A 143,622-nucleotide genomic window follows, 5' to 3' on the forward strand; every position below is an offset into this window, starting at 1 on the left:
CGGCATTTCACCGCCTTTATTAAGTTACACTTTACTGCTCTGTAAAATTTGACTGCAGACATTTTATTTGCCACGTCTTGATGGCTACGCTCGAAATATGAGCGGCGGCGTGCAGGCGGCATGGTGCAGGCGGCATGGTGCAGGCGGCGGCGTGCAGGCGGCATGGTGCAGGTGGCATGGTGCAGGTGGCATGGTGCAGGCGGCATGGTGCAGGCGGCATGGTGCAGGCGGCATGGTGCAGGTGGCGGCGTGCAGGCGGCATGGTGCAGGCGGCATGGTGCAGGTGGGGGAATGGAAAACGAGGCCGACGGGAGATCGTTAGCCGCGGTGAGGTCACTCGCTCCTCTGATCAGCGGCTTGACGGTGAAGTCTGCCGATGTGCAATGTGTCTTCATTACAGAAATCATTATAATGTATTTCCTCGGCAGTGGAGAGAGAGAGAGAGAGAGAGAGAGACCACCGGTTGCACGTGAACCGCTGCAGGACTTTTTTAAAAACTTGGATGAAAATGAACTTGGTTGGCAGCGTTGTTAGCAGCTCTTGAGCTTTGGTCGTCTGAGAAAGCGATGCTCGTTTGTGTGTGTGTGTGTGTGTGTGTGTCCCCTCCCCCCTCGCTGTCGATGCCCAGGCATGGAGCTGTAAATAAACACGACGCGATCAGCCAGACGCCAGTTTGCGAAACAGACTCCCGATGCATCGTCAAGCGGATCGGGAGCACGGCCGACACGAACGCCGCTCGCAGACCACGCGGCGGCTTCTTCATTTGGTCTCCGGGACGACGCCCTTTTTTTCTTCCTTTTCCATACCGGTGAGATTAGCGACGTTCCTCGCTCGGATTGCCACCGCCGGGCGCTCCCCCGCTTCCACGCGGATCCAACATGGCGTCTCGTTGTCGAGCGGAGGCCCGAGTAAACGGCGCTCGCCGCGGATGGATGACCCGAGCGACTCCCGTAGCCCTCCTCCCACCGAGGGGGAGGAGGAGGAGGAGATCACTCGTTCCTGCGATGCTTCACGTCGGAGGGTTCTCGCAGTTTGCATGCGAGGGGGGGGAGAATGTACTCCACCCCTCAAATCCACATCAGGCTTTAGGGGGGGGGGGGGCTGTGCAGCTCGTTAGAGTAACACTACGACCATGTAGGAGCCCTAATGAGCGGGCAGCGAGCCGGGAGAGAACTGTGTCTGGACGACAGAGAACATAAATCTCCTGTCCGGCTCCTTCGCCCCCCGGGGAACGCACAAGCACCAGAGTTGTGTGTGAGCGTGTGTGTGTGTGTGTGTGTGAATCTGCAGAACACACACACACACACTCATAATGCAGATGGCTATAGCAGCATCCTCCTCCTGGGAGTCTCATCTCCCAGATAGTTGAAAGAAGCAGGTTGTTTGAATTATGCTCTAACAATCGTGTTCCACTCCCCGTCTATAAATGGATCCAGCGCGGCTCGTCGATCACGACCGCGGGACGCGCACGCCGCTCGCTTCTTCTTTTTATCGGGAGCAAACTCGTGTGAATCAATCCTGGCGTGTGTATACTCAAACCGCCCCCTGCGGGTTCGGGTGATTCATCCTCCGGAAGATAGAAGAGTAACGGCGGGCCCGGCAGTCTTGACCCGGAGACGTGCTTCCCCTTCACCTTTGACCCCGAGAGGCGTGCGTGACGAAGGTTTGGAACTCCATTAAAGTTAAAGTATCGATCCGCTGGTTGAAGTTCACCACTTCGGAGTGTGGGGGACGAGCTTTAAAGAAAGGTCTGGGCGCCGGCATTAGAGAGAGAGAGAGAGAGAGAGAGAGAGAGAGAGAGAGAGAGGGGGGCAGAGAGGCAGAGAGAGAGAGAGAGAGAGAGAGGTAGAGAGAGAGAGAGAGGGGCAGAGAGAGAGAGAGAGAGAGAGAGAGAGAGAGGCAGAGAGAGAGAGAGGGCGAGAGAGAGAGAGAGAGAGGTAGAGAGAGAGAGAGGGGTTGAGAGAGAGGTAGAGAGAGAGAGAGAGGGGTTGAGAGAGAGGCAGAGAGAGAGAGGAAGAAAGAGAAAGAGAGGGGTTGAGAGAGGCAGAGAGAGAGAGGAAGAAAGAGAGAGAGAGGCACAGAGAGAGAGAGAGGCAGATAGAGAGAGAGAGGGGTAGGGAGAGAGGGAGAGAGCGAGAGGAAGAAAGAGAGATAGAAAGAGAGAGAGCGTGAGAGAGAGAGAGAGAGAGAGAGAGATAGAAAGAGAGAGAGAGGCATAGAGAGAGAGAGGATTGGACAGTGTGCATGTGTGTGTGCCAGAGGAATGTGCACCAGAATATGTGTCTGTGTTTCTGTGTGTGTGTATGTGTGTGTGTGGATGTGTGTGTACGTGAGAGAGAGAGAGAGAGAGCAAGGGGGAGAAGAGATGTGTGAGTTATACAGCCCCAGGGAGCGGCTATGGCCATATTTTTAATAACTTGCAGTATGTTGGATTATGTACTGTGGGCTTGTAATATCACACCGTCAGGGCAAAGCCCAGACCGAGTCTCTGTTAGCTGGCCCTTAGCAGACACACACACACGCACACACGCTCACACGCACACACACACACACACACATCAGGGGACTACACCAAAACATTGTTTTCCGTTCTGCAGCACTTGTGAAAATGTGAGCTCCCACATGATTCCAGTTCAAAGGTATGCTCCTCGTTCTGTCTGCCTCAGCACGGAGAACCGAGCTGCAGCTTTAATAGGCCTTAAGTAGTGCTCCCCCTTTAGCTGCCTTCTGAAGAGCAAACACTCTCTTGCACACACACACACACACACACACATATATATTTAAATATATTGCTCACACATAGCTGTGTGTGCAATAAAAAGCGTGGCACAGTGGCTAGTTCTCTCTCTGACACATGAAAAGCAGAGCTAAGGGGAGTAATGTGTGGAATGGTGTGTGTGTGTGTGTGTGTGTGTAGACCGAGGCCGGGGATGCCATTCACGGTCGCACATTGTTGTGTTATTTCTGCTCGAAAAGGCAACAACTGGCCTGCTGCAATCCCCTCACGGGCTGTTTATGGATGCACCATCCGTCTTTTCTTCTATTTTTTGTTTCTCACCTGAACAAAGTGCACAGAGTATGACTCTCCGGCCGCGATATGCTCGAGACAACAGCGGCAATAACACTCATCACTCTATAAAAAGGGCCATAAACAGAAAGCGAAACTGGACTGGGTGCGTGTGTGTGTGTGTAGGGGCATCGGATTCAAAGGAGGAGAGGGGGAGGGGCGGGGCTAAGCCCCGAGGGCAGCGGCATGTAATGGCATGTTTGCGCGTGACCATTTTTTTTTTTAGTGCCCCGGATATCCATTGTTTACGACAGTTCACAGATCAGTTCCATCAGAACGTGATGCTGCTCTGTGGTTTTGTTGCATTCAGCATCTGATGAACACAGGAGACAGAACCTCAGGGTCAGAGTGATATTTCATCCTCATTTGGATGAACTAACCATCCGTTCTCATCCGCTGAGTCCGGGGTCGGGTCGCGGGGGCAGCAGAACCCAGCAGGCCGACCCAGACTTCCCTCTCACCCGCAACAGTTTCCAGCTCATTCTGGGGGATCCAGAGGCGTCCGCAGGCCAGCTTGGAGATGTGACCCCTCCGGGGTCTCCGCCCAGCTGGACGAGCCTGGAAAACATCTACAGGGAGGCGTCCGAATCAGATTCCCGAACCACCTCAAGAAATGAACTAGTTCAGTGTCAAATATACCAAGAAAAAAAAAAGAAATTCATTGCATTCATATTTATATATATATATGTATATAGAGAGAGGTCGATAGTTATTTCTAATTGTATCTCGCTCGCTGGAGACAGTTTCTAACATTTAGTTTTTCCCTTTCATTTGCCTCAAGTAAAGCTAAATGTAAGCACTATACCGAAATCCACATTCTGTAACTACCTGGACTTGCAAGTTCACTCTGTGCATTATTTACGGAGCCCCCCCCCCCCCCCCTGGACTAGGCCTAACGACGCCCCTGCATGAGCACATATGCACGTCCACGTATCTGCCTGTGAGACGGAGCGGTGGGGAAAGTTGAAATCACCCCCTCCGAGGTGTGTTTACGCTTTAGTCAAGCCGTAATTACACGTGTCGTCTTTTTGTTTTCTATTTCCCACAAAAGGGGGCTGGAGGGAGGAGCAGGGGGGTGTGGGGGGGGGGGGAAAGAACACTTTACACATGGCGCTTTTTTTGTCTTCCAGCTCGTTCCGGGCTCGGAGGATGCCCACTGGGGGTTGGGTTCGGGAGGAGAGTGGATCGTTAAGAGGAAGACTTTGCTTCTCCAGATGGGAAACTTCTGTTTCGCCGTAATGAGAACGCACGATGACGCAAACAAGCTCGACAAGGCGGCGCGCACACAACCCCCCCCCCCCCCCCTTCAAGAAAACACCACCCACTGCAATTTCTTTCCCTCTTTCTCGATACGACATCCCCTTCCGAGCTGAGTGCAAGAGAAACGTCTTCATTAAATGTTCAGGGCCAACATGGCTCAGTTTTTCTATATTTTTAAATACAGACGAGGAGGGACGATTAAAAAAAGAAAGAAAAGGCGAGTGCAAAGATGTGGAAACACAGAAGGGGAGCGACTGCTCCTGATGGTCCGCGTTCAGCAGCTGCATTAACACGAACCCGCTTTGATTTCCGCCTCCTCGGTGAAGTCGTCGGCCCGTGTGTCCGGCGCGCCGCGTTCAGGATGTCCAGAAAAGGAGTTGTGTTTTCTGGCACTGAGGGATGATGAGAAAACGTCAAAAATGGGGGGTGGGGTGACCTTACGTGCCCCCCCCCCCACACTTTCCCCCCCCTACCCATGTTGCTATACGGTCATTCTCAAAACAGACCTTGAAATACTCGGGGGTCAAGAATCCATCAGCGGGGCTATTTCTTTGTGTTCTTCTTTTACAACAACACACTTTTTCCACCGCCGGCTGTGTGAGAACCGGGCCCTTGGGGGACCGAAGGAGAACTCTGGTCCTCTCTGGTGCTGGTCTCTGAAAACACCACGAAACAACACATCTCACGTGTGTGTGTGTGTGTGTGTGTGTTGTATGCGGTGAGCGAGGGCTCTTCACACATGCAGATTGTCTCGTGCTCTCAGATCCACGACGCGGGTCGGCGAACGCGCTTCAGATCCGCTCCGTTGATTTATAGCCATGCACGGAAACCATATTTGGCGCGTGTGAAAAGGAGCAAAGACTACAGTTTTGTCAGGAATGCACTTCACACACACACACACACACACAGAGGATATATGCACACACTCTCCATATGATTGAGAATTACTTCCCCGTGACTGTTTTGATGAAAATGTATCGGCTCGGCCTTGGAAAATGTGGCTCGGCAGTCGATGTGGCTCCACGGACTCTGAGAGACTCTCCGGCGTGGAGGCCGCCGATGAAACAATGGGGGGGGGGGGCGGGGGGAGTGCCGAGTCTGCATTATTGGATTTGGATCGTAACATGGTGGTGTCTAATTAGGTGGAGGAAAAAGGGAGGGGGGGGGGGGCTGAGAATATCCCGTCGGAATCACAACAGACGAGCGGCCGCTTGTTATTGCGCCGCTTGCATTAATAATTCAATCATTTGACCTGTGACACGATTTCCCGTAAAACAATCTGATCCTCAGAGGGTCCGATAGAGAGATATTTGAAATCCATGTGTGTGTGTGTGTGTGTGTGTGTGTGTGTGTTTTGACCTTCCCAGTATGAGACAGAATCGGTGCCTGAGGCTACAACTGGAAGTATAATATTTAGAGGAAAAGGAAAGGAGAGAAGAGACAATATAATTATGTGTGTATGTGTGTGTGTGCGTTTCCCGAACTGAAGATGTGCCTGCCCCAAGGGGGCTCCATAAGCACGGCCACAGAAATCTAAGGCCTCACTCAAAGTCTGGAGGTACGAGCAGAGCGTCGGGGGGGAAACACACACGTTGTAATATCGTAATGCGTCGCTAAGGATCGGTTCTGAATTGGTTCTGACCCGTGGTGTTTCGTAACGTTACTGAACTTAAGCAGTTTTTGGGGATGTCCACTTTACTTTTTTTATTTCTGTTGACTTTCACTTTTACTTCATTACATTTTACAAAGAAAACTGATACTGTTGGAGCTATTTATTTAATATTAATATTTCGGGTTTTTTAAGTAGGCCTATATTGTTTCATTATTCAGGTTGTTAAATATTATAATATCTGTTTCTTGGACACTGTATGTGCATGTGTGTGTGTGTGTGTGTGTGTGTGTGTGTGTGTGTGCCATGGGCAGATACTGTGGTCGTGTCACAGATATAAGAACAAGACAAAGGAGAGGAAGAAGCAACGGCCAAAGGTGGAAACCCAGAAGGAGGACGAGATACCGAGAAGGTCCGGAAGACAACAACAACAACAACAACAACAACAACAAATGATCTCCATCGGCTTCAACCCGGAATATTATTGACTCGAATTAGAGCCAAGCTAATGCGTCTCCAGGTATATAGACCGTCAACACTTCCCTGAAAATAATGACACGCACAGAGCACGTGTTGTCCTGGAGACCCCCCTCCCCCCCAAACACACACACACACACACACACACACGGTGCATCATTACCAGCGCGCTGACGACAAAAGCCGAGTTAATAGAAAGTAATGTGGTCTCCGTTTGTTCACAACGACCATTAGGGGTAATGCGCAATAATTCCTTCCTCCTGTTCACCCCCCCCCCCCAATATTACTCCCCCTTTACCACGCATGTGCGCCCTTCTCCCCCTCCAGTTTTCTCCATCCTCGTCGGAGGATAATAAACACGCAACACTTTTCGGGTCTTTCATAAACAAATAATAATATAACAAAAAAAACCACGAAATCCGACATGAAAGGATTAATCCCGCTCGGGGGAGACGGAGACCCAAATGTATGGATTTACAATTCCAGCCTCGAGTTCCTCCTCCTCCTCCTCCTTGTGTAATGCTTCATAAACACTTGGTGTGTTCGGCTCTCCGTTCCAATAAAAACAGAGCGCGCGGGGGTGTAATATCTGGAGCTGGGGAAATTAAAGCTGAAGTTCCTCTTCCTCCTCGGTGCTCTCCCTGCAGCTCTCTCTCCCTCGCTCTCGCGCGCGCGCACACAGTTAATCAGCAGCCCAGAGAGAAATCTAAGACCACATCTACACCCAGTGGAGGGAACCTGATACAACCACATCTCCACCCCCCCCCTCCTACTCCTCCTCCCACATTCCCCTCTTTCTCCTAATCATCGACACACACAGACACGCACACACACGCACACACGCACTGATAAATTAGGAGACAAGGTTTAGTATGATTAACTAAAGTTAATGAAGACTGAAAGTGATCTGAAACGAGGTAACCGGAGAGGGGGAAGTCTTTGAAACCGCTCACAGTGCATTATTGAAACACACTGGATCCTTTTTTTTTTACACATATTATTTCTTTTTGTTTCCATTTCTGCCTCTGCTGCTATTTCCCAAAAAGTCCTTTCAGTGTGCGGTGACAAACATAACCCGTCTGACTGGTGGAAAAATAAATCATACTTTCAAGTGAAGACAAATGCCTTATCCGTTGGGAGTAGCCACGGGCTGCAGTCATAATGGCCTCTCTCTCTCTCTCTTTCTGCCTCTCTCCTTCTTCTTGTCTTAAGTCGGGGAGTTTCCCTCCGCTGGCTCTAGATGTCCAGCCAAACCAGCCCGACGCAGCACAAAGCCTCGCGGCTTCGGGGCAGATCGGGAGCAAAGGTGGATATTCCTGTTTTTTGTTTTTTGTTGAAGACTTTATTTTCTCTTCTCGGGGAACCTGGAGGCCAAACTGCCACTCAGCGGCGACTGTGAGCAAACACGAGACGGACGAGTAATCAGGAACATCTTTGACTCTCTGGAAGAAAAAAATAACACACGATTGCCCCCTGAGCGCTTCGGTATTGCCAAAAGGTTACAAGGCAGGCCGTAAAGCTGCAGCGGCCCGGCTCTGATTACGGCCTTTGGACCTTTTTTTTTGTTGGATGTCATACACCTCTCTCTCTCTCTCTCTCCCCCTCTCTCTCTCTCTCTCTCAGTCTTTTCAGTTCAATATGCTTTATTCTCCTGAATGTTGCAATAAACAATTTTGCCAACTCATCAAGACACCGCAACACAACAAATAATAGACAATTTATATGGATAATAATAATAAGACGTAAAAAACTATGTTGAAAGAAAGTACACTTGTGTGAGTGTGAGTGTGTGTGTGAGTGTGAGTGTGTGTGTGTGTCTTCATTCATATGGATAATAATAATAAGACGTAAAAAACTATGTTGAAAGAAAGTACACTTGTGTGTGTGTGTGAGTATGAGTGTGAGTGTGTGTGTGTCTTCATTCATATGGATAATAATAATAAGACGTAAAAAACTATGTTGAAAGAAGGTACACTTGTGCGTGTGTGTGTGTGTGTGTATCTTCATTCGGATAATAATAATACGACAGAAATAACTACATTGAAAGAAAGTACAAGTAAAAGATGTGTGTGTGCGTGCGTGTAAGTGTGCGTGTGCGTGTGTGTGAGTGTGTGTGTTGGTCACTCAGGTTGTGGCATGATAGGACATATGGTGCAACAAGGTGGGCTGTGTTTCCTTCTCCATTCTTAGTCTCTCTCTCTCTCTCTCCCTTCATTTCTTTACTGTCATCTTTAAAATAAAAAACAAACAACTACAATTGCACTCGCGGCACAAGGCCGTATACTCGTGTCATGGCCATAAGATCATGGATCCTCACCCCCGTGTGTGTGTGTGTGTGCGTGTCTGCGTGTGTGTGTGTGTGTGTGTGTCCCGGGTCTCGGGCACCGGCTCGGCCCCACGGCCAGCTGCAGGAGTCTGTCTCCTCCTCTCCTCCTCTCCTCCTCCTCCTCTCCTCGGCTCTCAGTGCTATCGGGTTGCCTCTCCTCCTCCCTCCGTCCATTACACTGGCCTCTTTATGCTGCGCTAAAAGCTGCTCATGTTCAAACACTCCTGGGAAAAGCTCCTTAAAAACACGTCAGGAAGAGAGGCCCCCGTCTGGTAAAATATTAATAGGAAGTTAATTGGTTGTTAATGGACTGGTGCTTCGGGTCAGGAATGGCCCTCCATTAGACGGGCCGCAGGAACGACCCATTCGGGGGTGTCACCTTACCGGCCCTTTGCCATCTAATTGTTACCCGGTCATCGTAGCCGTGAGTTGCGGTAACCTGGTGTTAAAGACATCATCGCTGCAGTTTTATGCAAGGTTTATGTAAAGGAGTATCGAGGGCCCTTGTGTCGACCGCATTTCCACGGGAGCGGGAAAAATATATATACAGGACTGTCTCAGAAAATTAGAATATTGTGATGAAGTTCTTTATTTTCTGTAATGCAATTAAAAAAACAAAAATGTCATGCATTCTGGATTCATTACAAATCAACTGAAATATTGCAAGCCTTTTATTCTTTTAATATTGCTGATTATGGCTTACAGCTTAAGAAAACTCAAATATCCTATCTCTAAATATTAGAATATCATGAAAAAGTATACTAGTAGGGTATTAAACAAATCACTTGAATTGTCTAATTAACTCGAAACACCTGCAAGGGTTTCCTGAGCCTTGACAAACACTCAGCTGTTATAAATCTTTTTTTTTACTTGGTCTGAGGAAATATTAAAATTTTATGAGATAGGATGCAATATTTCAGTTGATTTGTAATGAATCCAGAATGCATGACATTTTTGTTTTTTTAATTGCATTACAGAAAATAAAGAACTTTATCACAATATTCTAATTTTCTGAGACAGTCCTGTATATATCGGGTGTTCGGTGAGTTTCGTTGTCAAGTGATTTTTTATTTTTTAGTTGTTCTCTTTTTGTGTTTTTCTCGTCCCCCCCGCCCCCCCCCCCCCCAAAAGTTCTCCAAGTTCGGTGGCCTCCGTCCTTAATCTCCACATGAGGAAATAGTTTGGTGCTTTTTGTTGTTTCGTGGCCAGTGTGTGTTTGGGATTTCTGCGGTTGCCGAAAAATCCCTCTTCTGGTCGAGCGGGGATGTAATATTGATGCAGAGCAGAGAGAGAGAGAGGGGGGGGGGGGGACACAGAAATCAAAGTTCAAAATGTCGACGGCGACGAGGCGTACGTACATTATTAGTATTTTTTAATCTACGAGACGCCTTAAAAGGGAAAACAAGGAGACTTTTTGTCACGGGGAATATATTTAGAAATAAGTGATATTTCAGCTTCGGCGTCGTTCGGCTCCGATTCATTTACGAGAGGGAACAAATGCTTTTTTAAAAAGAAGGTCGTTCGGGAAGCGGGAGTTAAAATGGCAGCGGGGGTAAAAAAAAAACGGGAAGAGTGCTTTTAAATGCAGCGTGTAAAAATAAAACCCCAGCTTTTAAAGAAGACTGTTGTTATATTTCTCTATGAATACGATAAAAACAATTAGATGAAGACTGCTTTTTGGGGCTTTTAAATGCAGCGTGTACAAATAAAAAATATAAAGCTTTTAAATGTATTCCATGCTGTAAAATATTATTATATTTTTCTAAATAATTAAGATACAAAAAACATTCTGATTACAGTATTTATAATATTCTCATCAGGTTTTACTTCCAAATAATCTAATTAAATTTCCACTATTTAATCCCTCGCTGTGCCTCTTGATTACCCAACACACACTTTATTGTCACGTGACCTCCGCTCTCGTGACTCCGACCATTTAACCATAACCCCGTTCAGACGTTGCGTGAATCCGTGTCCAATTACATTATGAAGCAAATGTCAACGCATCCAGCAGATGTTGTCCCCACGCTGCTGCATGCTCCTCCGCGGCCACTAGGGGGCGGTAAAGCCCCTCGTGGTTTGCGGCCTCTTGGTGGCGTCGGGTCTGCAGACATGGCCGCCTCCTGCAGGCTTCCCTCCTCTCGGGTCAGATCAGTCTCACTCATTGCAAATGCACACACACAGAGACATCTGTAAGCCAATCAGACGTCGCCCTCATTTTCAACTGCGTGCATTTGTGAGTCTAATTTATTCGTAAATCTTTCCGTCTTTGCATTTGTAAATGGAATATATTTGTGAATTGTTCTGTGGGCATTTTGTGAATCTTTGTGTTTGCATTTTTTTAGTTTCTCTGTGTGGATTTGCAATGATTGAGACTGATCTGACCCCGTAGACCTCCTCTCAGACCGGGACATGATGTGATCTATTACCTGGCTGGCCGGGTGGAGACTGGGACAGTCCTGGGGGGGGGGGGGGGGGGGGCGTGCAATGCATCAGAGAGAGAGAGAGAGAAAGAGAGGCTTCTGATGTGTTTCTAATAACAGGGTTCACACAAATGTTGACCTCCATGACCTTTCCATGACTTTAAACCAAATTTCTATGACCAAACATTTTGTGAAATCTCGGTGTATACATGAGTAAATACCTTAAAGGACAGAAATGAATGAGACAATTGTTTGATTAAAAGAATACATATTTATATAAATGTTTATTCTTTTAAATCAAACTGCGTGAATGGACATATGAAAATAACACATTTCCAGGAATTTTCCAAAAACTTTTGTGATTTAATTTTCTTTCAAGGACTTTTTCCAAGCCTGGAAATAAACATTAAAAAAAAATTCCATGACTTTTCCAGGTTGTTTCCATGACCGTAGAAACCCTGTAATAACAAAGCCCGCCACTAGGCGGCGTGTAGCCGACTGAAGTAAACAACAGTTGCACGACATGCGCTCCAAAGAGACCCAGACAGAGGTGTGTGTGTACCTGCTCGCTCATTCCTGACAAACAGACACACACTCCATGCTTCACTTTTTATTACACAACGAGCCGTTGCCGAGGCAACACAATTAGCGGATTCTTGGCGGGACCTTTTTCCCGTTTTGTCAAACACGTCGAGGAGCTGCGAGGCGACACACGACAAAAGCACTTCAGCGAGCAACACTTAGTTTAAGAAACTGTAGAAAAAGTCACAAACGGTATGAAATGTTTTGTCCTGGAATTATTATTCTTTACTCATAATAATGTTTGGCATTCAAAAAACACGCAAAAGTACACACACACACACACGGCAGGGAAAAAAAAAATGCGCCACAGTTAAAAGGTATTTCGTACAATTATTTTCTCTTCAGTTTGACCTTTTAATATTAGAAAAAATTCTTAAATACACAAGTGGAATTGTCATCAACGGCGGTAACTCGCAGGTTTTTAAAAGCGTATCTTTTCGGCTCGTGACCCCTGTGACCCCTCCGCCGGCGGATCGGAAACGGCTCATCGAAAAGGGCCCGTCCTCGTATTTCGGGCGAGACGGACTTGCGTCTTAGCACGCACCGCCGCCGCCGCCGCTTATTAGCTGTCAATCAAACCCGGCTCACCTCGGGGCGCGCACACACAACATCCATTGTTCGAAGAAGAAAGCCAGCGCAAAATGTCAAAAAAGCCACCGCACGCACGGACACAAGCGACGCGGCGGACCTCGGCGGCTCGTTCTCGCCGCCGGCTCGCCTCCCCGAAATAAAACATATCCGCACGTTGTCGGCTTTTTTAAAATACAAAGACGTCTACCGGCGGCGAGGCGGCGAGGCCTTTCGTGAGCCCTGTGTGAAGGAATGCGTGTTTCTTTAAATTGGCTCCAGAAAAACATGTGTCGTGTGTGAATGTGTGTGTGTGTGTGTGAGAGAGAGAGAGAGAGAGAGAGAGAGAGAGATACAGCTAGCAGGCAGTAAGAAGAACAAAGTGGATGCAATTAGACTGGAGGAATGCGCTTTATGCCCTTCATCGCTTCACCCGCGCTCCACCGGTTCACTTCACCCTCGTGAAAAAAACAACCGCGCAAACCGTCGAGGCGACGCATAGGGGCGACGACGTGGGCGGGGGCGGGGGGGATTCTACGTGGGTGGGGGGTGTCGGGCTCTCCTTTTTTTTTTTTTACTTTCTTATCAGGCCACGTTGTGGAACAGGATGGGCTTGACCAGGCCCGAGAGGATCTTGGGCACGTGGACGCTGACGATCTCGGAGATCATCTCCGGGAAGTTGACGCGCGTCTGCAGCGACTGAGCTTGGAGGAACAGGTCGTAGGTGAACTGGTGCAGCTTCCTCACGATCTGAGGGGGAGAGAGAGGGAGAGATGGAGAGAGAGAGAGGTTATTAGCGGACGTTTCTGCAAAAGAAAGAACAAAGAAAGCAGATTAAAGAGGAAACGGCAAGCGACGTCTTCTCGACGGCGGCTTTAGGAGGCGATTTTTAAAAAAGGCGACGCTCGACGCGACACTCTTAAGCCCGAAAAAAAAGGTAAAGTCCCCCGATCAACTCCGGGTTCTGGCTGCCAGACGGGTCCCCGGCCGCCCCGGAGCTCGGGCGCCGTTAGCAGAGATCTGGAGATGATGAGCGGGACGCTGACAGAGCTCTGAGCCTTTAAGAGTGAATCCACAGAGGGAGACGTGCCGGCAGCTCGGCTCTCGGTCGGGGGGGGAACTTTTCCAGCTGGTTACGCCCCAACTACTGGGTTCTCTTTTTTTTAATAGTTAGTATTAGTATTTCCATGACTTTTTTAGGACTTTAAACCACATTTCCATGACTAAACATTTAGTGAGATCTCGGTGCATACATGATAGTGGATTATCCCTGAGCCGCTGTTGCTATGGCCACCAAACTTTTCACTTAAGGTGTGTTTTGAGAGCGAATGTGGGCTTTTATATATTTTGAGGGTCTTTCTTTTAAAAAACCTATTATTATTATTTCAAACTCAGCGTAAATGAACATGTGAATATAACATTTCCATTACTTTTTTCACAATTTTTGTAATTTAATTTTTTTTAAAGGACTTTTCCAAGTCTGGAAATAAACATTTTTAAATTCCATGACTTTTCCAGGTTTTCTATGATCATATATGAACTCTGTTAAAAGTTCAAGTTGCAGTAAAAAAAGGAGGAAGAAGCAGTCGCTCGGCGCCCTCTAGTGGATAATATTGTAAATTGACAACGTTTAAAAAATTATTTCATATCCATGTAAGCACGGTTTATGGGAATAACAAACACGTCTCAAACGATTCTTTGACCGACTTTGTGGCCTCGGCTACATCTGTGCATGAAGCAGGGTGGAAAAAAACTAAAATCATACCGTGGATGATAAAAAACATTTTTATTGTGACCATTTATTTATTTGGTCACACTTATGAAGACGTATAGTCGCCTTTAAATTAGACATGGAGCTTTTAGTTTAAAAAACGGGTTTATTTTAAGAGAAGTTTTGAATGCAGGCCAGAAAAAAATATTATTATTTAAAATAAATTTAATGAAAAATGTAGGAAAAGGACGACAATATATATGTACAGATTATGTCACGGATTTCTTATGACTTTAGGCTTTTTGGGGGGGTTTTGGGGAATTACAAACACGTCTCAGACGATGCTTTTGTTCAGGTTTTACTGACTTTGTTGGTCTCGGCTACATGAAGCATGACGCAGGGTGAAAAATAAATAAAATCGTACGGTGCATGGATGATAAAAAACATTTCTTGTGAATTTTTTTAAATTTCACATAGAGTCACTGTGAAATTAAACCGGGAGCTTTTAGTTTTAAAAACTATGTTTATTTAAAAAAAATTCTAATTATTTAAAAATATATATTTAAATGTCAAATTCAGGAATAGTAAAACAATATATATGTACACGATATGTCACAGATTCCTTATGATTTTCGGCTTTTGTTTTGCACTTTACCATCAAACACGTTTGTAAAGCGTTAAATCTTTCCGACAGATGAATAACAGACGAGTAAATTATTAATACTCTTATTCCCAAAGACAACAACTTGGTTAATCTTTCGCCTTTTCTTTTTATTGCTTTTAGTTTGCTCCAAGTTTTTTTTATTTGGACAAATAAAATTCCGTCTCTCCCTCTTCAAAGTAATCCGTCCCGAGATCACATTGCGGCGCTGTCCATCTCCAAAAAACAAATATTAAAACGCCTCCCCCCTCTCCTGGTCGTTTTACGGCACGCGTCAGATATGCATCTGCAGATATGATCTGCTTCGCCGTTTCCTGTCAATACGGTGCATAGGTTAGTGTGGGAGTGCTAAACGATACGGACTGGGACGAGGTGTGGGGGGTGCGCTGCGTCGTGGACTCGTGTGTCGACTCCTTCTGGGGCTCGACGGTTATTCTTGAGGCAGCAACGCTCCCACTAGAGGGTTACTCAGCGTGTTCCCCCTCCTGATATATGAAGCTTCGGCCGTCACGTGACCATTCGGAATGCGTTGGCTGGGAATTTGTGCACAAAACCAAGGGGGGGGTGTGTGTACCGGCAGGTCGAGAAGGATTTACAGTCGTCGGGATGATGTCATCGCTCGCGTCGACCTATCTGAAGTTCTCCGATCCTGAATGTAATACCTGATCCGTCTCCGTTTGGAGTCAACCAGCCGCGACGTGACGAAACCTCGACGCGCTCCAGTGAGTTCAGAAGTTAACGCAGTGGATCGTTTTGGGTTCAAATTCAGATTCGTTGCACTTTGCACCAGCGGCGCGAAACTGAAGTCTCGTTTTCTCGTATATGAAGGCGGATTGTGTCCATTACCGACTGGAGGGAGTCCAGCAGCTGCGTGAGCTGGAACAGTCGCTGCGTGCGGGTGGTCTCTCCGCAGCGGCTGGCCACGCGGTCCAGCTCCTTGATGTAGGAGGTCCGCAGGTCATCAAAACACCGCTGGTTCTTCAGGCCCTCCACCGGCACTGTGAGCACAAAAGCCGGAGCACACGCACAACCATCTCTCTCCCGGACTTTATCCACCCCATCGACTCCCAGAACGCTTATTTTTCGGCTCGCAGATTAAATTGATTGTTTCAGACTCACTGATGCTGAAGAGGACCAGGGCCTTCATGCAGAGGAACTCCTCCTGGGTGACCTTCAGCATGCAGAACCTCTGGGAGAGCAGCCTCATCCTCACACAGTGTTCATACATACTGGACACTTGCATCCGTTGGCTGTGAGGAGGAGGAGGAGGAGGAGGAGAAAAAATACACACTGTGAGATCAGAAGTAGGAGCACCGAGTGCGACATAAGGAGGAGAGAGGGTCAGGCGCAGAGAAGTACAGAAGAGGACGAAGACAATTAACAGGAGGCAGAAGTGAAAAAGAGGAGAGAGAAAAAAGCTGCAGGGGTCAGAAGAAATGAGTGGAGGAGGATAATGGGAAAAAGGGAACAACGGGAGAGGCAGAGAGAAATGAGGGTCAGCGGCGAGGGCAGGCGTACCCATTACCATGCGGGTCGGAGGACTGGCAGAGGTCTAATTCACAGGGAACCAGGGTTCTGCTAATATCGCGAGAAACGCCTGCCGAGTGGGGGCCGCTCCGAAGGCCCCGGGGCCGGCGCTCAGAGCGGAACCCGACTTCCACACGGGAAACTATTCACTGATAAGAGGCACACGGGAAAATAATGGTTCTTAAAAAGGCTTTGTAGTTCTACGAAGAACCGTCGCCTACTGAGGAATCATTTTTTCAATTGAGGCATCGTGATAGGATCTTTGAAGAACTCTTTAAGGACATGGTTCTTTCAAGAACCCTGGTTTGAAAGGTTCTTTGAGGAACCATAAATGGTGCCTTGAGGAACCATTCTTTAAAGGTTCTTTGAGACACCTTTATAGGTTCTTTGAAGAACTCTTTAAGGACATGGTTCTTTCAAGAACCCTGGTTTGAAAGGTTCTTTGTGGAACCACAAATGGTGCCTTTAAGAACCATGTTTTTAAGGTTCTTTGTGGAACCACAAATGGTGCCTTAAAGAATCATTTGTTAAAGGTTCTTTGAGGAACCACAAATGGTGCCTTGAAGAACCATGTTTTGAAGGTTCTTTGTGGAACCACAAATGGTGCCTTAAAGAATCATTTGTTAAAGGTTCTTTGAGGAACCACAAATGGTGCCTTGAAGAACCATTTGTCAAAGGTTCTTTGAGGAACCAGAAATGGTGCCTTGGAGAACCATGTTTTGAAGGTTCTTTGACGAACTATTTAAGGAAATGGTTATTTAAGAACCCTGGTTTGAAAGGTTCTGTGTGGAACCAGAAATGGTGCCTTAAAGAACCATTTGTTAAAGGTTCTTTGAGACACCTCTATAGGTTTTTTAAAGAACAATATAAGGAAATGGTTCTTTAAAGAACCCTTTTTTTGAAAGGTTCTTTATGGAACCAGAAATGGTGCCTTAAAGTACCCTTTTTTGCAGGTTCTTTGAGACACCTTTATAGGTTCTTTGAAGAACTCTTTAAGGAAATTGTTCTTTAAAGAACAAAGGTTCTTTGTAGAACCAGAAATGGTTCCTCTGTGGCATCACTCTGAAGAACCATTTTTGGTTCCAGATGGCACCTCCATGTTTCTGTGTGTGGAAGTGTTATTTGTGGATATCAAGTGTGGGCGATTTGCTCCACTAACTCTTATGTTAAGTTGATCTTGTTTTAATTACGAATAAAAGACAAAATAAAGGAGCTGAGGTGTCAGAAACAATCTTTTGTTTTTTGTTTTTAAAGAGGACGGAGGGGAGGATGGAGAGGAGGATGGCAAGGAGGATGAAGAGGAGGATGGAGGGGAGGTTTCCGTGTAATGGAAAGAGGAGATGACTCAACGCCGCTGCGGTTCTGTTTTCGCGAAGATGAAACAGAATAAATCATCCGAGTTGATCCCTGTGCGGCCACGTGGATATCAAGACGCCATGGAAACGGTAACAAGCAGAACGCCTGTTGTTTACCGTCTCGCCTCGTCGTGTGATTTAAAAACTAAAAACAAACGCTTCCTCTGCAGCTCTTATTCCACTGCGCCCTCGCGCTGACAGGTGAGATATCCCGACGTCAACGACGATTATTCTGGCTGTCGAGACCCCGAAACACACCTTCTTCGTTTGAGAAACAAACCTTTTGTTTAATTCAAACTCAATAATACAAGTCGTGGCGATGGAGTGCAAAGTGAGTCCCCGTGACTTACTCATTGAAGACCAGGTCTGGAGCGAAGTACAGCATGGAGCTGTTGGTGAGGGTGTAGGACCTCCAGCCCAGAGCGAACACCATCACGCCCATCCAGGACAACTGAATCACGGACATCTGGTCGTCTACATGCATGTCACGGAAACCTGTGGAAGAAACACCTTGTTTTTATTTAAAGATCCCAAACATCTGCGAATGAAAGAACACAAGTGGGTTTAATAGATGCAAAGCCGAATAAATGGAAGAATAGTGTTAAAATACAGATACCAAAAATCACAATTTAATTTTCAACTCCTTTAAAATAAAGAACAAGAGTAATAAACAAGTTGACTGGTCTATGTTTGTGGAAATGTGAATTTACAAACATCCATCACAGATACTTTTCCAGCCTGCCACTCTGGGCTTGAGTGTGAACTTAGCGCCCTCTAGTGGTCGATATACAAAACAGGGATCGGCTGATCAAAATGGAGAAGTGTAAACTGGCATTAAAAAACCCTGCTGGCGTTGCCTGTTATCTCTGGAGCGAGAGGTGGAGGCCTCGCACAGTGACAACACATATTTAGACTTTGTTTCTCCCCCTGGTGGCCGCGGAGCTCGTCTGCGCAATAGCTGGGAACTTAACTGCAGTAGAAACTTCATTTCATTTTCTACAGGAAATCTGACCTCTGCCCTACATTTAGGAATTTAGGAACAGTCTGCTCGCGTGAAGCGACTTGGGGTTCAGTGTCAGCGATCGAGCTCGACCCGCTGAGCCCACCGGCGCCGTCCAGCGACTCGAGTCGCCTCTCAGTTGTTCTCCAATCTCAACACAACATGTCTGAACTTGTCGTTGTTTTTCTTTCTCACACAATGCACACGGCTGGTCTGGCGCTACCGTAGACACTGAAACAATCTAGGACTAGGGTTGGGGACCGAAAACGGGTGCCAATTCTTGCATTCATAAAAGTAGGCCAACAAATAATACATTAGCCATTATAGCCATGTTTAAGCTAGCTCGCGTTGGCTCGTAGCTCGCGCTAGCCCTGAGCTAGCGAGAGCTACGAGCTACGAGTTACGAGCTACGAGCTACGAGTTACAATTTACGAGCTACAAGTTACAAGCTACGAGCTATGAGTTACAAGCTACGAGTTACGAGCTACGAGCTACAAGTTACGAGCTACGAGTTACGAGCTACGAGTTACAAGCTACGAGCTACAAGTTACGAGCTACGAGTTACAAGCTACGAGTTACACGCTACGAGTTACGAGCTACGAGTTACAATTTACGAGTTACGAGCTACGAGTTACGAGCTACGAGTTACAATTTTCGAGCTACGAGCTACAAGTTACGAGCTACGAATTACGAGCTACGAGCTACGAGCTACAAGTTACGAGCTACGAGCTACAAGTTACGAGCTACGAGCTACGAGCGCGTCTGATATCCGTTGTTTGTCAGTGCTCCATGAGTGCTCCACGGCTTTTCCAGGGAATATGTCCGAAGTGTTTTTTAATGTCGTCGTTGTCAGTCGTCGTTTTCCGCTTCCTCTTCTTTTAAGTGTCGGTTACGGCACCGTTTAGCCACCGGTATCGTTTTAAAAGTACCGGTTTAGCACCGGTATCGAGAAAAAGAAGAAGAAACCCGACACCCATCCCTATCCACGACACGCCGGCCTCGTCGCGCACACGCGGCCGGCGCCTCGGCCCGGTCGCTTTCTGTTACCTGGTATCGCCTTGGCCCAACGCACCACGGTCACCAGCTGCCTCTCGCCCAGCTCGTTGAGGCTGGTGAGCAGCGACACGGGGCTGTCGGGCTGCGCGTGGTCGTGCCCCGCGTTGACCACGGCCGGCTCGATGGCCTGCAGGACGCTGAGCAGGGAGAGGCACGAGCGCAGCGTCGGGGGGATGCCGAGCGCCAGCGCCCGGGACGCTGCGAAGGAGGAGAACACATCGTGGTCACGCGCGTGTCGTTTCCCGGCGCGGGTTTCGCTCGCCGCCGCGCCTCACTTTGAGCCCTGACGGCCGCGCCGCCCGGCTCGAAGAGGACGTCTCTCCTTCGGGCCCTTTCCCCGGGCTCCTGGTCCTCCTCTGCGCTCCTCGGATGTCCGGTTCCCTTCAGCCTGCGACCTAGAACACAAGACGACACGGGGCAAAAACAAAAGGAGATAAGGAGGCTTCCATTTCCAAGTTGTTTTGTCTTGATTTATAACACAACACACAGCTTGACTTCCTTATCGTAAGAACCAGTGTGGCAAGGGTCCCCCATCCCCACGGGCCGGGACAAATGCTCTTTCGGCCTTTGCGGGAACGGATTCGTTACACTGTATTGAAGCGAGAACATTTGATGAATGTGTTCTCATCCGATGCACGCAAGGCATCCAGCCGCCCTGACCTCATTTTACCAACGCCACACACAGACACACACACACACACACACACACACACACACACACACAGTGCCATACTCGCATATCTGGCCTCTCACCTTTCAGGCTCATTCCCGACATGAAGCATCTCTTCAAGCGGCACGAGGCGCAGTTTTTCCTCCTCAGCTTGTCGATGGTGCAGTCGTTGCGGCTGGCACACAGGTGGTTCTGCTTACCTGGTGGTACGGGGAGGGGAGGGGGGGGGGGGGAAACAAAACACAAGGCGTCGACGATGTCTCTCGGCTTCCACTCCAAAAAAAGCAGAGATATGTGGGTGTTGACAGATAAGAAGCGAGTCGACCTCACAACGTCAGGTCGCTGTGCCCTGCTCGCAGGAACGGGTGGGCGTAAGAAATCAAATCAACGTAATGAGCAAATGTGTGTGTGTGTGTGTGTGTGTGTGCACTCCCCCATGTGTGTGTGTGCGCGTGCGTGTGTGTGTCTCACACCCACCTGCAGCAGCCCTCTTGAAGAATACTTTGCAGCTCCCGCAGGTGACGGCTCCGTAGTGGCAACCGGAGGCATCGTCGCCGCACACCTGGCACACCCTCCTGTCTGACAGGTAGACACCTGGGAACAAGTCCTCATGCCTGGACACGGGAACACACACACACACACACACACAGACAGACACTTGAATGAGGCCGCTTTTTTTATGTAAGCATTCCAAAGCTACCGCACAGTTACAGTCATATAACCCAGAATGCAACAATAGGCCCGAGAGGCATCGTAATAACAACAATAAAAAGAAGCTTTTTAATCACCGCATTCTCACGAAGGTGTTCGGCCGCTTGTTGTGACGAGGCGGAACTAATTCACTAAATCTGATCCAATTACATTTAGAGATTTTGACAATAAAGTAAGAGACACCTGTGATTTAGAGTTGGAAGTGGAAAAACAGGACGTGGTTTTCTTTTTTTAACTTCCCGGCACAGAGCAGGTGCCGTATCTCTTGTTTATAGTGACACTGGTGTATTATGTGGTATTAGTGGAAAGTTGGGGATAGAGTGAACTTTGATGCTGAAGCGCAACTTGGCCAAGGCCGCCGGGAGAGAGAGAGAGAGAGAGAGAGAGAGAGAGAGAGCGATAGAGAGAGAGAGCACATGCAGGCTGTTTGGGGGACAAATAATTGAATGCTGAGACGCAGCTGCCTCCTGCAGCTGGATGAGATTTTTTTTGGCATCTCGGGGAATGAGAGATATACAGAATATCAGGTTCTGCTGCATGTTGGTTCATTTCAAAGTGGCGATAATCCCTCAAGATATAAAAGTATAAGAGGAACATGAAGGACGGGGGGCAGCTTTAAAAGTAAGATAATGGATTGAATGAAGTTTTAACATTTTTATAAGACTTTAGGGGGGGGGGGAGAAAATGGAGATAATCCAACAATAACAAGCTAATTTAGACCGATTGTAAATAGTGCTTGACAGACTAAAGCATGACGCCAAGTTCAGCTGCATTTTATTTTTATTACTGATTAAAGAAATATGTAAGAGTGCAGCTCTTCGGTGGCTCCTGACTTGGTGCCAACTCCCCAAAAATCATTACACTCCGTTTATTTAATATGATGTATATTATTTATTTTACCTGAAGCTGCGATCTGAGCAATCCATCCACACCGACGGCTCGGTCTTGATGGCGGACAGGGCGAACTGCTCCTGGGGGATCGCGCATTGGTAACTTTCCACTTGGCCGTACCCCTGTGCCACCAGCGCCGCGCGCGTGCCACCTTTGCCGCCGTGCTCACCTTTGCTGTACCAGACGCAGTGGCATTCCCGTCTGGACCCGAGCGGGGCTTGCTCACAGTTACAGTATTTACACAACAAATCACGTCCGCCGGATCCGCCTCTCTCGGGCTCGGATCGGCTGCTGTACGCGCGCCACACGCTCTGCGGCGGGTCCCGGTATAGGTGCGGACCGGCGCAGTACGCGGAGGACGGTCCCAGAGGTAAGAGCTCGTCCATCTGAGAGTGCGCGGCCAGCTGCTCCGCCGCGGGAGTCATGAACAAGTTGGATTCCTTGCAGACGTATCTGGCTATCACGGAGTCGCGCGTCCCGCCGCCGCCGCCGCCTTGCGCGCCGTCCGCGTCGCTCGACCTGAGCAGCTCCATGCAGCTCACCTGCTGACCGCCGTGGCACGCGTCTCCAAAGTCGTCCCTGCGCGGGTCCGCGCTCCCGCCGCTCAGCAGCAGCCGGCCGCAACCCTCCGGGGGGTTCACGAGCCGCGTAGCCGCCGCCGCTCCCAACTCCGGTGCTGCGCGAGCGCTGCTCTCCGCCGCGGGGTCGAAGTCTGCGTAGGCACCGCCGGAGGACGGGTGCGCGCCGCTGTTGGGCGGAGAAGACACCGAGTCCAGACCCAACGACACCGAGACCGCCTTGCTGAGCTCGGCCGTGGTCGCGCGCGCGCAGGTGTCCGCGGGATTCAGCAGCCGCTCGCGCTCGTTCATGATGAGGGAGCTGGACGTGTCCTCCAAGTCGCACATGCTGAGGCGAAAGGCCATCTGGGGCTCGCGCTCGCGACGGTTTCACAAACCGCGCGCAGGTTGCTCGCGGTGATCAAATCAAACAACTCTTTACACCCGCCCGGTCGTGCCTCGGCGGTTATGAAATTCGCAGCTTGTCAACGTGGTAGGTTGTTTCAGAGAAGGGACGTCCCGTCGAATGAAGGAGCGGATAACTTTTCTTTAACTCTCTCTCTCTCTCTCTCCTTCCCTCCCTCCTCCCCGTCTTGTTGTATTTTCAAAGTAAACCGGTGTCACTTCCCGTAGCCGCCAACCGGGGAAAGAAAAACTCACAAGTAACGGTTTGAACTCTGTAACTTGACTTTGTACTCTGGCACGTTGACAAGTCTCGCGAGAACACGCAGCTGGATTAAAATAAACGAGAGACGACGGTTCCTCAGCCACGACGCGGTAGCTGCAGCTCGAGTTGGACTGAAACGATACTTCCGTTGGGCTGAATCCACTAAACACGGCAGCAGTTGGTGTTTAATAAAGTACACGTTTTGAGAGAAATGTAATTTATTCTAAGAAAGCAGCTGCGATGGGATTTTGTTTTAGTTTAGTCTGCATCAGTGTCACTTTTTTATTTTTTTCTGTGTATTTGCATTGGATGCACACACATCTATTTGATTGCAACTTTTGAACAGTTTGCCTTATTAGGCACAGTGGAGGTGATGCGTTCAGGTGCACACATAAGACATCAAATCACATGGTTTCCGTGTGTATTTTATTTGTGTATAGCACAGGTGTCAAACATAAGGCCCTCGGGCCGAATGCGGCCCACCACGTCATTGTATTTGGCCCCTGCCTGCTTGAAAGACACATGATCACCTTTATATACTGTGTTTTTATTTTGAAGGTTACAAATTAAATGGATTTGTGTTATAATATTAGACAACATTTTCTTGTGTACAATATTTCTACTCTCGAATAAACAACAATCAAATGCAAAGAGAGTTATTTAACAATATGTTCGGGAGTAGTTTATACACTGTTTCATTTACACCGGCCATTTAAGAGGCGGCCATGATGCTGATGTGGCCCACGGTGAAAATGAGTTTGACACCCCTGGTGTATAGCAATAAAAACATTTTGTTTTCGATGGGAAGTATCTTAAATGTCATCTCTCTCTCTCTCATGAAACACTTGAGATACAATTTTCTTTCGTCGACACATTTGGAATTGCGAGTGTTTGTAATATGATTAACAAGGACGACATGCAAACCTTTTCATAAATGACATCATGGATGACACTTCAGGTGGAACATGAATGTGTTTTCTTCTTTTAAACAGTTATAACATGTTTTCCAGATGAAATGACATTACAATCATGAACATTAAAGGCCTGGGCAACAGTATAATGTGACGTCAGGTTAATCTTCTTCATGTGCAATAATCTGCACTTATTACATGCTTCTAAAATCTCTCCTATTTCATCACCTATCCCCATCTTGCCGTCAGCAGCCCCTCTCACATGGACTCAAATTCATCGATGCGTTGCTTGGTGTTGCCCCGGCGGATCTGGCGCAGGGTCTTGTATTTGTCGCGGCCCGCCTTCACATTCTCGGCGTGGATCAGGTCATTGGGGGTCTTCTTGCTCTCGTCTACGGCTCGAGCCAGCTCAGTGCTTAGGAACTGAAAGAGAACACAACACACACAGTGAATAAGATCCTCGTTCCACAGAATCTTGGAGGAAACCATTCAGAGCCTCGCCCTCTCTCTCTCCCGTGACCCCCTGTACTCCACTCAATCCCCCCCCCCCCCTCCGTCCCGAAAAAACACGCCATTGTGCAAAGTTATTAAGTCCAGTTTTGTGTTGAGTCCTCTGTGCAGCGCCGTATCTTGTTTGGGCTGTGAGATAGAGGCCGTTGTTATTCCATTCGCTACAGGCCGGGGTCTGGATGCGATTCGCGACTGGAATGAAACCAAAAAGGATGAAAATGTTCCCGCAAGAGTGTGTTGTTATGCAGTCGAGCACTTAGTTCGGCGTAAAACACCGATTTTGGATCGGTGGCAATTAAGCTGCCATATTTAGAGCAGAGTGGAGAACCCTGTGTGTGGATGTGTCAAAGGGGCAACGCGGCGAGTGTACCAAAACACTCACTTCAAAATGTGATTACCGAACCATAAACTCCACGAGGTGGGCCAAGGAAGTGGCAACCGCCACGCAGCTGGTTATGGTTAAAGCACGCGCCACACATCTTCTTAAGCCTCACGGGCGTATTGCTAAATTCAACATGAAACAGTCACTTTAAAAAAATGACTATGAACGAACACGTGTGAAGAATTGAAATCGGCGATCCGAGAAATTCTCCGTGCACGAGACCGAGAAGCTTCGGCGAGCTCGGGCACGGCGGCGCTCGGGGCTAAACGCCCGAGTCAGCACGCCACACTCAGGGTGATAATCCGACCTGAGGATTACCTTCTTTATGCACGGATTTATTTCTATATACCGAAAGAATTTAAAAATCAAACTGACGATGGATGTGGCCAGATGAGAAAAAGTCAGAGGATTAAAGCTAATCTAATAATTGTCGAGATATATTTCACTCAAAATCATATATGTCAACCTCACGGTGGCACTAGAGGAATATATATAACAAAGTGAGGTGACGACCCAAAGCCAGCGGGACTCATCCTCTGGGGACCATGAATTTCATGGCAATCCATCCAGACGTTGTGGTCCAACTGACAGGCCGACATTAAAACCACCCACTCTTAAAAATAAAAAAAGCTCCAGGAACAGCCCGGGGACTGCTAATCTCTATCTGACCGTGACCTCTGACCCCGGCGGTGAACAAGGGGGAACAGCAAATACGGGACTTAAAAAAAAAAAACATCCACCGAGCCTCTGACCTTGAGGTTTCTCTGCAGCCGCTGGTTCTTCTGGGCCTCGGTCAGCCTCTCCTCCTCGCTGCGGTCTCGCACCGAGCCCGGGGAGGTCAGCTCGGCGCTGGCCTCGGCGCTGCTCTCGTCCGTCTCGTCGTGCTCGTGCATGTGGGGGTGGACCGAGTCCTGGATGTGGACGTCCTTGAGTTGAGTCTTCAGCTCCTCTTTGGTGCGCTCCAGGTCCGCTTCCACCACCGCCGCCTGGCGACACACACAGATTGCGTTGAAGCGCCGCGGGTGGATTTTAAAGTGCAGTACTGGCCTTCCTATTGGTCGACTCACGCGTGCTCAACTAACCCCTATTTATTTATTTTTATTTTTTATCTTCAGTCAATCATTTTCAATCATATGAAGATCACCAATGAAGGAAAAGTTTTCTAAATATGTCGGTTTCTTAGCATCGTGTGCATCAGCCTCTGGTGCTAATTGAAGAAGAAAAAAACTGGAATAATGTGTATAAGAAGATTTTGCATATACTTTGTCCAAAAACTGTTTTGGGTGAAATTTGCATATGCGATTACTGATTCGTCTGCACCATGGCGTCACAAGGCGCGCTACTCGTGACAACGAAATGACGCCGAGTTTATACGATCACAATTATGAAAGTCTGATATGTCTTTCATAATTTACACTAACCTCTATTTAGATGTTTAGATTTGATCTTCAGTCAATCATTTTCAAACATATCTTAACCTGTTGAAGATCACCAATGAAGGGGAAGTTTCCAAAAATTTTCTCTATGACTCAATCGGCTTCTTAGCATCGTGTGCATCAGTCTCCGTTTGTAATTGAAGAAAGAAAAACAGATATAATGTGCATAAAAAGATTTTGCATATACTTTGGCCAAATCTTTTTTGGGGATAATTTTGCATATGCAGTTAACTGAAGAAGAAAAAACAGAAATAATGTGCATAAGAAGATTTTGCATATGACAAGGCACGCTTACTCATGACAATGAAGTGACATCAAGTTTATACGATCACAATTATGAAAGTCTGACATCCTCAGACACTAACCTCTATTTAGATTTTTACATTTGTTTATCAGTCAATCACTTTCAATCATATCTTAACCTGTTGAAGATCACCAATGAAGGGGAAGTTGCCCAAATAGGTTGTCCTCTATGACTTAATCGGTTTCTTAGCATCAATCTCCGTTTGTAATTGAAGAAAGAAAAAACTGAAATAATGTGTATAAGAAGATTTCTCATTTACTTTGGCCAAATCTTTTTTGCCAACATTTGCATATGCAGTTAACTGAAGGGGGAACAAAATTAAATAATGTGCATAAGAAGATTTTGCATATGACATTTGCATGTGCAGTTAATGATTCGTCTGCACTATGGCATCACAAGGCTCGCTACTCGTGACACACAGTCACGTTTATAAAGTCTGAACTACAACTACTCCGTGGTCGACGCCTTGCTTCTACTTTTTCCCCAGGCCTAAAGCTCAGAGGTGTCAGACATCCCTTTCTCGCTCATGTTTGATTCATCCTTTATCACTCTCTCTCTTCCTCTCTCGTGGTTTCTTTCATTAATTCTCACCCTTTCCTGCCATTTATTCGCCTCCTCGTCCTTTTTCTTCTTGGCGTCTTCCAGCTGAGAGATCTTAGCGGTAAGCTCCGCCAGCTCAGTGGCCTATGCACACAGGCACACCGAAATGGGAAGAGAGTTAAGAGCGTGCCCCTGATCTCAGGTCATTGTGCTCCGTGTGCAGGTTAGAGGGAACATGTGTGTGCGTACGTCTGTGTGTGTGTGTGTGTGTGTGTGCAATTATGTGTTCTGTTGCCTTTAATTTCAATTGGCTGAAAGTATGAATAATTGGAGGTATACTATAAAACTGAATTTGTGATCATCTCTTGATGACATCATTAGTTTCTATCTTAAAGGTGGTATTGATCAATAGATGTTAATATAGCTGGAACGATCACGTATCTATAGAATTTGAATTAAACCTAATATGCAGGTGTGCTTTTTTGTTGTCATTGTGCTCCGTGTGTTCGAGAGAACATGGGTGTGCGTACGTCTGTTTGTGTGTGTGTGTGTCTGTGTGTGTTATGTTGCCTTTAATTTCAATTGGCTAAAAGTATGAATAATTGGAGGTATACTGTCAAGCTGAATTTGTGATCATCTCTTGATGACATCACTAGATTATATTCTAAAGGTGGTATTGATCAATAGATGTAAATGTAGCTGGACTGATCACATATCTATGGAATTTGAATTAAACCCACTTGCAGGTGTGCTTTTTTTTAGTCATTGTGCTCTGTGTGCATGTACGCGTGTGTTAGAGAGAACATGTGTGTGTGTGTGTGTGTGAGTGTGTGTGTGTGTGTGCACTTGTGTGTTATGTTGCCTTTAATTTCAATTGGCTAAAAGTAGGATTCATTGGAAGTGTACTATCAAGCTGAATTTGTGATCATCCCTCGATGACATCATTAGTTTATATCCTAAAGGTGGTATTGATCAATAGATGTAAATGTAGCTGGAATGATCACATATCTATGGAATTTGAATTAAACCCACTATGCAGGTGTGTTTTTTTTGTTTTACCAGACTTTCCTGGTTCTTGATCTGGTGCTCAGACTGGTACAGCAGGGCGGCTTTCGCCTCCACTGCAGCTCGGCGGTCCTTGTCCAGCCGCTCCGCCTCCTCCTGAGCGATCGTCCTCTCCTTCTCCAACTCAAGAGCCCTGCGAGTCTGCTCCTCCAGCTCTGAGAACACAATTGCACAACAACAAAAAACACCCCCAAAAAAGTCACCCTACACATATTCCCAGATAGTGTAAGTTTCACAGAGATTTTTTAAATAATCACTTCTATGTCAATGTACGGTGCGATTCTTTTGATGTTTTTAAACCCTGAAGTTTGAAGAAGAAAAAAAACACATTTGTATTCAGAGAGTTGTCAGACCGTCTTGAGCTCTCTTTGTCTGCTCTTCAATCCGTCTCAATCTCTCCATCAGCTCCATGGTCTCACGAGCAATCTTCTCTGTTTCCTTCTCGGCGTTTTCTCGCTTTCGTTTCTCACTCTCAAGCAGAGCCCTGACAGGAGAATTGTGCATAAATACACATCTGAGAAAGAAAAAAAAAACTCGATCCCTGTGACAGTTCTTTCTTAAAAAGCAGAGAGAACACACTGTAAACTGTAAAAAAAAAGAAAAAAAGAAAAGAAGCCTTCTTTATGTCCTCCTTCCCTCACCTCTCCATCTGCCTCTTGTTCTTCTCCTCCCTGGCCTGGGCCTTCATCTGCTGCACCTCGATGGTGTCGGGCTTACGTCTGCGCATGTACAGGTCGTGGTTCCCTATGCACAATGCCAGGATGCGTTTGTTGATGCGAAGACGCGGGACGTAGAAAACAAAGTCCTTTAACCCGGGAAAAGAAAATCAGCGCTCGGAGATTTATGACGCACGCCGTCGGATATCTTTTTACAGTTAAGACGGTGTTGCTGTAGTAGATTTTTTTTTAGAAAACAATTGGCTTTCTGGAGAGAGCACATGGAAGTGTGAGGCCAAATCCCTGTTCAAGCAGCAGCCGCTGTCATTAAAGAATTCGTTGTCATTATATTAATGGTAATTTTCACCAGGAACAAAGACATGAGATTCTCTCACATCTCCTGTTCATGGTTGCAGAAAACAAATATGAACATCTATATTTTTAAAGAAGGACTTGGAGGATAGTTTGGACGAATAACGAGTCTGACGTATTCAACCCTAAGCGGTTGTTTAATCCCTTCCACGTGAACTCATGAGTTTGAGTTCAGATAAGCTCGCAGATCAACATACCTGGACAAAGTCTGACTTATAGTATGCAGAAATAATAATGTTCCCACTAACTGAACACGCCTTCTCCATAATGTCGTTGTTCTTTTCGTGTACCGGAGCTTTCTTGTCGATCGGTTTGATGAGAAACTTCTTGTCGTTGAAGGAAATGTTTCTGATCTCACTCCAGGGGAAACCGATCTTTGGGGTCATCCTGTGAAATATAGAATATAGTTATATAACAAGAGCTGGACATGTTCTTGAAACATAATTATGACTCAAGGAGAAAAGGAAACGCGTTGGTGTGTCAGCGTGCAAAGCGTAGACGCAGCCAGTACAGACAGAAATATAATGGTTCTTTAAAAGGCTTTGTGGTTCGACGAAGAACCATTACCTACTGAAGAACCATTTTTTTATTTGAGGTAATATCATAGGTTCTTTGAGTAACTATTTAAGGAAACGGTTCTTTAAAGAACCCTGGTTTGAAAGGCTCTTTGTGGAACCATAAATGGTGTCTTAAAGAACCATGTTTTAAGTTTATTTAAGAGACCTTTATAGGTTCTTTGAAGAACTCTTTAAGGAAATGGTTCTTTAAAGAACTGTGGTTTAAAAGGTTCTTTGTGGAACCAGAAATGGTTCCTTCAAGAACCATTTTTTAAGTTTCTTTAAGAGACCTTTATAGGTTCTTTGAAGAACTCTTCAAGGAAATGGTTCTTTAAAGAACTGTGGTTTAAAAGGTTCTTTGTGGAACCATAAATGGGGCCTTAAAGAACCATGTTTTAAGTTTCTTTAAGAGACCTTTTTAGGTTCTTTGAAGAACTCTTTAAGGAAATGGTTCTTTCAAGAACTGTGGTTTAAAGGTTCTTTGCGGAACCAGAAATGGTTCCTTAAAGAACCATTTTTTAATGTTCTTTGAGACACCGTCTTCAAGGTTCTTTATGGCATCACTCTGAAGAACCATTTTCGGTTCCAGATGGCACCTTCATTGTTTGTGAGTGTAGGAGATCTTGAAGGCATCACCAAAGTCATTACGGTTCATCCTCTGGGGACGACGGGTACCTGTATCGCCTTTTGGTCAAACTCCATTATAATTATCGTTATATTCGATATTTATTTATTTTTTAAAGAGGAGGAAAAAGTCAATCTCATTGTGATGCTAGATGGAAGACCAGGGGACAAAACAAAGTCAGTCGTCGTTGTCCTCTGCGGACCAAGAATGAAGTAGAAGTAACACCCTCTTGGTTCGTCAGAGACATTTACAAAACGCCGCCTACTTGTCCTTCTTGTCGTAGATGTTCAGCCCCAGTGCGTCCACTCCCAGCCACAGCCCGGACCCTTTCTTGTTCTTGATGTTAAAGTAGTTGACCCCGTACATCTCCAGATCCTGGGCTATCTTCAGGTACCCCACCATGGCGTCTTCTCTGTGGTGTGTGTGGGGGGAGCAATTTATTGAGCGACAGAACCACACAAAACCACGAATGTCATTTTTTTTGCAGTAAGACTTGCGAGTACCTCAGCAGTCCCTTGTGCTCTCGATGCCACACCTGGATTCTTTCCTCCCACTGATTTTTATTCAGCTTGTGCTGCTCCAAAACCCTGGATGGGATCAGAGGACACGTCGGTTAGAATGCAGATGGCCGAAACTGGAATCGAGTGGAACTTCGGTGAACACTCGTAACCATGTAGGACTCTCAGTGCCTCTGTGGCAGCAGCTTCTCTCTCGCCAGGTATCCCGAGACGTGAAAGTCTTTCCGGTAGTCTCCTTGTTTGACCTGGACGGCGTACGAGGCCAGGAGCACCGTCGTCTCCGGCGGACTGTAGATGTCGTCGTTCAGGATGCATTCTTTGACTTAAAAACCCGGAACAAAAAGATTGAAAGGTCTCCTTTAACTCGTGTTTTACGATGCTGCACAAGAGAGAGAAACCACATGTGTTAATTGAATGCGTCTGGACCTTCTTTCGTGCGCACGTACTCGCTTAGGGGAGATCCTCAAGGGTCGATGGGTTCTGCGTCAGTCATCACGGAGCCCCCGCTGGTCAGTATGAGCGTTTAGTGCTTTGTTTTGATTGAGACGCCTGATTTATGTCCAGGACGGCCTTAATTACATTCTGATACCCACTCTGTCATTACCTTCGCATTGAAAATGCCGGAAGGTTATGTTTTGATCGCCGTGTATTTATTTATTTATTTATTTGTATGCGTGTTATTCGCAAAACTCAAAAAGTATTGAACCGAATCGCATGAAATTTGGTGGGATGATTGTTTATTATCCGGGGAACAGTTGATGAGATTTTGGGATCGATCGGGTCAAAGGTCAAAGGTCATGAACAGGTCAAAATCTTTCGCAGAACTCAAAAAGTATTGAACCGAATCGCATGAAATTTGGTGGGATGATTGTTTATTATCCGGGGACCAGTTGATTAGATTTTGGGATCGATCGGGTCAAAGGTCATGAACAGGTCAAAATCTTTCGCAGAACTCAAAAAGTATTGAACCGAATCGCATGAAATTTGGTGGGATGATTGTTTATTATCCGGGGACCAGTTGATTAGATTTTGGGATCGATCGGGTCAAAGGTCAAGGTCAAAGGTCATGAACAGTTCGAAATGTTCTTGAATCGCATGAAATTTGGTGGGATGATTGGCTATTATCCGGGGACCATTTGATTAGATTTTGAGATCAATCGGGTCAAGGTCAAGGTCATGGAAAGGTCAAACTCTTTTTTTACCATAGCACGATACATTTGTGTCCAATTGGCATGCAACTAATGCCAAAATGTTCATAATTCAATGCCAATCTTGTGATATGCGAAGGTATGCGCTCTACCGAGTGCCCATTCTAGTTCTTAATGTGCGTTTAACCGATTCCTTTTGTGAATATGTATCTCGCGCTCCTGTTAGCGTACATAAATAGTCAATGTTTGGGTCTTGATCGTCGAAATACACACGTGTGTTTCGTGGTTGTAAATAGATCCCTTAATAAGAACCACATGCGCGTGCTCATCCCCGACCTGCAGGAAGAAGAGGCGCTGCGTCGCCTCCTGGATCAGCTCATCCGTGACATCCTCGGGGTAAAACTTGGCCCTGAACTTGATCAACAAAGGGTTGTCTCTCTTCACGTCTTGAGCCGTCACCTGGGGATCGGCATCCCCCGCAGCAGAGGGATGCCGGAAAAAAAGAAAGACGTGCTAATTAGCCTCAACGGGGATGGCGGTAGCACCGCCGAGGAACCACGAGCATGACATCTACATTTTACATCCAGATGCCGGGGGGAGGAGGAGTTTCCCCCCACGAGGGATGGATGAAGTTCACAATCAGACTTTCTCCTCACCCTCTTGTTCAGCTTGAGCCAGGTGGAGAAGCCTTTGCTGTCCTGATACTGGAGGCCGAAGAACCAGGTCTCCCTCAGCCCGATCGTCTTGACTATCTAGACGTACCGATGGGTAACAACAATCACACACGTCAATGCAGCTGCTCGATTGTAATCAGCGTCGGAAATATACAAGGGCAAAGGGCAAAACTGCCCCTAGGAAATATAATGTTGCCCCTGATATCACTAGGAGGGGCAACAAATGCCCCCATAATTACGATAATTTAATAGTGTTTTATTTTTGTTCTGTTTGTCCTATCTGTATTGCCTGTACGTCTACACAAAAATAATCAATAAATCTATTTTTGAATTATAAAAAAACAAAGACATAAGTTATAATTGTTAAAAAACACATGAAATAAAATAAAATAACCATAAAGAAATAATAATAACATTGAATATGTTTGTCTGATTTATGTTTTCTGTTTTGTTTTTTGCTCAAAAAATCTAAGAAAACACTTTGAATCTGTAGACTACTGCCTAATAGTCTTATTATTCTTGAGAAGATCCTTGAGAAAGTGGTCGCAAATCAGTTGTGCGACTTTCTACATCATAATAGTTTATTTGAGAAATTTCAATCAGGATTTAGAAAACACCACAGCACCGAGACAGCACTGGTGAAAATTACAAATGACCTCTTAATGGCAGCAGATAAAGGATTCCTCTCCTTAGTGCTGCATTCGACACCATTGACCATGACATCCTGTTACAGAGACTGGAGCAGTCGATTGGCATTTCAGGCATGGCACTAATTTGGTTTAAATCCTATTTATCAGATCGATCTCAATTTGTATTTGTAAACGATGACGCCTCGATAACCACCAACGTTAATCACGGAGTTCCACAAGGTTCTGTGCTTGGACCAATTTTATTTACCTTATACATGCTTCCTTTGGGCAATATTATCAGGAAACACTCCATAAACTTTCATTGTTATGCAGATGATACTCAACTATATTTATCGATAAAACCAGAGGAGAGCAACCAACTCGGTAAAATTCAAGCATGTCTTAAAGACATAAAAACATGGATGACCTGCAACTTCTTGATGTTAAACTCAGACAAAACCGAAGTAATTTTAATCGGCCCTGAGCACCTCAGAGATCAATTATCTGGTGATGTGGTTTCTGTAGACGGCATTGCCCTGGCATCCAACACCACTGTAAAGAATCTTGGCATTATCTTTGATCGGGACTTGTCCTTTAACTCCCACGTAAAGCAAATCTCAAGGACTGCATTCTTTCATCTACGTAATATTTCAAAAATCAGGCACATCTTGTCTCAAAAAGATGCAGAAAAATTGGTTCACGCGTACGTTACTACGAGACTGGATTACTGCAACTCCTTATTATCAGGCTGCTCTAATAAGTCTCTTAGGTCCCTCCAGTTGATCCAGAATGCTGCAGCTCGTGTTCTCACTAAAACTAAGAAAAGAGATCACATCACTCCTGCACTAGCTGCTCTGCACTGGCTCCCAGTAAAATCAAGAATCACTTTTAAAATTCTTCTCTTAACGTACAAAGCCTTGATTGGTGATGCACCATCATATCTTAAGGAGCTTGTAGTACCATATTGCCCAACTAGAGAGCTACGCTCACTAAATGCGGGACTACTTGTAGTTCCTAGAGTCTTAAAAAGTAGAATGGGAGCCAGAGCCTTTAGTTATCAAGCTCCTCTTTTATGGAACCAGCTTCCAATTTCAGTCCGGGAGGCAGACACAGTCACCTTGTTTAAGAGTAGACTTAAGACCTTCCTCTTTGACAGAGCTTATAGTTAGGGCTGAATCAGGTTCACCTGGTCCAGCCCCTTGATATGCTGCTATAGGCTTATAGCTGCCGGGGACGTTAGGATGCACTGAGTACCTATCTCCTCTTTTTTCTCTCCTTAAGGATGAATTTTCATCTCTCAATCACACGTTACTAACTCTGCTTTCTCCCCGGAGTCCTTTTGACTTCACGTCTCATGGGGTCATCGGACCCTATGAGACGACATAGATCCTATCTGCTGATGGATCATCGAGGTCTGGGTCGTGGAATTCCTGCTGCTGACTACGCCACTGTCCTGTTGAGACTCCGCCCACTGTTGAGACTCCGCCCACTCCTCCTCCCCACCGCCATCTGCCTGATGGATCGTGGAGGTCTCCATCGTGGAATATGCCTACTATGAACTATTCATACACTCTGTCACATTCATTGAATGTATTTAAACTCTAAATATGTCCTTCTGTACACATTACATCTATTGCATCTGTCCATCCTGGAGAGGGATCCTCCTCTGTTCTCTCCTGAAGGTTTCTTCCCTTTTTTTTCCCCCTGAAGGGTTATTTAGGAGTTTTTCCTGGTCCGATGTGAGGTTTTGGGGCAGGGATGTCTATGTGTACAGATTGTAAAGCACTCCGAGACAAATTTGTAATTTGTGAAATTGGGCTATACAAATAAACTGAATTGAATTGAATTGAATTATTGCCATTTTTATGACAATTGCTCATATACTGTAAGCCTAAATAAGTATATTTATTATTTATTAACAAAGGTTAAATGTTATTTCACAAGTTTTAAAAAGTGCAGGCAATTTCTTTTTCAATACCCCTGGATATCAGTCAGTGGGGGAAAAAATTGTCCCCTAAAAAATAAGTAAATGTCCTCCCCTGATTGTAATGCTGGTCGTACCTGGTCGAAGAGCTGTTTGCCAGTCGTGCTGGGCAGGATGGCGAACTCCAGCTCGGCATCCATGGTGGTAACGCGGACATTTATCTGCCAGAGAAAAAAAATACACTCACAATGAGTCACAGGAGGAAACAGAGCCAGGTGTGTCACTGGAGGAGCATCAAGGAACACGCAGAACAACATCAGCTGCACACAGAACCATGAAGGTCACATCTGGAACCGGAAAATGGTTCTTCAGCGTGATGCCATAGAAGAACCATTTCTGGTTCCACAAAGAACCTTTCAAACCAGGGTTCTTTAAATAACCATTTCCTTAAAGAGTTCTTTAAAGAACCTATAAAGATGTCTTTAAAGAACCTTTAAAACCAGGGTTCTTTAAGGCACTATTTCTGGTTCCACAAAGAACCTTTCAAACTAGGGTTCTTTAAAGAACCATTTCCTTAAAGAGTTCTTCAAAGAACCTATAAAGGTGTCTCAAAGAATCTTTAAAAATGGTTCTTTAAGGCACCATTTCTGGTTCCACATAGAACCTTTCAAATCAGGGTTCATTATAGAACCCTTTCCTTGTTGAGTTATTCAAAGAACCTATAAAGGTGTCTCAAAGAACCTTCAAAACATGGTTCTTTAACTACTTAAGCCCCATTGCACCATTTCTGGTTCCACAAAGAACCTTTCAAACTAGGGTTCTTTAAAGAACCATTTTCTTAAATAGTTCTTCAAAGAACCTATAAAGGTGTCTTTAAAGAACTTTTAAAACATGGTTCTTTAAGTCACCATATATGGTTCTGAAAAGAACCTTTAAACCAGGATTCTTTAAAGAACCGTTTCCTAAAATAGTTAACCTATAAAGGTACCTCAAACGAAAAAGTTGTTGTTCAGATGGTTCTTCGTAGAACCACAAAGCCTTTTAAAGAACCATTTAAGAACCATTATTTTTCTGTTTGTGGGTTTAGAAAGGAAAAAAAGAAAAGGAAAAACAGCGCGACCAATTCTGTGATTTTCTTGGCTCTTTGACATAAAAATGACCAAAAAGATTGTTCCTTACATTCTTCTGTTCAACCAGCAGCATCCAATCACAAGAGGTTGGTGGGGACTACAATCAAAAGATGAAGCCCACAGTATGTTTTAGACTCAATGGGGTTTCATTCCATGATGCATGAGCATTATTGTTATTGTCAAGGGACTACAGATGCTAATTAGCTGTGTAGCTACGATCTGGTACAGAGCATCAAATGGGGACATTTATGTTTTAACTGGATACGGTCCCTTTTAAATAAAGATAATAATAATAAACGACCGGGTCAAACCAATGTCACCCATTTAGCGTCAATCTGGAATGTTGGTATCGAACCACATACACACACATATCTGCAGTTTTTGAGCCTGACAACAGGAGAAAACAAAAGCAGAATAGAGGAGAAGTGGACGCCATTATATGACTCATAAACGTTGCTGGGATCAATAAAACAAAACATGGCTTTCATTAGCGCAATCTACAATAACCATAGCAAAAATAATAAAAGTAACAATGAAGTACAACTATTGTAAGCCTCGCGGATCATCCTCTGGAGGCCGCACGTCGGTGCATATTCATGAACACAGGGAAAAAGAATGCTAAGCTTCGGTTTAGTCTTTCTAGATAACGTGACGAGATCCATTCAAATCCATGAACAACACACACAAGCAATTAGAAACATCTGCCGGCCCGGGCATGAGATCACCACATGTGGGAGGATAATAATTCAACAACTCCTGCTAGCGTTTAAATAACAAATTAAGTCCACAAACTCCAGTCAAAAACGCTACAGTTGCAATACGATTACATGCATGAATGAAAATGAAGTTATTATAAAATTGAAGGGTATAGCTACTTACAGTTGACATTTGTATTTGTTTTTATTTGTAGACGAAACCCCTTCTTCAGAGAGGTGCTTGTAGCCTTTTCTCAGCGAGTCATATGAAACTGATGGCAATACCGACGAGGATTATTCCTGAATGAGAATGGACCATTGTGTCGCTCCCATGTAGGCTGCGTCTCTCTGAGTTAATCCAGTGGCCGCCCTGGGGCCCCCATGTTTTGAGAGAGGCGGCCTTCATCTACTTTGGAGACCTTTCCCTCTTAAATTGATGAGTTTTTTCTTCTTTTTCGACTGAGTATAATTGATCTAGAACCGTATAGACGTGATCTTCGTCTCCCAAACCTATTTACAGAGGTATACATAAATTAGGCGTGGGCCTAACTCGGCACCTGGTGTTCCAGTGGCAGTGAAGGCGCCAGCACACTCTGCTCATCTAATAATCTGTCGAGTTAATGTTTTAAGTACAAGTTATGGCATGAAGTGATTTTTAGGGTTAGTCTGGCCTGTTGGTAACAGCAGAGTGTGATATATAGATCACAGGCCTGTATATTTGTCAATACCTGCTTAATGCATTATAATGTGTAATTTGATTTAATTGTTTGAACATGTTTTGTTGCTTTTTTTTGCTTTTTCTGATTTTTAATGTTTTGAGTATATTTTTGTAATTTTTTGTATCTTCTTGTAATTCACTTGTAAAAACCTAACAGGTGGAAATATGTGTGGATTCAATGCGACCGTAAACGCACCATCGTAAATCATCGTCGTCGCTGTACAGTTGCGCGTGACAGGAAAGAGGAGACGTTGCTCCGCGTTTCATTATCGCTGTACAGTTGCGCGTGGCGGAGGGCTCGCGACGCGCCGTGCCGCTCGCATCGCAGACGTAGCCCCCGAGGTTTCACGTTGCGGGCGCGTGCTCGTTTTGCGCGCTCACGCCGCCCCATTGTGTTTGTTTTGTTTTGTTGCTGTCGTATTATCAACAAGGGAGACCGCCGCCGTGGCCTTGCGGGTAACCGAGCGGGCCAACTGACACGACGCACCGGGCGCGCGCTGAAACAATGGCGGACGAACAAGAAATAATGTGCAAGTTGGAAAACATCTTGGAAATACGGTGAGAGACTGCGGAGGGAAACTGCGCTGTTGTCGCTGCGTTAGCGGCGTCTGGGCTCACGGCAGCCGGCGGCCCCTTCACGTCGCTTTTGTTACTGAGCTAACGAGCTAGCTGTTAGCTGGCATTAGCCTCGGGCTTTTAACGGGCTTTTTTAAATATTCAGACTAGCTTCCCGTTTCCGACAGTTGTGTTTTGGGAGGCCGGGTCACCTCCAGGCTGACCGAGACACACGGACACAAACAAAGCTGTGGTCGAGGTGAACGTTTGGGTCCTCTCTGTGTGTCACTGCGATCCAGATGTGCATCAACAGAACGTGACAGATGTGTGTGGAGCTAATTGTTTATGTGGCTATGCTAGCAGCGCAGCTAGCAGGCTGTCATCCTCTGGAATGGCGTTTGTCCCCCAGATGTGCATAACAAGTCACATTAATATATGCATGAGGTCATTCTGCTTCATATCAATGCAAAACATCTGGGAGGTTATTTATAATTATATCCAAGAGGGGGAAGAAATGAATGTTTGGTGTTTTTAGACCTTTTTTGGGAAACATCCTTGACCGCTGTTGTCTCTGTTGTTCTGTGCCTCCGCTTGCAGGAACAAGTCCGTCCAGATGCAGAAGATCAAGTCTCGTCTTAAGGTCGAGTTTGACTCTCTGGAGTCGGAGGAGAAGCACCTGAAGGAGTACAAACAAGAGATGGATCTGCTCCTGCAGGAGAAAATGGCGCACGTGGAGGAGCTGCGGCTCATCCACGCCGACATCAACGTGGTGAGCGAGCCGTACGCGTTCGGGGATGGAGAAACCGACCGCTCTGAGAACGGCGATGCCACATCAACAACACACAGTCGGGGTTCTCACGGTCATGGACAACCTGGAATGGGCATGGGATTTTAAAATGGTCATTTCCACGCCTGGAAAAGTCCTGGAAAAAACATAAATCGCAAAAGTTTAGGAAAAGTCATGGAAATGTGTGATATTCACATGTTCGTTTATGCCCAGTTTTAAATGATTAATACGTTTTTGAAAGGAAGACACTCAAATTATAAGCCGGCGTACGCCAAGTCCAAACAGATGGATTTGCACATAAAGGATAATAGTTTAGATAGATAGATAGATAGATATATACTTTATTAATCCCCAAGGGGAAATTTGTCGTCACAGTAGCAGCACCAATAAACTAAACACACGATAATAAAATATAAAATATAAAAAAACAGGGATGAAAGATATAGATGTATACAAGTAAAATATAAAATACAAAATGAAGTATATATATAGATGTATATAAAATGAAACATATGTATATATATATACACACACACAAACAAATATAATACAATGACTGTGCAAAGTATACAAAGTAAAATATAAAATATATATATATATATACAACATATATGCATACACAATACAATACTAATGACCAGTGTAAAAATTAAATTAAATATAAAAATATTAAATATAGACAGTGTGCAAAATGCAAAGTGTGTGTATGATTAATAGAATAAACATTTATATAAGTGTTTCTAAGAATAAACATGTATATTAATGTTTATTCTTTTAATCTAACTGTTGTCTCATTTGTTTCATTTAAGGGATATTGTATGCTTTGTAATTCTCATTGTTTGAATACTACATTTTCAGAAAGTTTTCATGTACACACCCAGATTTCAGTTTGGTCATGGAAATTTGGTTTAAAGTTATGGAAAAGTCCTGGAAAAGTCCTGGAATTCCATTAGTCAACATGTGTACGAACCCTGTCATGGAAATGTTGTTATATTCACACGTTCATTTATGCCCAGTTTTAAATAATTAAAGACGTTCAAAATATAAGCCGGCATACGCTCTCATACTGGCGGCGCAATTTTTATTTGTTCACGTTGCAAGTGAACGCACCGTAAAACTGGAAAGTTCGCTGGCCAGAGCTCGGGAAGCGGTCGGGATATTCTACTACGCAAGAGAAGTGTAGATTTTTACATTACATGTCATTTATTAGACGCTTTCATCCAAAGCGACTTACAATAAGTGCAACAAGCTAGAGTACAAACTCAGAACAACAAGAATACAGAAAGTAACATTTCCTCAACATAGTCGAACTACAAAAGTACCATAAGTAAGAGACATTCAAGTGCTAATCTGTGTTTTAATCCAGATATAGTCGGAATAGATTAAACCGTGTTGGCTCCTCTGTGTGGTGGCAACACATTAGACATGTTTAACACGGGAGAGGAGACGTTAACGAGCCGTGTAAAGGAAGCATGGTCGTGGAAATTTGGTTTAAAGTCATGGAAATCCATTAGTCAAAATGTGTAAGAACCCTGCATAGTAAATATAAAGTAAATGCAGTTTCAGTCCTTGTTTTGTTTCCAGTATAAAACATAGTGACCAGGTACAACCACCAACAGCTTCTCCAGAGCACATCCACCTGTGTGCTTCTGAAATACCCGCTCCTGTCCTCCCAGATGGAGAGCACCATCAAGCAGTCGGAGAACGACCTGAACAAGCTGCTGGAAACGACCCGGCGCCTGCACGACGAGTACAAGCCCCTGAAGGAGCACGTCGACGCCCTCCGCATGACTCTGGGCCTCCACAGACTGCCCAACCTGAACGACGAAGAGGAGAAGCTCTCCCTGGAGTCAGTACGCACACACACACACACACACACAAGGTGACATTATTATTCATAGTGCACTTACGACCATGTTTTAGGTCTCATTTAATGTTCTTTTGAACATAATGGATTAGCAGCTGATTATTTTGCTTCCTCACACATGTGTATGAAACACTTTGACATTTGATGAACAGGTTTTATTTTAACTTTATTGACATTGTGCTGTTTTGACATATAAACGTCAATTCATGGACACAAAGTCCAGCCAATTTGAAATATTGTCTTTTATAGCATTTTTGCACATATATATATATATATATATACCCATACAGATTCTCAGACATATGGCACAGCAGAACAGATTGTGATGCTATGTAAGCAGTAAAAAACAAGTTGATATTGTGAACTCAAGGTACTTGTAGGGACATAGATAGTATATTGGTTCATTTCATATGATTTATTTCATTCATATGCCTCTAGTACACATGTACGTTTAGCATACATAAAGAAAAAGGAGCCGTGTAGTTCATTAAAGTCCCACAGAGGCTCCTGTATCAGGCTCCAGGATTGCTTCATAACTCCCCTCTCCCACACCCCCAAAACACAAATGTGAGTGTGAACAGTACATCCTTCAAAACTTAATTTTAACAGATTAATTTATGTTGAGAGTTCCTAGAAGATGAACTTAATCTCCGTAACACCGACGCGTCAGAAGCGACAGCCTGAATTGGGTAAATAACAGCGAACGCATCCGATTCCTGCCGTCAGATAAAAATGCCCTTTGACCACAGTTGGAGTAACAAGTACAACGTTGATGAATAGAACACAAGTAATGGCAAACAGGATTATAACCAGTGGTTTACTGAGCGCTCTGTTGGGGGGGCAGAGATGCTCTATGACAGGGGTATTCAACTAAAATGTTAAGAGGTCCAGTTAGAGAAATGTTCTTGAAGCAAAGGTCCAGAAGATCATAATGTCTAACTATTTAGTGTGATATATATAGCCTGGTAGTTGTATCAACATCTGCATGTAATCAATACCTTTCAAATCAAATGAATTCAGTACGATTAAAACACTTTTTAACAATATTTATTATCATGTAACATAGAACTGGACTGCAGATGTGTATAATGTTCTCATGAACTAAATAAAAATAGGGCTGCATTTTAAAATAAAATAAATACAAAATGAAAATTGTGCATGTAATAATAAATAATAATAATCAAATAAAGTGCTCAACTTCAGAAAAATTAAATAAAGGGAGGAAAAGCTTAAATTTCCCCATTTGTTTCACAGTCTCAAACAATTTTACAGATAATAAATCTCAACACATCTTAACAATTGAGCAGTTTTAGAGCATCACTCTTGCATCCCACTCCCCCACTTGTTTGCTCAGTGTGAGAATTGAGCTCTAGCTTGTCCTGCCAGGACTTTAAACCTGGGCTTGAATGGAGTCAGGGCCATCCTCATGCACATGTGGAGGTGCTCATTGGTGAGCCTCGAACAATATTTATTTTTGATGATATTCATCGTGGAGAAAGCTGCCTCGCAGTTGTAGGTGGAGCCAAACATGGTCAAGATGTATATGGCAACTTTCCTCAGACCTGGAAAAGCTGTCTCAGGGACCGTTTGGAGCCAGAAAGTGGAAGGGTCAGTTCTTAGAAACTGCTCTTTCAGGGACACATCTGCTTGGAGATCAACCAGTTGCATCTGGAGAGGCCCAGGATTTACCCATTTAAAGTGCTGTGTGACTTCCTTTGAGAACCCCCTGACATCAGTGATGATAAATGGGTTCTGAATGAACATGGTGAGCTGCTGTCCAAAGCTGAAGCTGTCAAAACGGTTGCTGAAGTTTACGATCAGCTTATCAATGAAGTCAACAAAAGAAGACTCATCGCTCTGTCCCTGAACCTGTTCCTGCACTGCTGGGAAGTGTGCACAGTCTCCCTGCAGGTCTTCCTTGAACAACTCAAGTTTCTTTTGAAAGGAGCGGACAGCGGTCATCAGTTCACAAATTGAATTGTCCTTGCCTTGTAGCCTCAAATTCAGTTCATTCAGATGTGTAGTGATATCAACCAAAAAGGCCACATTATCCATCTGTTTATCATTTCCTAAAAAGAGAGAAAACTGTGTTGCTTTCTGATGTGTTAGCTCTGCATCAACTTCTCTGAGGAATTCCCTCAGCATGCGATGCTGGGTGGAAGAGGATGCCCTGAGAAAATTGATCATTTTCATCATTGTATTCATCACTTCAGCATGCTCATCTGACAGGGAGGCACAGAGGACAGATTGATGAATGATGCAATGGTAAGCTATGAGCTCTGGATTGTCCTCTTTCAGTCTTGCTACAGCTCCTTTCTCTCTCCCTATCATAGCAGTGGCTCCATCTGTGGCTATTGAAACCACTTGTGTTGGTTCTATTCCTCTCTTCGTTAACATCTCCTTAATGGCCAGGTAGATATCTTCTCCTCTTGTACTGGTCTGAAGGGGAGTGACACCTAACAGGTCTTCACAGAATGCTTTCTGGTCTGTGTTGAAAAACCTGACGTACACTAACAGCTGAGCATTGTCACAGATGTCAGTGGACTCATCCACAGCTAAGCCTACACATGGTGCCTTATGTATGGCTTCATTTAGCTGGGTTAGCACATCCTGAGTTAATATTTCACTTTTCTTTGTGGCAGATGATGCTGACATGGGTATTTGCTTTATCTTATCACAAAGCTCTTGTTTTGGTTTTCCGTCAAGTAATGTTTCAGCGACGACACTCATGCATTCTTTGACAAGCCCTCCATCAGTAAATGGCTTTTAGTGTTGCCCCAAAATCCAAGCAACTCTGAAGGAACACTCATGAGCACGTTGTTGGGCAGTGAACGTGTGGCTCAGGATCCTGGTGGACTGTTCATATTGGGCTGTGAGACCACTTATTTTCTGTGATCTCACTTCGGATTTGAGTGGGTATGTTTGTTCAAAACCTTTATGTTTTGTCTCATAATGGCGTTTCACATTGCCACTTTTAATAAGTGCCACGGTTTCTGAACATATAAGACACACTGGTTTTGTGCTCCTGTGGGAAGTATGAACAGAAATGAGTCTGTCCATTCCGGATTAAATGCTCTATTTTCGCTGTCAACTTTTCTTTTTTGGAGAGCGACATTTGTTCCTTATGTTTCTCTCCTTTCTGTCTCACTCGCCTTTTTCTCAACTTTCTCCGCGCAGTTGTCCGCTTCTCTCCTTCGCTGTCTCACTCGCCTTTTTCTAAACTTTCTCCAGCGCAGTCGTCCGCTTTCTCTCCTTTGTTTTCTACATGTATCGCTATCTTTCTTTTCTTTCTACCGTCTTTTCAAGTGTAACCTGCCTCTACTTTCTCATCTGTCTGCGTAGCGCTGTCTGTTGAGACGTAATGTTTACCGCCGAGAATGCATAGATTTGATTGGCTGAGTGGTATCACGTGGGATGGCTTAACTCGCATGCAATTGGTCTGTGCGTTTCCGCATCCGCTAAACCACTACCGTAAAGACTGCAAAAGCTGCGCCGCGCCGCCGGGTAAAAAAATTAAAACACCCCGTCAGGTTTTAAATCATAACCTTCTGTTTTGGCTGGCGGTCCGGGTCCGGATGGGACGGCCTCTGGGTCCGGACCCGGACCGCGGTCCGCCAGTTAGTGACCTGTGCTCTATGACTATATTTTAGGAATTCAAAGCCTGGACTGTAGTGTCATATTACTCCTGTATCTATTAGCAGTATTAATGTTCAATACTGGAATTACTAATTTTGATACAATACCTTGAAAAATATCTATATTTTTATCGAATATAATATTTCCGATATGGAACTTTTACCACTTCATCATAAACACGTGAATATTCGTATTCATATAAATGGTCTACACTACAAATAACCACACGGGGACGCCTACTTTGGTATACTCCTGTGAAATGAAATACTATAATCAGTATATAAATATTAGCTATGAGTATTTTCAGATTTTAGTAAGAACTTTTGTGCAAAATAAATACAAAAATATTTACAGCTGTACCCTGACACGTGAATATAGAGGAATCAGATGAAGACATTGAGTTGATTTCACAGTTTGATCAGATTTAAAATGCTTAAAAAAAACATTAAATATTCACACTCAACAGATGTCTTTGCCGAGTCTCGTGTAATTTCAGTATCTGATGGTCTCTTGAGCTTCCTCAGCCTTTTTCAGAAATTCCTGTCCAGCCTAACTTCCCCCTCGGTTCCTCTTATTTTCTGTCTTCTGAAACGGCTGCGCGATAAATAAAAAATGTTGAGCTCAGTTCAGCCGGACGTCCTTCGCCGGGGGAAGATACTCCGGTCGAACGAATCTCAACGAAGCGACCGCCGAGTTTTCTTCGCGATCGGGTTTGTTTAACGGGATCGAGGATGTCGCGCGCGTCTTGGACCATCGTTGAAAAGATGTTTTTATATATATATATTTTCCTTCCCATCATACAGATGTTAACATAAACCCAGTGTGCCCGTAATGCTTCTGCCAGTTGATTTCAATCACAGCTTTTACTGTCTGGCATTTTTAAAAAACGTGTTGTTATTTCTCACGTCGGTCGGTATCGGAGATATTCGATGTGTCGTAAATTAAAAACGTCTTTCGCCAAATGAAGAGTCCAAGTTGGGAGAGTTTTTCTGGCCCCTGCTGCTGCCACATTGTTGGCAGGCCCCGCCGTCTTCCCCGCTTTGGCCGCGTCCCGCTGCGGAGGATGAGTTTGCTTGGCCAGGTGGTTGGCGTCTCTCTCTCTCTCTCTTTTTCCGTCTCGGTGCGCTCCTCAATCCTTCCTCCCCGGGGTTTACGACCGGAGGATTCCTTTGGTGCTGAAGCGTCGACTGAAGCGTGACACGTGGGGAGATGTTAGAAACTTGGTGGGAATCTGAATAAAAAACGAGGTCGTTTAAATCACGGCACACGCCTGTGTGTGTGTGTGTGTGTGTGGGGAGGTCACAAATCTGACTTGAATGAGAACCCTTGTCAAGCCCGTCGTGAAGCAGAATCCACATCGACTCCCCTTGAAGCGTCGAAGCGAGTCCGCCGGTGCCGAGCCGGAGCCGACACAGCGAGGACACTCCATTCATTTGTCCCGTCGGCGTTCTATCACAAGCCTATTTTGAGAGAAACCAGAGAGCCTAAAGACATGGGATATCACTTTTTTATTTTGAAAATGGGCCAGAGGCATAAAGTCCAAGGCCACATTTCTTTCCCAGCCCTCCGCACTCAGCAGTCAGGCTCACATGCGAGCAGACAAACACTCCCAGTGAAAGTACTTTTGCTCAGTTGTTCATAAAAAGGAGGACGTGCCAGATTTACGATAATGTTCTCCAATTTTATCCCCCTTTTATATATATATATATTATTATTTTTGCCGCTACAGAGTAGACGGGATAATCTCCACTGATGTGATTCATACGCTTTAAGTGAGCATCACGCCTAGCCCGGTTCCTCTTCTTCTTTTCTTCTTCAGTTACTTTGAGAAGCAGAAAGCCGAGTGGCAGAAGGAGCCGCACGAGCCCGCCATCCCAGAATCCCTCGCCGCCGCCGCCGCCGCCGCACAGCAGCTCCAGGTTTCCAGGAAGCAAGACGCACGCCAGACGGCCACCTTCAGACAGCAGCCGCCGCCCATGAAGGTATGGAAGAGAGGCGTCGACGGGATGAACTACACCAAAGAAACGACAACGCTGCGCTTCAGGGAAGACCAAAGTTACAGTGAATGAAGTTAAACTGTGTGGTTTGTCTCCTCTGTGGTACAACAAAAGAAGCCCAGTGAATTTCCACGACATAATCGGCTGCCGGTTGCTCTCGGGATACCAGCCCGACTTTGAATAAAGCAAACGATAAGCTTAGCGAGAAACACCCGACACCTGACCGAGAGGCTCTTCTCCACGGCGCAGCGAGGAAGACGTAATGTAAAGTGACGGCTCTAAATGTATCCCCCCCCCCTCTCTCTCTCTCTCTCTCTCTCTCCAGGCCTGCCTGTCCTGCCACCAGCAGATTCACCGTAACGCTCCCATCTGCCCGCTGTGCAAGGCCAAGAGCCGCTCCCGCAACCCGAAGAAGCCCAAGAGGAAACCCGATGAGTAGATCCCGCTTTACCGCCGAGCTTCAGTCGGGTTCAAAGAGGGAACCTGGTTCCAAACACACTGATCCGAGATCAGCCGTGTGTGTCGTCACAGATTAGTGCCACAGGATAATTTCCACGGTCCCAACTTTTAAACTGATTTTCTTCGTTCTTTTTTTTTTTCTTTCATAAACTCTGAAATCTGTAAAATGTCCTCATGTTGTTTGTTTTTATCGGTGCTTTGATGTTTATATGTAACTGTTTGACTTCGGTAGTAGGTTTACTAGCCCGTGACCATGTAACTGCAATAATGCAAAAAAAGGAAACTTGATAAAATGTCTAAATATTTTTTTGCCCACGTTGCTGTTTATTTTTTCGTTGTTTCCTTTTTAGATATCGTATTGTACTTTTTAAATATGTTTTGATGCATGCGTGCTTCCATGTCTGTCTTGTATTCTTTATGCCAACATTAGGTATGATTGAAGTTAAATGAAACACAATGTTTTAATGTTTACAGTGTTCACAGGAGAAAGGAAAGAGGCCAGACTCTTTGGCTCTGAACAGTGTTGTGTGTTTAACTTTAATACAGTGATATAAAATAAATGGCTGTTTTGTACTAACCTTGTTAGCGTGTCTTTTTTTTTTTTTACACTCAAAACAAAGGCGAGACGTTTGTTTCCGTTATTGAGCGGCGTGAACTTAAACACAGCTGTGGCCGAGCGGTGCCAGACGACGGCGGTATGGATTAGAGTTTACTGGGCGGGCTTATCCCGCGCGTCAAAAATAAAAAAAGCCCGTCCTCTCCATTGTGTCGAGCGCCGCGCCCGCCGCTATCCGCCTGAAAAAGGACAGCGAGGTCTTTCTAAATGAGATCCAGTTGCTTTTTTGTCAGGGTAACCCTTCATTTCATCTGTTGCCAAGGCAACGCCACGTTCCTTAGTGGTTGCTAAGGCAACCCCAGGTTGCTGTGACCCGCGTGCACATCTCCAGCGAGTAGTACCACACACCCAACGGTACACACCCACGCACACACACGCACGCACACACACACACTCCTGGAACAGAAGAAGAGTGGGATTTTTTAACAAAAATCACATGAATCTTTCTGGAGAAAGTGACACAAATGTTGTGGGTCGGTGTGTGACAGTGTGTGTGTGTGTGTGTGTGTGTGTGTTTAGTCTGCCCTTCAGGGTTTTGGAGCTGCAGTTGTGTCTTCTTCCTCCTGATAATAAAGCTCCTCAAGGCCAGAGGAGCTCCTGCTCACACGCGCTGCGGCCTGCGGGCCCGCGGAGCTCCTCCTCCCGCAGCGCGCAACACGGCAACACGGCAACACAACACGGCAACACGACAACACGACAACACGGGACCATCGGGGGAATACAGGAGTCATAGTAACAACAACCACCCCCCAAAAATACAACAGAAAAAGAGAAAGGAAAATAAACGAGTCGTTTTGGGGAGTTGAAGCGGGCCGCTCTGGACTTCGGGACCTTGACACATGAGCGCGTGGGAGGTTCGTGCGGTCTCGCGCGCCGAGCAGTCTGGGAGTGGGCGTGGTCATTTTCTACGACGTCTAAAATCCTCCTCCTCCTCCTGGAGGTGCTGCTGTTTGATACGGACACGAGAGAAGCCATCCGCCCGCAGAGGTTTCCTCTTCCTCTTCTTCCTCCTCCATGTTGTACACAAAAGCACACAGCACGCGAGGCTTTTAAAAACACCACCTTAACCTCCCATAACCCGATAACGTTGGTGACGTAACATTAACCTGTGTGTGTGTGTGTGTGTGGGGGGGGGGTAAACTCGAGTATCGAAACCAACAGAAGTGAAACATTAACGGATTATAACCTCTAAACAAAGTTCACGTAGGCCACTTTTCTTCGTCTTTACCAGGCGGGTGTTGACACGCCTTCTTCTTTTGGTGTTCATAACAGCTGCACTTCCTGCAATCAGCGAACTGCCAGCGCCATCTAGCGGTGGACGCGGGCACTGCACGGTATTTTGCACGTAATGCAATGCCATTCACTTCGTGTGTTCATTTTGTATTCATGGATTCAGTGAGAAGAATCACAATCACAAGTGCAAAACAATGTGTGATACCAAATTATAAAAAATTAAATAAAATGTGCAATATTTAGACCAAACAAATTGTTCTGTTAATATATTTTCTCTTGCTTGAATCTCATTATATATATATATAAAACATTTTTTAATGTTAATGAATCTTTGCTTGTGTAAAAATATTCTGCAACAGTTGTATTAGTGTTGGCACACTTTACTGTACAGACCATGGCTTCATTATTAACTGATTAGATACTGATAACAAATATATGAGCCAATATAACTGCGATAGTCACTGGGTTCAGACCCATGAGTCTTCATAAACATGTCATACGATTACTAATAATCTTATACAACGCTGTCACTTTAATCAAAGCTCACAAAGTCATGCATTGTGTTATTGATGTTTATAAGAAATCGTTCCATTCAAGAAACTAACAAAGTATGAGCGGTTATGATAGTTAGGAGTGCTTCTCTATGTCATGTGAACTAAAGTTAAAGACTCAGATTCTTCTTTCAAACACATTATGAACGACGCATAATGTCCACGACTTTAAATACTTTATAAACCTTGTTATGAGTTGTCATGCACGAGTATTAAAATGTACAACGTGTTATAGAAAATCGTAGAAATACATCATAATGTCTTAATATCGTGCTTATAATGCAACAAATAAAAGCAAATCCAGACACCAACATTTATTTTTTATTTTTTTATAATGGTTTATTTAAGAAGGGACAGTGCACATTGATAAAAACTTTGCAGTAAATGTGCCAGAGTTAGCCAAGAGGCTATTTTTCATCTGTAGTCCCAATGTTGCTGATGTTAAGAACAAACCTAAAAACATAAGATTACAAATACAATCTACAAATAAAGCAAATAAAATAAGGGTGAACAATGTTAAAATGGACAGAATAAAAACATAATGTCAGAGATACAACGTAAAAGCTTACAGACTAAATGTGACATATAACTGCAAACAGGTGAACGACAAGAGAAGACACGCAGGTGGAGTAAAACGGCCGGACCAGCAAGTCAAGACATACAGAGACCGGACAACAGACAGACAACAACTGACAGACAGAAAGAATGAAAGTCCAACCTGTTGCCTTTATTACAACAAACAACCTCTATGAATGGTTTGAGGGGCCAAGGTTCCAGATTACATCACTGTTTACATGATGGTGGTTGTTTATGTGCTTTTTAGAATCTATGCACGGGCACTAATCGTGGAAAAATAACAACATGTCTCCTAAATATGTCAAGATGCTCCTGTGGAAAGGTTATAATGTGTTAATGTACCTTATGAACAAAGCAGTCTCTGTCAGGCTCACACACACCTGGCCGGCTCTCCTGTGTGTTGGTTCTTCCATTAAAAAGCGCTGATCCAGGATCTGTGTTTGGAGCAGGAGGGACTTTATATGCTTTCTCAAATGTTGGATAAAATGTGTGTGTTTACCGAGACTGCTAAACAAACCGAGGGGACCCGGAGGGAGGAGACGAGAACTGGAGCACATGAAGAAGAAAACGTTTTTTAAACTATCGGATTAACCAGCAGGAGAAGTTCAGGTCGGAGTCGTTGTTGCAGTAATAGCTCAAGTTTTGTTGTTGTTGTCGTATTTGTAGCAGTATGAGTAGTACGTGTTGTTGTCGTAGCTGTTTGTTATTTGTTTAGCTGAAACTCTGAGTTAGTTAACCCTGAGATGAGGGAAACTCTGGGTTAGTTAATCCTGAGATGAGGGAAACTGGGTTAGTTAATCCTGAGATGAGGGAAACTGGGTTAGTTAACCCTGAGATGAGGGAAACTCTGGGTTAGTTAATCCTGAGATGAGGGAAACTCTGGGTTAGTTAACCCTGAGATGAGGGAAACTCTGGGTTAGTTAACTCTGAGATGAGGGAAACTCTGGGTTAGTTAATCCTGAGATGAGGGAAACTGGGTTAGTTAACCCTGAGATGAGGGAAACTCTGGGTTAGTTAATCCTGAGATGAGGGAAACTCTGTGTTAGTTAATCCTGAGATGAGGGAAACTGGGTTAGTTAACTCTGAGATGAGGGAAACTCTGGGTTAGTTAATCCTGAGATGAGGTAAACTGGGTTAGTTAACTCTGAGATGAGGGAAACTCTGGGTTAGTTAACTCTGAGATGAGGGAAACTCTGAGTTAGTTAACCCATCAAAATGCATCAAGTAAAAGTAAAAGTATACATTTTAAATCATATATTTACGTTGACACATTGGATGGTAACTGATGTGTTAACCTGTTCTTCACTTTAATGTTGCAGAAACACATTTTAATGTATTAGAATTAATAGTTTGGCTACATGCCACTTAATATAACAACATAGTGCATCAGTTGATTTATATTTTAAGAATCTGAATCTGCAAAGTAGCTTAAATTAATTACAATATTTCCCTCGTAGATGTGATGAGGGAAGTATAAAGTCAAAGTACCTCACGGTGATTCTCGTGGATGGACTCTGTGACCCGACGCCACTGGAACACGAGCACGGCGTCTCCATGTGGAGTTCTCCTCTGAATGCGACGCGTTTTACTCTAAAATCTACACAATGTTCACATGTGTGATAATAAAAGAAGAGCTTCTCATAAACCTGTTGTGTCTGGGTCAAGCCGGCCTCTCGCCTCCTCCTCCTCCTCCTCCTCTACGAGTTATGAGGGTAACGAGTGTTTTTCGGAAGCGAGTCCTGTGTTTGAATATCCAACTTCCGCACGATAATAATAATTAATAACAATATCTCCACCGCACGCGCCATCCACCAGCTTTAATACGTCCGATGGGAACCATCGCTTTGGATTTGGCACACACTCAGAACTCTGATTTTTAAAAAGCGCCACAATCTGCACGAGAAAGAGCTTCAACCAACGACTAATGAAGCTCAGCCGGCTTCATATCGAACCAAAATGACATTATGCAGAACGAGAAGAATAACTGTGTTTGATTATAGCCAAGAGGGAGTTGAGGCAACGTGAGGAAGGAGATGCCCGATGGAAAAGCCCAGAAGAACACCATCTGTTGTGTTATGTGGGATTTTAATACATATATATATATGTACATATATATACATATTTGGATACATATATTTGTATATATATACATATATATTTGTATATTTACATATATATTTGTATACATATATATATACACATTTATATATATACATATACAAATATATATGTAAATATACAAATATATATGTATATACAGTATATATGTATACAAATATGCATATATATATGTATATATACATATATGTATGTATATATATGTATATATATACATACATATAGAAGAAGAAGCAGCTCGTCGGCTTTCTACCAAGATGAACGAATAATAGTAGAAATAGTGGTAACACAACTCCGTGGTTGGGTTAGGAAACATATTCCGGGTCGTTGGCTGCAGACACCTGGCTGCTTGTTCCAGGCTTGTTCTGATTGGTCACTGATCTGGGGTCAGGCTCCAGGTGCATTTTAAAACACCGTTCTCCACGGCGCTCGGATGGAGACGTGAAATGAACGCCCAGGAATCTGGACTCTCGCGCCATCTGCCGCTGAAGGAATGTGACGTGTCTGGATGGCAGCGGAGCAGCTGACTGGTCTCTCCTGGCTGCTCCTGACACTGACACCTCCTGAGGGGGGGGGGGGGGGGCAGAAATACTTGGCATTTCTTTGCCCCGGCCCCTGATGCCTTGGTGGCAGCGGGGCCCGTTACCATGTGTGCTGTTGTGTCTTTAATACCCGTTTGAAAAAAAACAATAAGTGGAGAATTATGCTCCTCAATATAAAAGACACACACACACACACACACAGACGTCTCCATTTCACTTTCAGTGTGTTTTTATTTTTCTGGACACACTCGGCAATCAGCGCCCGAGTGTCACTCTGCTATCGATGTTCTAATTATAACCCCGAGAGCCCGGACTCTCCAAGAATGGAAGTTCAGCCGGGCCCATCTGTGGCCTAAAATTAGCCCCCGATACCCCCCAGAAAGGAGCTCTGGTCCCCCTCTGCCTGTTAACACACACACACACACACACACACACACTGCGGCGCGTTTCACAACTCACAGCTCCCCGTGGAAGCATCGCACACTCCTTGGAGGACGTTTCCTTTCCTTCTTTCTTCCACGTCCCGACCACTTTTGGAATTTTAAAGCGTTTAACTTTAACTTTGGGAAAAAACAGCAGCAGCCAACAACTAGGCGAGGTGAGTGTCTTGTTGTCTTGTTGACTTGTTGTCTTGTTGCTGTTGTTTCCACTGAGCGAGTCATGTGGAGTCCATAGCATGAGATGCACTTTGTTTGAAGCTGCTTCGCTGTGATTGGTCGACAGACGTACTCTAGATACACACTTACTGCTTTTAAATTTAAAATGAAAGAAATGGAGGCAGGTTCCCAACATGTTTAATATTTCTTAAATGAACTCGTTTATGTCACTTTTCTTTGAGTTTATTTGAACTCGTCTTGTTCTGTTTCTTATGTTGCTGCTCGTCTTGTCCAGTCGCCCTCAGAAAAGAGATTTTAAATCTCAATGGGACTCACCTGGTTTAATAAAGGTTTAATAATACATAATAAAAAGTAAACAAAGTGCATCGTCTGAGGTCGTTTCCTTTTCTTTCATGTAATAATTCAATATCGTCACCTTTGTAAAATAATGACGTCCGTCATATTTTGACCCCAAAATATTATTTTGCCTGAATCATCTCCTCATTCCTCATGTTTCTGCCCCCTGTGGTCACATCTCCCTCAGTGGAACACATCATGTGGTTCTACCCCTGTAGAATAATCACAATAGTGGAATATGCCTACTATGAACTATTCATACACTCTGTCATATTCATTGAATGTATTTTAACTCTAAATCTGTCCTTCTGTACACATGACATCTATTGCATCTGTCCATCCTAGGAGAGGGATCCTCCTCTGTTGCTCTCCTGAAGGTTTCTTCCCTTTTTCCCCCCCTGAAGGGTTATTTGGGAGTTTTTCCTGGTCCGATGTGAGGTTTTGGGGCAGGGATGTCTATGTGTACAGATTGTAAAGCACTCCGAGACAAATTTGTAATTTGTGAAATTGGGCTATACAAATAAACTGAATTGAATTGAATTGAATATCATATAAAGATCAATATGTAATAACCTTCTTTGTGTTTCCTGAAAAAACGTTACATTATTTTAGGAATTGGGTGACGATATGTTGAAGGAAGGATCCCACGCCTGAAGACACAACCCCGCATGTCGGCCGTGTGTGTGTTGCGTCACCGTGACTCTGACATCACAGATGGAGCGGCTCTGACCCGCCGGGGTGACGTCATGGTTCTGGACCGAGCCGTCGACACGAGCCCGATGGACATCTCCAAGATCTTCTCCCTGCTGCGGCCGCGGGACGAGGAGGACGAGGCCGGCGGGCCGCTCCGGGCCCTGATGGAGGCCGTGGGCGCCGACGACGCGGTTCTGCTCGCCGAGCTCCTGACCCGGGAGAACCACAGGAGGTCCATCAACGCCCGGAGCGGCTGGGGGGTCCCCGTGACCCCCCTACGAAGCGCCGCCGCCCTGGGGCACCTGAGGTGCCTGGAGGTGTTGTTGGAGCACGGCGCCGAGGTGAGACACGGAGAGGGAGAGGGAGAGAGAGGGGGGGGAGAGAGAGAAAGAGAGAGAGAGATGAAGAGAGACACAGAGAGGGAGAGAGATGAAGAGAGAGATGGAGAGACACGGAGAGAGAGAGAGAGAGAGAGAGAGAGGGGAGAGAGAGAGGGGGAGAGAGAGATGAAGAGAGACACGGAGAGAGAGAGAGAGAGAGAGAGAGAGATGGAGAGAGAGATGGAGAGACACGGAGAGAGAGAGAGAGAGAGGGGGGGGAGAGAGAGAGAGAGAGAGAGAGAGGGGGGGAGAGAGAGAAAGAGAGACACAGAGAGGGAGAGAGAGATGAAGAGAGATGAGAGAGAGACACGGAGAGAGAGAGAGAGATGGGGAGAGGGAGAGAGAGAGGAGAGAGAGAGGGAGAGAGAGATGAAGAGAGACACGGAGAGAGAGAGAGGGAGAGAGAGAGAGAGAGAGAGAGAGAGATGGAGAGAGAGAGAGAGAGGGAGAGAGAGAGAGAGAGAGAGAGAGATGGAGAGAGAGAGATGAAGAGAGACACGGAGAGAGAGAGAGAGAGAGAGAGAGAGAGAGAGAGAGAGAGAGAGAGAGAGAGAGAGGGAGAGAGAGATGAAGAGAGACACGGAGAGAGAGAGAGATGAAGAGAGACACGGAGAGAGAGAGAGAGAGAGAGAGAGAGAGAGAGAGAGAGAGAGAGAGAGGGAGAGAGAGAGAGAGATGAAGAGAGAGGGGGAGAGAGAGAGGAGAGATGGAGAGACGGAGAGAGTGAGAGAGAGAGACGGAGAGAGGACGGAGAGAGATGGAGAGAGAGAGAGAGAGACGGAGAGAGGACGGAGAGAGTGAGAGAGAGAGAGAGAGAGAGAGAGGGGAGAGAGACAAGGAGATGGAGAGAGAGAGAGATGGAGAGAGAGGGGGAGAGAGAGATGGAGAGAGAGAGAGAGAGATGGAGAGAGAGAGAGATGGAGAGAGAGGGGGAGAGAGAGATGGAGAGAGACAAGGAGATGGAGAGAGAGGGGGAGAGAGAGAGGGGGAGAGAGAGATGGAGAGACACGGAGAGAGAGGTTGGGTTGTCACGGCTACACGCGGAACAATAATGGTTCTTAAATGGTTCCTTAAAAGGCTTTGTGGTTCTACGAAGAACCGTCACCTACTGGAGTACCATTTTTGGAAATGGTGCCTTCAAGAACCATTTTTTGAAGGTTCTCCCTTTATAGGTTTTTTGAAGAACTCTTTCAGACACCATTTCTGGTTCCACATAGAACCTTTCAAACCAGGGTTCTCTAAAGAACCATTTCCTTAAATAGTTCTTCAAAGAACATATAAAGGTGTCTCAAAGAACCTTCAAAAAATGGTTCTTTAAGGCACCATTTCTGCTTCCACAAAGAACCTTTCAAACTAGGATTCTCTAAAGAACCATTTTTTAAGGTTCTTTGAGGCACCTTTATAGGTTCTTTGAAGAACTCTTTTAGGAAATGGTTCTTTAGAGAACCCTGGTTTGAAAGGTTCTCCCTGGAACCAGAAATGGTTCTTCTATGTCATCACTCTGAAGAACCATTTTTGGTTCCATGATGGCAGTTTAAATGTTCATGTGTGTAGGAGGGCGAGGATGGACCTGGAGGGTCCGGGTGGTGCTGGTGCTGTAATGGACACACATTCCTAATAAGTAACACAAATGATGTGTCGCACTCGGCCGTCACACATTTCATTAAAAAATCCTCGTCTTTTTTCACCTCTCAAAAAGTAAGAAATTAGATTAAATTAGATGCATTAAAGCTGAACTCATCAATATTTTAAATAAACAACGGATGAAATAGTTACGAGGAATATGAAAGTCTTTTTGTAATGAATTGAGTTCTCTGGAGTCCAAATGGACCATGTGAGAGGTGAGAGGTCAGAGGTCATCAGACGGGTATCTCCCACCGGAGTCGGCTGGATGGAAACGAGAGAATATTAGATTTTTAAGATAAATAAATTCTTACAAAACCGAGAGGCGAGTTTACGTCAACGCGGCGTAACGCCGCCGTGTGTTTGAGTCCAGATCGACGTCCTGGACGTGAAGGCCCAGACGCCGTTGTTCTCCGCCGTCAGCGGGAGGCATCTGGACTGCGTGGCGGCGCTGCTGAAGGCCGGCGCCGACCCCAACGGCAGCCCGCACAACAACTGCCCCCCGGTGCTGACGGCGGCCCGCGAGGGCGACGCCGCCGTCCTCCGGGAGCTGCTGCGCTTCGGCGCCGAGGCGGACGCCGGGTCCCGGGCGGTACCCGAGTGGGCCTCCGGCGCCGCGGCCCGCCGGGGCGCCCTGTACATCTCGGCGGCGTACGGACACCTGGGCGGCTTCAAGCTGCTGCTGCTCCACGGCGCCGACCCGGACTACAACTGCACGGACCGGAAGGCGCCGGGCCGGGTCAAGCGGGCCAAGACGGTGCTGGAGGCGTGTCTGCACTACGGCTGCGGGGCGGAGTTCGTCCGGCTGCTCGTCGACTTCGGGGCCGACGTGTTTCTGCCGGCGCTGAGCGGCGGCGAGGCGGCGGAGCAGAACGAGGCGCTGGCGCTGCTGCTCGGGGAGAGAGGTGAGACCGGCGCCGGAGTCACACGAGGGCAAAGGTCAAAATAATGTCGCCCCTGATATCACGAGGAGGCGGGAACAAAAGGCCTCCATAATTTAGATGATTTAATAGCGTTTTATTCGTGTTCTTTGTTGTGTGTCCTGTCTGTGTTGCCTGAACTAGGGAGGGACACAACAACAATCAATACATATATTTTTTAAATATAAAAAAAAAGAAGAAATAAGTTATAATTGTTAATAGTTGTTTAAAAAATGTAATACAAATAAATAATCACAAAGAAATAAGAATAACATTGAATATGATATTCTGATTTATGTAAAAAAATCTAAAGAAAACACTTTGAATCTGTAGACTACTGCCTAATAGTCTTATTATTGCCTAATAGTCTTATTATTGCCATTTTATGACAATTGCTCATATACTGTAAGCCTAAATAAGTATATTTATAATTTTTTAAACAAAGGTTATATTTTATTTCACAAGTTTTAAAACGTCCCCCAATTTTTTAAAAAATGCCCCTGGATTTCAGTCAGTGGGGGAAAAATTACCTCCTAAAAAATAAGTATATTTCCTCTCCTGGGTGAGACGACGCTGAGCCTGGTTTGGGTTTCCTGCCGCGTGTCCGAGTGTCAAAGTGTTGACCCCTTTATCTCTCTCTCTCTCTCTCTCTCTCTCTCTCTCTCTGCTCCAGCTTGCCCTAAAACTCTGATGTCTCAGACTCGGCTGGCCATCCGGAGGCTCCTCCCCCTCGGCGACAAAGAGCCCGCCATCGACATGTTGGATGTTCCTTTGATCCTGAGGAACTATTTGAAGCATCAGACCTCTGAACACGTATGATGCTCACCGGGGCGTCACAACATACGTGGCCAGTGACGCATTATTTTTATACCTCGTTTCTGATTGGACGATTGATTTCTAGCTTAGTACAAAAGGTCACCGAACTATCCTGTAAAGACTTGTTTTTATTATTAACGTATAAACGTTGAAATGTGTGTGCTGAAAAATAGATGCATTATTTTAGATGGAAATAATATTGAAGCTTGACCCTGAAGTCAAAGAGGCTCCATGTTGGAAACTCTTGTGTCCTTTATGAGTGTAATACCGAGGTTGACCACTAGAGGCCACCGTAATACAGCTTATCAGCTCTCACGGTCCCCCTAGTGCTGCTCTCTCCTCTCGTGTCCCGGTACACCACGAAAGACTCAGAAATCCAGACATCTGATTTACACATATATTACTTATTGATTACAGTACACGCTCCTGTTTATAGATGTTTCTTTTGTGAGTTGCCCCCCCCTCCCCCCGATACCGCTATCACCTCTACGTTCCCACGCCCTTGAGCCTTTCCTTTCGGCACCACCTCCGACCTGCAAACAGGAAATGGCGTCACGCGGCAGGAAGCGGCGGCACAATGCTCCTCATCGACGCCGACCACACTGAAGTTCTGCGGAGGTTTTTATTTTCAACAAAAGTACAGCTATAATCAGATATGGATTTATTTTTTACAGCGAAGTACGACATATTCCCAGTGCTTCTGATTACATCAAAACATAGAATGTACACACACGGTTGAACATCTCCACGCGCTCTCCCCATTCACAGTTTCTGGATTTGAATAGGCATTATTTTTCCATTTCTACAACGAATAATCAAACTTAAAAAAAGAAAAATGTAAAGAAAAGGCCAGCGAGAAAAAATAAAAAATGACAGATGTTTTGCATATGGTGACAAAGGATATGGATAGTGTGAGTACATTGTTCTGTGTGAGGCAAAAAGATCCAGACCTTAACGTAGATGGTAATATACAGTGGGTGGAGAATGCCAGTCTTCTGATTACCGCGTTGTCATTGAATGTCTCAGCGAAGACTCGTTTGTACCCTATTGTGACGCCGCGAGGAGTTCCTCCTGAAGATGCTAAAAATATGAGCGAAAAAAAAAAGGGAAAACATAAATCTGATGCAGCCGACCGACAGTCTGCTAAGTCGTCCGTCTCGGGTTTCACAACAGGAAATAGAATAAGTAAAGAAAAGGAAAATCTTCCACACGGAACGCCGTCCTCAAGGTCAAAATGATAATTACATCATAAGAAATAATTATTAAAAAAAACAATGTATACATCCCTTTTTTGAACAATGTGGCCAAAATGCTTCTGTTTAATAATACTGCATTCAATAAATACAAGTGAGGAATTAACTGTGTGTACTGTCAAGTCATTGCACACTTAAACAGGAGCATGATGTGAATTGTGTGTGTGTGTGTGCGTCTTCGGGATTATGATTATTTTTAGCTCATCCCGAGAGGTTTTTAGCATTTATTTCTCTCTTCTGCTCGACTACAAATCTATACACACAAACACCGATGATCTTATTTTGGTTTCTAGAAAAAAATGATACCCGTTTTTTTTTCTTCTCTCTCTCAGCGATTAAGTAATATGGAATTTTACCCCCCAAAATACCGATAACCGGTGAGTTTTGGACCGTTATCGGTTGGAAGTCAAAGAAAAAAAAGAGGAAATAGAGACTTCAGAATACGTTTTCAGTTGGTAGCGACCATAACATCTTTCCCTTCATCCTCTCCACGGTCCGTAGATTCAGAGGAAATGTGGAATAAATAATAAAAAACAAGAGCGGTGACGTGAGCAGGACGCGGAGAAGAGCTCCCCTGAGTGAGATGAAATGGTTCCCGCGCTGTGGAAATAATAAAATAAAAATAATCTCCATTGGAAGTTAAATGAAACCAAACAATCTGTCGAGAGTCTAAAGTCTCATGCAAAATATTGGATGCCACGATCATGCATTAATTAACCCGGTAGGACTGGAACAACATTCGTCTCCAACGCAAGATACCAATATCCAAATATATGATCTGTTCTTTTTACATTATTTACAGTGTAGTAGCTGATAAAAGGTAAAATAGATGATTTGTTTCTTTTTGATTCGTAACTAATGAACGCTAATAATATACTTTTGACTCTAACTCGACTAATGAAAATTTGCTTCCTACTATATATTCAAATGAATCTGTCAGCGTGTTAAATATATAACAATTAATAAGGAACCCTATGTAGTTTCTAAAACATCTGAAATTAGAATTAACCTTTTTTTTCTCCGTGTGCAATAAAGTTATCACTGCTGTGAACGTGGTATATTATATAATAAGGTGTGTTTCAGTCAGACGGCACAGTGTCTACTCAGTGTGGAAAAGGCCCGACGACCTTGAAGTGTCCGGGTGGAGCTCATGCACCGGGGAACGAGGGATTCCCATTGTGCATGAGAGAGAGAGAGAGAGAGAGAGAGAGAGAGAGAGATGCAAGTCCCACACTGATGGGGAAAATACACGACTAATTCAAATCTGCCTGCGAAGCTGAATAGATCATCACGAGTGGAATGCTGGAAGGCACTGATAGATAGCATCCCTCCTCACCGCAGCAGAACGGGCCAGCAAGTGTGTGTGTGTGTGTGTGTGTGCGTGTGTGTGCCTGCATGCTCGTGTCTGTATGTTGGTGGCGTTGAGTAGGGGAATGGGGGGGGGGGGTAGCACGGGACCTGAGGTTATCACGGCCTGCACACAGAAAAATAATGGTTCTTAAATGGTTCTTTAAAAAGGCTTCGTGGTTCCTAACCATCACCTCCTGGAGAACCATTGTTTTCATTTGAGGCACCATTATAGGTTCTTTGCAGAACTCTTTAAGGAACTGGTTCTTTAAAGAAACCTGGTTTGAAAGGTTCTTCGTGGAACCAGACATGGTGCCTTAAAGAACCTTTTTTAAGGTTCTTTGAGACACCTTTATATGTTCTTTGAAGAACTATTTAAGAACCCTGGTTTGAAAGGTTCTTCATGGAACCAGATATGGTGCCTTAAAGAACCTTTTTTTAAGGTTCTTTGAGACACCTTTATATGTTCTTTGAAGAACTATTTAAGAAAATGGTTCTCTAAAGAACCCTGGTTTGAAAGGTTCTTCATGGAACCAGACATGGTGCCTTAAAGAACCTTTTTTAAGGTTATTTGAGACACCTTTATATGTTCTTTGAAGAACTATTTAAGAACCCTGGTTTGAAAGGTTCTTCGTGGAACCAGACATGGTGCCTTAAAGAACCTTTTTTAAGGTTCTTTGAGACACCTTTATATGTTCTTTGAAGAACTATTTAAGAACCCTGGTTTGAAAGGTTCTTCATGGAACCAGATATGGTGCCTTAAAGAACCTTTTTTTAAGGTTCTTTGAGACACCTTTATATGTTCTTTGAAGAACTATTTAAGAAAATGGTTCTCTAAAGAACCCTGGTTTGAAAGGTTCTTCATGGAACCAGACATGGTGCCTTAAAGAACCTTTTTTAAGGTTCTTTGAGACACCTTTATATGTTCTTTGAAGAACTATTTAAGAACCCTGGTTTGAAAGGTTCTTCATGGAACCAGATATGGTGCCTTAAAGAACCTTTTTTTAAGGTTCTTTGAGACACCTTTATATGTTCTTTGAAGAAGTATTTAAGGAAATGGTTCTTTAAAGAACCCTGGTTTGAAAGGTTCTTCGTGGAACCAGAAATGGTTCGTCTCTGAAGAACCATTTTTGGTTCCAGATGGCACCTTCATTGTTCTGCGTGTGGGAACCATATCTTTTATCTTTCCGCTGTGCCAGACCAGGGGGTTATCGTCCGTAACATCTCCCTGGGAGCCTCGTCTCTCCACAGACACCAGCAGCCGACTCAACGTCTCTCATTACCTTCTTTACTGAAACAATAACTTACAAACACATACACAGCAAGTCTCAGCTCTCCCTCTCTTTTTGTCCTCCCCCTCTCCGATGGGTTATAAGGCCCGTAAGCAGGCCAACAAATGACACATGGAACGGTATAGAACTCTTTCGGTGAAGATACATGAAGCTGCACGCGTCGTCATAACTGTATCTGTGACGTGAGAACGCAGAGCGGACCTCTGGATCTGAGGTCAAAAACAGGATCGCGAACCTCGGACCCGCTTACATTCCAACTGTAGAAAACAAAATACCTTCATGGCGGCTGAGCTCCTCCGGTCTGCTGCTCTCTGTTGATGAAACAACAACGTGACGCCGTGTGAATCACCGAGCAGAGCGTGGATCAGATCCGGGGAGGAGTGCCGAGATCGCGAAAGCCTTCAGAGATGCGTGGATCTGCCAGAGGAACACCTGCAGATTGAAGTCGCGTTTCTCCGGCTCCCCCTGGTGGCGGCTCACACGTCTGCAGCGTACGTTCTTTCATCGCTAAACTCACAACTGACCGCTACGGTTCATTTAAACATATATATATATATATTTTTAGATTTCCCCTTGTGCCGGTTGAGGGTTTGATCCAGATTCCCCCGGCGTGGCGCTGCTCGAAAAAAGAAAGAAAAAATCAAGCCGATCGAAGGAGTCTTTGTTTTGATGGCCGACGCTTCGACTTCCGGTTTGTCGGACGTTTTTCTTTCCAGACGTCGTCCGGTGAGCTGCCAGCACAGTGCTACAGGGGTGGTCTCTGGGGGGAGAGGGGGCGGGGCTTCGTCGGCGGTTATGGAATACCCTGTCAGAAGTGTGAGGGTGAAAGGTGATGTCGGTATTCTATAGGATGTTCCAACTGTAGCGACGTTGTAACTCCGAGCCAATGGCAGGTTTCCACAAAAAAAAAAAAAAAGAAGAAGCGAGGAGCTCGTCTGAGCGGGAGGGGTGGAGAGAGAGAGATAGAGAGAGCACGGGTGATGGGTGGTGGAGAGCGAGGGGAGACACCGTGAAACGTCAGACCTGGTGGGGTGAGGGTGGTTACTGTATGCGAGCAGCTAGAGAGAGGAACGTGTGGATGAGGGGGGGGGGGGTCCAGATGTTAGGGGCCTGGGTCTAACTCAGCGATGGCGTCCGATAGGTCCTTCAGAAGCCGCCGTGGGGGGGGGGGGGGGGGTCCCGTCGTTATTCAATCTCACATTCAGAAAGAACGCAACGAGCAAATCTCACATAGCGAGATCGCCCCCTCCCCCCCCCCCCTCCATTCAGGTGGCGTGAAGAAGATGTCGAATCCGAGGGAGGGGAACGAGTTCATGACGGGCGACTCGGCTGGAAAAAAGCGTGATGACTAAGAACGTCACTGACACATGTTGAATTATAAAGTTTTTGTTGTTGTTGTTTTTTCCTCAAATGTTTTTTGAAATCAAAGTCTTCAAGTCCTCTTGCTGCTTCCAGTCACACGCCGTATTATATATGGTCCATGATTTCAAAAGTCTCTTGTGTGTGTGTGTGTGTGTGTGTGTGTGGTATTTTCTTCATCATGATCCTCCAGTGTTTAGTGCTTCTAAGAAAAATATCTGGTCCTTCAGAAGAGTCCAATGTGAGTGTCTCTTATTTCTTAAATGGAGCTAATCTACTAAAATTATGCCAGAAAGGAGCCTGGCCTCTTTTGGATTGACTGAATTCAAAAACCTCTCCTTGTGCCATGTCCTCCGATGCCTCATACTGCCCCGCGCTGAGGGGGTCCTGGGGGGGCGGGTACGAGGGGGGCGTGCACCTGTTTACACCTGAGAAAAGGCAAGGTGCAACAAAAAAAAGGAGGGGGGGGGGGACGGGACAAAGGAGGCAGCGCAGGGCACAAAGCGAGAGGAGAAGAAGAAGAAGAAGAAGAAGAGGAGGACAGCAAAACAGGAAATGGTCGTCAGTAAAAATGCATCTCGGGACCGACACAAGAACACAACACCGAGTCATGCGTCCAACGGCGACACGGAGACGCACACAAGGAGCCCGACGCTGCGTTCACACCAAACGCGTTGCACATTTTTTCGCCCGACGACGAACTTGCGACAGCCAATCAGAGTCGAGCTGCTCCTCCGTTGGTGAATCTAACTGCTGCTCTAGTGGAGCTGGAAGAGACATTCAGACGTAGAGGTGAAGGTCACCGAGCTGCGTGAGCCTACGGGTGATGTCATGTATAAATATATATATATATATACAGGACTGTCTCAGAAAATTAGAATATTGTGATAAAGTTCTTTATTTTCTGTAATGCAATTAAAAAAACAAAAATGTCATGCATTCTGGATTCATTACAAATCAACTGAAATATTGCAAGCCTTTTATTCTTTTAATATTGCTGATTATGGTTTACAGCTTAAGAAAACTCTAAAATCCTATCTCATAAAATTTTAATATTTCCTCAGACCAAGTAAAAAAAAAGATTTATAACAGCTGAGTGTTTGTCAAGGCTCAGGAAACCCTTGCAGGTGTTTCGAGTTAATTAGACAATTCAAGTGATTTGTTTAATACCCTACTAGTATACTTTTTCATGATATTCTAATATTTAGAGATAGGATATTTGAGTTTTCTTAAGCTGTAAGCCATAATCAGCAATAAATCAGAATAAAAGGCTTGCAATATTTCAGTTGATTTGTAATGAATCCAGAATGCATGACATTTTTGTTTTTTTAATTGCATTACAGAAAATAAAGAACTTCATCACAATATTCTAATTTTCTGAGACAGTCCTGTATATATGATATTAATGTTATGAACCCAAACACGAGGGCGTTAGATGTTCAGACGTTTGTGGGACGTCCTCAACAAGTTCAAGGTTTTTTATTTGCCATTTGTGACCATCAGTCCAGACACATTGGAAGTGTTTTGCAGGGCTCTCCGAGTCAACAGAGGTACACACACACTATTATAATAATAATAATAATAATAACAACAAGAATAAGAATAATTATTATTATAATAAGAAGAAAAAATATAAAAAACACACTGTACATAAGGTGGTAGAATATACAGCATTATTAAGTATAAAGCAGAACTAGTGGTTAGTTCCTCCGTGGTGGATGAAGGAAAAGATAACTGTTTCCACGGATGTAAAGCCACGGAGATAAGCCCCGCCCCCTCTAAGGCGGGAATGAAAACGAAAAAGCCACAAATAGTCGAGCGAGTAAACTCCCGCGGGCGAAGCGCGTTGGTGTGAACGCGGCGTGAGACGCGAGGCTGTATGAACGTACGACGGCAGCTGAATTTGGGCGACGCGCGCGCGGGTGGAAAACTCAGCGATGCGATGACAGCGAGGGAGACGGGAGATGCTATCCGAATCGAACTTCGAAGAGAACGCCGGGAGCCAATGACGAGGGGCGTTCTCTCCCCGCCGCGTTCGTTCGAGTAGCACCTCCCCCCCCGACCCCCGGACACTCGAGAACAACACCAGAGCCAACAGGAAGCCGTCGGTATGCACGCCGCCTACGCTCTACGCCGCCGTCGAGCGACGCTCTACAAGCATCGCAGCTGTTGCTATAGTGCAGTTAAAAAAAACAGAATTAGATACAGTCAGTATTGGGAGGTGAACTATTCAAAAGTTGCCATGGCATCTTGATGAGGAACAGTGTGTTTTTGTGGTTGGGGGCGGAGCAAACACTGTTTTTTACCTTCGCATTGAAAATGCAGACGGTTATGTTTTGATTGCCGTGTATTTATTGATTTATTTATTTGTATGCGTGTTACTCGCATAACTCAAAAAGTATTAAACCGAATCACATGAAATTTGGTGGGATGATTGGTTATTATCCGGGGACCATTTGATTAGATTTTGGGATCGATCGGGTCAAAGGTCAATGTCAAGGTCATGAAAAGGTCAACATCTTCTTTTTACCATAGCGCGGTAAATTTTTATCCAATTGGCATGCAACTAATGCCAAAAAAAATCATAATTCAATGCCCAATCTTGTGATATGCGAAGGTATGCGCTCTACCGAGTGCCCGTTCTAGTTTTTTTTTTTTAGCAGTTGGAAGGGCTTTCGATGTATTTGTGTTTTTCATCTCGTTTTAGTCGAGACGACGCGGAGCAACAGACTGAGACCGCGACGGCGCGCTCCGGGTCACACGCAACGCCGTCCCGGTTGCCATGGCATCTTATTGTGCTAGCTCTCGCTCGGGAGAACTCTAAAATGCGTGTGTGTGTATACCTTTATCATTCTCACACCATGTCCATACAACATGGCCCTCTTTCTCAAGATGAAAGCTATAAATGAATCTGAAATTCAAGAGGAGTACTTCACCTTGTGCCAGCCATGGACACACACAGCACTTTAGAAACACACAACACACGTCTACAGGGGTCCTACCGCCAGAGGGGGGGGGGGGGGAGGGGTTAATTAATACCTTAATGGATGGTCATGCTTATCGTGAGAACATCAGTAATGGTAAATGTTCAACATCTAGTCTGGTACTAAAATGTCTTAATTCTTAAAGGATGATACAGACATGTTCTGGATATGTGGGTCTTCTGTCGGATGCTTTGAGAGGAATTGGCATATTTATGAATAATAATTAGCTTGGCGTGTTTTTTTTCTGTTACTGAGATAGTCGGCAGCTGTTGGGAGAGTTTTTAATATTTTGACATAATCTGGCTTTCCAACAGAAACTGAATAAATCAAAACAACATAAAAAAGGGACGCACAATGTAAAGTAAAGGCTCCTTGTTCTACAATTTAAATGTCAATTAAACTTCTGTACACATCAGAATCAACCAAAGTGGTTTCTGAAGGTTTCTTTCTTCCCTTTCCCCCCCTTTTTAATTTCTTTGGAGTTTTTCCTGATTCGATGTGAGGTCAAATGTATAATAAACTGAATTTAATTTAATTGAATACCGTAAAAAGTCTGGATGTAATTCACACCAACAAGCGCCCTGACTCGGTAAAAGAACAATAGCAAACAGTTTGTCATGTGTTGTTGTCGTTGACCCACACGTCTCCCACACCGCGATCACCCTTTAAACTCCACACATGCAAACAGCCCTCTGTCTTTTCATTGATGCTTAACAGCTGCTGCGCAACTCTAGTTATTAAATTTAACCCGACGGACATTTAACCCAAAAGGAAGTATGAATATCGAAAGTGATACGAGACGTGAATCAACGTGACTTTTTACGAGCTTACGTAGCGGTACACAGATAGTCTAGGGTCAGCATCATGGCCGCCCGTAAAGGGTTTTAACTGAAACGCTTTATAAACTACTCAAACATAGTGGTAAATAACTCTCTTTGCATTTGGTTATTGTTTATTTGAGAGTAGAAATATTGTACATAAGAACATTTCTCTAATATTATAACATAAATCCATTTAATTTGAAACCTTCAAAATAAAAGCACAGGATAAGATAGATTAGATATATACTTTATTAATCCCCAAGGGGAAATTAGTTCTCTGCATTTAACCCATCCTTAGTTATTAAGGAGCAGTGGGCTGCAGTGATGCGCCCGGGAAGCAACTGGGGGGTTCAGTGCCTTGCTCAAGGACACTTCGACTTGCAACTAATGGGGAGAGCCGGGATCGAACCGGCAACCTTGGGGTTGCAGGACGACCCCCTTACCTCACTGAGCTACAGCCGCCCCTAATTAATAATTGTCTTTTCAAGCCGTCAGGGGCCGCATACAATGAGGCGGGCCTTGTGTTTGACACCTGTGGGCTAGGGGGTCCATTCATAAAAAAAGTGTGGATAGAGAGTTAGACAAAAATAAATAAAAAAGAGGTTAAGGGGTAAAGAGTAAACAGCGATGAGAAGACAGAGAACGAACACCAGCGAGGAGAAAAGAAAAAAAAGGGGAAAACACCTGATATCTTCTTGTTGCCTCACCTTTCTGTTTGGTCACCTTTCTCACCGACATGGCCGCCTGCCGCTTCTGGGACTCGGAGATCTCAAAACCTGAGCGGCAAACGACATCGCAAAAAGGCGTGTGAATAATACGGGGTTCACACATGTGTTGATGGGTGTCCAGGACTTCAAACTAAATGTCCATGACCAAAGGTTTTGTGAAATCTCGGTGCATACATGAAAAAGTGAGACAATTTTGTATTTAAACTAACAATGAGAATTCCAAAGCACAGAGTATATTACCTTAAATGAAACAAATGAATGAGAGACAATAGTTTAATTAAAAGAATAAAACATTTCTGTCTTTTCAGTTAAGGTGCGTTCACTTGCAGCGCGAAAAATGTGCGCTGCAAGTAAGAAAGAGCGTTTGCCGGCTTATATTTAGAGCGTCATTCTTTTAAAAGCATATAGATTATTTAAATGAACATATGAATATATATATTTCCATGATTTTTTCCAAAAGTTTAGGGATTTAATTTCTCCAGACCTATATATATATAATATTTAGCAGCTCATAAAGATGCTGGCTTTTACTGTGAAAATGTTTTTCACAATAAAGTACAAAACCAACTTTAAATGTTTTTCACAATAAAGTACAACACCTACTTTAAATGTTTTTCACAATAAAGTACAACACCTACTTTAAATGTTTTTCACAATAAAGTACAAAACCTACTTTAAATGTTTTTCACAATGAAATAAAAAAACTACTTTAAATGTTTTTCACAATAAAGTACAACACCGACTTTAAATGTTTTTCACAATAAAGTACAAAACCTACGTTAAATGTTTTTCACAATAAAGTACAACACCTACTTTAAATGTTTTTTCACAATAAAGTACAACACCTACTTTAAATGTTTTTCACAATAAAGTACAACACCTACTTTAAGCTTCATAATAACACAATGTGAATGAAACTCAAGCTTTCCCCACAGGGAGGGAGGGATCCGCAACTGACCGATTTTCTCGTCCTCCTGCACCATCTTCCTCTCCTCGTGGAAGGTCCTGAGCCAGCGCACCTTCTCCTCGGGCTTCTTGGCCAGGAAGATGTGGAGCTCCTCGCTGTCCTTGTTGCACAGCTTGAAGGCGTTCTTCACGCTGACGTTGAAGTCGTCGTCGCGCCCGTCCATGGTGTCCTGCACGTCGTAGCGGTCCATGTCGATGCGGCCCTTGTAGTAGAGGATGTCTCGGCGTATCAGATCCTGGGAGGAGGAAGAGGAGGAGGAGGAGGAGGAGAAGAGGTATGTTAATGTTCGGGTTCATACACATGTTGATGGGTTTCCAGGACTTGAAACCAAATTTCCATGATCAACATTTTCTTTTTTATACATGAAATACATTGTATCCATGAAAAAGTGATAAAATGACGTATTTAAACTAACAATGAGAATTCCAAAGCATAGAGTATAAAAGCTTAATGGCACAAATGAATGAGACAATAGTTTAGATTAAAAGAATAAATATTCATGTCTTTTCAGTTAAGGTGCGTTCACTTAAGGCGTGGAAGATTTGCGAATATAAAAGAGTGTATGGCGGCATATAGTTTATGTTTGAGGAGCTGAAAATCGTAAAATCATTACAATTATTAATTGATTATGAAATAAGGGCGGACAGTTATACAGTATGAGTAAATAAGGAATGCCTCGTTAAAGTCCATATATATATATATATATATATGTATAATATATAATATATACACTACCGTTCAAAAGTTTGGGGTCACCCAGACAATTTCGTGTCTTCCATGAAAAATCACACTTTTATTTATCAAATGAATATAAAATGTAGTCAAGACATTGACAAGGTTAGAAATAATGATTAATATTTGAAGTATTAATTTTGTTCTTCAAACTTCAAGCTCAAAGGAAGGCCAGTTATAGCTTATATCACCAGCATAACTGTTTTCAGCTGTGCTAGCATAATTGCACAAGGGTTTTCTAATCAGACATTAGTCTTCTAAGGCGATTAGCAAACACAATGTACCATTAGAACACTGGAGTGATAGTTGCTGTAAATGGGCCTCTATACACCTATGGAGATATTTCATTAGAAACCAGACGTTTCCACCTAGAATAGTCATTTACCACATTAACAATGTATAGTGGGTATTTTTGATTAATTCAATGTTATCTTTATTGAAAAAACAGTGCTTTTCTTTGAAAAATATAGACATTTCTAAGTGACCCCAAACTTTTGAACGGTAGTGTATATATATATATATATAATATATAAATATAATATAAATATATATATATATAGAGAGAGAGAGGGTATGAAACTAACATTGTGACAAAAAATAGTGCGTCTCTTAACCAATAAAATATCAAACTATTCTAACTATTTTATTTAGATTTTTGAACTACTTTAATTTTGAGTACCTTTTTAAAGCCCTATACAAAATAAATGTATTATTATAATAATTATTATTATCACCGTTCACCATGACAGCAATTATGATAAATCTTTGAAATATTTGCCAAAATGTCAGAAAATAAGTGTAAATCATTTCACCGTCACATCGGACCGACGAAGAATCAATAATCATCAGAACAAAACAATCGGTCCTCCTCTCGACCACGAGTCACCTTGACCATCGCTACTTAGAAGGAATAAGACGTCCTCATGAATAAAAAGCCCTCATCTTGACGACGGCCTCGGGGGCCGGATTACTACCGGCCGCGCGATGCGGTCAGGGACGGTGGGAAGAAAAGGAAAAAGGGAATCTTTTTAATAAGCGTGCCGAGACATATCTGCATCGGTTGTGCTGATAAGGAAAAGATGGAAGGAGAAGATGGAAGGAAAAGATGGACGTCTCCATGCAGCGTGTGACACACACACACACACCCCGAGAGCCAAAATTACACTGAGGATGTTGGAGAAGGAACAAAAGACTAAAATCTACACACGGCTGTTTTGTATTTAGTGGACCAGGACCGCTCACACACACACACACACACACACACACACACACACACACACACACACACACACACACACACACACACACACACACACACACACACACACACACACACACACACACACACACACACACACACACACACACACACACACACACAGGGTTCAGCGACGTCTTTGTCGGTTCCTCTCGTGTGTGCGCTCCCCTGAGCGATGATGCAGTACTCCGGCCTCCGTGTGTCCGCGTCTCAGTGTCTCCGCGGTGCAATGCATTGTGGGGTCTAGTCGAGCGTGAACATCCGTCTGACAGCAGAGCCCAAACCTCGCCGCCGCCGCTCCATTTCGTGAAAAAAAAAGAAAAGGTGCCGAGGATTTTTATCCGCATCTCGTAAAAGGCATTACGTAATCTATCTGCAGCTCTCCCGTGCGCTTTGAAGGCGTCGCGTGGCCTTCAAGTGCACTACTCCGCCCACCGGCCATTTCAAGAACACAGACCCACGTGTCAGCTTTTTAAAAACATTTTGTTTTTCTTTACGGTCTTCAACAAAAAGGAAGGAAGTGAACAAAGAGAGAGAGAGAGCGAGAGAGAGAGAGAGAGAGATGCCTACCTTCTTACAGAGAACCAGCTGGTGATCAAAGAGGAAGAACACTCGCTGCTGGCTGCGTCCGTAGGGCTGATAGATCCATGACAACTCCCCGGTGTAGATGAGCTCCGAGCTCCTGTCCAGGATATCCTCCCCCTGGATGCACACACACACACACACACACACGGTGAGGGAATGGAGGAGATACTCAGGGGTAGGGTTGGGTACCGAAAACCGGCGCCATTGATCGTAACGTTGATTGCAAGTCTTGCGTTCATAAAAGTAGGCCAACACATAATAAACTAGCCATTCTAACCATGTTTAAGCTACGAGCGCGACAGTCTGATATCCGTTGTTCGTCAGTGCGGCCATGTGAACGGCTTTTGCAGGGAATATGTCCGGAGAGGTTTTAATGTGGTCATTGTCAATCGTCGTTTTGTGCTTCTTTTTTTTTTTTAAAGTATCGTTTTAAAAGGATCGGTTTAACACCGATATCGTAAAAAAATAAATAAAACATACCCACCCCTACTTAAGGGCATCACACTGTGCAACTGTGATGCCAAGTAGGACCGAGAGTTCAAGAGTTGCTCTGGCTCGACTCTGTGTAGAAACTCAGTTTTCATGATGTGTTGGTTAAATCGAATAAACTACAAAACCTCGAGTCGAGTGAGAAACCTCCGTATCCAGCCGTTTGCTCGGAGCAGACACGGTGACATCACCAGCTCAAAAGTTCCTTGCACTTGTCACTTTTGTTTTCTTTGAGCTTGAGCGCGGGTTATTCTTTGCTCAATCCATCTGAAAAGAGTTCAAACTGGATCACGTTGGAGTTTAAGGTTTTAACTGTCGTTTAAAGAGAGGTTTATATTGAATCCTGGATATTAAGGCCTCCTGTCATGGCCCTGCGGATGCCCCCCCTCCTCTCTACCTCCTTCTGCTTCATGGATTGTGGAGGTCTGGACCGTGGTTACTACGAACTATTCATAAGTCATATTCATTGAATGTGTCATAACTCTGTCACGCTTCCATCTGGTCACATGACGTCTATTGTTCTGTCCATCCTGGAGAGGGATCCTCCTCTGTTGCTCTCCTGGAGGTTTCTTCTTCTACTCCCCCCTGAAAGGGTTTTAATCTATTTTTTGGGAGTTTTTCCTGATCCCATGTGAGGTCAAAGGTTAGGGATGTCGTATGTGTACAAATTGTTAAACCCTCTGAGGATAATTCGTAATTTGTGATATTGGGCTATATAAAATAAACTGAATTGATCTTTAAAAGTTTGGTATGATATGATATGATATTCCTTTATTTGTTCCACAGTGGGGACATTTCAAAAATCACAAGTTAAACTGTGATTTAATCGGGTTTATTGTTTACCAACTAGGCGTAACATCTAAAATGCCATAACGTTACATTATGGGATATGTAAGATCAAGCTTTTTTAAATTACATATAGCTTAACCCAAACTTGAGGATATTTCTGCCTCTGCTGTCTCCATTATGACCTCATCATAGAAGTCCTTCAACTTTCTGAGAACTTGCTGCACTACGAAGTAATTTTTTTGGGTTGGTGCAAAAAAGACAAAACATTTAAGAAGTTCAAGGAGTGACTTTGGGAATTTTTTATGCAAATCTCTGCGTCTGTTGCTCTCCAGCTTCGGTTCCATGAACTGATTCTGGGCGCTTGCTCCAAGATAAACCATCGCATCATTGGTGGAAAACGTTTGTGAATTCAGTGTGAACCAACGTGACCCCCCCCCCCCACCCCCCCCACACACCACATCCAGCAGCCACTGAGCTCACCCAAAAAATCCCCATCATCAAGATCTTCAGCCAATTCTTTTAACCCCCTTCACCACGACTCCTGCACTAGCCGTGGCATCACTACCCCCCTCCCACCCCCACCCCCCACACTATGACTACGTCACAAATGGGTCTAATCACCAACGATTTTCACCCCAATTGTGACGTAGTCAAATCTCTCCTGATGGAGATAAATCAGGTTAGATGTGAATAAAGTAAAAGTTCCCCCGTCCCGGTGGACCCCACTCTGCCAGTAAAACCTCGACCTCCTCCCAGTATGTACCTCCCAGTCCAGGACGGAGGCTTGCCACTGGGCGATCTTGTCGATGTTCTCCAGCCTCCTCTTCCTCTCGTTTATCTGCTGAGTGACGTTCCGCATTACTGCCAGCGCTGCTGCCACGTATCGATAATCACTACGGACACAGTGTATACATCAGTACTCACGGGGGGTGTTAAAGGGTTCAATTTATAGCTCTGGGGAGTTCGAGGTTACCCATTAAAAAACAGAAAAGACACGTTGCAGCGGTGAATGATACAGAGGAGCCTATTAAATAAAAGGACCGGGGGGTCATAAACTCAGAGGGAGCAGCAGTAAGTCTGCAGGAACACACTGAAAATAACATTTAATTCTAATCAGCCACTTTCTCTCTGCACACTTAAACTATGAGCTGGATTTATCCCTCTGGCTCAGAAATGCAACGGATTCCGTCCTCGCGTTGGAAGATAATGCCCTCTGTGTGTGTGTGTGTGTGTGTGTGTGTGAGCTCCAAGCAGCCAAACACTGTGATCTGGCAGGCGGAGCTGGCACCTGTCCCTCCCTGGCTGCTCTGTCAATGACCCCGAGCTGGCTGAGATGCTCTGAATCAGCCGCGCCGTGTTTCTGAGGGCCCGCATGCACCGGTTTGCACATCTGGATGCTCTCCTGCGTCGCCAAATGTTTACCGAATGTTTACCGGGCGTCTGCGCGGTGTTTGTTGGCTCCTACGCGCGCCAGCAAAAGCCCAGATTCATATTTAATCTGCAATCAATCTATATATATATATATATAGATATATCAGTGTTTCCCCTAGGTCTACAGGGGCATTTAAAAATAAATTGGGGGCACTTTTTGATTCTTGTGAAATAACATTTAACCGTTGTATAAAAATAATAAATATACTTATTTAGGCTTACAGTATATGATCAATTGTCATAAAAATGGCGATAATAAGACTATTAGGCAGTCGTCTACAGGTTCAAAATGTTTTCTTCGATTTCTTTGAACAAAAAACAAACAAAACATGAATCTGACAATCATATTCAATATAATTCTTATTTCTTTGTGGTTAATTACTGTTAACATTTTTTTTAGCGCGACCACGTAGACAGAAATGACATGCCGTTGTGTCAATGCGATCAATAACGCACGGCCGTTTAGTTTAATAAAAGAACAAGGTGGGGAACCTTAAATTACTTTAGTTGTAATCTGGCGCTATAGAGAAAATAACAGAGGGGCGGGCGACCACCCTGATATAATGGTAGAGGAAACACTGTATATATATATATACTGTATATATATTTATATATATATATATCCAGAGTTCTGTGCAATGATCCTACGGCTGCGTGTTGAGATGATGTCATGACGTGATGAGTTGCAATGTTGTGCTATCTAGGTTTGGGCATCTACGTTTAAGCTTTTGCAACAAAAAAAACGGTGCAAAATAACATTTCATGCATGGATGATCACCGCTCCAGTCAACGGCTGCATAGCAACACAATGCATCTGGAACACAGCGATGCTTCAATACTGGCATCGCAAAAGCAGCGGCTCCAGATTGAAACGTGACTTCTTTGTGACGAGGCGTACGCTACCTGTGCTCCTGCGCCGTGTATTTGAGAAGCTCGGCCAGTTGGAGTGGATATTTGCAGATCTTCTGGACGGGCGTGAGCAGGAAGCCGTCGATGGCGATGTCGATCATCTGCTGGAGGAGGCGGCACGCCTCGAAGAAGTGCTGGTACCGGCCGTCCCTCATCAGCTTGCTCAGCTCCATGCAGGCGTCCAAGTGGTTGTTACAGTATTCAGAGTAGATCCAAAAGCCATCTTGCTGTAGATTAAAGAGGAGAGGAAGTAAGTATGTAAGTATGTGAGTAAGTATTTAAGTAAGTATGTGAGTGAGTATGGAAGTATGTAAGTATGTTAGTAAGTATGTAAGTAAGTGAGTATGTTAGTAAGTATGTAAGTGAGTATGTTAGTAAGTATGTAAGTAAGTAAGTATGTTAGTAAGTATGTAAGTAAGTCAGTAAGTAAGTATGTAATTAAGTATATGAGTAAGTATGTAATTATCTAAGTATATGAGTAAGTATTTAAGTAAGTAAGTCAGTAAGTAAGTTTGTAAGTAAGTAAGTCAGTAAGTAAGTCAGTAAGTATGTCAGTAAGTAAGTATGTAAATAAGTATGTAAGTAAGTATGTAAATAAGTATGTAAGTAAGTAAGTAAGTAAGTATGTAAGTAAGTCAGTAAGTATGTCAGTAAGTAAGTATGTATGTAAGTATGTAAGTAAGTAAGTATGTAAGTATGTAAGTCAGTAAGTAAGTATGTAAGTATGTAAGTATGTAAGTATGTAAGTAAGTATGTAAGTCAGTAAGTATGTAAGTATGTAAGTAAGTATGTAAGTAAGTATGTATGTAAAGTTTATTTATTTTGCACTTATCACAGACAAAGTGTCACAAAGTGCAGTTACAGTAGTCGATTAAAACAATTTGTCAATAACAGGAGCCAAAACATGTCAACAAGTAAAAGAGCAAAGCACAACACACTGTAAAAGATGGTGCAGGAACATAAATAAACAAATAGAGAAGATAAAAAGAGAAACAAAAATATGAAACAAAATTCTCTTTTTAATGTGTGTTTATTAAAGCTGTGACTTTTTTTCTCTCGAGATCATGGCTTAATTATCTTATTATTTTTACTATTTTTTTTTAAAGACAGTTTGCTGCTGACTTAATTATAACCACGGCTTAACTGTTATCTCAAGATAACGAGATAATGAAATTCTGATCTTGAGATAACAAAACCGAACAAAACGATTTGCAATTACAATTACGCTCTCAAGCTGGACGTCGAGGTTATTTTTTTAATGTGTGTTATAATAAAGTGCGTTGTGAAAGGAACACACGCCATTTGAACTCACGTGTTCTAAAAAGCACGGCCCGATCTCAGAGAGGTGGGGGTCGTCCGTGTTGTACTGTTTCTCCAAGTCTCTCACGAAGCCCATCTGGAAGCGGAAGATGTCCTCGATGTTCCCGAAGATGACCTTCAGCTGGTCGTCGTTGAACATGTCCACGCGCTTCCTGCACTGGCGCAGGTAGCCCTGCAACAACAGCACGGGTCACCGCTACGATGAGGGGGCGTTCAAAGACCGTCGGAAAACCGCCGCGGAAAAGCGTGACGGAAGCCACGGCTCGTTACGTCCCGCCGCAGTTCGTTCTTTCTAATAAACATCGGAAGTCTCCTCCTTAAACATCTTTCGTTTAATATAAAAATGAACTGTGAGTCCCTCAGAGTTAAGAACTATTTTGTGAAGGTTGAACTGCGGCCTCAATTTCTGTCAGTGTTTAATTAAATGCCCCGAAGCTTCGGCACGTTGGGGAAAGGTTTGCTTGTTTTGCTGTTTCACGTCCATAATTCTCTCCCTCTATGAAACACTCACTTTTTGTTTTGTTTTGTGCCGTCGAGCTCACCGCAAATAATCAAAATTAAAGAGGAGAAAAGTCTCTTTACAAAAAGATGGATGGGTAGGGCGTGACGAGAATAAATTCTTATGATTGAGATCGGAAGCTTCTTCCATCATAGTGACTAGAAAAATATCAGCTTTTAATTTAATTTAAATTTATTTTCTCTCAATTCTAAAACACTTTACTTTTACTCACGTGAAATAGTGGAAAAAGTGACGATAAAGTATCATTTTAAATATTTAATTTAACGAATAACCCGGTGACTGGCTCGTCCGCGTCTGTTTTCTTTCATCCGAGCATTCTGGGTATTTCACAGGCAATAAGTGAGGAGGTGAGAAGGTGGAATTTATGCTTTATTGCATCTTTACAAAGGGCATTCACGGGGTGGAGGAAAGATGATTAGATAAGCACAAAAATCTGCACTAGAAAATCTTCCCACCCAAAGTCAGTGTGCAGGTGTTGTATATTCAGATGTGACCTCTGTGTATCACACGTAGAGGTCACAGACACTGGATGATGCAAGCTTACTTCAACTTTTTGTGAATTTGTCTTTGTTTTTTACATAATCAGCAGGAATACGATTAACCAGATGTTATACTGTTACTGTAAGATACAGTTATTGATTATAACTATGGTCTGTTTTCCATCATTATGTAATATAAGACGACTATCTGGAAACCTCAAAGTCAAATTTTCACAAATACAAACTTCAATAATCAGTAATCTAATAAAGATGTTTGTTTCTAGAACAAGACATCATGTGGAGCAGTTATTATTATTATTATGAGCTATTGTCAGATTCTTAAAAGATAAAAAACCTTCAAAGTTACATACAAAAGTTTAAAAGCAGAAAGTGTAGCTGTGCTGTACATGTATGAGGCCAGTGGTTCTCAATGGGGGTATGTGAAGGTCCTCTAGGGGGTACGTGAAGGTCCTCTAGAAGGCCTCTCTACGAAGGTCCTCTAGGGGCACGTGAAGGTTCTCTAGAGGGCGTGAAGGTCCTCTAGGGGTACGTGAAGGCCCTCTAAAGTGCGTGAAGGTCCTCTAGGGGGTACGTGAAGGTTCTCTAGGGGCGTGAAGGTCCTCTAGAGAGTCGTGAAGGTCCTCTAGGGGGTACGTGAAGGTCCTCTAGGGGTATGTGAAGGTCCTCTAGGGGTATGTGAAGGTCCTCTAGGGGTACGTGAAGGTCCTCTAGGGGTACGTGAAGGTCCTCTAGGGGGTACGTGAAGGTCCTCTAGGGGTACGTGAAGGTCCTCTAGGGGTATGTGAAGGTCCTCTAGGGGTACGTGAAGGTCCTCTAGGGGTACGTGAAGGTCCTCTAGGGGTACGTGAAGGTCCTCTAGGGGGTAAGTGAAGGTCCTCTAGGGGTACGCGAAGGTCCTCTAGGGGTAAGTGAAGGTCCTCTAGGGGTACGTGAAGGTCCTCTATAGGGGTACGTGAAGGTCCTCTAGGGGTCGTGAAGGTCCTCTCTAGGGGTACGTGAAGGTCCTCTAGGGGTACGTGAAGGTCCTCTAGGGGTACGTGAAGGTCCTCTAGAGGGTACGTGAAGGTCCTCTAGGGGATACGTGAAGGTTCTCTAGGGGGTATGTGAAGGTCCTCTCTAGGGGGTACGTGAAGGTCCTCTAGGGGGTACGTGAAGGTCCTCTAGGGGGTACGTGAAGGTTCTCTAGGGGGTACGTGAAGGTCCTCTAGAGGGTATGTGAAGGTTCTCTAGGGGGTATGTGAAGGTCCTCTCTAGGGGGTACGTGAAGGTCCTCTAGGGGGTACGTGAAGCTTCTCTAGAGGGTACGTGAAGGTTCTCTAGGGGGTATGTGAAGGTCCTCTCTAAGGGGTACGTGAAGGTTCTCTAGGGGGTACGTGAAGGTCCTCTAGAGGGTACGTGAAGGTCCTCTAGGGGTTATGTGAACGTCCTCTCTCGGGGGTACGTGAAGGTCCTCTCTAGGGGGTACATGAAGGTCCTCTAGGGGGTACGTGAAGGTTCTCTAGGGGGTACGTGAAGGTCCTCTAGGGGTATGTGAAGGTCCTCTAGGGGTACGTGAAGGTCCTCTAGGGGTACGTGAAGGTCCTCTAGGGGTACGTGAAGGTCCTCTAGGGGGTACGTGAAGGTTCTCTAGGGGGTATGTGAAGGTCCTCTAGGGGTACGTGAAGGTCCTCTAGGGGTACGTGAAGGTCCTCTAGGGGTACGTGAAGGTCCTCTAGGGGTACGTGAAGGTCCTCTAGGGGTACGTGAAGGTCCTCTCTAGGGGTATGTGAAGGTCCTCTAGGGGTACGTGAAGGTCCTCTAGGGGTATGTGAAGGTCCTCTAGGGGTATGTGAAGGTCCTCTAGGGGGTACGTGAAGGTCCTCTAGGGGTATGTGAAGGCCCTCTAGGGGTATGTGAAGGTCCTCTAGGGGTACGTGAAGGCCCTCTAGGGGTACGTGAAGGTCTTCTAGGGGGTACGTGAAGGTCCTCTAGTGGGTACGTGAAGGTCCTCTCTAGGGGGTACGTGAAGGTCCTCTAGGGGGTACGTGAAGGTCCTCTAGGGGTACGTGAAGGTCCTCTCTAGGGGGTACGTGAAGGTCCTCTAGGGGGTATGTGAAGGTCCTCTAGAGGGTACGTGAAGGTCCTCTCTAAGGGGTACGTGAAGGTCCTCTAGGGGGTACGTGAAGGTCCTCTAGGGGGTACGTGAAGGTCCTCTAGGGGGTACGTGAAGGTCCTCTAGAGGGTACGTGAAGGTCCTCTAGGGGATACGTGAAGGTTCTCTAGGGGGTATGTGAAGGTCCTCTCTAGGGGGTACGTGAAGGTCCTCTAGGGGGTACGTGAAGGTCCTCTAGGGGGTACGTGAAGGTTCTCTAGGGGGTACGTGAAGGTCCTCTAGAGGGTATGTGAAGGTTCTCTAGGGGGTATGTGAAGGTCCTCTCTAGGGGGTACGTGAAGGTCCTCTAGGGGGTACGTGAAGCTTCTCTAGAGGGTACGTGAAGGTTCTCTAGGGGGTATGTGAAGGTCCTCTCTAAGGGGTACATGAAGGTCCTCTAGGGGGTACGTGAAGGTTCTCTAGGGGGTACGTGAAGGTCCTCTAGAGGGTACGTGAAGGTCCTCTAGAGGGTATGTGAACGTCCTCTCTCGGGGGTACGTGAAGGTCCTCTAGGGGGTACGTGAAGGTCCTCTCTAGGGGGTACATGAAGGTCCTCTAGGGGGTACGTGAAGGTTCTCTAGGGGTACGTGAAGGTCCTCTAGGGGTATGTGAAGGTCCTCTAGGGGTACGTGAAGGTCCTCTAGGGGTACGTGAAGGTCCTCTAGGGGTACGTGAAGGTCCTCTAGGGGTACGTGAAGGTCCTCTAGGGGTATGTGAAGGTCCTCTAGGGGTACGTGAAGGTCCTCTAGGGGTACGTGAAGGTCCTCTAGGGGCGTGAAGGTCCTCTCTAGGGGTACGTGAAGGTCCTCTAGGGGTACGTGAAGGTCCTCTAGGGGTATGTGAAGGTCCTCTAGGGGTACGTGAAGGTCCTCTAGGGGTACGTGAAGGTCCTCTAGGGGTATGTGAAGGTCCTCTAGGGGGTAAGTGAAGGTCCTCTAGGGGTACGTGAAGGTCCTCTAGGGGTATGTGAAGGTCCTCTAGGGGTACGTGAAGGTCCTCTAGGGGTACGTGAAGGCCCTCTAGGGGGTACGTGAAGGTCCTCTAGTGGGTACGTGAAGGTCCTCTCTAGGGGGTACGTGAAGGTCCTCTAGGGGGTACGTGAAGGTCCTCTAGGGGGTACGTGAAGGTCCTCTCTAGGGGGTACGTGAAGGTCCTCTAGGGGGTATGTGAAGGTCCTCTAGAGGGTACGTGAAGGTCCTCTAGGGGGTACGTGAAGGCCCTCTCTAAGGGGTACGTGAAGGTCCTCTAGGGGGTACGTGAAGGTTCTCTAGGGGGTACGTGAAGGTTCTCTAGGGGGTACGTGAAGGTCCTCTAGAGGGGGTACGTGAAGGTCCTCTATAGGGGGTACGTGAAGGTCCTCTAGGGGGTACGTGAAGGTCCTCTAGGGGGTACGTGAAGGTCCTCTAGGGGGTACGTGAAGGTCCTCTAGGGGGTACGTGAAGGTCCTCTAGAGGGTACGTGAAGGTCCTCTAGGGGGTACGTGAAGGTTCTCTAGGGGGTATGTGAAGGTCCTCTAGGGGTACGTGAAGGTCCTCTAGGGGGTACGTGAAGGTCCTCTAGGGGGTACGTGAAGGTTCTCTAGGGGGTACGTGAAGGTCCTCTAGAGGGTATGTGAAGGTTCTCTAGGGGGTATGTGAAGGTCCTCTCTAGGGGGTACGTGAAGGTCCTCTAGGGGGTACGTGAAGGTTCTCTAGAGGGTACGTGAAGGTTCTCTAGGGGGTATGTGAAGGTCCTCTCTAAGGGGTACATGAAGGTCCTCTAGGGGGTACGTGAAGGTTCTCTAGGGGGTACGTGAAGGTCCTCTAGAGGGTACGTGAAGGTCCTCTAGGGGTTATGTGAACGTCCTCTCTCGGGGGTACGTGAAGGTCCTCTAGGGGGTACGTGAAGGTCCTCTAGGGGGTACGTGAAGGTCCTCTAGGAGTACGTGAAGGTCCTCTAGGGGTATGTGAAGGTCCTCTAGGGGTACGTGAAGGTCCTCTAGGGGTACGTGAAGGTCCTCTAGGGGGTATGTGAAGGTCCTCTAGGGGTACGTGAAGGTCCTCTAGGGGTACGTGAAGGTCCTCTAGGGGTACGTGAAGGTCCTCTAGGGGTACGTGAAGGTCCTCTAGGGGGTATGTGAAGGTCCTCTAGAGGGTACGTGAAGGTTCTCTAGGGGGTACGTGAAGGTCCTCTAGAGGGTACGTGAAGGTTCTCTAGGGGGTACGTGAGATTTTTTAAAAATATATTTAAAATGAGCATCCTTTCAAAAAGCCTTTGAAAATAGTTATTTAATAAATATTCAATAAAATATAAGTGTAAGTTCATAAACTGAAGAGTATATTTTACATATTATATGCAAAATGCTGCTTTTTTAAAACCCAAAATGCTTTGCAATGTGGTACCCGGCTGAAAAAGATATCTCACTTGGGCTACATCACTGAAAGAAAATTAGAACCAACATATGAGGCTATCCAGTGGACTTTACACACATATATACAGTATAAATACACATAGAAAATGTACCTACATTGAAAAAAAATGATCCAACAGTTTGATTGTGAGTCATCGTTACAGCTTTTAGATTTTAACGTGTTGTGTTTTGAGTTGTTTATTAAAAGTCGTGCCGTGCTAAAAATGAAACAAATGGCTCTCGTTGAATTTGATTAGGCATGAATCATAATGACACATTCTACGTGGACTCCATCGTTGTGTACACTCGTCACATCGTGTCTTGTTATCTAATAAATAAATAAACAAATAAGAGAGAGAGAGAGAGATATCTATTTTTGGAGTGTTTTGAAAACAACAGAGAAATAAATATGTCTTGAAGAAGAGTGTGAATGTGGGAGTGTTAATAATTCATACTGGACCCTCAGTAGCTTCACACGGGCTACTTCACACATTTACCTTCCCTATTGTGAAACGCTGTGTGTGTGTGTGTGTGTGTACCTCACAGATGTCCTTGAGGTGTTTGATGTAGTGTCTCTCCGTGATCATGATCTCGTTGATGACGTTGGCTCTCATCTGGTCTCGGTTCTGGAGCGGCGAGCCCAGACACAGACAGTGGTTGGTCGGGTCCAAGTGGCCGTTCTGCAGGTCGCTGGACCCCTCAGAGGGCTCCCCGCCCACGTCCTCCTGGTTCACCCACAGCTGAGTGCACACACACACACACACAGACGCACACACACACAGACACACACACACACACACATACACTTGAATAACATGTGCTCAGTCATGTCAGTTGAGTGTATATTAATCTGATGGAAACAAAAGTATTAGTAAACAGAAACATGTAGGTACTACTCACACCTGAAGAGCATTAATGCACACACTCACACACACACACACACACGTGAAACCACATCTCGCACACACACTCACACAAACACACACACACACACACACACGTGAAACCACATCTTGCACACACACTCACACAAACACACATCTCTCACACACACACACGTGAAACCACATCTCGCACACACACTCACACAAACACACATCTCTCACACACACACACACGTGAAACCACATCTTGCACACACACTCACACAAACACACATCTCTCACACACACACACACACACACGTGAAACCACATCTCGCACACACACATTCTTTTCACACACATGAACAAACATCTCACACACATCTCACACACACCACATACAGACACAAACACACACATCTCACATACACATCTATCACACACACACACACACACACACACACATGAACACACATCTCACACATGAACAAACATCTCACACACACACACACACACAACACACACACGAAACCACATCTCACACACACACACACACACACACACACACACACACACACGTGAAACCACATCTCGCACACACACTCACACAAACACACATCTCTCACACACACACGTGAAACCACATCTTGCACACACACACATTCTTTTCACACACATGAACATCTCACACACACCACATACAGACACAAACACACACATGTGAATACACATCTCACACACACACACACACACACACACACACACACATCTCACATACACATCTATCACACACACACACACACACACGAACACACATGAACACTATTCTCACACACATGAACAAACATCTCACACACCACATACACACAAACACACACATACGAACACCCATCTCACATACACACAGACACACACACACACACGTGAACACACATCTCACATACACACACCAACACACTCACACAAACACACATCTCTCACACACACACACACGTGAAACCACATCTTGCACACACACACATTCTTTTCACACACATGAACATCTCACACACACCACATACAGACACAAACACACACATGTGAATACACATCTCACACACACCACATACAGACACAAACACACACATGTGAATACACATCTCACACACACACACACACACACACAGCTTCCTTTAGAGTGAGTTTGACTGCTGGTCCAGCGTTTCAGAAGGTGAGGGACCAACTGCCAAACACACACACACACACACACACACACAGTTTAGAATAATCCTCTTTCTGGTGGCCAGAGGATATCCAACGCCCCGCATTGGCCCCGTGTGTGACTCCGCCCCCCACTCCCTCCACCCCCACCCCCCTCGCACAGACGCATGCATATATACAGTTGCACGCAACCTCCCAATTTCCATGCACTCGCCAACAGGCTTACAACAGGACCACACACACACACACACACACACACATTGTGCGGCGTCGTGGTTGCAGGCGCCCAGCAGCCGACACACCCGGTGACACACAGTTTGCCAAGAGAACATCAAAGGGACCCGGCGGTGAGAATGCCAAACACACGAGATGAGAAATGCGGCGCCACGGACAAGAAGAGTGACGGGCGGTGGAGCTCTGGAAAGACGGAGTCAACAGTAAATGGGAAGTGCAAGAAGGATTAACGATCCATACTTTGAAATGGAAATCTCCTTGAATATTAACAGGAATAGTGATTTCCTGAAATCTGATTCCACGTCGCAGAATTTGAGTGCGGGCGTTTAACATTACTTTTTTTTACTTTTGACTCTCTATCGACCCTGTTGAGAATGATGTGAGAACGTCACGGGAACGTTTGGGTACGTAGACGGACCGGAGCGGGGCGGGTGGGCTGGATGGATGGGTGGGTGGATGAAGCTGGGGAAAAGAAACGCACCTTTGACATGGTGTTTTGGAACCGTGGAGTTGCTATGGGGTTGATATAGAAAACCTGTTTTGTTTGGGGCTGAGGATGGTGGGGCTCCACCTTGGAGAGAGAGAACGACAGAGCAGAAAGACACTTGGTTGGCTGTCCTCCCGGGAGCGAAGATGAAAAAGGGGCGGGACAGGTGGGAAATGGCCACGGTGAGGAGTGTCTGTGGGAGGGGAAGGGGAGGAGCCTCCACCGACAACGCGGGTGATGAGTCTTCCCCTCGGTAAGTTAGGCGAAAGAAGTATGTGATAAGAAACACAACCAGGATGTAAAGTGAGGACGTCGTAAATTGAAGTGTAATTTCAAGGGCATGAAGTGAAGGTTTATGCCAAAGAAAGAAAAAAGGGGCTCATCAGCATCTTTGTCTTATTGTCCCTGAACACCCCATGGAGGCACTTAGCCAGCTATTCTCAAACCTCTCGATGGTGATGCAGAGATAAATAAAGCATTAATCAACAGTGTGAATGTGCATGCGCGCCTTCTCCTGTGTGCTCGTCAGCTTGTTTGCCTGTGTGTGTGTGTGTGTGTGTGTGTGTTGCGTCTAACTCACCCGTACGAAGCTGGCGGGGAACCATCCTTCCTCCTCGTCGATCTGGCCCCACCACCAGTCCTTGTTGGAGGCGTCCAGCACCTTGATGACGTCGCCGGCCTTAAACGCCAACTCCCGGTCCGCCATGGTCACATGGTCCCATACCGCCTCGGCGTTGACGATTGAACCTCCACTTATCAACTGGGGGGGGGGGGGGGGGGGGGATAGACAGGCGACATGTTAAGCTTGTGACGGGCACCGCGGACGTTGATCCACAACAACAAAGAATTAAACAATTGAATTGTCACGTTATCGTAACTCGGCGCCTCATCTGGGCCTCGATCTGTCCGCGTGAATCAGATTACTAATGGATGCAAATACACACCCTCAAAGCCACTGGCAGCTTCGGGGGCGCAAACACAACAACACACAAGAGCCCGACACAGACCACACGGCACACAACACAACGAATAAATACGGCACCACCACAACAACAACAGCAACAACAAAAAGGCAGAGCCATTAGTGGAGGAAGCAACACGGCGGCGAGCACAAGCACAGCACCGGTCTCCACACACTGGATGGTAATTGGCCCATTATGACATTAGAATAATTACATGTGTTAATGTAATATGAGGAGCTGAGGAGCAAACAAATGTAATCTCCCTTCCTTCACGCTCGTTATTTCATCTCTGACAACGCGGAAGGATGACTCATCGAATCTTTTCTAAAGTCATAAATAAATAATGTGGGCATTATGCGACGCTGAGATACATGTGGAAGTTGCACAAGTACCGGTGGTGCATGTGGGGGGGGGGGGGGGGGGGGTCAGTATTCTTTTAGCGGACTCGGAGAGGCTAAAGGTCGTTCTCATTAAAGCGGTTCTGACATCATCCAAGTTTCAAGTTTCAAGTTTCAAGTTTCAAGTTTTTATTGTCACATCCCCTTTTATACAAGTATAATCACAGCAGTAGCAGACTAAAAAAAGAATAAGAATGAGAATAAACTATACAATATCCACACAAAAAAAAGAAGAAAGTATTAACAATATATATATAAAACAATGTAATAGAATATACATCATGGCAATATATATATATAAAACAATGTAATAAAATATACACTTTTTGAGACTATATATATATATATATGTATATACATACAATATATATATACAATATAAATATATATAAACAAAGTAATAAAATATACAAGATATTCACAGAATATGTTCTGGTGTGTAGGTCTCAGTCCTTGTTCAGCAGCCTGATGGCCTGACTTATGTCCAGGATGGACCAGGGCGGTGCAGTTGGTGATGCAACCTGTCAGAACACTCTCGATGGTACTGGTGTAGAATGTTCTGAGGATGAAATACAGGCGTTGTTCATGTGAGGTCCTCGGAGATGTGCTCAGCTCCTTGGTCTTCTTGGGCTGTTCTCCTGGCACCACTGTACCAGTGATCCAACCTCCTCCCTGTAGGCTGTCTCGTGATCAGCCCCAACACTGTTGTGTCGTCAGCAAACTTGATGATGCCATCCTCACCACCTGGCGGCCCGACAGGAAGTCCAGTATCCAGCTGCACATGGTAGAGTGCAGGCCCCTCTGAGCTTGGTGTCCAACAGTTCCTCCTCCAGGTGGGAAAGGTGGATCTGTTTTGACGATATGCAAATTGCCATGGGTCCAGCGTGGCAGGCAACATGGAACAAATGCATTTACTGACAATCGAGGTGAGGGCTACGGGTCTCCAGTCATTCATCCATCTGCCGAAGCGGCGTCGACGTCCGTCACGCCGAGGCCTCCGCGGCGTCGTGCGACACACACACACACACACACACACACACACACACACGTGCAGCCGCACTTTTACCTCCGCGTGCTCTGTGGAAGAAAAAATACGGCGTGTGCGTCCGCGGCGGAGCTTTTTTCCGACTGCTTTGTTCTCTTATACAAAGTGGTGTTCATCAGCGCGCTCCGGTCCAGAGATAACCATGCATCCAGTCCCCCGGGGGCCGCGGCTAGAGCTAACCGAGCCTGACAGGAGCTGCTTAGGCTCTAGGTGAGGAGCCATCAGAGGCCCGGGGACACGGGTTGCACGTGGATGGACATTACATTAGATCTCCACTCGCATTCAAGGCTTCTGCGTATTAATATTGAGCGACTGTTGCTTTCTAAATAAGAGTTTGTCAATGTTCTTCTCTTTTCCCATCGTTTTTTAAGACTGCTTTGCCTCTGATTTGATGACATTCCTGGGTGGGAAAACTTTTTGTTTTAATGCACCTCATCACATTCTGAGAAACAGCTGATTCTGTGTGTGTTTGTTTGTTTGTATTCAACCAACCCCCCCCACCCCAACCTCCCATCAACCTGTGGACATGTCTACTTCCCTGGTGGCTTAGTGAGACACAAGCTAAAGGGGATTATAAACCAATCAGGACAGAGGAGTGAACATGGGAGGGGGGGGCGGGACATCCATGCCTGGAAGGGAAAAAACAGCCGTCGTCATGGTGACAGATGAGGATGCCTCACTGACACTTCAGGATGCACCAGAATATTTTCCATATGTAGGTGTGTGTTTGTGTGTGTGTGACTACTGGATATGTCCCAAAATCGCTCTGTCATGAAATATTAAAATGATGAAACCAGTCACATGACACAGTCCAGTCGGGTGGCGATTTCCACGTCATGCAAAAAGGCGCATCGCCTGGTTTTAGATCAAAGATCTGGCGGAGCAGCCTGATTCAATCAGGAGCTGAGGGAGCAGGAGATCTCTCCCACATCTCGGAGAGCCTCTCCACTACAGGGAGATCGGAGGATTACCGCAAAAGCATGTGTCACGCTGCCATGGAAACAGGAGCGAATGAATAGTACTCAAAAAGGATAAAAATAAATAAATAATCATTGTTGATCCAGGAGAAAAAAAAGGGGAATTTGATTCAAGTCATGTGTGGCGCGACCGGAGAGCGAACAAATAAATAAATAATCCAACGCGGTGAGAGGAAGCCAAACACCTGCTCTGCTTGACCACCAGGACCTGGAAACAGCTGCCAGAGAAGTGGCGAGCGTCGGCACGAAGGTCAGTCCTGCTTCTCGCTTCCCGTGATGTGTCTACCCCCCCCCCCCCACCCCCCCCTCCAGGACCAGGACTACTCCATGTTCAGCCCCATTCACTCAATCCGCTGTGATATCGCCAACAGAGGGAAAGAAAGAGTGAGGGGGGGTCGAGGGGTAGAGACAGAGATCCCTTCATCTCCTTAATGAAATCAATGCTTCCCTCTCAAATACATTACACCCCCCCCCCCCAAAAAAAAGCATTACATAATCGATCCCCCCGATCCCGAGCCTGAGCACAACCTAGCTTGATCCAATGGCACGCAAAGTGCACACGCAATCACGCTAAACTCACGGCTGCCCCCCCCCCCCCCCGTGTGTGTGTGTGTGTGTGCGTCGACCGGGCTGCAAGGACCCGTGTCATCGGCATGGTTACACTGCAGTTACAACACCAGAAGATCAAAGGGGCCGAATCTGCCGCCTCGAAACCGCAAAACCTGTATGTGGGTCAACGCAAAATGAATGCAGAGGAATCCTTCCCCACTGCACACACACACACACACACACACACACACACACACACACACACACACACACACACACACACACACACACACACACACACACACACACACACACACACACACACAGACACACACACGGCAACACTCTCTGGTGTGTCTCACCAGACAACGGAGCCCATCAAGGAAGACATGTGAGAGCGGATCCCCCCCCCCCCTTCGCTTATATCATCTGTGCAGCGCAACACATCAGCATTCACCGCACTGGCAGCTCCGCTGCATTCCAACATCTTCCTCTAGCTCCAGCACATCTGCACCAAAAAGCACCGACAGCATCCCTGAGGGAAGACACACACACACACACACACACGCACGCACGCACACACACACACACCTTACCATGTTTGTGGCATGAAACTGTTCAGAGAGCGTATGCATGGGGAAGTCCGGTTCACACAAGCATGATAATAATAAAAAATCTCTTTCGGCGGTCGGAGGCGGGTGGAGCCGAGCCGACGATGGAGAGACCGGCGAGAGGCTCCTCTCTCTCTTTCCGACGCACTGAGCGAGTCTCGCGGTGCGTCCTCCTCCTCCTCCCCGTGTCTGCCAACCCCCGTTATGTAATACACTTATACTCCCGAGTCTGGGAGCCAATCAAAGACGCCCTGCCTAAAAAAGCGGCGAGGAATGCTCTCGCATCCTCACACACACACACACGCATACATACACACACACACACGCACACACTGTGGTCTCCATCCGCACGTTGACACTTCTGACTGCACAGCATTTAACGGTACTCTATTAGAAGGCACCTGGAGGGATTGCAAATGTGTGAACACTCGACTCAGATTCGAAGAGCAACACACACACACACACACACACACACACATGTGCAACTTAACATGTGAATACACATTTGTGAGCAGCACCGAGTTGCCACCTGAGCCCCAGTGCACTGCAGCACACACACACACACACACACACACACTGTCGGTGTGCTGTGTTTACAGCCCTGTGGGGGGGTCCCCTCTGAGGAGGACACACACCGGCCCACATGCCACAGCATGTGATGGAGCTGTATGCGTGTTTCTTATACATCTTCAAATGGCTTCTTTCTACACCGGCAGTACAGCATTTACCACTTAACTACACACACACTCTCACACACACACAGACACAATGCTTGCCACTTAGCTGTGAGTGTGAGAGCACATCTCTTCTAAAAAAGAAAAAAAAAAACAGCCAGCCTACCCGTCCCTATTTATAGGCCTGTCATGCTCCGGGATGGGCTTTTAGCATATCTATTCCTGACATTCATTCAACATTCATGACACCCGCCTCCAATCCTTTATTAGATTATGCAACTGCATGTGGGGGTGAGAAACAGAAAAGAAGAAGGGAGATGGGCATTTAAAAAATATATTCTAATAATCTCCACCCTGACATGCCATTCGCCATCTCATGTGTGAGAAATGAGCACATTTACTGCTTTTTTCTTCTTCTCACGAGGCGCTATATTTGGGGACGACGAGGCTGCGGAGACAGGTGCCACCTTGAGACGCCGCACAACTGGAGACGTGTGAGCGTTGTGGATGCTGTGTGTGAAATGGGAGCCGAGTGTAGCTGCATCTAAAATGGGGGAGACCTGGAGTGACGGAGGCCCTCCTTAATGAGGCCTGCTATTGGTTAGCGCTCAGCTGAGAGATTACCACAGGATCCTCCGGAGTCGGCGACCGGCGAGCGAACCCTCTCGCTCGCACCGCTATACACGCGCTACGAATATCCCAATTAATTCAGCCAGGGTGGAGAGAGACGGCGCCGCTCGGCCGCCGGCTGCCATGTTTGTGGACGTGGCAGTCGAGGATCACGGTGAGAGAGAGAAAAACAACACCTGACGCAGCAGATTCAATTTTTTCGTCTGAACAGAATTAATCCATGCGCATAATCCACAAAATACAACATGGAGGAGAGAGGGAGATGGAGGAGAGAGAGAGAGAGGGGGAGGGGAGGGGGGGCATGTTTATATGCTGGGTGAGGGATATGAATTTCCAGTCACCACAACAAACAAAAAACAAAAAAGGGCAAGAGCATCACAGAGATGTATCCAACGACACGACCACCAGCAGACAACACTAGAGGACACAAGGCACAACGAAAGGATTTAAGGAGAGGGGGGGAGGCAGGGGGAGGGGTAACAGAAATACATTATGTTGTACCAACGTCATTCATGTCAACGCGTAGCCGCGATGGAGCGCCGGGCGTCCCCGCTCTCGACCAACGCGCACCGCCTTGCTCTCCTCTCCAGTGTGAAAGCGCGCCGCCGCCGCCGCCGCGCTGCGCACCGGGCCCCGAGCGCAGGTCCATTTAACGAGTACCGAGGATGAACATCAACAGCACGTTCACAAGCACCAGCACCGCGATCACCGTGAACACCACGCAAGTCTGCACGTCCAAGGCCATGGCGCAGTGCTGCGGGCCGATGCTCGGAGATGCGCGCTCTCTCTCTCTCTCGTTCCTTCTCTCCGGGAAGACGGGCGCGGGGATGTCAGCTCTCCACGGCGAGACGCGTCGACCTCAAAAGCCGACGGGAGAAAATCCACCAGACGGCAAAAGGGGGCAAAAAAAGGAAAAAGAAAAAGGGGGGAGGAAAAAATAAAGAAGAAGAGAGAGAGATGCCTCTTTACGCCTCCTCCTCCTCCTCACAATACGCGATGTAATTCATAAAAGGCACCGGGGGGAAGAGATGCATCGTTCCTCACCATCATCATCGTCATCAGTCTGCACCGCGATCTCTCCCCGCTAGTCAAACACCTGCCGTTTTTTTCTTTTCCTTTCTCTCCTTCCGCCTCTTCCCATAAATAAATAAATAAATGCATGAATAAATACAAGAATAAATGAATAAATGCTTAAATAAATGTATAAATAAATAAATAAATACAAGAACATAAATAAATAAATACTATTCAAATGAGCTGGGCGGTCGAACCTCATTGTTGAACAGGATTGGGATCCCTAGCACTTGGATCTGTAGACGAACAGCGTGTCTGTACATTCTAAATACTACTGTTGAGTCTGCGACGGAGATTTGAGGTCCTGCTCGCGGGACCCAGTGAGCTCAGGCGGTCAGCGCCTGTGTGAGCCGCCGAGAGCCTGATCGATTTTGAAATGCTCCGCTGGCTCTGACGTCTCCGTAGCGGTAAACATGAGATATAATTAGGTTTGAGGATCTATTGTAGCGACCCTGGGTCAGGAAAGCTACGAGGCGTTTATATATATATATTATCGTTTATAGCCTACCCCAAACAACAGTGAACACCGCAACACATTCTACTCACAAGACCAGAACGACGTCCTGCGTCTCGAAGTCTGGACTCCAAAAACAGAAGACCAGACTCAAAAAGAACACGAGTCTGTACTCAGTGTTCTTGGAATTGATAAACGGCTGAAGTCAAAAGCTGTCGAGGCTAACTTCTGCTAACGGTTAGCTGGCGAGTCAACTTCAGCGCATCATGTGGGCAGTTAGACAGAGGTTCGACCGCCCCAGCTCATTTGAATATACGGACACGTAAAATGTCACATAAATAAATGAAGAAATACGTGTGGACACATATATAGAGATAATGAAATATATTTATTTAATGATGTCTTGTTGATTTATAACTTATATTTATTCATTCTTCCCCGTTAAACCGACCGACTCTCCGGCCAATAGACGGCGAACGAGGGGAGCGGAGGCTGTGCGCAGGTCGGCTCGCAGCAGCCTTCCGGTGAGTGAGGACCAGGGAGGCGGAGAGGCGGATCCCGTATTAATGCTGATCAGCGCTCCACCGCCAGACTGCCGGCTTCAGCCATCACCTACACACGGACTGGGGGTGATGGCTCAAAAGTAATCAAAAAACATCTCATTACGTCATCAATCAATCAGAAGCGGCACGTTGATCTGATCAAGCATGGCGCACCGACACATCGAGAGCAGCTCCATGCATGATTAAAATGCATGTTTGAAAAAAATCTAATTAAGCCATCACGTCACGTGTGATTGGAGAACCGGGGTGCTATATAAATTCACATTCATTTATAAAAATAATCCTCACTAGAACTCAAGTTCACATCCTATTTTGTGTGTGTGTGAAGATGTGTGCTGAGAGAAGCCCAGAGGTCAGACTCACAGGTCAGTCAAACGTGTCACCCTGACATCCTCCATAAAGCTCCCATTTAATGTCCACTGTACACTGAGACCAGGTCGTGGTGGAAGTGGTTTGAACTTGCATTCTCTCTCGTGGCCAGCAGGGGGCAACTCTTCTGATTGTATGGAAGTCTATGAGAAAATGACTTCTCGCTTCATTTATTACCTCAGTAAACATGTTAAAGAAATAAGAAAGAAATGTACATGTTTTATTTATTCCCGTGGGGAAATTCTTCTCTGCATTTAATGCATCTTAAATTATTGAGGAGCAACTGGGGGTTTAGTGCCTTGCTCAAGGACACTTCAACATGAACTATGGGGAGGGCGGGGATGGAACCAATACCTTGTATCCCCATGAGCTACAGCCGATCCCAAACGTGAGATTATGGTCATACATGCTAGTTTCAAGTGTTTTTCAATTCATTATTTACATTCATAAATTATGGTCCATTTATAGTCAAATGGACCATAAAGCAGAGGATGCTTGAGGGCGGGGCTATCTTCTGATTGACATGTTGCTACCAGAACTGTACATTAATTTACTCCTCTGCAGTCCAAATATGGTCACTTACCTTAACTGGTTGCAAAAAAACAACAAGATGGCGACGGTCAAATTGCCAAATTCGAGGCTTCAAAACGGCCAATAGGTGACCTACACCCATGTGTACAGTCTATGAGTGTAATAACTGTGTTACGGGCATTCTAAGCATTATGTGGATGCATTTTAATAATAATTTTAACCGTGGATACTATTGTGGGCACACATTTAAACAACCCTGGATTTACGCACTTCAAATATAGTTCCGGAAATGTCCTAACCAGCAGTGAGGGGTGGGGCCAGGGAGAGGTCACATCTTGGCTTTATTTTTTTTGCACGATGGATTCCAACCGGTTTGGAAGAGCGTCCCGACCTCATTACCACCTTCCGAGGTGCCCTTGAGCAACGCGGTTAACCTCAATCTGCACCGGTGGAGCTGCTATGGAGCGTGGTTGCGGAGGCGGGCCTCCAGATGTGAAAAGTGTGCTACTGTGTAAATGCGGAGCGGGACATCATCTGAAATAAAGCTCAGAAAAAACAAACTAAACAAACAAAGGTAGAAGAAAGAAGAAAAAAACACACCGCTCTGAACCTCAACTCGAGGGTGAGTGTGTGTCGAGTCCCCTGAACTAAACTAAACACACTCATTTGTGGAAAAGGAGAATATATTCAAACGGCTGAGGTTTGCCCAGTACTTACGGGTGAATCTCATTTCCAAGCCCCCGGGGGAAAAGGGAGTCACATGACGCCCCCGGGCCCCGAGCGGCAGTGTGGCGTGTCGAGCAAAAACAAAATGGAAAACTGAAACACCCTGAATTGTAACAACCAATAAAAATGATGCCCAGCGTCATTTTAAAGGTCACGGTCGAGCCGGAGAGAGAGAGAGAGCGGCTGCGGTCATCTTGACGTCGCGGGTGATTTACGATACTTTGGAGCGGCGACCCGTTTCCCGCAGCTCGACGCGCTCCACGCCGTCCCGTTGGCGCTGGGATACGGCGGAAATGAACTCGCCAGCTCTGGTTGGCTCCTCACACCCAGGGAGAAGATAGCAGGGATCTCACACATTTTGATCAATGTCTTTCCAGGACTTTTCTAGGACTTTAAACCAAATTTCCATGACCAAACTGAAATCTCGGTATAAACATGAAAAATGAAGAAAATTGTGCGTATTGAGAGTATGAGAGCGTACGCCGGCTTATATTTTGAGCGTCTTTCTTTAAAAAACATATTAATTATTTCAAACTCGCCGTAAATGAACATGTGATTATCACAAATTTCCATGACTTTTCCCAAACTTTTATGATTTAAGTTTTTTCTATGACTTTTCCAGGCCTGGAAATGACCATTTTAAAATTCCATGACTTTTCCAGGTTTTCCATGAACGTACGAACCCTGACAGACACACTGGGTTCCAGCGGGTGGTTGTATCCTGTGACTGTTTGTAACGTACCGCGAGGACCGAGGCGAGTGTTTGGTATTCTTTTTTGTTCTTTTCCTTTGAGGCTCCATCTGTGTGAGTGACGGGGGACAAAGATGTCTCCCGCTCTGCATCTGATGCACGTGTTTGCCACCGGCGTGCGCGGCGTTATTTTTTGGGCCTTCGCGGCGCTACTTAAGATGACCGGCGTGTGACACGTGAGCGCCTCTCGTCGTCGTCGCCGCTGGCAGGTTTCAGCTCGGCTGCACACACACACACACACACACACACACACACACACACACACTCACAACTACACTCCCGTCTTCGCATTCGTCCCGAGAGCTTCCGAGATGGATCAAAAATACCTGGACAATGCGTTTTAGAAGAACGACACCAAAACGAGTGCACTATATCAGTATTTTTAAAGCCATAAATAATTTCCTGCGCACTCTGCACATTCACGCCGATGAAAGCGGCGGCCCCTGAAAGCTCTGCTTCTTCACCGAGCCGCTGTACAACCGTCCTCGAACTAGCTTTTTTTTTTTTTTTACCCTACTCGTGCGTGTGCACGTGTGTGTGGGCGTGTGTGTGTGAAACGCAGAGTGAGCAGATTACATAAGCCCCGCCCCACCTCTGTGGGCTCCCACTCCAATCTCCCTGACATTTAGACAACAAAGGTCACATCTGAAAGTCTAAATTTGCACAGACACCAATGCTAATACACTCATGCATATACAGAAGAGAGGGGCAAATATCTCCCGTATCACGTGGTCGGTGAGACTGAATTTAAAACCGTACTGCACGTGGACTGCGTGCACAACGAGAGCAGCTGCAGGTTAATCGATGCGACCGGCGACGTCTTCTCCGGACGGTCGGCGCCTTGAGGGATTTCGTACGATTAGGATTGTGCCGTCATCAGCGCTGGACGTCGCAGTTTTCCTTGAGACGGAGAAGGTAAAGCTTCCTATTCTGTTAGTGTTGACGGCCGGAATGCGGCGTTACCGTGTATCGTGTCGCTCGTTGTGTTGAGCTTGCACCAGAACCCTTTTCCCCCCTCCGATGGAAATTAATGATGACAATGAATTAATGAGTGCAGATAAAAATCTACAGCACATGTCTGGATTGTTAGGGCTTTATTTCCACGCGTCCATTTAGACATTTTTTTTTTCCCCGGCCATTTATCAAGAAACTCAGGCTCCAGAGTAAAAAAAGAAAAGAAAAGAAAGAAAAGAAGGGCAAGTAGAGCGATGCAGATGTCCCTTAAAGGGGAGGTTCTGACCCACCTCAACCGGGTTCTTATATGGAGGTTAAATCCTCGCTGGCTATCTCACCTGTTCATGTAAAAATAAAAATAAATTCAAAATGCCGCTCCCCTGATGAGGCCTCAGCAGTCTGAATGAGCTGAATCAATGCACATCTCCCAGAAGTTTGTCTTTATAGAGTGAAATTCCCTCGTCGTGTTTCCTTCCTCAGCCGCGGTAGAGAGGCAGTAATATCGCGCAGTAATTTTGGTATGAAAAAAAAAAGATTGAGAAGATATCCACTTCATTTGTCAAAACCCCCAGACTGCTGAAGTCTCATATTAACTCCGGGCTGCACTTTACAATTCATCTTTGTCTCGAATCCCTTACTTTTGAAATTGCTTTTGCAGCCGGCAAAAAAGAAAGAAGAGAAGTGAACCTATCCTTTCATCATTTTGCTGATGATACTTTTCAAACTTACAATCGGGGGGGGGGGGGGGGGGGGGGGGTCGGATCATTAAAAACAAGGTAAGGAGGTGAACTCTCTTCATCACCAGGGTCTGACTCAGGAAAATGACCCCGAAACCCTTTTCCACAGAAGCAACTGCCCACTAACACCCCCCCCCCGCCACACACACACAGAGAGAATTGCCTCAGGGCCTAAACGGATATCGTGGTCCAAAAAGAGCCAAAAAGGAGAGAAGATCATCTGAAGATCTATAACCAGGGTTCATGATGTGACCAATGGGTTTCCAGGACTTTAAACCAAATTTCCATCATGGTGTACACATGAAAAAGTGATAAAATGTCATATTTAAACTAAAAAAGACAATTCCCAAGCGTACAGTATGTAACCTTAAGTGACACAATCGAATGCGACACAATAGTTTGGATTAAAAGAATAAAACATGGATGTCTTTTCAGTTAAGGTACGTTCACGCAAGAAAGAAAGAGCGAATGCCGGCTTATATTCTGTGCGACATTCTTTTAAAAAGCGTATTAAGTATTTAAATGTCAGCATGTATAAACGCAACACATTTCCATGAGTTTTCCATAAACGTTTGGGATTTTTCCAGGCCTGGAAATAAGCATTGACTTCTCCAGGTGTTCCATGAGCGTAGGAACCCTGCCGAACGTCATCATGCTGATGATACTCGTGCCGCAGAGCTTTCAAAATGCACGGGGGCAGCATCAGCTCATAACTGTTATTAGAACGCTGCTATGGGATACCGGCAGGAAGCTACGCCCACTTCAGTCAGCGGTCGTTTGCCACCATATTGGCCTCATCCATCTCTGCCGCGCTGACAACCGATGCGAGGAGCAGCGTCTGCACCTCTCACCTCTAGATGGAAGCCGGGAACATATTCCACACCCCTCCCTGTTTTTTTTTTTTTTCAGCCCTGGTGGGAAGAGCACCAGTCAAACTCTCTCAGTTTACTTCTTGACATGCAGCTCCTCTCTTCCCGCAGGTCTTCTCTGCATATGCAATGAGTGCTGCAGGACGTCCGCTCGTTACTCAACCAGAGAGCGTGGAAATATAAATATAAACTCGGATGAATTCCACAATTCTCCTTTGTGTTTATTTGCCGGTCTGAGAGCAGCTCTCCGCTTCTCTCTGTGGATCTGATCTGAGGTCAGTGCTACGTTGACTCCGCTGGCCTTTAGCCAGAAAGCTACGTCTCCACAAATTCTCTCTCCGCCCGAATACACGCGACGACACATTTCTAGTGCCAACGAATTAAGTTTGCGGTCGGTCGGTTTTCGGCTAATAGGAGGCGAAGCCCACCACACCCATTTCCCCTCCAGTCTGCTCCAATTCTTTTGTTCCCCCCCCCCCCCTCCCGTTCCTACGACAACCACACTGACTTCCTGCTTCCTCCCAGGCCGTCCAGCCCGCAAAAGCGCCCTAAAAATAAACCTTCCCTAACTCGGTGTTTGTCACCATTGTTCAGGCGTCAGCTGGTTTTCCCGTTCAGCTCCATCTGAAGGCGATGTCAGTGGGTCGGAGCGTCGAGGGTTTTCAGAGATAGATGAGAGATGAGATGAGATGAGGGGGGGGGGGTAGGTCAGTGCCAAGTGGGGTGGAGAAATTAGGGTTAAAGACAGCGCACGCATTCCTGGACCGAACTGCTTCGGGGGAAAGAGTCCGACTCACTCGGTCCTCGTGTGAAACTCTTTTAAGACTTACAATATATACAATATAATCCAGGATTCCTTCCTTACTATGCGACTCGATTGATTGTAATTTATTTGCCTGAAGATTACCTGTGAATTAATGCAGAGAACCCACTGCCACTACTAAAAAACCAATGACGTTGACTCTTTCCTACGAGCTGTTAGGGCAAAAGGTTCAAGGAATAGTATAAAAAAAAAACACACTTATTTGCTTTCCTGTTTCTTTACATCTGCACGAAAAAAAAGTGTAAAATCTAAAAAGGTCTTGTTGTTTCCTGCCCCGGCTAGCTGTTCCCCCCCGTTCCCACTATCTATGCTAAGCTAAGCTACGAGCTAATGCTTCATATCTGCAGATATAGAGTGGTAAGAATCTTTATTCATTTATTTGCCTCAACATTACCTGTGCATTAACCGCCACGACTTCTATCAAAGATAAAAATGACAATGGGGGGAACTGTGAGCATTTCCTGGAATAGTGCAACATTTTGGGGAACACACTTATTTGCTTTCCTGTTTCACGAAAACAAAAAGTGTCAAATCGAACAGGCCTTGTTGTTTCCTGACCCGGCTAGCTGTTTCCACCCGTTTCCACTGTCTATGCTAAGATAAGCTACGTGCTACGGCTTCATACCTACAGATATAGAGTGGTGAAGAATCTTCTCATATAACTCGTCAAGCACATTTCCCCAAATGTAAAAACAATAAAAACTAAAAACCAGGACAGTATAAAGTCATATAAAAAAATTAAATAGGAAAGATTCAATTACATTATAGGATTACGTTGTATTTAATTTTAATACATTCATAATCTTACGAGAATAACTTTGATCTGGAGTCCCTGTGTTCTATTTATTTGGCCGTATTTACACGTCCATGAAGACGGGCAGAGTCTCTCCATTCTTCGGTGGAGGAGTAGTCAGTCCGTCCCACAGAGGGGAACCACGGCCTCCCTTAAAAGACACGATAACGAGCTCCCCGAAGACGGCGTTTTCACAAACTGCGACAAAAAGAAAGCGTTGTGGAAACACTATATTATATTCATTTATGTTTCTGTTCGACGCCTGAGCCAGTGTGTACTCAATTAAAGCCCCGCTATTGGTCATGTGGGAGCCCGGCTGTGTGTGTGTGGGGGGGGGGGGGATGCTCTCCTCTCTGCCCTCTACATTGGCACGCAGTGGATATTTATGAAGTGTCTCTTTTGGGAGGAGAGAGAGAGGGAAAGAGAGAGTGAGAGAGAGGAAGGGAGAGAGAGAACAAGAGAGAGAGAGGGAGAGGGGTAGATATAAGGGAGAGAGAGGGGGGGAGAGAGAGAAAAAAGGAGAAAGGGAGAGATAGAAGGAGAGAGAGGGAGCGGGAGGGAGAGAGAAAAAGAGGGAGAGGGGAGATACAAGGAGAGAGGGAGAGATAGAGGGAGAGAGAGGGTGGGAGAGAGAGAAAAAATGAGCGAAAGGGAGAGATAGAAGGAGAGAGAGGGAGCGGGAGGGAGAGAGAGAGAAAAAGAGGGAGAGGGGAGATACAAGGAGAGGGAGGGAAAGAGAGAGAAAAAGAGAGAGGGAGAGGGAGATAGAAGGAGAGAGAGGGGGGGAGAGAGAGAAAAAAAGGAGAGAAAGGGAGAGATAGAAGGAGAGAGAGGGAGCGGGAGAGAGAGAGAAAAAGAGGGAGGGGAGATACAAGGAGAGGGAGAGGGAGGGAAAGAGAGAGAAAAAGAGAGAGGGAGATAGAAGGAGAGAGAGAGGGGGAGAGAAGGATAGGGTGAGAGAGAGAGAGAGGATGAGGGGGAGAGAGAGAGTTCAAAAGCAGAACATCAGATTGAAATAGTCTGCGGTAAAACGATGTTCGGCTGCAGGGTCGTTTAAATTCTGTGTTTTCTCAGAACCTTTTGGTCACATATATATGTACAGGACTGTCTCAGAAAATTAGAATATTGTGATAAAGTTCTTTATTTTCTGTAATGCAATTAAAAAAACAAAAATGTCATGCATTCTGGATTCATTACAAATCAACTGAAATATTGCAAGCCTTTTATTCTTTTAATATTGCTGATTATGGCTTACAGCTTAAGAAAACTCTAAAATCCTATCTCATAAAATTTTAATATTTCCTCAGACCAAGTAAAAAAAAAGATTTATAACAGCTGAGTGTTTGTCAAGGCTCAGGAAACCCTTGCAGGTGTTTCGAGTTAATTAGACAATTCAAGTGATTTGTTTAATACCCTACTAGTATACTTTTTCATGATATTCTAATATTTAGAGATAGGATATTTGAGTTTTCTTAAGCTGTAAGCCATAATCAGCAATAAATCAGAATAAAAGGCTTGCAATATTTCAGTTGATTTGTAATGAATCCAGAATGCATGACATTTTTGTTTTTTTAATTGCATTACAGAAAATAAAGAACTTCATCACAATATTCTAATTTTCTGAGACAGTCCTGTATATATACATATACATATATATGTATATACTGTATATATATGTATATATAGTCTATTCAAAGCTCTAAATGTAGAATCTACTCGAAGAGGAACGAGTCCGAAACAATCTCTCAGTTGAAGGTTCCTGTTCCTCAAAGAGCCCTCGCTCACAGAGACCGTCACTTGTTTTGAAGACGCTGGACGACGTATGCACAACACCCGATCCCCAAGACAACGGCCGGCAGATATCAGGCCTGAGAGTTGGCAAGGCAGCGGGATGACATCCCATAATCAGGTCTGAATGATGTCATGACGTCATGGCTGAGTGGAGACACTCCTGTGGTACATTTCTGGGGCATTTCTAAGGAATAATGAGTAAGAATACGAGAGAAATGGCAAAATAGGCTTTTAAATGTCCACAGGATTACACGGTTATGTTAATGATCTGTTCTTGGTGAAATTTAGGCGACAAAACGTCTCAATATTTTCACCAAAAACCTCGATATTGATATTGCGACCACATTGTCGGGTTGTCTATTGGTGGTTTCACATACATATTTACACATTGCTGATTTTAGTAAGTAGCAGTAATGCGGATATAATGACTAAATGTGTAAAGGAAAATAATAGAACAGCTGAAAAGTGACGATATCTAGTCTCATTTCATAATATCGATCGCCCTCGTTCGTCATTTTTTGGGGGGATTTGGTGAAAACCGATAACAAAACGCCGATAACCTAATGTTAAGCATCAAGTAAAATGGAATTATTATGTGTCTTTGTACTAAAGTCACTTTAATCTGGGAAGAGGTTGAGCCGCTTCAAGGTTCCACGAGACCAGTGTGACCTCGAGAGGGAACGAGTGGGGGGAGATTGTAATGAGACACATAAATTATTACGATAGTCGGAATTAATAAAGACATAAAACATCCACGATCTCTCTGTGAAAGACCTCTGCTGAGCATGTTATCCCGTGGGATCAACAAGGGATCATCCCGTTACCTCGCACAAGGTGACATTCTTCTGAAGTTGACTCAGGATCAGAAAAAAAAAGTCTTTATCCCGACTATTAACCTGTCGAATGGCCGTGAAAACACGACACAATGCTGCGTTGTGCGCTACGCAAACAGCAGCTGATGGGTAAAACCCTGGGAAAACTCTCACAAACGATACAAGTGAAGCCAGATGCCGAGCGGCGGGGAGCCCCGAGGCCTTGGGATAAAGTCTGTGACAAAAGAGCGCTGCGTGTCGAGACATCGCCTCCACCGCTATATTCCCAACAACGGCAGGATGGATAAAGGAGTGATGATGGACGGGTGAAGACACTGGCAGAGATGAGGTTTATTTTTTTTTAAACACACACAAATCTCTGCATGCGCCGGCATGCACGGGCCGACGGAGTGTGAGCGTCACGCGGACACACCGGAAAACCGGATACACCAGCGGGGGAGGATTACCACGCAGACATCGGAGATAAAAGTGGCTTTTATAGGGAGCAACAGAATCCCTCTTAACAGTTATATACAGGCAGGGTTCTTACACATTTTGACCAGTGAATTTCCAGGACTTTTCCATGACTTTAAACCAAATTTCCATGACCAAACATGAAACATTTAGAAAATGTTGCGTATTGAAAGCGTACGCCGGCTTACATTTTGAGCGTCTTTCTTTAAAAATATATATTAATTATTTCAAACTCGGCGTAAATGAACAAGTGATTATAACAAACTTCCATGACTTTTCCAAAACTTTTATGATTTGAGGTTTTTCCATGACTTTTCCAGGCCTGGAAATGACCATTTAAAAATTCCATGACTTTTCCAGGTTTTCCATGAGCGTACGAAACCTGACGGGGTTACTCCACGGGAACGATGGGTTTCCAGGACTTTAAAACAAATTTCCATGACTTAACATTTTGTGGAATCTCGGTGTAAACATGAAAAAGTGAGAAAATGTCGTATTCAAACTAAGAATGACAATCCAAAGCATAGAGTACGTAACCTTAAATGACACAAATGAATGAGAGACTATAGTTTAGATTAAAAGAACAAAACATTTATGTCTTTTCAGTTAAGGTGCGTTCACTTGCAGCGCGGAAATTGTGCGCTGCGAGAATGAAAGAGCGTACGCCGGCTTTATATTTAGAGCGTCTTCTTTCTTTTAAAAGCATATTAATGATTTAAAACTCATCGTAAATGAACATATGGATATAACAACATTTACATGACTTTTCCAAAACGTTGGGGATTTATATTTTTTTCAGGTCTTTTCCAGGACTGGAAAAACATATTTTAATATTCCATGACTTTTCCAGGTTTTCCATGACCATACGAACCCTAGATATAAGAAACAAGGGCCTGATCCCCTCTCGCTCTCTCTGTCTCACTCTCGCTCCCCCCACCCCACCCCCCCTCTCTCTCTCTCTCTCCCTCTCTCCCTCTCTCTTTCCCCTCTCTCTGTCTCTCTCTCTCATTCTCTCCCTCTCTCTTTCTTTCCCCTCTCTGTCTCTCTCTCATTCACTCCCTCTCTCTCTCTCTCTCTCTCTCTCTCTCCCTCTCTCTTTCTTTCCCCTCTCTCTCATTCTCTCCCTCCCTCTGTCTCTCTCTCTCATTCTCTCCCTCTCTCTCCCTCTCTCCCTCTCTCTCTCTCATTCTCTCCCTCCCTCTCTCTCTGGCACACAAAAACACACATTGCACAAGTGCATTAGTCAACAACAACAACACTACTAGACACCTGCAAAGCAGAAACCTTGACACAACCACCTGCTCAGATGCAGTCACCGTGGGGGCGAGGGAGGGGCGAGGGGGGAGGGGAGGGGGGTCAAATAAACACCGATAAAGGATTTCTAGTTCAACGGTAAATAAAATAAAAAGCCCGGGGGGCGAGACAAATGCCACGCCATCACACGGCGCGCTCGACGGCGGCGTTCCTTTTCCTCGCCGAGCGACGGAGCCGTCGATGCAATAACTCACAAAAAAAGCCTGACGGGTGAATTCTGAATGCGTTGGGGAGCGCACGTGAGGCGTGTGCGTCAGAGTGAGGGGGGGGGGATCGTAGGCTCTGGGCCCGAGGGAGGCGGATATAAATAGAATCCATGTGTGTGTGTGTGTGTGTGGAGAAACTCACAGCTGAGCACTGGTGTGTGGGAAAGAAGTGCACATGCAGAGAAGTACGTGCACTTTGTGTTGCCTATAGCTACCCGCCGCCGGCCGACTGGTGCGCTCATAATAAACAGATAGCATTGCATAATATGATTATGACCAGACAGACCCGAACATATTCATATGAGATCGCTCTTGAAACTCTTAATCGGCGTGAAGCCCCCCCTTAATAGGACGAGCCCCCCCCCCCCCCTAACAAGTTCACAGCAGAGCTCGGGGCACAGCGTTAGTGACACACAGGGAACCGTCCTCTCATCTGCATGGGAGAGGAGGAGAGGAGACAGGAGAGAGGAGAGGAGAGGTCAGGGACTAGGGGGAGAAATCCATTTAAATGAAAGGGAGAAGAGAGGCGTCAGCATTAGCAGCTAATCCACCGAGTGAGCTTTCTCTCTGCCCGCGGCCTCCGGTAGTCATCCTAACAGGAAGGCTGCAACACACACACACACACACACACACACACACACACACACACACACACACACACACACACACACACACACACACACACACACACACACACACACACACACACACACACACACACACACACACACACACACACCCTGTGTTATGAGTCCACGGGGGGAAGGGGGCACGACACAAAAGTGCACACACAAAAGGGAGCATCTCTCTCTCTCTCTCTCTCTCTCTCTCTCTCTCTCTCTCTCTCTCTCTCTCTCTCTCTCTCTCTCTCTCTCTCTCTCTCTCTCTCTCTCTCTCTCACCCACACACGTTTCTCTATTTAGCTCACACTTAAAAAGGCGGCCTAAAGATAGAAGCAAAAGGAGATGAACACCAGCCGAGTGGAGTGTCATGGCAACACCGTGCGGTGGCTCACAAACACCATTCAGACCGGCGAGAGAGAGAGAGAGGAGGAAACGTCCTCATCGACGCCCGAGCCGTGGGGTCGGCAGCGTCTCTCAGGGAAGTGGACTTCTGATGGTACGACACATGCCGTGGTTGAATCCTCGCTGGTCCAGACCCCCGTTGACCAATGGGACCAGGACCTTTTTTAATGACTTTAAACCAAATTTCCATGACCGAAAACGTTGGGAAATCTCGGCGCATACATGATAGTGGATTATCCCTGAGCTACTGTTGCTATGGCCACCGAACTTTTCAGTCAAGGTGCGTTCACTCGCAGCACGGAAAAAAACAGCGTGCGGAAGAGCGTATGCCGGCTAATATTTTGAGCGTCTTTTAAAAGCATATTCATGATTTAAAACTTAGCGTCAATGAAGATATGAAGATAACACATTCTCGTGACTTTTCCAAAACTTTGGGGATTTTTTTCTTCTTCTTCCTACGACTTTTACAGGGCTGGAAATAAACCAATTTTAAAAACTCCATGACTTTTCCAGGTTTTCCAAGACTGTACGAACCCTGCCGCGTGAATAGTTTGATTTCCATCACTCCCTCTTCTCTCGTGTGTTTAACCCTCCTGTTACCTTCACATTACCTCCAGAAAATTATTAGAATTAATATTGTTTCCCAAGTTTAAAGTGTGAGGTACTTTATGTTTGTTTGTTGACTACCTAAATAGCCCTTTAAATATATAAAAAAGTTAATATTTACCTTCGCATTGAAAATGCGGAAGGTTATGTTTTGATCGCTGTGTATTTATTTATTAATTTATATATTTATTTATTTGTATGCGTGTTATTCGCATAACAAAAAAAGTTTTAAACCGAATCGCATGACATTTGGTGGGATGATTGGTTATTATCCGGGGACCATTTGATTAGATTTTGGGATCAATCGGGTCAAAGGTCAAGGTCAAGGATAGGTCAAAATCTTCTTTTTACCATAGCACGGTCAATTTTTATCCAATTGGCATGCGACTAATGCCAAAATGTTCATAATTCAATGCCCAATGTGATATGTGAAGGTATGCGCTCTACCGAGTGCCCGTTCTCGTTCTTATATGTTTGACGCAGTGAAAAACAGCCTGGGGTCAGATTGACCCCAAAGAACACCGACATTAAACATTGAATGCCCTTTTTCCTCAATGAAAGAAAACAAATTCCACTCAATGGAGCAGAGATTCAATTTAGAAACGATCAAACAACGATGAGAATAGTCCGGCGCTTTCTATGCGCTGCGGTTCTGCGGGTCTAGAGGTTCTGTAGGTTCTGTTGGTTGGACACAGTCCCAGAAATGTTCAGCGCCCCGTCAGGAGGCTTCAGAGAAACTCCGTATCTCCCTCCAGTAGAATCTCCCCCCGGCGATTCTCAAAATGCCTGGTAGTTTGACTCCGACGTTCCATTTTAACACGACTGTGTTAACACTTTTTTTTTCAGATTCCAGGGCATCAGGAATATGAAGAGGATGTCATGTCATTACTCTCTCTGTGCATCGGTGGCCTATTCGAGATGACTAATGGCCCGAGAGTCCCGGATGACATTAATCCTCGTGGGCCATCATCTTCGCGGATCACTTCCCTAATTCATCAGATGAAATATTGACCAGTGCTCTGTCATCTTCATATTATCAGCATCAGCAAGAGGTTATTTGTCACGCTCCTGCTCTGTGGTACGCCCGGTCATCTCACTTATATCTGCTAATATATATGTGACAGGTGGACTAACCCGGTGTGACGACGTGTGTGGTCAATACACGGTTCATAAACATGTTGACCAGTGGATTCCCAGGACTTTTCCAGGGCTTTAAACCAAATTTCCATGACCAAAAATGTTGGGAAATCTCAATGTATACGAGTACAACTTAAAGGAGACAAGAGTTTGATTAAAAGAATAAATACACTACCGTTCAAAAGTTTGGGGTCACTTAGAAATGTCTTTATTTTTCAAAGAAAAGGACTGTTTTTTCAATAATGATAACATTAAATCAATCAGAAATACACTCTCTACATTGTTAATGTGGTAAATGACTATTCTAGGTGGAAACGTCTGGTTTCTAATGAAATATCTCCATAGGTGTATCGAGGCCCATTTCCATCAACTATCACTCCAGTGTTCTGATGGTACATTGTGTTTGCTAATCGCCTTAGAAGACTAATGTCTGATTAGAAAACCCTTGTGCAATTATGTTAGCACAGCTGAAAACAGTTATGCTGGTGATATAAGCTATACAACTGGCCTTCCTTTGAGCTTGAAGTTTGAAGAACAAAATTAATACTTCAAATATTAATCATTATTTCTAACCTTGTCAATGTCTTGACTATATGTTCTATGAAATGTTCAATTCATTTGATAAATAAAAGTGTGAGTTTTCATGGAAGACACGAAATTGTCTGGGTGACCCCAAACTTTTGAACGGTAGTGTATGTATTTAAATGTTTATTATTTTAATGAAACAGCGTGAATGAAAATATGAATATAACACATTTCCAGGACTTTTCCAACACTTTTGGGATTAGATATTTCTTCCAGGACTTTTCCAGGCCTGGAAATAACAATTTCCCCCGGTTTTCCAAGACCGTACGAACCCTGTCCGTAGCACGTCAATAGTGGTCATAGTGTGGTTCATAATCTGTACAACGTGGTTCTATCAATCTCTCTGAAGCCCTTAAAAGCAGAATGAAGCGTAAAAGCGAGGTGAATCTGTGTGTGTGTGTGTGTGTTGCACTCACCACGTTGACCTGCAGTGGTTCTGATCCCGGCCTCAACATCCTCCTCCTCCTGCAGCTCCCGGAGCCTCCGGAGCTCCGCAGGCGCACCGACGACGACGACTGGCCGACGTCCGCTGGGGGGCAAACAACACGATCGAGTTCACAACAAAAACACACGTCAAAAATCGTACAATCTGCATATTAACGGGAAGTAAAGAAGTTACCTGACTGAGGAAGGAGCAGCGCCATGGCGGCGAGGGCGCTGGGGGGCAGCGGCAGGGAGCGGCACCGCAGGAGGGCAGCCCTGAGCGGGGGCTCTGACGGTGACACGCCCGGGGGGCGGGACAAGGCCTAGAGGGCACTGAGTGGTTAGGGCATCCTCCTACTTCCCATATGTGACTTTGGTACACACGCACAAGGTCGAATGAATACATCAAACTGATCTTCACTTTGCATTTCTTTGTCCTTACTGCCTTGCCCCCCCCCCCCAACCCCTCCCCTCCTTTTTTTCTTCTTTTTGGGTCGCAGTGAATTAAAAACTATTTCACATCCAGGAAGTCTATTCTGGGGCGTGTGCATGCCCTGCAGCAAACCACGAGGGACGATACATCACGCCAATGAAACAACTCTTAAGAGTTAGGGCCAACGAGAGGTAGAGCTTATGGGAGCGATGAGGCGGAAAATTGGCGATGGGAAGAGAGACCGAGTAAGGGAGAGAGAAAGAGAAAGAAATAATGTGAGCGAGAGAGAGGGGGAAAGAGGGAGGTGAGTTGAGGGAAAAGCAGCATGCAGAAATACTGGCCTCTATAAAAGGGGCGGAGCATGCATGAGTGGTGTACACACACTGGGTTAGTACTGGGCTGCCATGTAGTCTTAGTGTGTGTTTGATTTATTTTATTTTATTTTTGTATTTTTTGTTCTTCCATGACCAAAAATGAAGTGAAATGTTGGTGTGTACATGAATAAATCACCTTAAATGACTAATGACTGATTAAAAGAATACATATTTATATAAATGTTTATTCTTTTAATCAAACTGTGTAAATGAATATATGAATATAACACATTTCCATGACTTTTCCAAAACTTTTGGGATTACATTTCTTTTTTCGAGGACTTTTTCCAGACCTGAAAATAGACATTTTTATAAATTCCATGACTTTTCCAGGTTTTCCATGACCGTACGAACCCTGTGTGTATTAAAATATTTAAATATAGTGGATTCATCCTTTCTGAAGTCACCGTTTGTGTATTTACATTCAGTGAAATCACACGTGAGTGCCTTGGACGTCTTACTCTGTGGTGCCGCTGCGTCTCCCTAGTCACGCCGGTCTCTGTGACAGAGCGGGGCCGCCTGCGGCGAGCGGCCGTCCGTCTCTGCCCCGGGGACTGTTGCATGCTGGGAGACGGCCTGCGTCTCCGGCGGCACGGCGAGCCCACCTGCTCGCTGTCGCGGCTGCAGAGATCTCGGTGTGGCTCCAGTGCGGCTGAGGCCGGGCGAGGGCGAGGACGAGGGCGCTTGTGAGGCACAGAGCTCTCCTCTGTGTTGGAGTCGGGCCCGGCCGGCCACGGCTGTCTCACGCCGCCGCCCGTCTGGCCGGCAATCTGCTCACACAGCTGTGATTGGCACAGACACTCAAGCAATTTGGACCCGGATAAAAGGTGCAAGACGGCATTTATTGTGCTGGGAATTGGGAGGAACGTCTCCACAGATGCAGTCAAATAGACTTAAATTGAGTGATGCAGGTGCGTCTACACACAGATGTACCAAATGTGTGTGTGCGTGTGTGTTTAGGTACGTATGTAGACGCAGGGCTCTCAAGTTTTGAAGACAGGCAAGAGTGACATTTCCATCAGCACCCCCCCCCCCCCCCCATTTTCGGATATCAGTCAGTCGCGCGCAATTCCAGGATGCTTTATTTTCATTGGTTGCTGGATTCAATCTTACCCAGATACAACATATACGTTTTTTTTTCTGATTGGCTATTGTGTAGCCCATTTCTTTTTTTTGATTGGCTGATAAGTGGCTCCTCACAGCAGAACTCCAGGGGAGCGCTTGATTCCTCCACGGTGAGGGCAGCGCGGCTCATGTTAAAACATTAAATTGCCGAGAGTTTTTTTCAGCGTGAGAAATACGATGTGTGGCGGGAGTGCGTGACTTAAGACCGAAATGCGTGACACTTGAGAGCCCTGAAGACGTCTTGCTCGTCGAAATGAGGCGACCTCTTTGTGTCTATTGTGTATGTATTTATTGTCCTGTTCCTCTAGGTGGGTGCACCAGTGGGGGGGCGGGGTTTGGTATCTGTTTGTATATGTCTACAAAAAGATGAAAAACAATGGAACTATCAGTTAAAGTGCATGCTTACTGCGTTATGCACCTGTCAATATTTCCAAAGGGAAAAAAATAAATATATACACTTCAATTGTATTTGTTCATATCAAAAGATTCTACGAGCCGTGAGCTCATGTTCGGAATTGCTACGCAAGAAAAGCCCCTGAATGTCATTCAGAGAAGACACTAAAAAACAATAAACAGGTGACTCTAATATGTAATCGGTTCCCGGTGCCGTCCTTTCTCCTCGACTGCACCATTAACACCACTCCCCGAAAACACAGATCACCACGAGCCGTTGCAACGATAATGAAGCCTCGATGAAAGCGTGCCGAGTATTGAGATGTCACATCTCATGTTGTCATCGGGAGAACGTGTCCTGACTCGTGTGCTGTGACTAGGAGGGGGGGGGGGGAGAAAGTCTGAGAGAGAGAGGGGAAAGAACGAGAGAGGCAGGGGGTGGAGGGAGACAGAGAGAGAGGGAGAGAGAGAGACAGAGAGAGAGGGAGGGAATGAGAGGGAGAGAGAGGGAAAGAGATAGGAAAAGAGAGAGAGAGAAGGGGATATGGAAGGAGAGAGAGCGAGAAAGAGAGAGGAAGAGAGAAGGAGAGAGAGGGAGGGAGAGAGAGGGAGGGAATGAGAGGGAGTGAGACGGGGGGAGAGAGAGGGAAAGAGATAGGAAAAGAGAGAGAGAGAGAGAAGGGGATATGGAAGGAGAGAGAGCGAGAAAGAGGGAGAGAGAGGAAGGGAGAGAGAGGGAGGGAGAGAAAGAGAGAGGGAAAGAAAGAGAGAGGGAGGGGGTGGAGGGAGAGAGAGAGGGAGGGAGACAGAGAGAGAGGGAAAGATAGGAAAAGAGAGAGAGAGAGAGAAAGAGAGAAGGAGAGAGATAGGGAGAGAATGAGAGAGAGACAGAGGAGAGAGAGAGAGAGGGAGGGAATGAGAGGGAGTGAGACAGGGGGAGAGAGAGGGAAAGAGATAGGAAAAGAGAGAGAGAGAGAGAGAGAGAGACAGAGGAGGGAGAGAGAGGGAAAGAGATAGGAAAAGAGAGAGAGAAAGAGGGAGAGAGAGGAAGAGAGAAGGAGAGAGAGAGAGGAGAGAGAGAGACAGAGAGCGAGGGAGTGAGATAGGAAAAGAGAGAGAGAGAGAGAGAAGGGGATATGGAAGGAGAGATAGGGAGCGAGAAGGAGAGAGAGGGAGTAAGGGGGAGCGAGAAGGAGAGAGAGGGAGAGAGGAAGAGAGAAGGAGAGAGATAGGGAGCGAGAAGGAGAGAGAGGGAGTAAGGGGGGGCGGTGACTAATGCCTCCCCTGGAGTGAGGCGGGATGGGTGGCCGCGTCACAGAGCTCTCGGGTTCCCATAAGACGGCTTTGTGGGAAATGTGGTTTTCCTGAGCGGACGCGTTGTTGACCGTTTCCTCCTCTCTCCAACAGATGGGGCAGCAGGACGACTTTCAGAGCGTCTGTTTGTTTCCTCACAGGCTGGCGTCGGCTCCACTGTTGTTTTGTTTTCCCTGACAGCGAATGAAACCACACCTAGGAGCTTCTGTCGTGATGGAAAATGAGTAACAGGTCTGGCCGGGTGCTATTTACAGTCGAGTGAGTCGCTGATGATTTTTAAGAAGCAAAAGAATGACCGTGGTTAAAAAAAATAACAAAATAAACGGTTATATAAATGGTACTTTGAGCATTTATGCGGTGATTATGTGGTTATCATGCTTTCGGCAATGTTAATGATGTGGAGAAAAAAAAAAGAGCCTGCAATGGAATGTGGTTATGGCCTGAATTTGAGACACATTATATATATATATATATATATATATATATTTATATATAAAATGCTGTCCGGCAACTTCACGAACAGATGCATTTATTAAGATTCAGCGGTGAATCAGCATATCGCTCACTTTGCATTTAAAGTCACGTACCTTGAATATTTCCTCCGTGGAATCGGATGCGGGGACGCGGTCGGTCGCGCTCTCTTCATCGCCTCGTTGCGATTGGACGCTCGCTTCCTGTATCTGCCGGGCGAACGGCGGAGCGTCCCTGGAATCCCGCTCATTCTCCGTTTCCTCTTCACAGAGACGGCTCGATGGATCGCTTTCAACCTCTGCATCTTTTTCCGCCTCCGACTGGGGGATGCGATCCTCGACCACGGCTGTGGACCTGTGGTTTGGGTCTCCGTCGACATGTCTGTCTGTCCCCTCGGAACTCTGAAGGCCGTTGACGGCTCGAGCTCCCGGGCGTGCCCTGAAGGCCTTCAGGACCGCCTTCGGGGAGCCTCCACCTGGCACAGGTGACGGGGCCTCTGGGGGATGCGAGGATTTAGCGGTCGCGGGCGACGCCGCCGCCGCCGGCCGGGATTTCGGAAGTCCTTCGCTGCGGAGTGTCAGGGACACGCTGCGGATGCTGTCCGCCGGCGGCTGCGGAGGCCGCGGCGAGCCCATCGGCGAGCCCGCCGGCGTCCTCTCTCCCTCCGGAGGAGAGAAGGAGTGCGTCGTCGTCCGCCATTTTCTGGCCGTATCCGCCACGCTGGTGAAAAACTTGAACAGACCGCCAAAGTGGCCCTTGGGGTCGGAGTGTTTTGGGGGCGGCGGCTGGAAGTCCCTGACGCTCCCAAAGTCAACGGAACCGTAGTCCGAGTCCATGGTCTTGTCCAAAGAGGGAAGCTCGGAGTCGAAGCTCCTCTCCGAGTAGACGGGATTGGCCTTCCCCAAGATGGAAATCCTCCTCAGGTAACTCCACACATCTTTGCGCCTCCTCCCTCGCCCGCGCTGGGCGCCCGGGCTTCCCTTGACGCTCGGCTCGTTGCAGCAGGCGGACGTTCTGTTGCAGTTGTTTGAATTGCCCTGGCTTCTTTTCGTGTAGCAAACTCTTTCGGACAGTTTACAACCATTCGGGGTCGCGACCTCCCCCGCCGCAGCGGGCTGGTGGCCGTCCGGAGGAGCCGAGAGGTCGATGTCTTCGAACGAGCAGTCGAATTCCGCCGTGTGGCCCGCGTACGAGTGCCTCTTGGCGCGGTGTCTGAGCGCGCTCCTGCCGGACTGCTGCGGGGTGCCGAAGTCCCTGCAGAAAGAGTCCTCGTCCATCAGGGAGCTGCCGAACTTGGCGGCCGCGGACAACTTCTCCGTCTTCCCTCGAAACACGGAGGGGGATTTGAGCTTCTTGAAGGAGCGGACTTTGTCGGCGAACGACAGCTTGGGGACGGAGGCCTCCCCGGGCAGGATCATGGAGTGGGGTCGGCGCTCCAGCTCCGAACCGGCTCTCTTTCGGTTCAAGATCCTCCAGATGCCCCCCGTGGCGCCGCGTGGCCTCCGGTTGACCTCCTGTCTCTCCACGACGTGGGTCTGAGAAGAGGCAGCCGGGGGCTCGCCCTGCCCCTCTGCAGGCTCTGGCCCGGTCTCTTGAATATAAACACTGCTGGTCTCATTCTCCACATCCAGAGACACATTAAACACTCGGTTGACAAACCCATTAGGGTTGTTGCTGGCGGGGGCAGGGTTGTCTGGCTGCTCCATCCTCTCTCATTCGACAGTGTCAGCTCTCGGCTCCAGTGGACATCATGTCTCGGGGCTCTCGAACAACTGGAGGAACAAAAATGTTTCATATTTTAGAGTTTGGCATGAAACACACAACCTTATCTTTTTCACATCATCATATGTCTGAAAACATACGACATAAAATATTAAATATTATATTGAATAATCTAAGTGCTTGGTCCATAAAATCCAAAGTATTTATTTGAAACGCAGTCCTATGAAGGTAGATTTACTGTATTACGCAATCAAAAAAAAGGTTTTGACAGCAAATTCTTTATTTTTAGAGTAAATATTTTTGATTTGCGGAAACAAATTTATGTAAAACTAACAATTAATGTACTTACAAACGAGAAATGTGCTCGTTGTTTGCGTAATAAAGACACATCTACCTTCTTACGGTCCCACACCCCTGCCTACATTTAACCAGGAGGCTGTGTTGTCATGGAAACCGTCACTACAGAGATGCTTGGTTATTTTAGCCCCCCCCCCCCCCCACACACACACCCCTACCCCACACACCCCTCCAGCTGTGACGTCACCACAGCTCAGATAAGCTCCTTCTCTGAGGAGGAAGATGCTCGGCAAGTGCCACACTCCAACTAACGTTACCACATAATTACCCCCGTTTTTCATAATCCCTTTTAATGTATGGACGCGGCTCGTGTAATTGGGGCCTCCGGCGCACGTCTTTTGTTGCTAACATGAGATCATCCACAAAGATGTGTTCCGTGTGCCCATGAAAGTCACAATTTAATTAATGAATAAAGAGCGATAAGCTTTCTATGAGTGTTAACTACTGAAAAAGAAAGAAAGCAACGTGTCTTATCCATTAAACAAATGTACAAAATTGAAAAAGACACACATGCTATCTAAAGTACTTTTAGGCGTTTGAATCAGACATGTGACGTCACCGTCACTATCCGGTTATTCGGATAACTTTTTAATACGATGGTGTACATCCGCTAAATGGCATAAACCACAGCACCTTTTGGCTTAAAACTTACGGTGACCAACAGTTAACCGATTCAACGACTCGGCTTCAAATTTACGGTAACGAACAGTTAACCGACTAAACGTCTCTAGTTTTCTTCTCAAACTGACGGTTTGATATCAGACCTTAACGTGACAGGTTCACGTCATGTTCGGTTTTTCTGGTGCTTAAAACTCGTCCTTTTTGTCCTTCTTTAGTTTTTTACACATGGCGTCGGTTAAATTGGCATTACAACCAGCAACAGGTTGCCGAATGAATTCGAGTGTTTCCTGAAATACAAAACGTCAAATAGTTTCGCGCTTTATCCCCCGTTAACGTCAGTGAACTGTTAGCCGGGAACGTCCGCGCGCGCGCGAGCGAACGTTACACTTATCAAATAACTCCAAAAAGTCTATTTGTGAAGAAAAAATAAATAAATAAATGAAAACACCCACCCGTGTTCCCGGTCACCACTTCCACATTCAGACGTGAAAGCTGGTAACTTACCCCCGAGCACTTTCTCCCTCCGCCAGTTTAAATGGGCATTGCCCCGTCGTCGCTGTCCGTAAACGCACCACGCCGGCTCCAGGTCCCGGGATTAATAGCTCACGTCCGGCTTGGAGTGGCGCTGCGGACCGCGCGGCTCCTCCTGGGCTGTCATGGGTTTGGTGTTCGCCTCGAAAGAAAAAACTCCGCCAGCTATCACCAAACTGAGAGAAACTCCCCGAGTGAGCGACGGACCGGTGAACTCTTGCCCCGTAAACTCCCGCAGACGCCGACACTGTGATAAAGCACACACACGCACACACACACCTACGCACACACACACGCACGCACACTCACACACGAAGCTACACACTGACACTTAAAAGTGTGTCTATTCATGAGCAAGTTTAGAGCTAATTTGTTTTAATATTATTATACTAGCCATATAACTGACATTATTATATATTGGGATGTTTACTGCAGCTTTTAGTCCTATATTTATATCCTCAAGTTCATAAATCTGAAACTATCTGCCAGAGCTTTTATAGCCTATTTAGTATGTATACTTAAGAGTGTTTTTCTTCTTCTTTATCTTCCGGTTTGATGAATTAATAAGGAAGCACTTATCATCTTTAAAGGACCATCGGTGAAAAACAAGTGATTGACTGAACTCTGGTCTCACGAGCTGATCCTCCTTTGGGGATTTGCGTTGAATGTGAAAAATCCTTCTATTGAAAAAGGGCACAATGGGGAGAGGGAGCTCAGGGTGGTGGTGTGATGGGGGGGGGGGGTCGTGGTGGAGGGGAAATTTACAAAAAACTAAACAGCTCCATAGCCGTGAAAGAGGAGATGGTGGATGAAGGGGGCCTAAATTTAAACGTTTCCTCTCGGTCCTGTTTTGGGCCCATTGTCATTGGCGATGGCGTTCTCTCCCCTTCTGCACAGGAAGGAGTGGATCTGACATCAACGCTCTCCAGGCTGACAATGCCAGGAAGTCTGTCTGACTGCATGTAAATATCTCTCTGTGTCCACGCTTCCCCTTCTCCTCTCCCTGGGTACTCCAGGGTGCAGCAGCGGTAGCAGAAGTCGTAGTATGAAGAGCCGCGGTGGCAACGTGGTGATTTACATGCCGTACGCTTCCCCCCGTAACTCACCCGCTGCTGTCGCTGTGAATCACAGCAGCCTCGTCTTCAAATGACCTCTGGAGCGGCGGCCGCAGCACACGGCTTCCTTATGTAGACCTAATGCACGCGGAACAATGCAGGTGCCGTCTGGAACCGAAAATGGTTCTTTAGAGGGACGCCAGAGAAGAACCATTTCTGGTTCCACAAAGAACCTTTCAAACCGGGGTTCTTCAAAGAACCATTTCCTTAAATAGTTCTTCAAAGAACCTATAAAGGTGCCACAAAGAACCTTACAAAATCATTCTTTAAGGCATCATTTCTGGTTCCACAAAGAACCTTTCAAACCGGGGTTCTCTAAAGAACCATTTCCTTAAAGAGTACTTCAAAGAACTTTTAAAGGTGCCTAAAAGAACCGTAAACATGGTTCTTTAAGGCACCATTTGGTTCCATAAAGAACCTTTTAAACCAGGGTTCTTTGAAGAACCATGTCCTTAAAGAGTTCTTCAAAGAACCTATCATGGTGCCTCAAACAAAAAAATGGTTCTTCAGTAGGTGACGGTTCTTCGTAGAATCGTTCATATATATATAATATATATATATATTATATATATATTATATGTATATATATATTTGTCTTTGTGTTTTGCCATTTCTCCTTCACACTGTCCTTTTCTGTCATCGTTTTGTGTTCAGCCTCGCTGTCCGTCTTCCTCCTTCACTTCTTCCCTCCCTCCCTCCCTCCCTCCCTCCCTGCCCCCTTACTCACTCACTTCCTCAGGACCCCCGAGCCGTCTTTCCTGTTGTCCCCTATACCGCCCGCAAAAGACATCCTGCACGGCTCAGACCGGCCAAGTGTCTCAGCTCAGACTCTGAGGCTGATCCCGACTAACTCCCATCCCCTTCTTTGGGAAATAAATCCACTAAAAACTGAATTATTTTATTTGAGTGACAAAGCATGAGAGGGGGGGGGGGGGGGCATAAGAGAGAGCGATGAGTGGAGGGAGACGGATCAGAGATTTATGGACTCCCTACCAGCCAGGCCCTTGTCTGAAATGATAAGTTCAGTTGACCCTCGGCGGGCTGTGCACATACGCCGAGTTTACTTTGTCGCCTATTTATCGCGAGTGTTGAGCACTAAAGAACGGAGCTCTTTGAAATGATGTCACCGGGCAGAACAATCGGCCTCTTCCTCCTCTTCCTGTGACGCGGTGCCCACCGGTGGCTTTCGGTGGAGATTACTGGAGATAAACACTTGCTGAGTTTAGGCCCAGGCTGTAATTATTTCACCAGTCTTTGTCTAAAGCTGTGGAGTGAAAACAGGCTGAGAGAGAGAGAGAGAGAGAGAGAGTGGCAGATGTGTTGTGATATCAAATGAAAAAGGCTTATTAAAAAGCCTGGGAACTGGATTCAGGAGGTGTAACCATGCAGGGTTCGTACGGTCATGGAAAACCTAGAAAATTCATGGAATGGTATTAATGGTTTATTTCCAGGCCTGGAAAAGTCGTGGAAATGTGTTTTATTCATGTGTTCATTTACGCTGAGTTTTAAATAATTCATATGCTTTTAAAAGAATGACGCTTCTAAATATAAGCCGGCATACACACAGAAAAATGGAGGTGACACCTGGAACCGAAAATAGTTCTTCAGAGTGATGCCATAGTTCTTCAAAGAACCTATAAAGGTGCCTCAAAGAACCTTCAAAAATGGTTCTTTCAGGCACCATTTCTGGTTCCACAAAGAACCTTTAAACCAGGGTTCTTTAAAGAACCATTTCCTTAAATAGTTCTTCAAAGAACATATAATGGTGCCTCAAATGAAAGAATGGTTCTTCAGTTGGTGATGGTTCTTTGTATACCAACAAAGCCTTTTAAAGAACCATTATTGTTCTGTGCGTACGCTCTTTCATACTCGCAAATATTCCGCGCTGCAAGTGAACGCACCTTAACTGAAAATACATAAATGTTTTATTCTTTTAATCAAACTATTGTCTCTCATTCATTTGAGTCATTTAAGGTTTTATACTCGATGCTTTGGAATGTCATTGTTAGTTTAAATACGACGTTTTCTCACTTTATTCACGTTTACACCGAGATTTAAAAAAATGTTTGGTCATGGAAATTTGGTTTAAAATCCTGGAAACCTATTGGTTAACATGTGTAAGGGGGGGGGGGGGGGGGGGGGTCCCAGTGCAGGTGTTTTGGGGACGATCCGAGATGAGGACAGATACATATTAGTTTGACACCTTTTATTTTGGCGGGGTGAAGTGAAGCTCTGCCCACCTCTGGTACGCCCAGGTTTAGTGGTTGAAGAGTTTGAGTTACACTGACATTCCTGACATTCCCTCTGCTCTGACCTGCATGCTTCCCTGGCCTGGCTGCACATGGCACGGTCCCTGAAACACACACACACACACACACACACACACACACACACACACACACACACACACACACACACACACACACACACACACACACACACACACACATTTGAGCCCCCCCTTTCCCTTCACAGCTACTTTGATCTTTATTGCAATCAGTTTGGGATAATCAATCAGTGTTGTGGGGCACTCACACACACACATACACACACACACACACGGAAGCATCTCACATGGCACACACATGGAAGGCCGGAATGTTAACGTGTGTGAAGGGCGCCCTGTGGTCGGCGATGGTAAGGAGCCGCGAAAACGACTCGTTCCTCGGAACGCCATCTGAGAGGGTAAAGAGAGGGGAAGATCGAGAGGGACAGGACAGGGGGAGTGTGTGTGTGTCTCTCTGTGTTTGTGTGAGTGTGTGTGTGAGTCTTTCAGTTGGGGGACTTTCAGGCCATTATCAGGATAGATCTGAAAACAGGAAGGCGGGTTCCATTAAACAAGGCGAGCGGAAGACGACCCCGGTTCTACTTCCTGTTTAAGAACCTGGGAGGAAAACCGCAGATCTTTAAGGAATTCAAATCAGAATCAACATTCCGGAAAGGACCGAATCCTGAGCGTCCGTGTGCTACTATCTGCCTCTTTTTCTCTTCTTTCTCGAACCTTTTTAAAAATAATTTCATCCGTCTTTTGATCAAACGCTGCCGTCAGCCGTGAGATCGGGCCGATGTTTATCTCCTTCTTGTTTATACGTCTTCCTTTTTTGGGCCGAGCTTCGTCTCCTGGCTGCTTGCGGGTCAGCAGCGTGCGGCGAGAGCGAAGCAGCCACCCGGCATACCAAACACCATTTCCTGCTCATCTTCCACTTCTTCTGGGAAAGCAATGTTTCTTTCTGTTTGGGGGGGGGGGGGGGGAGAACCCAGGGGAAACACCCATTCCTCTGCTGCCTTGCGATCAAGAGAAGAGCCCACGGAGAAAAACATCGCACATCGTCACGTGTGTCTTCCGAGGCGAGAGAGTAAACGGTTAACGGTGTGATTGATAGTAAACTGGCATTCCTCTTTACGCTGACTAATTTTTTTAATTGAAAAAAATAGTATTTTTCTTTATCTCCTTGATGAACGTTGCCCTCTGACCTCTGACCTCCCGTCCTCGTCTCTGCTCAGCGTCCTCGGCCGCCCGGTTCGGTCGTGGAAACCGCGGCCCGGTGTTTGAATGGAGGTAATAACGGGGTACATTGTGAGGCCTCTACCCCCCCCCCCCTCCCCATCCCTCCATCCCTCCCCACCTCCGCACACCCTCCCTCCTTTACTACGTCCTAGTCCGAGGAGGAGAATAATGCACGGCGAGCTTCCACTTCCTGTTCCTGCACATCCTGTCTTATCGGCGAGAGAGAAGCAGCGACATCTTCTCAAGTCACTCGTATCCCAACACGACGTGACAATAAACATCCTCTGTAGTTCTATATGTTGGATATGGGTTAAATCATGTACAGAAGTTTAGTGCCTGTCGAAATGTATTTATTTTGTTCTCCGTTCCTTTTGTCTCTCTCTTCCTCCTTTTTTTCGGGGGGGGGGGGGTTTCCATTTTTCTTCCTGGACTAGTGTGTGTTATGTACGTAGTTCATTTCATGACATGAATAAAACAGAACCCCTCCCTTCTATCTCAACAACCCATCTCACGCACACACACACACACACACACACACACATACACACGCACACACGCACGCACGCACACTTACATCCTCTCTGTCAGGGTGATGTAACTGCAGGCAAAATGTTGTTAAATATACAAAAGCTGAGATACACTTGAGTGGAGAGAGACATCTAGAGGATCCGGCTGAAACTGTTTTACTTATTTTACTTACCGGCAGGGTGCACATGTTTATTTTTTATTTATTTATTTTTTACATTTCATATGGGACACGTGTCTATAAATACAAAATGCACACAGTTCACAGGAGTAGGCTGTAACATGCACCTCTCTGATATTAGTTCACGCTTCAAGTTGAGGAGAGCTCCTGCATCAACCTGCAGTGACACGCTTCTGCCACACGATGGCACTGTGGCTCTTTCACAGGACAAGCCCCTGCACAGTTTCTTTTTTCTTTTCTTTTTGCCAGTGGGAGCTGTGGATTATGAGACAATCCTTTAATATAAAACAAAATCAGATCTGGCGTACATTTTGAGAATATTGTCTCTTTCAGGAGTAATATACAAAATCCAGGTTTCAGTGGGGCTCTGCCTGACAGAGTGAAACTGGAGGAGTTGATCTAACAGTGCTGAAATGAAATTGACCGGATTTGCAATGAGGATTTTAAATTAACTAGCAGACTTCTGGAAGTGTAGGCGCTCCCTCATTGAATTAGCGGTTGCCATTAGATCGGCTCAATAAGAAACTGCGACCCCTAAAACCGGATAAAGAGCCGTGATTGGGCTCTGCAGCGGTCTGAATGGAGGCGGCGTTAATGACACCGGCGCCCCGAGGCCTCGTGCTCCTCTCTCTGTAATGAAGGTGTAGTTACATGTGCAGTAACTCCATTGGAATTCAGCCTTTAGCCGCGTGTCAATCAATGGGCCGCGGTCACACCGCTGCAGCTGGGACCGCAGATACACTTTTGGGGGGGGGGGGGGCGGCTCGGGCTAAAAAGTAATTTGGTGTGAAAGTAAAGAATTAGACCTTGGAGATGTGGCTAGCATTAAAGTTAGATGTGATTAAAGCTACTGGCATCGATTGGATCTCGGCTACGAGGAACCGGCGGCCGCGGGAGGTTCTGCAGAATAGAGCCGAATCACTCGGTATTCTATTTCATGATTTGTTCACCGTAAACCCCGAGAGATGATTTCATTTGCTTTCACACGTTGGGAAAGAGGCTCAGCTAAAGGAGAAGAAGGAGGAGGAGGAGAGGAGGAGGAGAAGGAGGAGAATGAGGAGGAGGAGAAGGAGAAGAAGAAGGTAAAGGAGGAGGAGAAGAAGAAGAAGGAAGAGAAGAAAAAGGAGTAGAAAAAGAAGGAGGAGAAGAAGAAGAAGGATGAGAAGAAAAAGGAGGAGAAGAATGAGGAGGAGGAGGAGGAGAAGCCGAAGGAGGAGGATGAGAAGAAGAAGAAGGAAGAGAAGAAGAAGAACAAGAAGGAGGAGGGGAAGAAAAAGGACGAGGAGAAGAAGAAGAAAAAAGAGGAGAAGAATGAGGAGGAGGAGAAGCCAAAGGAGGAGGGGGAGAAGAAGAAGAAGGACGAGGAGAAGGAGAAGTAGAAAAAGAAGGAGTAGGTGGAGAAGAAGGAGAATGAGGAGGAGGAGAAGAAGAAAAAGAAGGAGGAGAAGAAGGAGAAGAAGAAGGAGGAGGAGATGAAGAAGAAGAAGAAGAAGAAGAAGAAGGTCTCTGATTAAACATGAAGGCTCTGTGTAGTGAAAGTGTCCTCATGTCTCTTTGTCTCTTTGTCTCTTTGTCTCTTTCCTTGAAGCTCCTCCTCCTCTCCATCCGGAGGAGAGGCTCTTCCCGAGGAGGGAGCGCCTCTCACTCCCAGCCCGTCAGGACGAGGAGGACATCAGACGTTGTGTATCCGTGTTCATCCCACTTACCTGCAGGCCGCGCATTCATTTATTCACGCGTACTTATTGAGAGTGCGGGAGAGGAAGTATCCGGAAAAGGAAAAAGAGGTATTCCGGTTATTAGGGGGGGACAGGGACACGGACTGTTGAGGAGGTGAGAGCCCAGCACTCCACGCTGAAGCCACTTTCCGCTTTCATGTTAGCAGCTGTCCAGGCCCAAAATGGCCAATTACCATCATTTCTCTGCGGGTGGTGGTAATGCTAGTGAGATAGAGTCAGAGAGAGAGGGGGGGGGGGGGGGGGGAGAGAGAGAGCAGATGAGTTAGAGGCAGCAGAGATAAGCCAGAAAGAAAAACACACATATTTCCACAGCATGGAAATCAGACAACATCCAGCGTGACAGAAGGTGAATCCATCCTCTGCACAGGAAAGAGATTCAATTAGACGGGTCCTTCTGCTGCGTGGATACACACACAGATTGTTTTTATGGAAATAACAATTGTAAATTGCAATGTCCCCGGATCTTTTCCACGTTGATTATGCGGCGTGAATAAGCAGAGGGATACACAAGTAAGAAAGATGGATTAAGAAGAAGAAGAAGAAAAGTAAGGAAGAGGAAACAACCGCGTGGTTTCTCTGCATATTCTATTATTATTATTATTATGATGAAGAGTTTTCCCCAGAGTTTCCTCCACTGATCGCTATGTCAGTGTCTCAGTCTGATCCCCGCAGGGAGATAAATGCCATTAGAGCTTATAAGATGTAAAAGATATAGCACCCGTTGTTTCTGATGGGAAACAACACAATGTTTACCTGGAAACAGCGAGATGTTTGCACCACAGTCTAAAAAAAAAGAAGCAAATCAAAGTCCGGCACCACCAGGTAAACATCAGTGGATTGGAAGTAATTTATATGTACATGGTTTGTACCGTCATGGAAAACCTGGAAAAGTGATGGATTTTTAAAATGGTTATTTCCAGGCCTGGAAAAGTCATTGAAAAACAAAAAATCCCAAAGTTTTGGAAAAAGTCATGGAAATTTGCTATATTCATATATTCATTTATTGCTGAGTTTTAAATATAAATATATATATATATATATATATATATATATACAGGGTTCAATTATATATATATATATATATATATATATATATATACAGGGTTCATCACCTGTTGATGGATTTCCACATGTTGATGATATACAGGACTGTCTCAGAAAATTAGAATATTGTGATAAAGTTCTTTATTTTCTGTAATGCAATTAAAAAAACAAAAATGTCATGCATTCTGGATTCATTACAAATCAACTGAAATATTGCAAGCCTTTTATTCTTTTAATATTGCTGATTATGGCTTACAGCTTAAGAAAACTCTAAAATCCTATCTCATAAAATTTTAATATTTCCTCAGACCAAGTAAAAAAAAAGATTTATAACAGCTGAGTGTTTGTCAAGGCTCAGGAAACCCTTGCAGGTGTTTCGAGTTAATTAGACAATTCAAGTGATTTGTTTAATACCCTACTAGTATACTTTTTCATGATATTCTAATATTTAGAGATAGGATATTTGAGTTTTCTTAAGCTGTAAACCATAATCAGCAATAAATCAGAATAAAAGGCTTGCAATATTTCAGTTGATTTGTAATGAATCCAGAATGCATGACGTTTTTGTTTTTTTAATTGCATTACAGAAAATAAAGAACTTCATCACAATATTCTAATTTTCTGAGACAGTCCTGTATATATATATATATATATATATATATACAGTATATATATTACCTCTAGGAACAGGTTGCTGTAAAGGCAGACGACCAGTGCAGGGTTGACGAACACAAGCGGCTTCTTCGCCTTTTTATCCACCTGTGCGAGGTCCAAAGTGAAAGAGATGACATTTCTCAGTCGGGTTAGATGAAAGATTGCCCGCTCGTCTTTTCATCACGATTGATAATGCGGTATTACATGTGGGAGGGGGGTGGGGGGGGGGGGGGACTGGAAAGGGAATAAAGAGTCTGTTTTCTGACCTTTCATTCAACCGCTATGGACCTCGCCAACGGTTTTGACATCAATATCCGACTCAGTCTCGTCCGACAGAGAGACCGAACAAAAAAATAGAAAAAAAGAAAGAAAGAGAGAAGCACGCCATTTTGTTGACAGAGTATACGACCGAGTGAGCGGAAAAGCGAACGGTTGGCAAACACCTGTGTGGGAAGAGTGATGGGGGCCGAGGCTGGAGGGCGGCGCCGCGGAATTATTACAACAGCAACAAAAAGTCACCTCACGACCGGATGAAATGTAGTCGTTTGAGTTGAAAGAGGCCGACCGCCCTCCGGCTGAGGCCCCCGGGAAATTCACATCGGCGTGATATCAGTAATCAGGCCCCCCCCCCCCTCACACGCTGAGTTTATTTTCATTTGATTAATTAATAACGCGGCTTCGCCCAGTCTGGGAGGATAAACAATGTGCGCTCTGCATGTCTCACTGCCTCCATCTGTGCGGACGGGAACATGTCTGGGAACACACGCCACCGCCAACGCCAACGCCACCGCCAACGCCACCGCAACAGAACGCTTAATCTGCCTTATTTACTCTCCCAGTATGGCTGCTTTGTCACACGAATCGTTTTTTGTCCTCCAGGATAAATATTTTCCCAGCGTCGGTGCACACACACACACACACACACACACTAAAATGTTGATTTACTTTACAGCTCTGTGAAAAAAAACGGGCCAATCTGCATATTATGCCCCGTGTTTGTGTGTTTTTTCTATTCGGGATGCATCCACTGTGACAATATATCCTGCAATTATCATCTGAGTGTGACAGCGGAGCCGGAAGCTCATTGATTGGTCTGCGGAGACCTGGGGTGTGTGAACCCTGTTGTCATACTGGGATTTAGTCGGAGAGCAATTTAATACTGTGATGTCACTGAAGAGAACGGGATCTCGACTAATTTGTCTCTCCTTAAAGAGAGAGAGAAATAAGAGGGGGAGTCGGAGGACGAGCAAGACGTGAAGATCCGATTCGTCGGAGAAAGAGGAATCTGGAGCACGCCATTTAACTTAACGCTCTCTCTTCTCCGCTAACGGTCTGAAGATAATTAGTATTACTAATCAAAACACTTGTGTCTCTTCTCTCCCGGTGTGTCATCTTCCCTGCAGGGCCCGTTGTGAACGGGCTCTTGCTATGAAGGGCCCTCCATTCTTTTCCTTTTATGATTCTATCGGATGGACGTGAGAGCGACAGCTTTCGTAATGTCACGTGTTTTTTGCACGAGTCGCCGAACATGGCGTTAAAAAAAGACGTTGGAGCCATCAACGTTTCCTGGTTTGGATTCTAAATACATCAACCGACGTTAAACGGATGGATGCAAATTGGATAGAATTAAGTATCGAGCGTTATCAGGACGGCCGGGCGTTGGAGCTCGTAATTAGTCGTGGTCGGCTCAGTAACTCATCGCTGAGCCCAAATGAGTCCAATGAGTCTCCTTCATCCAGAGGCTTGGGATCTAAATCAGGTGGCAGGTAGAAATACACAAACCTGGAACGTTCCATTCACGGATTCATTATTTTGTCTCAAATTTCAGGATATTTAAATGTCGATCCAAAGGTCTTAAACAGTTTTTTTTTAAACCAAAGATTCATTAAGATAGATGTATTAAGATATAAAGCAGTTTAAAGCAACAACTCCTCACATTTAGTAGCTGAGAACAGAGAAAGTTTGTCATGTTTGCTTCATAAACAAATTTAATGGTGATATAAAGGATCAAGTTAATGTCTGTTCACTTTCATTCAATTGACTATTGATGAAGCGATTGATAGTTTAGATAATATCAGCATAATAACAATCCAACTTTACAATGCAAACTCACCATCTATCCATCGATTCAGCCATCTATCCATCAATCTATTTATCTATCTACCCATATATCTATCCATCTATTCATCTATCTATCTATCCATATATTCATCTATCTATCCATCTCTCCATCTATTCATCTATTAATCTATCTATCCATCTATTCATCTATCTATCCATCTATTCATCTATCCATATATCTATCCATCTATTCATCTATCTATCTATCCATATATTCATCTATCTATCCATCTATCCATCTATTCATCTGTCTAGCTATCTATCTATCTATCCATCTATCCATCTATTCATCTATCTATCTATCTATCCATCTATTCATCTATATTCATCTATCTATCTATTCATATATCTATCCATCTATCTATTCATCTATCTTTCCATCTATCCATCTTTTCATCTATTCATCTATCTATCTATCTATCCATCTATCCATCTATTCATCTATCTATCTATCTATCCATCTATTCATCTATCTATCTATCTATCTATCCATCTATTCATCTATCTATCTATCTATCTATCCATCTATTCATCTATCTATCTATTCATCTATCTATCCATCTATTCATCTATCTATCTATCTATCTATCTATCTTTCCATCTATCCATCTATTCATCTATCTATCCATCTATTCATCTATCTATCTATCTCTCTATCTATCCATCTATTTATCTATCTATCCATCCATCCATCCATCCATATCTATCTATCTATCCATATATCTATCCATCTATTGATCTATCTATCCATCTATTCATCTATCCATATATCTATCCATCTATTCATCTATCCATCTATTCATCTGTCTAGCTATCTATCTATCTATCCATCTATCCATCTATTCATCTATCTATCTATCTATCCATCTATTCATCTATCTATTCATCTATATCCATCTATCTATCTATTCATATATCTATCCATCTATCTATTCATCTATCTTTCCATCTATCCATCTTTTCATCTATTCATCTATCTATCTATCTATCTATCCATCTATTCATCTATCTATCTATCTATCCATCTATTCATCTATCTATCTACCTATCTATCTATCCATCTATTCATCTATCTATCTATCCATCTATTCATCTATCTATCTATTCATCTATCTATCCATATATCCATCTATTCATCTATCTATCTATCTATCTTTCATCTATCCATCTATTCATCTATCTATCCATCTATCCATCTATCTATCTATCTCTCTATCTATCCATCTATTTATCTATCTATCCATCCATCCATCCATCCATATCTATCTATCTATCCATATATCTATCCATCTCTTCATCTATCTATCTATCTATCCATCTATTCATCTTTCTATCTATCCATCTATTCATCTATCTATCTATCTATCCATCTATTTATCTATCGATCCATCCATCCATATATATCTATCTATCAATGCAGATGTTTACCAGGTTTGATGTTCTCCATGTTCTACATCTTTAGTCTGACAGTGTTTACTACTCCAGCTGATAGTTGTTGACATATTTCCGTCCGGAGCAAAGTGATGAAGTGATGGACGGACTGGCCGCCACCGGCTTCCCTGGAGACGCGCCGCTCTTGCGTGGACGAGAGTGAACCTGGGAAACACCCGGACGAGCCTTTCATCTTTCACGGCGCTAACACCGATCTCGATGTCCAGACATATTACATAAGTCGAAACTTGCTGACCTTTTTTTGGCATGTAGCCTACAATAAGACTGAAGTTCAAACCGGGGTATTCCTGCTGTATAAGGGATACGTCGCTAACCCCTGAGCCACTGATACAAAAAAAGAATTCCCTTCTAATAAAAGAGTATAAAAGCAGCATTAGAACAGGTGTGTTAAGCCCGAATATGATTTATTACCAAGTGAAAGAAGCAAAGGAGGCTAACTGCTTTCTCATTGTTCTGCGTCCATCGCAGTGTTGACGCTTCACTCTGCACAGTGGATATTGGCAGAGAGAATTGGGATTGGTTGGGAGACTTTATCTCAATAAGTGGCAGCCTGTCAAGGATTATAGATTAATTAGTTTGTCCTTACCTGAGAGCAACGAGTTGAATCTCGTGGTGAAAAGACCAATTTTACACATCTCTGATTAAACAGTGTCAAATTACTTTTTTTAAAAAAGGAAATATGAGCCAGGAGGAAATTGTGGAATTTGACTTTTATTTTCAGACTCGGGGAGTCTAATAGAGTTGGAGGAGGAGGAGGAGGGCTTCTGGTCTACTGGGCTGCGCATCAGGAAGTTAAAGCCGCAAAGGCGTTACTGTGTAATGTGAATTAATAATGACTTAATTAAACCCTGAAATTAAGAGAAAGATACTCCTCATGCCCGGGAACATATCTCCCCGAGTGCTCCTGAATGCATGTGAGAAAAAGGCTAATAGATATCCGGCTCTACCAGAATAAATCATAAAATGTGATATAAAATTAGAAAAACCCTGAGTGGCTTTAGCTGCGCAAACAGAAGTTGTGCAAAGTTCCCAAGGTTCCTTCCATGTTTCATACCCACCACAATGCAAGGCGTGTTGATATTCACAAATCAATAGCTTCACAGCGAGAGAGACGCCCTTGTGATGTCATTATTGTGGGTGTTATGAAGGAATGAATGAAGAGGAACGTCTACTTCAACATCACAACACACACAACAGAAGTCCTTGAACCCTAAAATGAGTCAGAATCCCAGGATGGGTTTTATATGGGTTTTTGGTTCGATGCTCTGTGGTTACCACAAGCTGAAGAGACGTAAACGATTTGTCCTACACTGTAAAATATGTCAGTCGATAGGCGTCTGCTAAGTTTGGAAGCTTTTACCTGTGTTTGAAAAGAAGTTGGTCGCCAACAAGTGGTTGAATGGAAACCAGTTGGGAATCGACCATGTAAAGGTGCTGCAGTGTGTTCTAAAAACCTGATGTTAAAAACCTTCAAAGTGGTTTTTATTCATGACGATTGTCCTGCTGAACAAAACGTGTAAGATTCACACGTGTATTGTTTGGACTTGATTAAACTAATTCCAGCGGAAGCAGCCCATTGGCTCTCGGTCGAGGGAACCGGTGGAACACTGACCTCTGGGATTGGCCTCCAGAAATACGTCATCATTCATTTATTTAAATTCGTCATATCCTTCGAGTTGATGTTGGGATTTCTACAGAATTTAGATTCAAAACCCTGAAAACAAAGGTTCTTAAAACCAAATGTAGAAGTCAATGAAATGAAAGTATTCAGCAAGACCCCAGAACATCTCCTACAGGAATCACAGGTTTTATTTTCAGCCATTTTCATCAAACGAGCGGCGATAGAAGAACTAAAGTAAACCTTTCCAGACGAGATGAAAAACTCATTTAGCTTCTCGCTTTTACAGAAAATGTCAAACACGTTTTTCCCTGCAGTGATCTACTGTCACAGAGCCAGAAACCCCACTGAAAGAATCAGCAGGTGTACTTGTTACGAACACACCCCCCCCCCTCTAAATGTAAGCTTTTAATTTATTATTTTTTTGTTCCCATTTCACGTGAATGACATTTCTTTTGTCGGCGGCGGTCGTGCCGGGTGTCAGTCGTCGGAATTTTTCCTCTTTGAGGTAATTTCGACCTAAAATTGGAGAATCTTGTTTGTGTTTATTCCATTGAGACATTTCCAAAGAATTAATTTACCTCGCTTTGGAAAAAAAACTTCACGGTGGTGTAGTGGCTAGCACTGTCACCTCACAGCAAGAGGGCCGTGGGTTCAATTCCCGGTCGGGGCGGTCCTTCTGTGTGGAGTTTGCATGTTCTCCCCGTGGCAGCGTGGGTTTCCTCCGGGTTCTCCGGCTTCCTCCCACAGTCCAAAGACATGCAGTCAGGTTAATTGATCTCTAAATTGCCCATAGGTGTGAATGTGAGTGAATGGTTGTCTGTCTCTATGTGTGCCCTGAGATGGACTGGCGGCCTGTCCAGGGTGTCCCCTGCCTTCGCCCTATGTCAGCTGGGATCGGCTCCAGTGCCCCGCGACCCTAATGAGGATGAAGCGGTATTGAAAATGGATGGATGGATGGAAAAAAAACATTATTAATCACGAGATATTCCTTTTTGCATACAAACCCCCCCCCCCCCCCCTGATCATCCTCCGAGAAGCTGTTTGAGGACTGCGACACACGATCCCGGGAGAGAAAGCAACCTTGATGGGTTTTCACACACTGCGGCTGTCTGACGCGGGTTTGTAACCTTGTTCATGAATCGACTCCCTAAAAAAAAACCCAGATCAAACTCGCTCCTTGCTCCTTGATGATGGAAATTGATATCTAAATAAAATGTTAAAACCCCAGCGAGTGTGCTTGTTTTTGTGAGCTGTTTACGGGCACGGCGTGTGGAAACTGGAGAGGCAGCGTGTGTGCGAGTGTGTGTGTATTTTAAATGCGAAAAAACGAACACACACAAAAACCTCATGTATATTTAGATGTAAAGGTAGAGCGGCCTCAAGAGGCTTCAGAATGTTCCAGCTCCACTCGGCCTTCACACACTCATATATATTTTTGCAAAAACACCGCTTTCAACATGTGCTTTTTTGGAAAAGCGTTGAGGCCACACACACACATACACACACAGACAGACACACACACAGGCGACTCGGCCGCGGTGTGTTGGAACTCGTGTGTAATAAGAAAATGGCCTTCGGTGCGAAACGTGTCATTATATCTCCTTTATCTCCAGTCCGATAGCGCGGGGGACGGCTCCCTGGAGCTGCTGTGATTATGTGCAACATGCACTCATTCTGTGTGAACGCGTGATTCCGTGTACGTGGGCGTGTGTGTGTGTGTGTGTCCCTTTGAGACAGGATTTAGGGCCGATAGAGTTTTTCCGAGTAGAACCGATCTCTGGGAGAGAGAAGGGGGTCTCTGGGCTCTTAGCGCTGAGCCCGGCTTCTCCTCCTCATGCCGTTCACCCCTCCCACTCCTTAAATACTGCGAGGGCGCATTGGGATGAAGCCTGGATACCACGCGGTGGGTTTTTCAAGGGGTTGCGGTTCCCCATTTGAAATCAGCTCCCCCCTCTCACGATTTTTCTTTTTTTCCGAGCGAGAACTATCGGATTGACGGCGCCTCCCTCGCAAGGTTGTCAGGGTGCAGAAAACCGCCAAGAAAGACTCAAGTTGTTTTCGTGCACGGCCGAGGCTGATGAGCGCTGTGAAGGGTGAACAGAGGGAGAGCCGAGCGAACGAGCCACTGTCATGTTCGAGGCCACGAAAAACAACATCGAGCACGGGGGAAAAAAAATCTTTCCGCGAGCGAGAGAGAAAACTCTTTTTTTTCTTCTGCCTCCTGCAAAAAAAATTGCATAGACAAGCAGACATTACCTTCGCAAAGTCAAAGACCCAACATTTGCGATGGCGCATCGACATATTGATTTTTTCCTTGGCAGCTATTGGCAGACGGAGTAAGGAGGAGGGGTCCAACGGGAGCGCGCTGAGATCCGGGCGGCATTATGCACGCCGGGAGAATGAGGCTTAGCATATATCGAGTGTTTATGCTGCAGAATAGAAAGTGTGGAGCACCTTTGCTTAAACTCACTGAATGTTAAATTGGGCTTAACTAAAAAAATCCCTCTTACACAAACAGAAAGTGATCCAGGGATTTTTTTTCTGTGTGCAGAAAATAAATAAATACGTTCCCCTTTTTTTTGGTACTCTTCGTCTCTCTGCTCTACATGGAAAAGCACACATATAAATGAGTATGTGGAAGAGATGAAGAAAGGATGAAGGATAATGTGTTGGAAGATGTGATCCGGAGGAGAGTGAAGGATATCCATTGTTTGTCTTCTTAAGGGCAGGGCACACAGAGCTGGAGTGGATGTGGATTAGAGTGGAAGCTCGGTCCTGAATATATAACCGGCTCAAGGTCTCCTCTCTTCCAGCACAATGGCCATTACAGGCGGCTGAGCGAGACTGTGAAATATTAACATCCTGAAAGTATTCTTACACCTCTTTGATGCGAGCAGATAACGGGAATAACATATGACGGGCGTATACGTATGCTCGCAGTCCTCTCACGTTTCCCCTTGCCTCATGTGAAATGGGTCAAAAGTGTGAATCGTGGTTTGGGCGATGCATTTTCTTTGATGGGTTGTTTATGAGGAAAAGGGGTTTGGGGGTGGGGGGGGGGGAGAGAGAGAGCATGTCAGAACATATTTTTTCCGATAGAAGATATAAAACGTAAAAAAAAAAAAAAAAAGGAGTCAAATGTGTCGGATCACAAGGGACGCGGTAGCTGCAGCCGATACCCGCCCGGAATGAAAGCAAAAAAGAAAATCAGGTATTCTTCTTCATGTTCGTTCAAAAAATACAATAAAGTTCCCCGAAGAGGAGCCGGGACGGCTCGACTGCATTTTGATACGAACGAGAGAAAATATCAAACGGACTTAACGATCAAACGGCACCAAATATTAAATGCGCCGAGCTATCATTCACGTAGCTGCGGTGCGACGCTCCCTCAGCTGTGTGAGGTTAGCATGGTTGTGCTCTTGTGATTCACAGAGTCTCTTTGTGGCGACGTACGCGGCCTCCTGACGTGTTTCCGTGCGTTTCCATCTGCCCGCTGCTTTGTGTTTTCCTGACAATTAAGAGCTTAAATCTGTAAATCATTGCTCTGGCTGTGCACTGTGTGTGTGTGTGTGTGTGTGTGTGTGTGTGTGTGTGTGTGTGTGTGTGTGTGTGTGTGTGTGTGTGTGTGTGTGTGTGTGTGTGTGTGTGTGTGTGTGTGTAAGGAACACGGACAGTTGCTTAAAATCGTCTCTTTTATTTTGGGCAGAATGGCCGACGTCAAACCTGCTGAAATGGATGCAATATTATATAATATGTCAGTATATCCGGGGTCAGAGAGCTCTCGTTTCCCCCGCCGACCCCACGCTGATAAGAGTCCTCGGCAAATGGTCGCGTACGATTCGCGGGCACGTCGCTCCGGAGCTCGATGACGCACGTTTACAACACACACACACAAACACACACACACACACAAAGGTTTACAGGGAGATTAGAAAATAAACAAGACTTTCCAGCGCCGTCAAATACGAGACAAATGGTGCATTTCAAACGTACATTTAAGGCAACCGTTTGACATTTTGCCAAGTTTACGAATGTGTGTAAAGTTGGCAGAGAGTTCGATTGAAAAGTGTCCGTCCTCTAGATATCAAAGTACAGCCAGCTAGCATAGCTTAGCATAAAGAAGAGTAACACACACAACTTACTAGCTCATTCAAAGCTCTACTTAGTAAGAAATATCCCATTTTCAGTCTCTATGCTAAGCTAAGCTAGCTGGCTGTAGCTTCATATTTCACATTTAACATAAAGATAAAAAGAAAGTGGTGTCGGATGAGTCTATTTTTCCCGAAATGTCGAAGTTTATACATTTGTGATATCCTCTAGATGTGAAACTACAGCCAGCTAGCGTAGCTTAGCATAAAGAAGAGCCTTAGACACCTTTCTAGCACACTCAAAGCTCTACTTGGTTAGAAATATCCCATTTCAATTCTCTATGCTAAGCTGTAGCTTCATTTTTCACATTTAACATAAAGATCTAAAGAAAGTGGTGTCGAATAAGTTTATTTTTTCCAAAAATGTCAAAGTCAAATGAAACTACAGCCAGCTAGCGTAGCTTAGCATAGATAAGAGTAACGAACACACCTTGCTGGCACATTCAAAGCCCTTTCCGTTCCTTGCTAAGCTAAGCCAGCTGGCTGTTGCTTCACATTACTCATTTCACATGAAGATATAAAGAAAGTGGTGTCAAATAAGTGTATTTTTTCTCGACAAATATCGACGTCTGTACTTTAAAGGCTGTTTTTCACTCGATGCTAAGCTAAGCCAGCTGGCTGTCGCTGCAAATAAAGAAAGTGGTGTGGAATAAGTGTATTCTTTTCACAAAAATGCCGACGTCGACACTTTAAAGGCTGTTTTTACTCCCCAGATCTACAAGACAATAGCTGCCTTCCTCGTGCTCGACTCCTTTGGAACCCTCCTCTCCACCTCCGTCACAGGAAGGCGGCATCTCTTCGAGCGGGGGATGCCGCTCCCGGGCGCCGCGCTCATCCCCTCGTATCGTGATCGACACGTAGCGACACACGCTGAGCGGCTCATGTAACAGCTGCAGTTCAGCTGGTGCTCGAGGGCCGACGGTAAGACGCAGCTTACCCCCGACCGAGCAGGCATGACTGAACTGGAGTTTTACAACCAGCCTTATTGATTTCCTCATTATCTTCTTCACGGGCGATCCCCCCTTCAGGGGAACAGGGGGCCATCGCTCCATTCTACTCTGTTCGGCCCGACTGCCGTCCTGTCGGCGTAAATGTGTCATTTCAACACTTTTCACCCAGGTACAGCACGCAGATTATTTTCATTTTATGTCAGGAGGGTTTTTTTCGAGGCCGATCCATAACCGGTAGATTTAACCGTGACGCTATATTCCATTCGGTGTTTTGCAGTTTCGTCGTTGAAGCTGAAGCTGCACGGCAAACCGTGAACTCATCTAGACGTGACCCGGGGGAGCCGTACGCGAGATGGAGAAATGTTGGACTCATTTGGAGCGGACGTTAAACTGACTGGTCTACTGTCAGTTTAACGTAGACCCCCACACACACCCCCTTCCTCCCCGCCTGCTGCTACAGAAGTCTGGGTAATGTCCGATGTCAAAGCCTCTGTGTGATTGTATGAAGGCAGATAAGTGTCTTTATTCTGCACATGTATCATGTGTTAGTAAATTAAAAATGAAACTAAAATGTGTTGCTGCAAATCAAAAACCTTCCCTCTCAAAAGAAAAGAAAAGCTACGAATTGAGTTTGCACGTAGTGGGCGGGGCTTACGAGCGGTATGTAGTAGCTGTATGAGCGAGGAGCTTTCTATTGGTGGGTTTGACTTGCTCTCGGCTCGGAGCACTGTAAAGATGTCCGGATGAAGAAAACAGCTGATTTACATGAAGAAGAAGAAGAAGAAGAAGAAGAAATAGAAGAAGAAGAAGAAGAAGAAGAAGAAGAAGAAGAAGACAAGGCTTTTGTCGGGAATGGAAGACGTCAAAATTGTCTAACCAGGCTCCGCCCCTTGAATGCTACCCAGGCTCCACCCCTTGAACGCTACCCAGGCTCCGCCCCTTGAACGCTACCCAGGCTCCGCCCCTTGAATGCTACCCAGGCTCCACCCCTTGAACGCTACCCAGGCTATGCCCCTTGAATGCTACCCAGGCTCCGCCCCTTGAGCGCTAACCAGGCTCCGCCCCTTGAATACTACCTAGGCTCCACCCCTTGAGCGCTAACCAGGCTCCGCCCCTTGAATGCTACCCAGGCTCCACCCCTTGAATGCTACCCAGGCTCCGCCCCTTGAATGCTACCCAGACTCCACCCCTTGAACGTGACTCAGGCTCCACCCCTTGAGCGCTAACCAGGCTCCACCCCTTGAATGCTACCCAGGCTCCACCCCTTGAACGCTACCCAGGCTCCGCCCCTTGAATGCTACCCAGACTCCACCCCTTGAACGTGACCCAGACTCCACCCCTTGAACGTGACCCAGGCTCCGCCCCTTGAATGCTACCCAGGCTCAAGGTGAATTCAGTAGCTGTTCTGGACCTCTCATCCGTATCACACGAGTTTTCCAAGGGAATTATTGGAAACAACGGCACGCAATCTAAGTTTAGGAGCTTTAGACTGCAACCCATGCTCATGAGGTTTGCCCATCTGTCTGTTTCCCCTGTGGAATGATCTAAATGTTATTTTCTAAGCACTTCAATGGTTTCTGGTCCACGTCGTCTCAAAACACGAGGTTCTCAGTCCAAATCTCGACCTTCGTAACGACTGCTGAGTAAACAACCTCCCATCGCGGTCACCTTCTGGATCCTAATCACGGGAATCATCCAGAGCAGCGGCGGCGATGACCTCGTGGGGAGATCTATTCTCCTCTGATCTAATTGATCATCTCTTAAGTATTAAAAAACTCCTCCTGAATGCGTTTCCCACCAAAAATGATGAATACATCGACGGATTCGGCCCGAGCGTCGGTGTGAGATCCCTTTTGTTTGTGCTGATGGAGTCTGAGCATCAGTCAGCACAAACATCACATCCGGAAGGAACTGTGTCATTGTGCAATAATTGGAATTATGCAAATAGTCGCGAGGCAACACTTTGTAATAACCACATTTATTCATACCATGTTTTTTTATTATTAGTTCTCTCTGAGGCACGGACTCTCTTTTTATCATTCCTGCGTTATATTCATTATAATTTTTTTCCGCGTCGCCACCTTATGTTGCTTTCAGTGTGTTGGACTCGTAAACAGGAAGGGAACAAAGCGAGCGCGTCCTATTGAACGACGAGCAGGAAAACAAAGTTAACAGTCAGAAAGAAGCTTTTCATGCATAAGTGTTGATTTCTCTGGGGACGATCGGCGGCCGCGCTTTCCTCTCGCTCCCCATTCGATCCACCGCGCTGTAAAAGTTGGAGCTCTGAAGAGACGGAAGAGAAATCCATACGTGTCTCTGTCCCGGCCATTGATATTCTCCTAACTCCCCTTCTTTTTTCTCCACACCTCCATCACCCCCATCTCTCTCTCTCTCTCCCCTTGTTCTCGCTCTCTCTTCAGTTTGGTCCGCGGTGGCCGATCCATCGCCGTGCCCTCCACCGGCCGGGGGTCAGGACGTCTGATATCCCAGATTCACACGTTCTCTGCTCCCCAGACGTGGGGGGGGGGGGGGCACTCCTCTCTCCGCCGTTCTTCTCCTCCAACCGCACATCAATTTCACTCTCTCTCTCCATCTCTCCTTCTCTTTCTCTCCCTCTCGACCTAACTCCCTCTATCTCCATCTCTCCTTACTCCCTCTCTCACCCCCCTCTCTCTCCTTCTCACCCTCCCTCTCTTCCTCTCTCTCCCTCTTTCTCCCTCTCTCTCCTTTCATATCCCATTCTCTCTCTCTCTCTTTCCCTCTCTCTCCCCCCGTCTCACTCCCTCTCTCTCCCACTCTCTCATTCTCTCCCTCTCTCCCTCCCTCTCTCTCCCACCCTCCCGCTCTCTCTCTTTCGCCTCTCTCTCTCAGACTTTCTCCCTCTCTCTCTCCCTCTCTCCCCCCTCTCTCTCTTGGCTTATAAGTCTTGTGCCCTTTCACACAGTACTGTTTCCCCCTCTAGACGCATGAAGGATCCTCACCTGCAGGCGGAGGATTGCATAATCGTCCTTCCACTCGCCCACTTCCACCCTCGTGACCTCCGCTTAGTCTGAATAATTAGAAGAGGTTTATTTTCCATCGTTGTGAAGCTTTTGCTTCACAAACAGCCTTTTAAAAACACTTTTATTATTTGATTATTTTGTATTGATGGATACAAAACACAGTGGTAAATGGACAGCCTTGAACACCAGCACATTGCTTCGTAAACACACATATCTGATTTCATTTTTTCCCCGTTGTTGCAATGAATAGAGTAAGTTATTAGAGCTTCAGTAAAACACCATTATGCTCATGCAGCGATGCAATATTCTAATACTTTGAGGACTTAAGGGTCAACTACTTGTCAATTTGGCATTTAAACAAAAGAGAAACAGCGCAACTCTCACTTAAAGTTGTCATATTTATGTGTAGTACCTCTAGTTGGCCACTGGCAGGCTGATGGATCCGGTTTGTTTGGAGTTGAATGCGTCAAAATTCTTCTTATGGATGAATTTTCATCTCTCCATCACACATTACTAACTCTGCTTCCTCCCCGGAGTCCTGACTGTGTCTGATGCCTCCTGACCTGCTGATAAGCCCCGCCCCCTTTCTCTCGACTGTGCATATGCCCCGCCTCCTCCTCTCTACCTCCTTCTGTTTCATGGATTATGGAGGTCTGGATCGTGGTCCGTAGTGACTACTAATCATTCATAATTTCTGTCATATTCATTCAATGTGTTCATGTAAATCTGTAACGCTTTTCATCTGGTCACATGACATCGATTGAGATGTTTTCTTCCCTTTTTCCCCCCCTGAAGGTTTTTTTTCAGGTTTTTTTTGGAGTTGTTCCTGATCCGATGTGAGGTCAAAGGTCATGGATGTCGTATGTGTACAGATTGTAAAAGCCCGCTGAGGGGAGTTTGCAATTTGTGATATTGGGCTATACAAAATAAACAGAATAGAATTGAACGTCACATCTTCACCGGGAGGAAGAGCTCCGGCTCCATTCGCACCAAACCCGACGGCGCGGCTGTTAACGCCGAGTTCGCTCCCTCAGTGTGGGCGTCTGACTCAAATGGCCCGATTGCATTTGATTTACTCCACCTGCTACGTGCCATCTAGCTCCACGAGAGGGTTTTGTTTCTCCGGAAAAAAGTTAACGTTGAACCCAACTTTTCTTTTTCTACCGTCCCCTGCGGTCCACGCAGCCCAACATCCAAACCAATGCGAGGCTTTTTTTTTCTTTCGTCATGATTTGGTGTGATTGCAGCCCGAGTGTGCCGCATGCAGTCGGCGCGGCTAACATCAAGCCAGCTGTTCATGGTCGGTAAGCACCTCCAAATAGCCGGCTGACTGCTTGGTGAACCCCGAATGTCTCATTTCCTACGTGTTTATTACCTATATGACCGGTAGTATGAATAAATAGATGGGTGGATGGATGAATGGATGGACGGATAAGTAGATAGATCAGAGGAAGAAACATTCAGGAGAAACTTTGCAACAAGCAGTTTGCCGTGCGATGGGAGTCAGCGTGGAGCACACAGGAGAATCACACACTCCACCGTATTGGCTTTTTAAACCAGATGCATCATGGGAGATGGAAACAGCATGTCTTTGAGCACAGATGCTGGATTGGGTTAAAAGAAGAAAAAGAAAAAAAATATAAAAACAAACCCCGACGGAGCTTTCTGCATTTTTCTGCATTTGCACGTTTGAAGCATTAAAAGCGAAACAAAAAATAGCATCCGGCACATTCATTTTGTCCGTGTAAGCAAATTGCAGCTCCGCATGTTTTCCCCTGCCAACAAACTCCGACACAATCCTCTCGGAGGTTTTCCATTCCCGCGTGAAGTGAAAGGGAAAAGTTTTGGTAGATGATTGTTTTTGTTTGAGAGGATGCAAAATAAATAATACTCTAGTGCGACAGCATCTGGCGTCTGGCTCGCTCATCATTGCTTTTGACCCCTTCTGGTCATGCTAACCTCATTCTGTCCCAGCAACAGGGTGATAAAAAAAATCTCAAATGTATGTGTCATTTAACGCACACATAAACTCCCACCTGGACCGGCTGCTACTGTAACTGAAGACAGTTGCTATGGGGGATGATGCATTGTTTCAATGCGAGGCGGCCACCTTCTCTCTTGGCTCGACGTGGAGAGGAAATTGGACGGTTACACACTGCCACACACACTCTTGGGCCATTTCCAGGGAAAGAATTAGGAAATTAGACACACACACACATGAAAAAAGAATGGCGTTAAGTAGGATTACACGCGTCAGACCGGACTTGGACGGCTTATGTATACCGCTTGTGTTTTTTGGGGCTTCTTTTTTAGAGTTTAGAGATTCAAATTAGGCTGAAGATCGGCCCGATTGCGTTTTCTCACGTGCAATTAGTCGTCGCGAAAAGGTGAACACATCCAAACGGAAGCGTCTTTTGAGAAAAGGGGTAAAATGAAAAAGGTCGGGCATTTAAATGCTGCTCGACGTAACTCTGGGTTTTCTTTTTAATTTAAAAAAAGCGCCGTGAAAACTTCACTCCCCCCCCCCCCCCCTTCCCCCTACCAAAAAAAAGGTGGGGTGCAACTCTTAATTACTGACACGGAGCCAATTTGCGTCGAGCGTGTCTCTCAGCAGATAATGATAATCATTATAATAGCTTGAAGCGTTTGTTTCATGCAGCAAAAAAAAGCAATAATGTTCACTCAGATCTCCCGTAATAAAGGCTCAGCACTTGGCTCCCTCCGAGCCGCGGTACAGTGCGGCTGGACGTGAATAATCATTAGCCAAATTGAAATGCAGGGGCTAAGTACGTGGCGCCGTCTGTACTGCCTGTCTCTCTCTTTTTTTTTGTGGGTCCCCGGGTCCGACGCCAGAGACCGATCAAAGACCGACTCTGATTCACTCCCCACGATCGAGGGAGACAAGGCCGCTCTGTGACGGCTGAACGTTGACGAATCAATTTCAATCGTTCCTCGATACGCAGCTGTCACACACACCAGGTGTGTTACGCCCTCGCTCGTCCGATCAACCTGGGATCTCCCGGCGTTATCGACCACGAAGGATATTCGTGCATTTTTTTCACGAGGGAGGAGATATTTTGTGATGATAAAAATAAGAATGCCACTTGGCTAAAAATCCACTGATTGTCTTGAAAGACGTGGGTCGGACCGGTGAAAGAGGCAGAGGGCGCCGGGTTCCTGAGCAGCTGGTTGCCTACATCAAAGCCACTCTCCTGGACTTCACCCAGGCGACCGCAGTTGTCTCCTGTGCGAAACTGAAGGAAAACGTGACACGTGGACATGTGACTCGTTGGTGACGTTGGTCACGTGACTCGAGGGAGTCGTTAGTGTCGTTGGTCACATGACTCGTTGGTGTCGTTGGTCACGTGACTCGCGTGACTCGTTGGTGTTGCTGGTCACGTGACTCAGGGTCGTTGGTCACGTGACTTGCAGGAGTCGTTGGTGTTGTTGATCACGTGACTCGTTGGTCACGTGAATCGTGTGAGTCGTCAGTGTCGTTGGTCACATGACTCGTTGGTGTCGCTGGTCACGTGACTCGCGTGAGTCGTTGGTGTCGTTGGTCATGTGACTCGTTGGTGTCACTGGTCACGTGACTCAGTGTCGTTGGTCACGTGACTCGCGAGAGTCGTTGGTGTCGTTGATCACGTGACTCGCGTGAGTCGTTGGTGTCGTTGGTCACATGACTCGTTGGTGTCGCTGGTCACGTGACTCAGGGTCGTTGGTCACGTGACTCGCGAGAGTCGTTAGTGTCGTTGGTCACCTGACTCGTGTGAGTCCTTGTTGTCTCTTTTTCTCTCTTTCTCTCTCTCTTTCTCCTCCATCTCTCAGTTCTTTCAAATGAAAACTAAAGACTCTTCTGTTTGCCGAAGCTTTTTTTTAACACAATTAACTAATTATTCATCTTGTGCTCTGCACACTGCCACGTCTATTCTTGCCCGTTGTACCTGCCATATTCTATTTGAGCTTGTTTTGATCCTCCTCGCTCTCTAATTGATGTTTTTTAATTGCATTTTAACGTCCTTTGTGGAGAGCGAACGCTGTGCAAGTGTTTGACAGCAGAGATTACGGAGAACACAACCGAGGAACGGCACTAAGAGGTGAACCGTTGCATTTTATGGTTGTAAGTGAAAGCAAGTTGCCACGCTGTGCCTGCAAATTGTCAAAGGATTAGTATTTATTTATTCTTTCTTTCAATGTAAAGATTAACATTTTTCGTGGACTGGTGGTCGGCTCTCTAGACTTACCAAACAAATGGACCTCGGTAGCCTACAGGGTGGCATTTTTCTCAAGCTCTTTTTTTCTCAATAAACGGGGGGAACAAAATTGTATTTCTTCAGTGGTACCAATTTACTTGGACATGTATATCCTTAAATGTTAAATTAATTCCGTTAGCATGAGATTTACAGCCGGTTTGTATTGAATCCAGATGTAAATACCCTCGACAACATCCAAGGAATGAGAATACGTTATCTCTTTTGAATATTGCGGGTGAGAAAAAATGAATTAAAAAAAGAAGCAGTGTAGGAATAATTGATGTTCGAGCAACATTACTGAAAATGGATTTAGTTGTCGTTGCACCGTACGGAGATCACAGCGCCGCCGCCACGGAGATGTGAGGTGTCTTATTTCAGCGGGGGAAGTGTCTCTCTCTCCAGGTGACTGAGCCGTTTTGTTTTGGTTGTGGTCGAGCGGTTCCACGGGCGCCATGAATAAAACATCCCGAGAAGAGGCCCCACGGCCCTCGGCTCGGGGGTCAGCCGGCCACCGGCAGCCGGAGACTTGATAGAAAAAGCTGCGGGGGGGGGGGGGGGGGAGATTGGGTGGCGACTTAAAGCTCCGCGTTGCATAAGTAGACCGCCCCGCGGGGCGATGCCCTTTGAGGATTACATCAATATTGGAGCCAAAACATGTAATCATACACCTGAGGTCAGGTGCTCCGTGCCTCGTGGACGACCTTCAGCTTCAGGACCAGGAGGGAGATGAGATATTCACGGAGGAGCTCATCAACATCCAGAAAACATCAAATATGAACTCTTTACTGACTATAGCTGGAATAAAAACAGATTAGCACTTCAGTGGCACTTGAATGGCACTTATAGTAGTATTACTCATGGTATTAATATGATATTACTTATGGTATTAATTATAGTATTACTTATTGTATTACTTATGGTATTACTTATTGTATTACTTATGGTATATGGTATTACTTATGGTATTAATATGATATTACTTCTGGTATTAATTATAGTATTACTTATTGTATAACTTCTAGTATTACTTCTAGTATTCCTTCTGGTATTACTCATGGTAAGAAATGTTACTTTCTTTATTGTTATTGTTCTGAGTTTGTTCTCGTTCTTGAATTAGGATGAAGCGTCAGCTAAATGCATTGTAATGTAATGTAATCACATGTAAAGTAATATAATTTAATGACTCTTCTTCACTGGAACAGAATCAACAGTCGACTTGTCTCAGGCGTCGAAAGCCGAATGTATTCGAGATACAATCCTGCAACTTTCACTGTCACTTAATTGCAAGACTACTCCTTTGATTAACTCTCCGTCTTACTACCCCCTTCCCTCCGTCCGGGGGGGATATAAGACATGACTGGCAGCTCGTAGTTTATTAGCAGCTGCCGAGAGCTCTTCTTCTCGACTACAGCAGATGTTCTCTTCAGGATTATAACGGCTGGGAGGAAGAAAAAAATATGACATAAACAAAATAAACGCGATTTGAGATCCCGTCAGCTCTCAATTACTGAGATCCTCCCTCCGAAAAACACGAGGAACAAATTAAAAGCTTCATTTTATTTTTTACCAGTGGCATGCAGCAAAGGATGTTAAAGGGCTTTCCAGAATAAAACGGACGAATATTTTTGGTTTGGAAGAAGTCATGTTGCCTCATGGTCGGCGGGTCAAAGGGTCAAAGGGTCAGCCAGCTAATGCAGAGTCTCTCCAGTGAGGACGTCTTTCCACCGGAGGTCAAACTTTAAAGTCACCTTGTGCTCCAGGGCTGGCGGAGGAGCTCCTGAGCCTCACGCCGGGTGCCACCTCCACCCTCAAGATCCTCACATTTGAGTCGAGGTGCAGTGAGAGAGCAGATGTGAGTGTTTTATTCAAGAGCGGGGACAATAAGTGAACAGCGACGTCAAATCTGGACCCCTAGAGCACAGGTGTCAAACACAAGGCCCGCGGGCCGAATCTGGCCCGCCACATCGCTTTATGTGGACCCTGGCGGCTTTAAAGACACATGATCACCTTTTCTTAAAGAAATTGAAGAAAAATATCCCGTGCTTTTATTTTGAAGGTTGAAGGTTAAATGGATTCATGTTATAATATTAGAGACATTTACTGATGTACAATATTTCTAGACTCAAATAAACAATAATCAAATGCAAAGAGAGTTATTTAACAATGTGTTCGGGGAGTTTATAACTTGTTTCCGGCCCTTTAACCCTTGTGTTGCCTTTGGGTCATTTTGACCCGAATCAATATTACACCCTCCTGTTACCTTTATATTTACTAACATATTTTACCC

General features: G+C 45.4%; 5 protein-coding genes and 1 long non-coding RNA gene across 16 annotated transcripts; 3 read left to right on the forward strand and 3 right to left on the reverse strand.

The window, feature by feature from the left end:
• Positions 1–11,759: 11,759 nt before the first annotated feature.
• On the reverse strand, positions 11,760–23,174 carry LOC130209600 (progesterone receptor-like). Its single transcript, XM_056439356.1, has 9 exons — positions 21,903–23,174; positions 20,769–20,905; positions 20,375–20,491; positions 19,897–20,016; positions 19,613–19,819; positions 17,916–18,060; positions 15,803–15,933; positions 15,530–15,681; positions 11,760–13,061 (listed from the first exon to the last, which is right to left on the reverse strand). The coding sequence occupies exons 1-9, from the start codon at positions 22,814–22,816 to the stop codon at positions 12,897–12,899; spliced, it is 2,088 nt and encodes a 695-aa protein (XP_056295331.1). The 5' UTR covers positions 22,817–23,174; the 3' UTR covers positions 11,760–12,896.
• Positions 23,175–23,524: 350 nt separating this feature from the next.
• On the reverse strand, positions 23,525–37,677 carry LOC130210170 (moesin-like). Of its 2 annotated transcripts, XM_056440166.1 has the most exons (15): positions 37,378–37,677; positions 35,506–35,589; positions 32,798–32,893; positions 32,478–32,600; position 32,185; positions 31,165–31,315; positions 30,979–31,062; positions 30,741–30,887; positions 29,584–29,680; positions 28,907–29,070; positions 28,619–28,749; positions 28,260–28,420; positions 27,252–27,344; positions 25,673–25,906; positions 23,525–24,451 (listed from the first exon to the last, which is right to left on the reverse strand). In XM_056440166.1, exons 1-15 carry the CDS (start codon positions 37,384–37,386, stop codon positions 24,287–24,289), a joined length of 1,740 nt encoding a protein of 579 aa, XP_056296141.1. In that variant the 5' UTR covers positions 37,387–37,677; the 3' UTR covers positions 23,525–24,286. The 2 variants fall into 2 exon arrangements, with proteins under 2 accessions (XP_056296141.1, XP_056296142.1); XM_056440167.1 differs by lacking the exons at positions 31,165–31,315; position 32,185; positions 32,478–32,600; positions 32,798–32,893; positions 37,378–37,677 and having other exon boundaries at positions 35,506–35,564.
• A 494-nt stretch (positions 37,678–38,171) lies between these two features.
• On the forward strand, positions 38,172–47,785 carry zc4h2 (zinc finger, C4H2 domain containing). The gene is made up of 5 exons (XM_056439839.1): positions 38,172–38,469; positions 39,064–39,235; positions 40,930–41,102; positions 46,576–46,738; positions 47,079–47,785. The coding sequence occupies exons 1-5, from the start codon at positions 38,417–38,419 to the stop codon at positions 47,190–47,192; spliced, it is 675 nt and encodes a 224-aa protein (XP_056295814.1). The 5' UTR covers positions 38,172–38,416; the 3' UTR covers positions 47,193–47,785.
• Positions 47,786–53,287: 5,502 nt separating this feature from the next.
• On the forward strand, positions 53,288–58,391 carry LOC130209386 (ankyrin repeat and SOCS box protein 12-like). The gene is made up of 4 exons (XM_056438997.1): positions 53,288–53,446; positions 54,414–54,835; positions 56,871–57,402; positions 58,091–58,391. Exons 2-4 carry the CDS (start codon positions 54,470–54,472, stop codon positions 58,234–58,236), a joined length of 1,044 nt encoding a protein of 347 aa, XP_056294972.1. The 5' UTR covers positions 53,288–53,446; positions 54,414–54,469; the 3' UTR covers positions 58,237–58,391.
• Positions 58,392–58,836: 445 nt separating this feature from the next.
• LOC130209385 (rho guanine nucleotide exchange factor 9) lies at positions 58,837–115,219 on the reverse strand. 9 transcript variants are annotated; one of them, XM_056438987.1, is made up of 15 exons: positions 114,999–115,219; positions 111,911–113,566; positions 108,953–109,273; positions 107,881–108,007; positions 107,678–107,790; positions 85,402–85,581; positions 84,816–84,905; positions 82,577–82,777; positions 76,490–76,669; positions 75,172–75,404; positions 73,601–73,730; positions 71,545–71,676; positions 68,976–69,219; positions 67,997–68,065; positions 58,837–63,912 (listed from the first exon to the last, which is right to left on the reverse strand). In XM_056438987.1, exons 2-15 carry the CDS (start codon positions 113,498–113,500, stop codon positions 63,737–63,739), a joined length of 3,786 nt encoding a protein of 1,261 aa, XP_056294962.1. In that variant the 5' UTR covers positions 113,501–113,566; positions 114,999–115,219; the 3' UTR covers positions 58,837–63,736. The 9 variants fall into 9 exon arrangements, with proteins under 9 accessions (XP_056294962.1, XP_056294963.1, XP_056294965.1 ...); XM_056438988.1 differs by having other exon boundaries at positions 114,947–115,219; XM_056438990.1 differs by lacking the exon at positions 108,953–109,273.
• On the forward strand, positions 95,877–107,848 carry LOC130209387 (uncharacterized). 2 transcript variants are annotated; one of them, XR_008834591.1, is made up of 3 exons: positions 95,877–96,050; positions 106,386–106,617; positions 107,733–107,848. It is a non-coding gene; the product is annotated as an uncharacterized LOC130209387 (long non-coding RNA). The 2 variants fall into 2 exon arrangements; XR_008834592.1 differs by lacking the exon at positions 95,877–96,050 and adding an exon at positions 104,979–105,027.
• Positions 115,220–143,622: the final 28,403 nt, after the last annotated feature.

The sequence above is a fragment of the Pseudoliparis swirei genome, chromosome 19 (genome assembly GCF_029220125.1).
Source record: "Pseudoliparis swirei isolate HS2019 ecotype Mariana Trench chromosome 19, NWPU_hadal_v1, whole genome shotgun sequence".
Lineage (NCBI taxonomy): Eukaryota > Metazoa > Chordata > Actinopteri > Perciformes > Liparidae > Pseudoliparis > Pseudoliparis swirei.

Excerpts from the sequence above, each read along its gene's own strand:
- zc4h2 (XM_056439839.1), top strand. The coding sequence starts at position 38,417 with ATGGCGGACGAACAAGAAATAATGTGCAAGTTGGAAAACATCTTGGAA. Across the intron at positions 39,236-40,929 it reads TCCACGCCGACATCAACGTG|ATGGAGAGCACCATCAAGCA; the intron begins GTGAGCGAGCCG and ends CTGTCCTCCCAG. Across the intron at positions 41,103-46,575 it reads GAGGAGAAGCTCTCCCTGGA|TTACTTTGAGAAGCAGAAAG; the intron begins GTCAGTACGCAC and ends TTTCTTCTTCAG.
- LOC130209385 (XM_056438987.1), bottom strand. The coding sequence starts at position 113,500 with ATGGAGCAGCCAGACAACCCTGCCCCCGCCAGCAACAACCCTAATGGG. Across the intron at positions 69,220-71,544 it reads AGCTGGTTCTCTGTAAGAAG|GATCTGATACGCCGAGACAT; the intron begins GTAGGCATCTCT and ends TCCTCCTCCCAG. Across the intron at positions 68,066-68,975 it reads GCAGGAGGACGAGAAAATCG|GTTTTGAGATCTCCGAGTCC; the intron begins GTCAGTTGCGGA and ends TTTGCCGCTCAG.
- LOC130209600 (XM_056439356.1), bottom strand. The coding sequence starts at position 22,816 with ATGGCCTTTCGCCTCAGCATGTGCGACTTGGAGGACACGTCCAGCTCC. Across the intron at positions 19,820-19,896 it reads CGCGGCCGTCAGGGCTCAAA|CGTCCCGGGCGCTGGCGCTC; the intron begins GTGAGGCGCGGC and ends CCTCCTTCGCAG. Across the intron at positions 13,062-15,529 it reads TGCTGGACTCCCTCCAGTCG|ATCGTGAGGAAGCTGCACCA; the intron begins GTAATGGACACA and ends TCTCCCCCTCAG.
- LOC130209386 (XM_056438997.1), top strand. The coding sequence starts at position 54,470 with ATGTCGGCCGTGTGTGTGTTGCGTCACCGTGACTCTGACATCACAGAT. Across the intron at positions 54,836-56,870 it reads TGTTGGAGCACGGCGCCGAG|ATCGACGTCCTGGACGTGAA; the intron begins GTGAGACACGGA and ends GTTTGAGTCCAG. Across the intron at positions 57,403-58,090 it reads GCTGCTGCTCGGGGAGAGAG|CTTGCCCTAAAACTCTGATG; the intron begins GTGAGACCGGCG and ends TCTCTGCTCCAG.
- LOC130210170 (XM_056440166.1), bottom strand. Across the intron at positions 32,894-35,505 it reads GCAAACAGCTCTTCGACCAG|ATAGTCAAGACGATCGGGCT; the intron begins GTACGACCAGCA and ends CGGTACGTCTAG. Across the intron at positions 25,907-27,251 it reads CGAATAAATGGCAGGAAAGG|GCGGCGGTGGTGGAAGCGGA; the intron begins GTGAGAATTAAT and ends GTGTGTCGCCAG.